Genomic DNA, 144,179 nt, shown 5'->3' on the forward strand with positions numbered 1-144,179 from the left:
GACTGTGAGCCCCACGTGGGACAACCTGATTCCCCTGGGTCTACCCCAGCGTTTAGAACAGTGCTCTGCACATAGTAAGCGCTTAACAAATAACAACATTATTATTAGAGAAGCAGCGTGGCATAGTGGAAAGCGCCCGGGCTTGGGAGTCAGAGGTCGTGGGTTCTAATCCTGAAATCCGGGCAGCCCTTACGATACGATACTCCTGCTAATGATGATGATGATCACAGTCCTAATCCCCATTATACAGATGAGGGAACTGAGGCACAGAGAAGTTGCTGTTTTTTCTTAACGGTATTTGTTAAGCGCTTACTATGTGCTGAGCACTGTTCTAAGCGCTGGGGTAGGTACAGCGTAATCAGATGGTCCCACGTGGGGCTCACATTTTTTAATCTCCATTTTTACAGATGAGGGAACTGAGGCACAGAGAAGTTAAGTGACTTGCCCAAGGTCACACAGCAGACAAGTGGTGGAGTCAGGATTAGAACCCACGACCTCTGACTCCCCAGCCCGGGCGCTTTTCACTAAGCCGCTCTGCTTCTCTAGAAAGGTGGGTACTAAAATAAGTATAATGATAGCTATAGAAGTATAATAATGGCTTCAATAGAATAATAATAATAATAATGGTATTTATTAAGCACTTAATATGTGCCAAGCACTGTTCTAAGCACTGGGGGAGATACAAGGTAAGCAGTTTGCCCCCATGTGGGGCTCCCAGTCTTCATCCTCATATTACAGATGAGGTATGAGGCCCAGAGAAGTTAAGTAGCTTGCCCAAGGTTACACAGCATTTGTTAATGATGTGTCTATAGCTATGATTCTATACTATTTATCTTGATGATATTGACGCCAGACTTCTTTTTCTGTTTTGCTCTGCCATCTGTCTCCCCCGATTAGACTGTAAGCCTGTTGATGGGCAGGGATTGTCTCTATCTGTTGCCGAATTGTACATTCCAAGTGCTTAGTACAGTGCTCTGCACATAGTAAGCGCTCAATAAATACTATTGAATGAATCTGTTGTCGAATTGTACATTCCAAGTGCTTAGTACAGTGCTCTGCACATAGTAAGCGCTCAATAAATACTATTGAATCTGTTGTCGAACTGTATATTCCAAGTGCTTAGTACAGTGTTCTGCACACAGGGAAGTGCTCAATTAATACGATTGAATGAACAGCAGACACATGGCGGAGGCAGGATTAGAACCCACAACCTCTGACTCCCAAGCTCATGCCCTTTCCATTAAGCTACAGTGCTTCTCTATTATCTTGTATCTGCCCCACTTCACTTCAATTGTATTTATTGAGGCTTTACTGTGTGCAGAGCACTGTACTAAGCGCTTGGAATGTACAATTCGACAACAGAGACATTCCCTGCCCAACAACGGGCTCACAGTCTGAACGGGGGAGATGGACAGCAAAACAAAACAGGACTTAGCATTTTACTGATAGCTCCAGTAGAATCCAGCTATAAGCAGCAGCTTGGCCCAGTGGACAGAGCACAGGCCTGGAAGTCAGAAGGACCTGGGTTCTAATTTTGCCGCTGCCACTTGTCTGCTGTGTGACCTTGGGCAAGTCACTTCACTTCTCTGGGCTTCACTTCACTAGCCCCACTCGCCCCCAGGCTGTAAACCCGTTGTGGGTAGGGATTGTCTCTACTGCTGAACTGTACTTTCCAAGCACGTAGTACAATGCTCTACACAGAGTAAGCGCTCAATAAATACAGTTGACTGAATGGGCCTCAGTTATCTCATCTGTAAAATAATGTTGGTATTTGTTAAGTGCTTATTACGTGCGAAGCACTGTTCTAAGCGCTGGGGTAGATACAGGGTAATCAGGTTGTCCCACGTGAGGCTCACAGTTAATCCCCATTTTACAGATGAGGTAACTGAGGCACAGAGAAGTGAAGTGACTTGCCCACAGTCACACAGCTGACAAGTGGCATATGGGGCTTAAGACTGTGATCTCCATGTGGGACATGGACTGTGTACAGTATGATTAGCTTGAGAAGCTTAGCTTAGCTTAGAGAAGCAGCTTAGAGAAGCAGCGTGGCTCAGTGAAAAGAGCACGGGCTTGGGAGTCAGAGGTCATGAGTTCGAATCCCGGCTCTGCCACTTGTCAGCTGTGTGACTGTGGGCAAGTCACTTCACTTCTCTGTGCCTCAGTGACCTCATCTGTAAAATGGGGATTAACTGTGAGCCTCATGTGGGACAACCTGATGACCCTGTATCTACCCCAGCGCTTAGAACAGTGCTTGGCACATAGTAAGCGCTTAACAAACACCAACATTATTATTGTAGCTCCCCAGTGCTTAATATAGTGCCTGGCACATAGTAAGCACTTAACAAATACCATTTTTCCTCTAGGTTGTGGGCAGGGATTGTCTCTGTTTATTACTGTATTGTACTTTCCCAAGCACTTAGTACAGTGCTTCGCACACAGTAAGCGCTAAATAAGTACTATGGAATGAATGAATCATAATTGTGGTACTGTTAAACGCTTAGTAGGTGTCAAACACTGTATGAAGCGCTGGGGTGGAGACGAGCAAATTGGGTTGGACACAGTCTCTGTCCCACATGGGGCTAACAGTCTCGATCATGATACAGTGCAAATTACAGTGACCCATTTTATATCTCATTTGGGTAGTAAATGAGGAGTGTATATCTTTGGATAGTGTGTATCTCAGTGACCTGAGTGAATAATAGTTCTAAAAGGGAAAGGTCAATCCAGAGTAACTCAGCCATCCCAGTCAGCAATTAATGCATCAGACCCATTTGATCTTTGACTATAATGTTGACTTCAAGGCTTTCTTTCCACCAAACTCTGTCTTTTGGTGTTTTTTGAATGGTATTTGTTAAGTGCTATATGCCAGGCACTCTACTATAGACTCAACCTAATCAGGTTAGACAGAGTCCCGTGTCCCACTTTGGGCTCATGGTATTAATCCCCATTTTACAGATCACAGAACTGAGGCACAAAGAAGTTTAAGTGACTTGTCCAAGGTCACACAGCAGACAAGTGGTGGAGCCGGGATTAGCGCCAAGGTCCTCCTGACTCCCTGGCCCATGCTCTATCCATTAGGCCACACTGCTTCTCTATGTTATGCAGTCGTCTCTTCCTTCCTACTGATTACTCCCTTGCTCACTCTGTTTCTTCCAAGCCCACTTTCTAACTATACCAAATTTTCAATTCCTCTAGCATCCAACCCCATGTTCATACTGTTCCCTCGGCCTGGAATTACCCCACCCTCCAAGATCCACCAGAGCACAGTCCTCCCCACTTTTAAAACCTTCCTACAATCCCACCTCCTCCAAGAAACCTTCCCCAATTAATTTGCAATACTCCAGCGGCCACTTGGTGTTTACCAATTCAGTTCCTATCCATAGCATTTGCAACCATTGGTGCATTCGGTTATTTATTCAAGCTGACACATTTTATCCTGACATTTTGCACTACTACCTGTTAGATTCCCCCCTTCTTCCTCCTGCTCCCAATATTTGTAACCATTTTATGTCTTTCTGCTTCCCCCATTAGACTGTGGGGGAGGCACGCGTCTGGTCTAGTCTCTCAAGGGTCTAGAACAGTCTTTGCACTCAGTGGGCACTGTAGATTGATTGACCCTAACGTTGCTTTTTGAGGGGACTTTTAATCCATCTATGCTTAGCACTTTTGTCAATAATTATGAATGCTTAATCTCTTAATCCATCGAATATGAGATGCAATATGAGTTAACTTTAACGAGTTATGGAGGGCCATTACCCCAAGTGGGCGAAAGCAATAGCAGCCTTTTGGAAAGATGGTCAGCTCTTGGAACTGGAAAGGGCTAGAACTAGAGCCAACATTTAAGTTCCTTTACTTTCCCCGGGCTAGCAGGCAGCTGCTACCACCGTGCTAGAGAATTAAGAAATGTTCATCTGACAATGAGAGCCTGTTTGGATGTGGGACAGGGACTGTGTCCAACCCAATTTGCTCGTGTCCACTCCACTGTTTAATACAGTGCCTGGCACCTAGTAAGCGCTTAACCAACGCTACGATTATTACCGTATTACTATGCAGAGCGTGAGGTGTTAGAAGAAATAGTTGTGCATGGCACCAGAACAGCTGAGCGTCGGCCCGGCGTAAGTTTTAAAAGAACACAACCCCTGTGTGATAGAATTGGGGGTATATAAAATATAGGAATAGGAATCACAATCTTTAGATGCAAATAATTTCCAAGAGTCCATTTTTAAGATATTCCTCCAACATACCTAAAATGTAAGCTCATTCAAAAATATATCTTAAGGTACAAAAAAGCTCACATCACAACAGACAGTACATAGTCTTAGGAACATTGTCTGAATATCTTTTCCTATCAATGCCTGTTATCATCATTGAGAACACTAACAGTCCAATTTTTTCCACAGTATTATATTTTTATGGATTTCCTGATTCATAGCCAACGGTTTCATACAACATTATTCAGAAAACAAATGAAACATACCAACATCAAGAGAACTAAAAAAGTGTCCTTAAACAAGTATACTTTCTCCCATCAGGCTATAAAATGGAATGTAACTGATAAACAGGATATCACATTTTCTGAGACGTTTATGTGCAGGACTATATACAAAGTAGTGCTAAATCCCATTACATTTTCCAAAATATCATTTTAAAAATAAAGCAAATTTTCTAGTGAAATAGTCTCTTTGCATCCACTTGTTGAAAATGACATATTTGACATTCAAAAAGAAAATTTAACCTATTAAAGATATGCAAACATGAAATTAATCTTGAAAATTACCAAGAGAACATCAAAATCATACAATTTCACAACTAACTTCTTGTGATGATTTAATGATCTTTAGCAGGTTATATCATTTCGTTGTTTTTCCCCAACTGTACTTTTTAGGCGGCATCAAAGAAGGCGATCAGTGAATTTTGGTCATAACTGTCCAAAATCTCCAGCAGTAAAGGAACTTTGGTTTTTACATTGGTGCCTTTAAACTTAAATTTGTCTATGAAGAGATCTGTGATCATGCCTGAAAAACAAGATTAGTTTTCAATAATCAGCAGCTTCTTAATGAAGAAAGAGAAATATCTTTGCAATTTCTTTACTAGAGATACAGTTAATGAATATTTGGAAATGCATCTCTAAAAATTATTACTGTTTTCTATCAATCTAGGGTACACAGCTAAAAGTTAACTAACCTATTATTGGTTCTTAAATTTATAAGTCAGTTCCAGAAGACTGAAATAGTCCATCCAGTTTCAGTGTTTTTAGAATGTAAATTCCTTGTGGGCAGGGAACATGTCTCTGTTATTCTCTACCTCCCAAGCTCCCAATACAGTGCATCGTACCAAGGTGGTGTTAAATAAATGCTGCTATTACTTTGATTACTCACTTTGTGTTCCTTATATTTAGTGAAAATAGAAACAGCCTTCCCCTAACAGAGTTAAAATATATGCAAAACACTAACTGCAAGCTAATTCATTAGATTTAGCTGAAGAATCAAAACTTGAAGTTTGTTCTAAATTGCTTTTTCAAAGTTCAAATTTTATGGGATCACTGTTTTGTGAACCCCATGTGGGACAGCGACTCAAGCTGACCTGATTACCTTCTAACCATCCCAGTACTTAGTACAGTGCTTGGCACATAGTAAGGGCTCAACAACCACCATAATAATCTTTACTGTAATAAGCACTTGACAGATATCACAAGCATCATTATTATTATCATTATTAATAACCACAATGAGAAAAACACTTTTTCCGTAAGATAAGCCTGCAACATCGTCAGAGCTGATGCGTGAATTTCAGATTGTCAGTGAAAGTTAGGTGATGTTATGGGCTGCATTTTTCCTTCTCGGGGCTTCCGCTTCCTAATATTTTTTACCAGCAATAAGACGTTCATCTCTCTTGACTGATTTGCATGTGTCATACTATATTAACATTGGCTTATCTGTAGATCCTTTTTCTTAGTCCAGTTGCCCACTATCGTTTTTGAAAATCCTGTATATGTGGCAATTTTCCTACTCCTATTTTCATTTCAATCTATACTTTGTCATGATAGAAACTGAATGAGGAGCATGTCATCGGGTTTGAAAGTAGTATGAGGCTTTGTAGACATGCTCACACGGTACAATGGCAGGTGGATAGTGGGCTTCCTGGGAACTTTGACAAAGTCGCTGACAGTTCATTAGCAGTGTGATCACCGCTATTTGTCGGCTTCTGCCCCAGCGTAACTAGCACCAACCAAAACCAACTGAAAAACAAGCTACACCGGATTACTAACCATAGAGTCTTTCGAGATGTGCAGGTTGCTTCTTGTACTCCTCCAATAAATGGTCAGCCTCTTCTAAAATACAGCGGTATTCTGGTATCAGAAAGTCTGTGTTTCCTTCATGAACCTCCATCTCCTTTTTTGGGTGAAAGACAGTGCCACGTTAATTCCTCCAGTCAAAAACCAGTGCAATGCCCACAAGTCAGTCAACATATTAAGTGCTTACTGTGTGCTGAGCACCATACTAGAGGGGGAGACAGACATTAATCAAAATACATCAATTACAGATCTGTACGTAAGTGCTGTGGGGCTGGGCAGGGGGAGGTGAATAAAGGGAGCAAGGAAGGGCCAAGATGCAGAAGGGAAAGGGAGAAGAGGAAAGGAGGGCTTAGCTGCTTCTGAATTCCTCTATTCCCTGGTCATATGAAACACTGTGGCCCACTCACCCCCACAACAGCCCTCATAGGAAACATATTAAGAACCACTGATGTAAAAACACACAGGTGCACTTACTTTTAAAGCATCGATTAACTGTACTTTCTTTGCTAAAAGTAGCTGGTACTCAAGTTTAGGGTGGATCAGCTTTAGTGTGTGGCTTATAGATACTTCATTTATCTCTGGAAGGATTTGAAGGAACAAACAGGAGCCAACAGATTAATCACTTTTAACCACGCTTCGCAGTCAAAAAAAAAGAGACTACTGCAAGAAAGTAAAGAACTTTTACCATATGATATGTTGAGATTAATTTTTCTTTTGGTGGCTTCTTTAGAGAGCACATCTTTTAAAATGGATATGGTAGAGATGTTGTCAGATTTGAAAGTTCCTTCACCCTTTCTGAAAAATAGAGTTTTTAAATTGAAGCATTAGGAGGAACTTTTGCTTCTGCCACTTAGAATACAGATTCTGGATGGTGTCACTGAGGGTGAATTTAGTGGACTATTTCTTGTCCCAGTTGATGAGTGGCTGTTTCAAATCAACACTCCAAGCAAGTAGCAGTAATAATTATGACACTTGTTAAGCACTTACTATGTGCCAAGCAATGTTCTAAGCGCTGGTTCTAAGTGTGATGTGACTGCTTGCTCTAGTCACTCAGGTGCCAGATCAATTCCCATTTTGGATGGTTGTGGAAAACCATTTGGAAAAAAACTAAGAATAACTGTCTAGAAGCCAGTAAGCCCCTTATTTTAAAATTATGGTGGTTTACAAAATAGAAGTATCATCGCATAAGGCATTTTCCCCATTTTTCAGTACTTCAATTTCTTCAGCATTTGCTTTTTGTAATTTCAAATGGCTCCCAAAGGAAGAGGAAGCGATACTACTTTAGTTCATGATCTTGTGTCTAATGCGGAAGATGATACGAAGCAGTGACCCCAAGTTATTTAATAAACACAACCTCTTTTTCCTATTTGTGACTTTATTTGCAGAGAAATTCATGTTTGAATCTCTTTGGTTGGAGGCCCAGGCTTGTGTTTTCTAATTAAAGTCAGGGGTGGGGGTGGCAAGTGAGGTGGAAAAGGCGGTACTCTGGGTCTCAGTTCACTGTTGCTTAATCTCTGTAATGTGAAGTTTTACTCCTTATTAGCCCATTTTTACAATTAACTCGGATTTCCTCTTTCCTATTTATCTTCAGTAATGGATACATTGGCTGGCAAATTGGGAGCCCCTAGCAAATACCACCATACCAGTAGGGAGGACCAATCAACTCCTGTTTCCCCTCAGGACACCTCCCCAGAGGTTCTAACTGCTCCAGAAATTCCAGTGGCCTCAATCACTTTGGCTTGCAAATCTGTTCTCAGCAGTCTGGATATCCTGCAATATACATGGCTATCTGTGGCACAGAGCACACTTTTGCAAACCTTTTTCCAAGGGTGTGCTTACCCAACCATAACTGGAACAGACAAGTCCCTCTTTGGGAGAAGCAGGGTGGCCTAGTGAATACAGCAGAGGCCTGGGAGTCAAAAGAAGCAGCATGGTGCAGTGGAAAGAGCACGGGCTTTGGAGTCAGGGCTCATGAGTTCGAATCCCAGCTCTGCCACTTGTCAGCTGTGTGACTGTGGGCAAGTCACTTAACTTCTCTGTGCCTCAGTTCCCTCATCTGTAAAATGGGGATTAAGACTGTGAGCCCCACGTGGGACAGCCTGATTCCCCTGTGTTTACCCCAGCGCTTAGAACAGTGCTCTGCACATAGTAAGCGCTTAACAAATACCAACATTATTATTATTATTAAAAGGACTGGGTTCTAATCCTGGGCTCTGCCTCTCGTCTGCTGTGTGGCTTTGGGAAGGTCACGTCACTCCTCTCTGTGCCTCAGTTATCTCATCTGTCAAATGGAGGTTAATATTGTGAGCCCCATGTGGGACAGGGATTGTGTCCAACCTAATTACCGTGTATCTACTCCAGCGTTTAGTACAGTGCCTGGCATACAGTAGGCGCTTAACAAATTCCACAATTATTATTATTATTTTAATACAGGCAGCTTACACCCAGCAGGAAAAATGGGCATCCAGCCTGGAAGCAAGGCAAACTTCATTGTGAAGTAGGAGAATCATGGAAAGCACAGGTTTATGAAAATGTAAATCTAGATAGCATGAAAATGAACTTTTTTCTGCTCTATCTGCAGGGATAGCTGGGGGAAAATGCCTAATTAATAATTGTGGTATTTAAGCACTTACTATTTGCGAGGCACTGTACTAAGCACTGGGCCGGATACAAGCAAATCAGGTTAGACACAGCTCCTGTCCCCTGTGGGGCTCAAAGTCTCAATCCCCATTTTACAGATGAGGGAACTGAGTCACAGAGAAGTGAAGTGACTTGCCCAAGGTCACACAGCAGTCAAGTGCTGAAGCTAGGAGTAAAGCCCATGACCTTCTGACTCCCAGGCCCGTGCTCTACCCACTACCCCATGCTGCTTCGCTAGCCTCCCCAGCTGTTAGAACGTGTTTTTTTTAAATGGCATTTGCTCAGTGTTTACTATGCATCAAACACTGTTCTAAGCACTGGGGTACATACAAGTTAGTTCGGACACAGTCCCTGTTCCGCATTGGGCTCACAGTGTGTTGGAGGGAGAACAGTTATCCCCATTTTACAGTTGAGGAAACTGAGGCACAGAGAAATTAAGTGACTTGCCCAAGGTCATACAGCACACAATTGACAGGACAGAGATTAGCACCCAGGTCCTTCTGACTCTCTCCACTAGGCCACGCTGCTTCTCTTGGCAAGGCTGAGATTTTTACCCAAAGACTGTGGTTCGGAGTGGGAAGTCGCCCTATCCCTTAAAAAGAACTATTTTTACATGTAATGTCATTTATTATTACTTATTGTTATATTGTACCTCCCAAGCACTTAGTGCAGTGCTTTGCACACAGTAAGCGCTCAATAAGTATGACTGACTGACTACTTTCTGAATGCTGTGTTTTTCCTGTTTTTCTCTGTCAGCCCCTGCGTACGGGGGCAGGGACTGCATCTGAATTGTTTATTCTCAACACTGATGCTTTAGCACATTGCTCAGCAGTTAGTATGTACTCAATAAATACCACTATCACCTAATCAATCCATCACCAAAACAAAGCCCACTCTCCTCTCTCTGCCTTTCCTTCCTGCCAGCTAAACAAACCTGGCAGACACAAAGGCTGAGCTAGATGTGGGTGGGGAAAGGAGAATGGAAGGGGATAAAAGTGTGATGCCTGGAAAGCCAGGAAGAGCTGCTGAAAGAAAGGAAGGGAATTCATGCCAGTGGTTTTGCTAGAGGGAGCATGGAAAGCAATCAGTGGAAGAAGGATCTGAATAGCAAGAAACAGAAAGTTACAGCTAAGTAGGAGGAAGGATGTAAGAGGAAGAGTGCAAAGGGGCAATGGAGGCTGGAGGAAACAGGGGAGGTAAATTGAAGAGTTGTAAAGATCAGGAGCTCCCTAAGCAATTTATTCAGGAGAATGTATTTGGGTACCTTGAACCCAAAGACCAGCAACACTTCAGAGCTGACTTTAATTGTACAGATCAGGAAGATTATTTCTATTCCCACCTTCTCAAAGGCCCTTCTGGTGGCCTGGTGAAAATTTCCAATCCTGCCTCTCCTGGCCCTCTCATTTGCTCTCAGCCCTCATTTCTGCTTCCCTCAGAGAACCAAAAGCATCGGAATAATAATTGTGGTGTTTGTTGCCTACTTACTATGTGCCAAGCACTGTACTAAGCGTTGGGGTAGGTACGAGACAATCAGGTCTGATCCAGTCCCTGTCCGCCCCCCCACACAGGGCTTCACAATCTAAGGCGGTACATTTTGGTCCAAGGTCATGAATGCTCAATGGGAACATTCTACATTCCACACATCTTGACAGATTCAAAACATTTTAAGTGCAACAGCAAAATTTGCCCCTCTCATTTAGTAAAGCATCACTAACTGATGAATGAAAACTCAGGTTTGATCTCTGTAAAAATAGGATTTGAAAAGTACTGAGTTGTTTGTTTTTTTTTTCAATTTACCTGTAAGTAGTTTCAAGCTGTGTATCCAGAAAGGTGTTTTGAAAGTAGAAGGTCACACACTCTTCTGCTGGGGCTTTTTCAGGAACTTCAGGTAAACAAAACACAACCCAGGAGTGAACTTCGGCAAAGCTGAACTGGCCTGTAAGAGTCAACGTATTCATAGGTCTGCAATTCAAAAGGAGAACAATTTCGGCTTAGCATGAACAATAGGTTTTACTACTAAGGTAGCTCTGGAAAAATCTAAAACCATCGGTTCTCTTAGGCTTGCAGGGGGACGTAGATGACTTGAGTTGCAGCAGAACGTAGTCTGTCCACTTCAGGAAATGAGGGCTACTAGGAGCAAGTGGTCCAGAATTCCCCCACCATCCTGGGTCCGTGGGAATCCGCCTGACACAAGTGGAGGGAGGGCAGAAGCCGCCGTGCCCATATTTACAATGTTGGCAAGCGGGTGATAGTTTTGACTGACGTTGGCTCTGCCTGGAGTGGTGAGGAGTCAAAGGACAATGGCCTCCAGCATTAATCCATTGCTAGACTTGCTATTACAACGTTTTTATTGTTTCCATTGCTATTGCCCTGTTCTTTTTATGTTCCCCTCCCGTCCCCCACTTTACTAGATTGTAAATGCCCATCGCTAGGAAGCATATACTCTCCCAAGCGCTTTGTACATGGTTCACGCTAGGCACTCAGTAACTATGATTCACTGACTGAATCGACATCTTCAGATTTCTTCTTAGTTTCCAGAACTGTGCTTCACACACTATAAGCACTTAATATATGTCATTATTACTCCTCTCCTCCCGCTACTCCTCAGACATGAAAAGGGGGTGAAAGCTGACATTTCAATGGTGGTGGGTTTTCAGAATTATAAAAAGACATTTTAGTATCTGGACACTGAAGAAAAATGGGGGAAAATTTAGAGTTTGTTGAGTCCAGGAAAAAGAAAACTTTATAATTAGAAGTAGTGAATAACCACAAACCAAATTAACATTTTCGTAATCAACTATTATAATGTTGGACACATAATATTTCTATTACTTGTGCTGAGTCCCGAAGAAGGGCTTCCTCCTTTGTCTTACCTGTCATGATCGATAAAATGAGTTCTTTGATGAAGTGAAAGTGGCTTGATCTGATACTGGCGGACTTGACAGGTTTTAGGTTGAATTCTTGGTGTTATATATGCTTGCAGGCTCCCATACTGACCTTCAATTGATCGAATCTGATTTAAGATTAAAAAAAAGAGGAAAAAACACTTCAGTTTTTTCTAAATTTAGAATACTGGGAACAAAAAAGTATCTGAAAATCCTCAAAACAATCAAGTGTCTATCAAGTAAAATTTCGTATTTAATATAATATCACTCTTCATATATTGGCTGATTTGTATTAATGTAACCAGTTTACTAGGTCAAATGATTTGCTAAAGAAATAACAAATTAATCAACTTTGCCCAAAATGGCAACCAGCTCCACCCCTTCTTCCCAACGCAACTCCCATCCGACAAGCTCCTTGACTCAAACAGTTCCTACTGCCGCTGAACTGAGCCTGCAGCCGTGAAAACCCAACAAAAAAGCAATAAAAAGGAACTGAGGTAGGTGAAAAAAGATACAAGCATATATAGCCACAAAAAGGGAAAGAAGGCAGCATGGAGAAGCAGCTTGGCCTTGTGAATAACGCATGGGTGTGGAAGTCAAAAGGACCTGGGTTCTAACCCCAGCTCCACCATTCATTCATTCAATAGTATTTATTGAGCGCTTACTACGTGCAGAGCACTGTACTAAGCACTTCTCTCTGCCTCAGTAACTTCATCTGTAAAACGGGGATTAAGACTGTGAATCCCATGTTGGATATAAACTGTATCCTGCCTAACTTGTGTCTGGCACATAATAAGTTCTTATAAGAGCTTATAAATTCTCAACAAGTTTATAAGCTCTCAACAAGCTTATAAGCTCTTAACAAGCTCTTAAATACCATAAAAAAAAGGAGGAAGACAAAGGAAGAAAAAAAGGGTGACAGGTGGATTAGGGGCAGGAAAGAGAGGCAAGCAGGGAGAGGGAAGTTTTTTAAAACTGTTACGGTTGCCATTTGATTTTCCTAAACTCTTCAAAAGACAAATGGGTTCCCTATGTGGCCACAAAATGTCATAGAACATGCAAAACCCAAAAGTTTTCACAAAAGGTTTTTGTAGGGCAAGATATTAAATGAGTGTTTTCCCCACTGGGTGGTCAAATTCAAGCAAAATTACTTTGTAGCATTTTACCTTGAGTTCTAGCCTGGTTGTATTTGCCTGGCAGCGGTAAGTGGCAAGGAGGAAGTTGTCATTTGGCTATGAAAAATTCAAAGTTAAACAGTAGGCAGAATTAACATTAAATAAAACAATTTCAAAATAGTGTCAGGAATCTTGAAACTAATTAGAATTTCCCAATAGTTGCAACAATGATAGACAATATTTATAGAGACTGTGTAATCACACTCTTTGAGGAAAAATCAGAACATCCTAAATATATGAAAACTTAGTTCACCCATCACATATTACCTTGGAATCCTCCTGATTTACTGGGGAGGTCGATCAAGTATTAAAAAGTTGTTCACAATAGATGAATATTTTCTAACTGAAATCAAATCTTAAAAAGAAAAAGAACAACTTTTGAATGGCTTATGTGTTTCAAACACTTAGAGGAGTAAATAAACTTTTCTTCATTTTTTTACAATAAAAATTATTCATCAATTATATGCCCTACAATTAATTGAACCACTGACTAGAGAAACTCACATTATGCTATCACTGTATGAGACTTTATTAAAATTTCTTTATCTCACAATACGAAGGGGTGTAATCAATAATCATACAGAAACAGAATATGACATGCTAAATTTTGAATCATAAAATATAAATTTCATAAAATAATTTAAGTCTATGTTAAAGACTCCTGTTGAAATGCAAGTCAGCATAAACGAGTTTTTAGGATTTGCATGTGGTCAAACCTGAAATAGGGAAGAAGTATTTTGCTATCTAATGGAATCTCAGAAATCACAAATTTCAAAAGAATGCTAACTATAAGGATTGCCATCAGAAGATTTAAAGCTACAAAGGCCAAAAAATTGCCTCCCAATTACACACAAATCCTATTTACTAAAAAAGAGTACATTTCAGTGACATAAAATGCTTTATAATTAAAAATCTAAAGGAGCAATAGCATTATACCCTTCACACCCACCTTCTCTGCAATACACCTATCCATTCAGCTCTCCCTATCATTCACCATCTCAGGGCTCTATTCCAACCTAATCTCCTTCCTTTACCACTTCCTCAATCACCTTTTGCTGACATCCTCTCCTTATCACTTTCATCCTTTGATTTCCATTCACCAGACAGTCTTTCCCTAATAGTGGGGTTATTTCTAGCCCTAGAGACTTTAGATGGCCAATGGTCATGAACCTTTAGCCACTCGGCTAATTGTAGCCCAAAGGATCTCAGAAGCAAGATGGGGTCGGGAGGTATGGCAAGGCTTAGGCCAACGTCCATCTCCCAACTCCATATTTGTAAACCAGGAATTACAATCCAAGGAAACCTCTGCACTTGCTCGAAAAGGCTTTGCCTTGACAATCCTTGGCTTAAAATACATACAAGTGTGATTAAAATAACATTAATAGAACTCTTCAGATTTTGACTTACTTACCTCAGAATCACAGCTGCTAAAACTAACCACAGCAGAATTTTTATCCACATCAAGAAGGTCTATTGGAACATCACTCTATATATTTAGAGAAAAGAAAATAAAGGATTTTATTTTTATGTCTGAAAGCCCTATATACTATATTCTCTTCAGGAGAGCTTTCCATAATATTTCACTTTTATCTTTTAAAGAAAGCTTAAAGGTATCTGCTTCTAGAAAGCCAACAGGGAGATATCTTGAGATACCTTAAGGTGAAAGTAAGTACGTTCCTCTACTTCCCAATGACCTAAAATCTTGGAAAACTTATACTTTAAAACTTTCCTTTCATCATTCCAAGGTCTTGGAGACTTGCCCACGAGCAAAAGTCATAATATAACTCTTTGCCATCATCACCACTTAACTGAGAAACTACTACAATATTATATTTGTTTTAACTACGAATTCTTTTTCTGCCAGAAGGCAACGGCCGACAGAGGTGGTGAAAAACAAAGTGGCCAGGTGACATAGGATAAAATCAACCATTTTTAAAAGCCTAAAGTCAAACAATTCTTAATGATGCAGCAATTTCTAGCTTGATTTTTCAATTTATTCAGAGGGCTTGACAAACTAATTTGCATTACTATTTGCCAATCCACTACCATTAGATGGTAACTTAGGGCAGGGACCGTCTTTCTTATTTTTATTGCATCCTCCCAAGAGCCTAGTACAATGTTCTCCACATAACAGGGCCACAATGTGCTACTGAATGAATGAGTGAATTTTGTTGCAGTATTTCAGCATTGACTTCAAGATGTAGCTGTTTGTACCCCAATCTCACCTATGTTGTTGCCAATCCCTTGTCCACATCCTCTCTCTGGCCTAGAACTCGCTCTCAATCAGTCAGTCAGTAGTATTTGTTGAGCACTTATTATGTGCAGGGGACAAAGGGAGAGTACAATTCACCAGAATCAGCAAACATGTTCCCTGTTCATAACAGACCCCATTCTCCCCACCTTCAAAGACTTACAAAACTGACACCTCCAAAAGGCTTTCTCCCATTTAACCCTCATTTCCCCTACTCCCTCTCCTTTCTTTGTTGGATCTGAAATCTGTGAAATTAACCCCACCCTTAATCCCAGAACACTTGTGTACATATCTGTAATTTAGTTTAATGTCGGTCTTCTCCTGTAAACTCACTGTGGGCAGGGAATGTGTTTATTATTGTATTGTACTAATCCAAGTCCTTAGTACAGTGCTCTGCACATAGTAAGCACTCCATAAATACGACTGCCTGGAGTGGAAGAGATGGGGAGCCGGGAAGAACCCTGAATGCACTCTCTCTAGCAGGCAAATGCATCGTTGGGGTTGCCACGGTGACAAGAGCATTATGTGACACCACGAATGGAACCTTCTGCACAGCTCTCTGCTTTTAAGATTGGCTTAGTGCCATGGGTTAGATCTGCATACCCGACCCTGGTCAAAAGAGGTTTTCCATTAAATATGTTTGAAAAAATATACTCCTCACCCATGGCAGACCCGGCCAGCAGGGATTCAATACATATCAAGAGCCAGAGAAGTAGAACTAACTTGTTGGCTTGGAGAACATCAGTGGAAGGAGGTTATAAAAGAGTCCCTCTGCCAGCTGTTCAGAACTTCCCAGGCTCATCTTCAAGGCCAAGACTACTGAGAAAATCTTAAAATTTTCCAATTCCTGCTCTCACAGCCAGGCTCAGACCTGGAAGTTGGCAGTTTAGGAACCTTTGTTATAAGGGGGGGTGGAGGTAAAGAGCACTGGTTATATTAAAAAAAAAGGGCTAAAAATTGTCTCGCTCTAAGCATCAGTACACACTACCCTCAAGCGGGAGACCATCCTGCCAACACTCTATCCACCTTAATGAATTCTATTCTACTCTACCACAATGGCCTCAAAGGATTTCATTTATGGTTCCTTGGATACGCATTACTAACTCTTGGTCCTAAATCAACTTTAAAGAAAAAGGAATGTCATCTCCTCCACCTTTTCCTTTCTCATTTTCCCCTCTACTTGGTTCAACTCCCCCTGCTTGTCCTGCTCTTTGTTTCTACCTCCATTCTCTTCCATCAGTCTCACTCTTTTCCACCCCTGGGACCCTTAATTTTTTTCAAAGGGATATTAATCAGTAGCTGCATGGAGCGGTCGACTGGTTAACCTCTGAGAGGTAGCTGGCGAATCAAAATTGGTTGACCTTGTTCTACATCCTGTAAACATCGGTGGGCTGATTTCGGTCAGATCAAAATGAAAAAGTAAACTATTTACTTTTATGCAGGTCATCTCCTTTGTTGCCAGTGCACATAAAAGTCCTTCCCAGAGTTAAACTTTATTTCAAAAACACTTTTCCTCTTTGGTGCAAGGACAACGGCTGCTATATAATATCTAGCAGCAACCCAGGAAAGTGTCACAGCATTTTAAAATATACTTGCCACCTCTCTCTCTTATTTAGTATTTTTCCTTTTTCCTCCACTTCCGGTGGGGGGCTACCCCAATATTTCCCCTGAAGGCAATCAAGGAACTTTGTATTGTACTCTCCCAAGCGCTTGGTAAAGTCTCTGCATACAGAAAGCGCTCAATAAATACCACAGATTGATTGATTCCTGGATCCCCCCTGCCCTGGGATCATTCACTTTTCCTTCACTTTGCTTTTATCTGTAATCTCTTCATTTAGACTGACTAAATGTCTAAACTGGCAACTGGTGCAGCATAAATTTAAATTTTATTGCTTACATTATTCGCTAGCAAGATTTTAGCCCCCATTTAAGGGGTTGATGCAACCTGCTCATCCCTTACTACGCTCCCTATGTGATTACAAAAAAAAACCTTGGAGAACGATTCTTTAAAAATTACCTATGTGACCTTAATCACATTTCAAGCCTAATAAATTATCCAACAGATGATATCAATTAACAATCTACATCTAAGAAAGCAAGGGTAAACAGAGATACTAACCTGTACCAAAACATTATCTATAGCTGTTTGCACTTCCAAGATAAGGCTGTAGCTGGCATCATCTTTATTTAATGTGAATTTGTCATTCACACTAAATGTAGGGACTGTTGAAATTGCTGTACTGGACTGAGCAGACTGTTGATATTTTTCACGTTCTTGCTGTACCTTGAACTGCAGATTATCCAACTCGTCTCTATTGGAAAAAGAAACACAATCATACAGTTTACAAATTGAGTCATTTGTTCTGCAAAATGGTTTCTTTTCTATTGGGATAGATAACCTGCAGCATACTGAAATGAAAATCTTCGCTTTCAGGATTGTGGATGATTTTTATTTATAAAACATAGAAACTTTATTTCATCTCTAAATATATACTCCAGTAACCCTCAGAAAATGGCTAATATTCACCTAAAACACGGATAATAAGTGGCCTAGAGCAGCTCCCCAGTGGGACTTATGTACTTAACATACTTACTTTCACCTATTTTTAATTTTCTTTAGTATCTGTTTCCCTTGGCAGCTGGTAAGATCCTTGAGGGTAGGAATTATGTCTACTAATTCTATTTCACTTTCCTAAGTGCTTTACCATGCTCTGCACCCAGGAACTGCTCAACAAATACTGTTACTGGACAGAATCACTCTGACAAAAAAATCCATTGCCCTGTAACCCTGCAGTGGAGGGAATAAAATTAGTCTTTCTCCAAGTGGGTCCCTCTGGTGGGATAAAAGCATTCTGAGGACAACCAGCCTCAGGGGCAGGGAAAGGGGAAGAAGATCTCCCTTTCACAGGACTGAATATGTCTCCTAAGGAATAAAAGGGAGTTTCTCTGTTCCCAAGTGTGGTGGCCACTATTCAATTCCCAAGAATGCACATAATTTTTGAAGAGGTACATAAGGACCTAGCCTACTGACACCCAGTTGCGTCCACCAAAAAGACAAAAACAAACAAAAAAACCAGTGAGCATTGCAGAGGCAGAGAGGCAAAACAGAGTTAGCCTAGCCTTGGGACTGGGGAGAGAGAAAACAGACCCACTCTCCTCGCTAGATTCCTTCCCATTTCTGCCTACCACTTCCCTCTCCCATCAAGCATCCTAATGCCACTGTTGAGAAAGAATACTGGGCAGAATGGACCATTGGTCTGACCCAGTCAATAATGGCCCATAAAATCAATGAAGATTATTGCTGATAGGCCTTTGTCTTTGATGAGGCTGTATTCATCAATGATGCAAGGCTCGTTGTATTGGGCCACATAATTTCTGGATCTCTTCAGCTCTGGCTTTCCACCACTAGTTGTGAATGGTCCTTTGTTTGCTCTCTTCACCTCACATCACAAGTTTTCATAAGCCTCCCTTATATTCTGATCATGAAGTGTTGTGAAGTGAAACACAAATTGACCTTAAGGAGGAAATCTTGTTCTGCATCTCTTGGTTTATCTTTAGTTCTTCACCAGGTCCTCCTTCCTTGTGAATAGGCTCCGTGGTTAGGCCTGTCACCCAGCCTAAAAGACAGAATCACAATTGTGCCCATTAAATCACCATACTGATGTTAACCTAGTTATAGTGACGGATTAGAAACACCACAGGTGAATCACTCTGCACATACTCTAAAAAGACATGGGCTTGACACTGTCATTCATTCATACAATCGTATTTATTGAGTGCTTACTGTGTGCAGAGCACTGTGCTAAGCCCTTGGAAAGTACAATTCAGAAAGAGAGACAATCCCTGCCCACATTGGGCTCTTCCTGTCAACAATCACATTTATTGTGTGCTATTTGGAAATTTTAATATACTTGTCTGATGACATCAATCAATCAATCAGTGGTATTTATTGAGTGCTTACTGTGTGCAGAGCACTTTACTAAGAGTTTGGGAGAGTAAAATGCAACCGTTGGTAAGCACATTCCCTGCCCACGAGGAGCTTACAGTCTACTGGGGAGCCAGACAATAAAATAAATTACAGATAGAGTATAAGGATATTTACATAAGTGCTATGGGGCTGGGGTTAGTATCAAAATGCTTAAGGGGTACACAGCCAAATGCACAGTTGACACAGGGGAGGGCAGATAGGGGAGACAAGGGCTTAGTCAGAGAAAGCCTATTGGAGGAAAATGTCATTTTAGAAAGATTTTGAAAGTGGGGACAGTGGGGATTGTTGGATATAAATATACCTCTGCAGCAAGTCCTCAGTTTTAACAATTTTTCTCCTGATTTGGGTCAAGACCAACTATTATGTTTAAGGCTTTTTATCTGGGCATCATTCCTAAGAGAAATCTAGCTAAACCATTTTTTTCCTTGGACAATCATACCACATACTTCATATGCCTGCAGTGTGGATGCTTACATATTCTAAAGCTCTTCAAATTCATATGAGAATAAGTTTACGTCTGTAGAACATATTATAACTGTACTGTGCTATAAAATTAACCAGACTAATGCACTATAATTCTTTGATCCATAATATTTTGCCTAATTTTGACTCAAAGAAACATTGCGGGAGAGCACTACTCACTGTACTGACATGGTCTCTGTATTTGAAATAATAAGTGTTTTTAAGCAGAAAAAAATGCTTTCAATGCTGTGGTTCAGAAAGATGCTTAAGAAACTAGCTCTCATCCATTAATTCTAATTTGCTACATCTAGGTTTGGACAAAATAAAGTTACGGTATACACAGTCAGTTCTACATGTTTTCATTATCCATTTTAGATATACTATTATTGCAAAATTAGGAAATGATCTTCCCATAAAGTGTGCCTGTCTGGATTCAATGCAATAGGGTGTTGGAAGAAACAGTCCTTCCATGTGCATAACATTTGTCAATCAAATTTATTGAGTGCTGTGTGCAGAGCACTGTACTAAGCACTTGGGAAATCACAATACAATAGAGTTGGAAGACATGATTCCGACCACAAGGAGCTTACAGTCCAGAAAGGGAAATAGACATGAAAATAATTACAGATAGGGATAATGTTGAGATGAGTAATATAATAAGAATTCTACAAACACACAACTCCTATACTGTAGAACTGACTGCATAACATACTTGAGAGTAATTTCTAAACTCCTTACCTGAATATGTAGAAAGCAAAATTTCATCATAGCCATCTTTCCCTACACAGCCACCCTGGATAGATGTGACACTTTCCGATAAGGCCTACGATGAATTTAAGATGCAAGATTTCATTAATATATTTTGAAGAATGCTGCTTAAAAAAAAACCACCAAAATCAAAAAGTCCAATATGAATATACTCCCTGGTGAGCAGGGCAAAAAGAAAATTCCAAAGTAACTTTAAAACCCTGGGGAGGCAATCACTTAAAGCCCAATTTAATGGTCTCCATAAAGCTCCTGAGAACTATCCTGCTTCTGCTAAGAGTGCAGTTCTCCAATTCTTAAATAAGAAAATAATTAAACCTGAGGCAGTTCCCAGGCTGGGAGAGACTAGTAGCTACAGAACTGAATGAAATAGGAACTGGACAAATTTCAGGTTTGCACATATTCTAATCCCTTGGTCAAGATCGCTCAGATTCAAATGATAATTAGGGCTGTTTGCTACTGATAAGATGGATGTGATCTGTCAGGCGGGACCTAAATTCTTTGTCTCTGTGACTAATTCCACCCTTAATACGGCTAAGGTTTTAAAGTTGAGCTAATTTTTACAATTGTATTTTTGCTCCGTTTTCTTCTTCTCCTACAACTAAACCTGGGCAGACTAAGGCATTTTAAATCAAGTAAACCCTATTTCATTAGTGTCTGCAGTGAATGCACAAAGTTTTGGGTGCAGCCATATCCAAAATGGTCCCCCAGTGGTCTGCAAGATTTAGTCCCTAATTTACTGTTATGGAGGGAAAAGTGGGCTTTTGTAGTTATTTTTACCTCCTGATCCTTGGTCCCTAAATCAAAAGAAATATGCTACTATTAAAAAAAATTACCATAATTTTACTTTGGTTATTTTGGGGGAAAAAAACAACCCCAAAACCAAGCCTTCTTTTAAAAGATTAAGAACTATACTTAAAATAACATTTAAGAGACTTCTATGTTATTCCGACATAGTCACTTAACATGGATCTGCCTGTTTGTGGAGAATAATTTCTAAGGAGATTAATACTTTATTTTTGCAGCTAAAGACAAGACATCTGGTATAAATCTAAAAGAGTACATTTACGCTGTATGAAATAATGAATCAATTATATTTCCAATGCACACATTTTTCATTTTTTTTTGAGCAGGCATGTGTATGCTATCAGCAAAGTATATGACTTGGATGAGAATACCTGATCAAACTGCAGTATAGGTTCATTTGCATTATCAAACCTATAGATTTCAACCATTCCATCATCTCGACCGACAAGTAATTCTTTAACTCCATCTCCAAGAATATCGAAGCTGTCAACACACAAAATACCTGGAAAAAGGATGCATATCATGAATTGCCAATGAAGCCCATAGTGAAATTCAAATATAACAGTCTGAAGGAGAGTAAATCAAGACTTTAAAAAATTACTCTGTATCAAAATCCCTTTGATTTCACTATACTTCTGCCATAGCAAGGGCCTGCAAATTGAATCAGAATTCATTCATTTAATAATTCTTAATACTTCTGAATGTTTTTGGCTTTAAAATAGAGTACCGTATTAATAATGTTGGTATTTGTTAAGCGCTTACTATGTGCCGAGCACTGTTCTAAGCGCTGGGGTAGACACAGGGGGAATCAGGTTGTCCCACGTGGGGCTCACAGTCTTAATCCCCATTTTACAGATGAGGGAACTGAGGCACAGAGAAGTTAAGTGACTTGCCCGTATTAGTCTTGATCTAGGTCTTTTTCAATCTAAAACAGCACAGTTCAGGTTTCTGATTTACATAATCAACAGATCTTCTCCAGGAAACCTTTCCTGATTGATTTCTAATCTTTACAGTACAGTACTTTATATCCCCAACTGCCATTTCAGCCCATTTGTGCCAATGAAGCACTTAAATACTCACAACCTCCTGTAGCACTTAAAGGACGTATGTCTCTGTCTTTCTTACTTACTCCTATATAATTTACTTTAGTATCTGTCTCCCCAGCTAGATTATGAACTCTTTGACAATAACGATCATGCCTATGTATTCTACCATACTCACCCAAGTACTTAGTGCAGTACTCTGCAGAAAGCAGGTGCTCAATAAAATACTACTGAATGACTGAATTGACCTATAACAGTTTATCTTTCTTCTACTAGGTAAGAGGCATGACATACTTTTCATTCCTTAGTGGAAAAAAAAAGATTATGGTGTCTCAAACAAAAATTCATTTGTTGTGGGGATTTTTCTGAATCTCTCTGGACCTCCTAAATATCCACATAAAGTAATGAAATGAGGCTTCAAGTGGAAATACTAAAAGCATGAAAGAAAAGGGTCATCTTTACTTTTTATAGAAATCCCTTTCCTTCTAAAGTACAGGCTTGCATAGTCCATAACAAGCATAAAAAAAGAAAAATATCAGTCCCTAAGATTTACTTTGCCCACTGAAAGACACCCCTTTCAAAGTTAAATGCAAAATAAAGGAGCTGCTTTAAACAGAACATCCAGAAAAGTATGACTGAAGGAAATAAGCAATATAAGTCCAATATCTCTAGATTGTAAACTTATTATGGGCAGGGAGCATGTCTACCAACTTTGATATATTGTACTCTCCCAAGTGCTTAGGACAGTGGTCTGCCCATATTAAATGCTCAAAAAATACGATTAATGTTATTAATAATACTGCTAGCAGGGAACATGTCTATCAACTCTGTTGTACTCTCCCAAGTGCTTAGTACAGTGCTCTGCACACAGCAAGTACATAATAAATACCATTATCACTAGAAGTGTTACTTGATTAATGCAATTTTATGATGCCAATGGAAAACAAGATTTATAAATTATTCCCAAACTATACCTCCTCTCTTCTTCTCATTTTGTATTTCCCATTTGTGCACTGGACTGGTGGTTGTGATTTGAATAACTCCAAGTTTTCCATCTGATGTTCCAAACACTAGTTCTTCACCAGAATCTCCTAAAATAGAAAGTTTTAATTAGTATCAACATATTACATGTTTTTTTTCAATTTGGTTCACAAGTCACTAAAAATTCTTCAAGGGTAAAAATTTTTGGAATACAATTTTAAAATGAAAAGCCTTGTTCAACTTCAAATGAAGGTAACAATTATTTTCAGAGCCTTAAATGAATGAAGTGCCAAATTTTCTCCCAATCCAGGCTGTAAGCTTGTTGTGGGCAGAAAACATGTGTACCAACTCTGTAATATTGTACTCTTTCAAGTGTTTGGTACAGTGCTGTACACAGCAAGTGCTCAATAAATTTGACTGATTGATGTTCATAGGAATACTGAACTGGTTATAAATATGATGCTTCCTCCTACTTATACTGCGAGCTCCATATGGGACAAGGATTGTGTTGGACCTGATAATCTTAACTACTCCCAGCACTTAGTACAGTCCTTGGCACATAGTAAGTGCTTTTCAAATACCACAATTATGATTATTTGCTATACCAAATAGTATTTACAAAAGGTGCTCAAACACTTTGTCCATGTATTTAATTAGATAATCCTCAGTATTCTATTTCAATAAAGCACAGAGAAGGATTTAAAAAAAAATACTTTCCAAGATTCAGAATACTGAACTTTCCACTTTTAATAAACTACAGTCTTCAGAGCCAAAACAATGGGGAAGGGTACACAAATGAAAGTGGATTAGGAAAGTCTGAAACTTCTATCAATATAATTCAGGCAATAGCAGATTGTCTTCTAGATTGTGAGCCCATTGTTGGGTAGGGATTGTCTTTATTTGTTGCCGAACATTATTTTCCAAATGCTCTGCACACAGTAAGTGCTCAATAAATATGACTGAATTAATGAAGTTTTATGCCAGTCATATAGTATGGCAACTCTACTCCTCCCTTTCTAACACCTCATCACCAATAAACTGTTCGGCATTAATTTACGGTATTTCCTTCACATCATTTGAAGATGAAGGTGAAAGTCTCCTCTGATATATTAGTAAAGGTTAATAGTTTCATAAGCAGCAAAAGGAATACAATTAAATTTGTTAATGTTGGCTCTTGAACTTAAAGCCAGCGGAAGTGGTCAGTATTCGATGGGCTGTCATGGGTTTACTGGGTGAGGCTTATAAATCAAGTGACTACAAATAAAATCAAGTATTATAAAACCACTTTTAAAGAGAAATCCAAAGGAAAATAACACTCTAAAAATGCAACTCAGGAAGTTGAATATGAAGAACATGAAACCCTCCTCCATTGTTTATTGCTCTGAGGCACTATACTCTTCCAAGCACTTAGTACAGTGCTCTGCACAGTGTAAGTGCTCAAAAAATACCATTGATAGATTGATAGTTACCACCATTTCCATTATGTAATGCTAGGACCGTAGGTGGGCCAGGAACTTCAACTTCAAACACTATATCAGACCCCTGAGGAAAAACAAAACTTGGCTAAAACAGTCTTAGCATTTGTATCAAATATACATTTCACTACTCTTCATTAGTACAGTATTCTACCTACATACCATAAGTATGCAGACGCACCTAAATACTCTGGATAAGATCTATCAAAATTAAAATCAACTGAGCCAATAAAAATAAAGCAACCCACTGGATCTGGTGGAAAGAGCAGAAGACTGGCAGGGAGGGAGTAGGGGGAGACGGGCTCTAATTCCATCTCTGCCATCAGCCTGCTGATTGATTTGGGGCAAGTCACTTAATCTCACTGGAGTTTGGTTTACTCATCCTTAAAATGGAAATCAGATTCCGGCTTTACCTATATCTTAGATTGTAAGGCTCACCTTGGGGCAGGGATTGTGTCGGATCTGAAGGGCTTATATCTACCCACTCTCTTGGCACATATTTAGTGCTTAATAAAAATCAAAATTACTATTAATTTAAAATTGGTTGAGGAGAAAAATACTCTAATTTTCCCTTTCAAAACTCTTTTCTTTGTGAACTTACTAACTGAAATTTGTTACTGGCATTAATCATTTGAGAAATGAGGTCACAATATTATACACAGGAGGACCAAGGGCCAACAGAAAGAGAACAGGTCTGGAAGTCAGAGAATCTCAGTTCTAAACCTGATCTGCCACTTGACTGCTGTGTGACCTTGGGCAAGTCACTTAACTTCTCTGTGCCTTAGTTTCCTCATTTGTAAAATGAGGATTTAATGCCTGTCCCTCCTCCTGTTTAGATTGTGAGGCTCACTTGGGACAGGGACTATGACCAACCTGATTAACTTGTATCTACCCCAGCCCTTAGAACACTGCTTGACTCATAGTAGGTGCTTAACAAATAGCATAATAATACCACTTTTCTTCAGAAACAAAAATTACTTCAAGATCAAAATCCAGTGGAACAGTCTAAAATATCAATTGTGATAAACTTTCTTCTGCTGTAACTTCACCATTTTGTTTAGTTAGCAGATAAAAGCCTATCCCACTTACACACTGCCCGTTACACAGAGTTTGGCTAAAACATACAATATGCCAAGTAAGCAAAAACATTAACCTGTAAGACTCTAAGGATTCTATCTTGACAGGCCAGAACTGGTGTAATACGATTCAATTTTTCTACTGGAAGACAGATAACATCATTGATTTTGTCCCCTGACAGGTAGTAATGCTGATCTTTGCAGTCACAGTAATGGTTATAGATATAATTTGCACAAAGGAAGAGATCTGAACCCGATATGTGCCTGAAGAGGAAAAGAAAAACATACCTATTTTAACATCAGTATTTGTTCATATTCACCTACCTCATCATGCATTTTTAGAGGTCAAAATAAAACAACCTAACAGTTGGTGTGATCTTCCTACTAACTCTCATTGTTCTACTAGCCTTAAACAAACCCCAAAACCAAATGCTAAAGGTCCAAGACAAAAAATAGTCTAATATTCAGTTATGAACAGTTCTATTATTTAAAAAACCAATTCTAAACATCTATCCTGAACATCTCTCCTAGTCCTACTCCAGCCCATTTGAGACTACTGAGGTTGATGACTGATGATATATTTTGGAAATGGCTAAAATGGGCTTCTGGGGGTGGGTTTTAAGACATTTCTGTCATAACTTTCTTTCTCCCCTCGCATTTCCACAGTATTGGTTATAGTGAAAAGAGAAGAGCTCTGCCTGCCTCTTCAAAATTGAATACGAGAAATTTTCAAGTTGGAAATTTTAGGGTCATCCCTAGAATTTCAAACTGGAGACATTCCAAAAAGCCAGGCTGATCCTCAGTATTTTATTTTAGGTATGTATGTGTATTGTATGGGTTTGTACACCTGGAAAATTTGAAGTTATGTTGATTATCAGATGTTGAGTGATTCCCCAGGAAATTTTTAGATAAAGAACTGAAAAAATGAACTGGACACAAACAACAGTTAAAAATGATTGGTAGTTTGTCATACTTTTTTATAGTATTTGTTAGGCTCTTACTATGCTAGGCACTGTACTAAGTGCTGGGGTAGATACAAGCTAATCAGGTTGGACACAGTCCCCGTAGCCATGGGGCTGACAGTCTTAATCTCAATCTGTCAGCAGTGAAGCACAAAGAAGTTAAGTGACTTGTCCACGGCAGACGAGTGGTGGAGTACAAATTAGAATCCAGCTTCCCTGACTCCCAAGTCCATGCTCTACCTTCTAGGGCACGGCACACTGCTTCTCATAATGTGTTACCAACTGCATTTAGGTAGCAGCACACTTCACTGAGCCAAAGAAATAACTGTGTTTTACTTAAAGCCTCATATTTAGGACTACATTACTTGCTATAATTTCATCAAGTTCATTTTTTTCCTAGAACTCTAAGTAGTTCCAATAGAACTGAAAAAAATGCCAGAACCGCATAGGAACAGGATCCCAACTGCCTAGGTTTTTCTCCTACTCATCTCCATCCCTTCTGCATAAAATGCAGGTTTTTGGGAAAAACAGTATCAAAACCGTTTAGTAACTCCAATGAATACATGAGGAATGCTAGGGAGCCCAACAACAAGAAGTCAAAGATTAGAAAGATCCTTTATGACCTATGCCCTGATAATGTTCCAATTTAATTTCTTCAGGGCAAGGCAAGCCCTCACTGAAAGATAAAAGGATCAACCTATCTGATTTGTTAACTCAGGATATAGGGTTAGAGACCCCTAAAATCTTCTAAATGCTCCAAATCCAGTCAATTCTGGTAGGTAAGGAAAAAATATAAATAAAAAACTATACATACATAGCCTTGATACTTTCAGTGAGGTTAGTTTCGAATGACAGGAACTGCTTTCCTCTCTTCGTAAATCCTCTAATCTCTGATCCCGTAGCCACAAATATTTTCTCCTGTGGTGTATTAAGAGCTCCTCCCAGTTCCAACCTTGCAATCTTCTGCCCCGGTAAAGTTTTGAACACTGGCTGTGAAAATCATTGAGAAAAATGTTTCTTGGGCACAAGTACCTATTCCTCATTTTCTTTTATAATACAAGGTGTGAAACACTTCTGAAACTTTTCAAGTATTTGATTTTTTTTCTTCAATCATTAGCACCTTCTTGAAATAAAAAAAATCTGTTCAGGGAAGAAAAAAGTTAAACATGAGAAAATAATAGCCCTAGAAAATTAAAGAGTACAGAGAAGAACTATGAATTACATATACTTTCCTTCTTTGTACTCTGAAGAAGATGGAGTCGTGTTATAAATGGCAATAGAGCCTTGTATCACTGACAAAGGCTTCAGGGCCTAGAACCTGCATGGAGGAACTCATTACAGTGCTCGGGGTTTGCGCAGCGTCACTGACTCTCACTTTCTCGTCCCTGCCGCATCAGTACAGTCAGTACAGCCAAGTGAGTAGGTGGGGAGGGGTTAAGCGCTTTGCAAAATGCTTGCAAATAATTTTATGAATCAAATGAATTTTTGGCCAAAATGATGGCAAACATGTCAAATCTCTGGTCTAGAGGCTCAGGTCGTTGTGAGGGCAGGCACTTGGGTAACCATTGCCATCTCTGCTACTCATGCTATCCAGCTACTTTCAGGATTCCTGTTGAGCCTGGGTGTTTCTTTCCAAAGAGACCTTCACCACTGATGGCATCACTCCAGCAGGCCCTCCCCTGCTTCTGACTTTGTCAGGTACATTACCCCTGGAACCTTCCACCGTGAGAGGTTGGGTCAGACTTTGCGGGGGACTATGTTACTCCTGCTATATCTGAATGGCAGGAAGGCAGGTGGACAAGCAGTGTAGCCCAGCAAAAGCAAGTGAGAGTCAAGAGAGTGGCCTATGAGAAACACTACAAATCATAGCAGCTACAGAAAGGCTGGCAAGAGGCTTGTAGATACCAGAAGGGCATGTAGAACAATGGCCCATAAGAGGCAGGTGGAAGGCCACTAGGCCTATCAAATACAGGAGCATAAAGCCTTGAGACTGCAGAGTTCAGCTTCACTAAAGCCCCAAAGTCACAATGCAGTAGTAAGGGAGGTCTAGAGGAGGAAGGTAAGAGTGGCTAAGAGAGACAAAGACTGTTCAGGATAAATCAGAGATCTGGGTTGGTAGGGGGCTAAAAACACAAAATGAACAAATTCATTTGGGGAAGTATTGCTCTTTTCAGGTAGAATTCTACGTTAACTTTCAAATAAAAGTTCCACTCACCAAAACATCTCCTTTCTTGATGCCAAAACATGTAAGAACTCCATCATGGTCTCCAATAACAACCTTCAACAAATGGAACATAGTGACAGTTATTACTGAGTTTATACTGGAGATAGTCTCGTAAGGAAAAAAACATAATTGTGGCAATCAGTCAGCTTCACTCCCTCCACTCCGTATTTAAAATTCATCCTGGGAGGTGAAAGGGAATAGGATGTGGAAAATGCTCCATAGTTTTAAAAAAAAGAATATGGGGAAATATGCACAAAAATAAATGAAGGTCAGAAAGTTGCAAAGTGTTTGAAGAAAGGTTAAGGGTTGGAGTTAGTTAGTTAGGATTAGACTGTTGAGACCAAGTGAGATTGGGCCTGGGGCTGATCTCCTCAGACTATCTTCCCCAGTGCTTGGAACATAGTAAGTGCTTGACAAATACCACAATTTTTATTATCACTGAGCCTACGGTAAAAAAGTAAAGCTCATCTCAGTGAACAATTCTTCTTCTCTGCACACAGTAAGCACTCAATAAATACGACTGAATAAATGAGAGGAAAAAAATTTATGAAAACAAAGAGGGGGAATCTTTGCTTCATAAAAATTATTTTGGATACCAAGGATGGTCTCTTTTCCTAGTAATCTTTAAAAATATTAGGCAACTCTTTGGGATACTCTGGGTGAAATCATGCTTTAAGATAAGGATAGTGTGGTAAAGCTATGTCTGGTGAAATGAAAAACCTGTACCTTTTGGGTTGCCCTTCGTCCTGATGCAGGAAGCAGCTTCATGGTTTTCTGAGAAGTCACACCCACCTAGAAACATAGCAGTCACTTAATAATAACCCTCTCAGCCACAGTATTGCCTAGCAGTAATTTTCACAGTCAGTACTCAAATATAACTATTTATTTTGAAGAAGTTAGATAAGACCAGGCGAAAAATAACTGCAGGTTTTGGTAATACTAGTTGAGCTCCAAATGTGAAAATAGTTGGACAGTGTAATGATCATGAGTAGTACTTATTGAACACTTAATCTGTGCAGAGCTTATAAGAGAATCTAAGAGATTTAGAATTCCTGATCATTAGACAAATATCATGATCAAGAAAGATGAACATAAGTATCGTTAACTGATTAATTTATTAATTAAATGTTTTCTTACTGGATATTGGGGAATACTCTATCTATAAGCTTGTTGGGGATAGGGAGTGTGTCTATCAACTGCTACACTATTCCAAGCGCTTAGTACAGTGCTCCTGAATAAATACCACTGATTGACTGATATGCAGGCTAGATATCAGTCTGCTTGCATTAAAACATCTAGGAATCTAAGAGTTTATGATTTTTGGTAGCCAAAATGCTAGCATGGCTCAGTGGCAAGAGCCCGGGCTTTGGAGTCAGAGTTCATGGGTTCGAATCCCGGCTCTGCCACTTGTCAGCTGTGTGACTGTGGGCAAGTCACTTCACTTCTCTGTGCCTCAGTTACCTCATCTGTAAAATGGGGATTAAGACTGGGAGCCCCACGTGGGACAACCTGATTCCCCTGTGTCTACCCCAGCGCTTAGAACAGTGCTCTGCACATAGTAAGCGCTTAACAAATACCAACATTATTACCATTCGTTCATTCATCTGAAAGTATTTATTAAGCACTTAATGTGTGCAAAGCACTGTACCAAGCGGTTGGGAGACTACAATACAACAACAGACACACTCCCTTCCTACAAAGAGCTCACAGTCAAAAGGATTGTGACTTTATCAACGGGGATATCTAGCAACAATTATTTTAAATCTTATTTCCTAAAGAAATCAGACTAATATTAAGGCTCATACTTCTTACACATCTCAAGTGGGTACTACTCATTTTTTTTTTTTTACAAATTAGAGATAGTATAATTTTTTTACCAAAAGACAAAAATACTGATGATAAATTTCTCTTCATGGGATACTGAAAAACTAATGCAAACTACTTTTAAGATAATCTTTTAGGAGTAAAAATTACAATTATTTGCTCAATCAAATGATTTCCTACCACTTTGAAGTGATTACTTTACAATTAGGTATACCTTCCCTCAGCATGTAAATTTATTTCAATTATCCCATTTGTAAATATTTTTGTGTGTCTCCCAGGTTAATGTAGAAGGTCCACAGAAGCAGGGAACATGCCTTCAACTGAACTTTCCAAAGCGCTTACTACTATGCAAATTACTACTACTAAAGTTCTCTCTTGAAGGATTTTAATCTGTGAAATTTTAGATTGTGTGACTAAGAATAAAAGAAAAGTGGGTAGCTGTTTTCTACTCAGAATTAACAGAAAGGAACTGCAGAAATTAATGAAATGTGACTTCACACGGATAGTGATTCACCAGACTTTTTTTTGTTTAGACAAAAGCCAGTTATGGCATATATGTTGACAAGTGCAAATCTGTTTAAGGATTTAGGAAAGAGATGAATTGACATGTGTATGCCCTGGGCAGATCTAAATATTCAACAAATTAAAAAGATTAGTAGGTCTACTGGAAAAATCACTTGATTTCTGGAGAGTCTCTAGTGCACGCTGCCTCCAGGACAACATGAAAGTAAACACAAATGGCCACACCCAGCGTAACTTGGAGCCTTGCGGATAGGAGTACTCTTTTGGTTTGCCATTTAAACATTTGCTATTTAAAGATTTCCTGAAATAGGCTTTGAAGACCTTGAATTTACACCTTGCAGTGTGCACAGAAATTATCTGCCCTCTATAACACCATGCACTTTTCCTGGTCTGAGGTGGCTGATGTGTCTGATTATGAAATTTCCTAATTTATTTTACTGTCTCCCTCTCTAGACGGAAAACTCCTCATAGGCCAAGATTGTGTTTACCAACTCTACTGCTGTGAACTTTTCAAGCCTTCAGTAGTGTTCTGAACACAGTAAGAGATCAATAAATGCTACTGATTGACTGAAGTCACACTGATTCCGAGTGCTTTTTTACGGTATTTGTTAAGCGCTTACTGTGTGCCAGACACTGTACTATGAGCTGGGATGGATACAAGTTAATCAGGTTGGATACAGTCCATGTCCCACATGGGGCTCACAACCTTAATCCCCATTTTACAGATAAAGTAACCAGGCCCAGAGAAGTGATGTGAGTTGCCCAAGGTCATAGAACAGATAAACTGTGGAGGCGGAATTAGAACCCAGATTCTTCTGCCTACCAGGCCCATGCTCTATCCACTAGATCAACCTGTTTCTTGCTGCATTTGGATAAAGATATTCTTCAATGACAGGCTACTCTGGCTGCGATTAAATGAATGAGTCTGTGCAAGCTTCCCAGCAGAAAGGTAGGAGAGTTTTCCGTTCATTCACTCGATCGTATTTATTGAGCGCTTACTATGTGCAGATCACTGTACTAAGCGCTTGGAAGGTACAATTCGGCATCAGATAGAGACCATCCCTGTCCAAAAACGGCTCACAGTCTAAAAACTGACTCAGTGGAAAGAGCCTGGGCTTGGAAGTCATGGGTTCTAATCCCGGCTCCGCCGCTTGTCAGCTGTGTGACTCTGGGCAAGTCACTTCACTTCTCTGTGCCTCAGACACCTCATCTGTAAAATGGGGATTAAGACTGTGAGGCCCAAGCAGGACAACCTGATTGCCTTGTATCTACCCCAGCGCTTAGAACATAGTAAGTGCTTAACAAATACCACCATTATTATTAGCAAGCGCTCAATAAATACATACAATTGAATGAGTCTGTGCAAGCTTCCCAGCAGAAAGGAGAGTTTTCCATTCATTCATTCAATCGTATTTATTGAGCGCTTACTGTGTGCAGAGCCCTGTACGAAGTGCTTGGAAGTGACAATTCAGCACCTGATGGAGACCATCCCTGCCATGGGGATGAAAACGGTGAGCCCCACATGGGACAAACTGATCGCCTCGTATCCCCCCCCCCCAGCGCTTAGAACAGTGCTTGGCACATAGTAGGTGCTTAACAAATACCACCATTCCTATTAGTAGTAAGCGCTCAATAAATACGATTGAATGAATCTGTGCAAGCTTCCCAGCAGAAAGGAAGGAGAGTTTTCCATTCACTCAATCGTATTTATTGAGCGCTTACTGTGTGCAGAGCCCTGTACGAAGCGCTTGGAAGGGACAATTCACCACCTGATGGAGACCATCTCTGCCATGGGGATTAAAACGGGAGCCCCACATGGGACCACCTGATCGCCTCGTATCCCCCCCACTCCAGCGCTTAGAACAGTGCTTGGCACATAGTAGGTGCTTAACAAATACCACCATTCCTATTAGTAGTAAGCGCTCAATAAATACGATTTAATGAATCTGTGCAAGCTTCCCAGCAGAAAGGAAGGAGATTTTTCCATTTATTTCTTCGTATTTATTGAGAGCTTACTGTGTGCAGGGCCCTGTACGAAGCGCTTGGAAGGGACAATTCAGCACCTGATGGAGACCATCCCTGCCAAGGGGATTAAAACGGTGAGCCCCACATGGGACCACCTGATCGCCTCGTATCATTCATTCATTCAACAGTATTTACTGAGCGCTTACTATGTGCAGAGCACTGTACTAAGCGCTTGGAATGAACAAGTCGGCAACAGATACAGTCCCTGCCCTTTGACGGGCTTACAGTCTAATCGGGGGAGACCGGCAGACCAGAACAATGGCAATAATGGCAATAAATAGAGTCGTATCCCCTCCCCAGAGCTTAGCACAGTGCTCTGCACCTAGTGAGCACTTAATAATGTTGGGATTTGTTAAGCGCTTACTATGTGCAGAGCACTGTTCTAAGCGTTGGGGTAGACACGGGAATCAGGTTGTCCCACGTGGGGCTCCCAGTCGTAATCCCCATTTTCCAGATGAGGTAACTGAGGCCCAGAGAAGTGAAGTGACTTGCCCACAGTCACACAGCTGACGAGGGGCAGAGCCGGGATTCGAACCCATGACCTTTCATTTATTCATTCAATAGTATTTATTGAGCGCTATGTGCAGAGCACTGGACTAAGCGCTTGGGATGAATAAATCGGCAACAGATAGAGACAGTCCCTGCCGTTTGACGGGCTTACACCTAATCGGGGGAGACAGACAAGAACAATGGCAATAAATAAGGGGAAGAACATCTCGTAAAAACAATGGCAACTAAATAGAATCAAGGCGACGTACACTTCATGACCTCTGACGCCAGAGCCCGTGCTCTTTCCACTGAGCCAAATTTAAGAACTGAAATTTACGAACTTCCGAAATACCAACATTATTCGGATTATTAGCTCCAGGCCCCGCTCCCTGCCCTTCCCTTCTCCCGACAACCCCGGCGGGAGGGATTTACCTGCAAATAGTCGGAGCGGTTTAAAGTGAGCTCCATGGCCGGAGGGGCGGCGGTAAATGGGGACAAGGCCGGGGGACAGAGGTGGCCCGGGGCCGGCAGGGCCTGCAGCCAAACAGGGAGCAGGGAAGGACTGGTCGCCCAAGGCCCAGGGTCAGGCCAAGTCACCCCCACCTCCTACGTCATCACGTAAACGTCGCGACGCCGAACATCTCCTCCATCCCGCTCTCCCTCGGAGGGGGGAAAAAGCCTCCGGTTGCCATGGCGACAACATCCCTTAATAACCCCCCCCCCCATAGGCCTCAGCCTGCGGCCCTCTCCCCCCTCCCTACTATGGTCCTGCCAGTTTTTAATAAAACTCATAATGTTGGCATTTGCAGGGCGCTTTTCTAAGTGGCCAACCGTTTTCAATCCTAATGATAATGCTGGTATTTGCAGAGCACCTTTCTAAGTGGCCAACCGTTTTTAATCCTAATGATAATGCTGGTATTCGCAGAGCACCTTTCTAACTGGCCAACCGTTTTTAATAATAATGATGATGTTGGTATTCGCAGAGCACCTTTCTAACTGGCCAACCGTTTTTAATAATAATGATGATGTTGGTATTCGCAGAGCACCTTTCTAACTGGCCAACCGTTTTTAATAATAATGATGATGTTGGTATTCGCAGAGCACCTTTCTAACTGGCCAACCGTTTTTAATAATAATGATGATGTTGGTATTCGCAGAGCACCTTTCTAACTGGCCAACCGTTTTTAATAATAATGATGATGTTGGTATTCGCAGAGCACCTTTCTAACTGGCCAACCGTTTTTAATAATAATGATGATGTTGGTATTCGCAGAGCACCTTTCTAACTGGCCTACCGTTTTTAATAATAACGATAATGTTGGTATTTGCAGAGCACTTGTCTAACTGGCAAACCGTCTTTAATAATCATAATAATAATAATGTTGGTATTTGCAGAGCACTTGTCTAACTGACAAGGAGTTTTTCACAATAATAATAATAATGTTATTTGCAGAGCACTTTTCTGACAAGCAGTTTTTACTACTAATAATAATGTTGGTATTTGCAGAGCACTTGTCCAACTGACAAGCAGTTTTTCACAATAATAATAATAATGTTGATATTTGCAGAGCACTTTTCTGACAAGCAGTTTTAAATAATAACAATAATAATAATAATAATGTTGATATTTGCAGAGCACTTGTCTGACAAGCAGTTTTTCACAATAATAATAATAATGTTGATATTTGCAGAGCACTTTTCTAACTGACAAGCAGTTTTTATTAATAATAATAATAATAATGTTGGTATTTGCAGAGCACTTGTCTAACTGACAAGCGGTTTTTCACAATAATAATAATAATGTTGATATTTGCAGAGCACTTTTCAAACTGACAGTTTTTAATAATAGTAATGTTGGTATTTGCAAACACTTTTCTAAGCACTGGGGTAGATACAGGGTCATCAAGTTGTCCCACATGAGGTTCATAGTCTTCATCCCCATTTTAAAGAGGAGGGAACTGAGGCACAGAGAAGTGAAGTGACTGGCCCACAGTCACACAGCTGACAAGTGGCAGAGCTGGGATTCGAATCCATGACCTCTGACTCTGAAGCCCGTGCTCTTTCCGCTGAGCCACGCTGCTTGGTATTTGTTAAGCGCTTACTATGTGCAGAGCGCTGTTCTAGGCACTGGGGTAGATCCCAGGTCATCAAGTTGTCTCACGTGAGGCTCACAGTCTTCATCCCCATTTTACAGAGGAGGGAACTGAGGCACAGAGAAGTGAAGGGACTCGCCAACAGTCCCCCAGCTGACAAGTGGCAGAGCTGGGATTCAAACCCATGACCTCTGACTTCCAAGCCCGTGCTCTTTCCGCTGAGCCACGCTGCTTGGTATTTGTTAAGCGCTTACTATGTGTAGAGCACTGTTCTAAGTGCTGGGGTAGATATAGGGTCATCAGGTTGTCCCACGTGAGGCTCACAGTCTTCATCCCCATTTTACAGAGGAGGGAACTGAGGCACAGAGAAGTGAAGTGACTCGCCCACAGCCACACAGCTGACAAGTAGCAGAGGCAGGATTCGAACCCATGGCCTCTGACTCCCAAGCCCATGCTCTTTCCACTGAGCCACGCTGCTTCTCTAAGACGAATGGCTGCCCTCCTAGTAGTGATGGTGGTGGTGGTTTTTTTTAAGCCCGTACTATTTTCCAAGCAGTTTTCTAAGCACTGGGGTGGAGACACGGTAATGAGACTTGTCCCACGTGGGGCTCCCAGGCTTCATAATAATAATAATAACAATGGTATTTGTTAAGCACTTACTATGTGCAAAGCACTGTTCTAAGCGCCGGAGAGTATCAGGTTGAACATGGCCCTGTCTCACGTGAGCTTCACATTCTTAATCCCCGTTTTACAGATGAGGTCACTGAGGCCCAGAGAAGTGAAATGATTTGCCCCAGGTCACACAGCAGACGAGTGGCAGAGTGCAATTAGAACCCACATCCTCTGACTCCCAAGCCCATGCTCTGGCCAGGAATAATAATAATAATGGCATTTTTTAAGGGCTTACTATGTGCCGAGCACTGTTCTAAGCGCTGATAATGATGATGATGGTATTTCTTAAGCACTTACTATGTGCCAAGCACTGTTCTAAGTGCTGGAGAGGATACAAGGTCATCCGGTTGTCCCACATGGGGCTCACAGTCCTAATCCCCATTTCACAGATGAGGGAACTGAGGCACAGAGAAGTGACTTGTCTAAGGTCACACACAGCAGACAGGTGGCTGGAGTCTGGACTAGAACCCATGACCTCTGACTTCCAAGCCCATGCTCTTTCCACTGAGCCGTGCTGCTTCTCTGCTGCTTCTTATATTACTGCTTTCCCCTTGAACCTCCTCCACCATGCCCTCCTTCTTCCCCATCACAACTTCCTTTCAACTCTCAGTTCCTTCCCTTCTCCTCCTCCCCTTTAGCTAATTCAGTGCTTATTTAATGTCTTTATTGAAGAGTGCTCTGCACATAATAAGCACTCAATAAATACTATTGAATGAATAGATGGGGAAAAGAAGGAGGGTAAAACTCAATAATACTTTATGCTACCTGTGTACCTTCTTGGTAAAAAATATTTGTAGAAAAGGAAGTTAAATCTATTGGCCAAACAAGTATTTGAATTAAACTCCGCTGTCCTGAGTATAGTGTGTGTGTGGATGAAGTATTTGGAGTTCAAAGTCCTATTTAGGAAGGGAAAGGGGAAGTGAGGTCCCTGGTGCTGTCAGCACAAATATACTTTTCCTCTCCAGCTCCCCTGGTGCATCAGGGAATCTCTTTAGAGCAAAGGTGCTACCTTTTCAAGAAAATGCCAGGCCAAATTGGAGTTTTAAGGAGGGTCAGTGAGGAGCAACATCTCTAAGTAGTCACGCTCTCCACCTCTCCTAAATACACTGCCACGTTCACCATCTCTCCTAGAGACATTAACTTTTTTCCCTCGTGTGAGAGTCATTAACCTCTCGCAGTCACAAATCTCTCTTTCCTTGGTTCCTTTGCCTCTCTTGCACCAATTCCCCAATTTATCTTTTCTAGTGAAGCTGGATCAGGAAGTTGAAGGAAGGGAAACTTGGCCTCAGTTTCAATAGTGACTGGCAACCGGGCTGAGGGAGTAAGGATTGGTGCCTGTGAAGCATCCAGGAGGAGGCAGAGAAGAACACACCTCTCCGAGACACTCCAGGATCGGGTTCAAAGAAAGTGACTATAGTGATAATGGCTTCCATTGTGGCACTTGCCCTCTTCCCTGCCAATAAAGCAACAAGCAAGTGGGCTGCCAGAAGTTCAGCATATTGTGAAATGCGCACAAAGACTTTTTGTGGACTGCATCCATTTATGACTGAAGTGACCCTTGCACAGTGCTATAGTACCATGTCTCAACAGGACATTTTGATAATTGTCCTGTAAAAGGTTCATTCCAGGATGGAAAGGAGATAGCTGAGACACTCATTTAGCTCATTCTTAACTGAAGAAGATAATAGTTTTTCAAGCAGTTTGACTCTGGACAGAGGAATCGGTTGCAATTTCAGTAAATCCATTGGCTGCTGTAGATCAGATTGATAAATTCAATGTAAACAAATCGTTTGCCCTGATGGAATCCATCCAAAGGTTCTGAAGGAACTTGGAATAAAAGTTGTGGAACACTTGACAAGAGTGTGTAACCGATGGGTTGGATCATCAGTGTAACTTCCAGCTACAAGAAGCTTTCCAGAGGTAGGTTATAAATTGCTCATTTCACTTTTACCCCAGGCAAACTGGAAGAATATTTAAATTTAAATTTACATGCAAATGTAAAAAAGCACAATCTATTAGGAGAAAGACCATGAATTCTGAGGAGGGAAACCATTCCATATTACTCTGCTGATGAGAACAAAAAGTATTATGAGTAAAGGGGACAGACTAGATATAACAATAATAAGTAATTGTTTTGGTGTTTGTTGAGCACTCACTATGTGCTGTGCACTGTATTAAGCATTGGGGTAGATACGGGATAATCAGGTTGGATTTAGTCCTTGTTCCACATGGGGTTCACAATCCATGAAAGAGGGAGGAAGTATCATTCCCCATTTTACAGATGAGGAATCTAAAGCACTGAGAAGTTAAGTGACTAGTCCAAGGTTATATAGCAGACAAGTGGTGTTGCTGGGATTACAAACCAGGCCCCCTAACTCCTAAACCTGGGCTCTTTCTGCTAGACCAAATAGTTTACCCATTTCATATTATATAGTTTATATTTTCAAAAAGGCTTTAGAAATTCACCCCAGAGACTTTTACATTAAACTGTTGATGAAACTGGAGTAGTGTTGCCTAGTGGAAAGAGTATGGTCGTGGCAGTCAGAGGAACTAGGTTCGAATCCTGCTGCTACTTGCCTGCTGTGTGACCTTGGTCAAATCACTTAACTTCTTTGTGCCTCAATTTCCTCACCTGTAAAATAGGGATTCAATACGTGCTCTCCCTCCTACTTAAATTGTGTGTCCCATGTGGGACAGCGGCTGTTTTCAACCCGGTTAACTTGTATTTACCTCAGTGCTTACAACAGTGCTTGGCACATAATAATTGGCTAACAAACACGATAATTATTATTATTGGAGGGAACATTATGTTATGGGTAGAAAATTATTGAAAATAGGAAATAAAGGATAGAGAGGGTAAATCGTCACCTTTCATGATAGGGAAGATTAACTCCTTCAGGGATCAGAAATGGGGCCAATTAAGTAAAACTAATGATGGCACTTTATTAAGCATTTACTAAGCACTGGGGTAACAGATACAAGACAATTAGATCCGGTACAGCCTCTGCCCTACATGGGGCTCAAAGTCTAAAATGAAGAAGAACAAGTATTTTGTTCCCCTTTTACATATGAGGAAACTGAGCCACAGATAAATGAAACAATCTAAGCTAACCCAACAGACAAATGGTGGAACCAGAGCTAGAACTTGGGTCTCCTGACTCTTAGGCACTTGCTCTTTCCACCAGACCACACTGCCTCCCTGAATAAAAGCACCCATCTGATGGAGATAAACTAATTAATTAATTAATTAATTAATGTTGGTATTTGTTAAGCGCTTACTATGTGCTGAGCACTGTTCTAAGCGCTGGGGTAGACATAGGGGAATCAGGTTGTCCCACGTGGGGCTCACAGTCTTAATCCCCATTTTACAGATGAGGGAACTGAGGCACAGAGAAGTTAAGTGACTTGCCCACAGTCACACAGCCGACAAGTGGCAGAGCTGGGATTCGAACTCATGAGCCCTGACTCCAAAGCCCGTGCTCTTTCCACTGTGCCAGCTGCTTCTCAACTAAACTAAACTAAACAACGAATCTTTTCAGGTGAACAAGTGGCCAGAAAAGAAGCAGATACTCATTGTGGGCAGGGAATGGGTCTACCAACTCTGTTGTACTGTACTCTCCCAAACACCTAGTACAGTGCTCTGCATACAGTAAGTGCTCAATAAATACCATGGATGATGACGAGCTTCAATGTAATTGCAACAAAATCAATCTGGAGAAAAATTTTCAACACCATCACTATATTATAGGCTCCGAGTTATAAATCATGACTCGGAAAGATATCTTAGGGTATTGTTGCCCGTCTCTCAATTTAATGTTGAATAGCAACTGAAAAAGATCGCAGAATTCTAGACATAATTCAAGACCTAAAATGAAAGATAGTAATTATGCTAATTATGCCACTGTTAAAAAAAAACACAAAAGAAAACATGCTCTGCCTGCACTTAGCATACTGTTCTGGTTAATACAATTAGAGACCTAACAGAGATGAGGAAAAGTAGTACAAGATAACTAAAATGATCAGAAGGATGGAGCAGCTTCTGAATGAGAATCACTTGAATAGATTAGGCTTCTTCAATCTGGAAAAACAGTAAGTCAGTGGTATTTATTTAGTGTTACTGTATGTGTACTAAGCACCCAGGAGAGTACAGTACAACTGAGTTGGTAGACATATTCCCTGCCCACAAGGAGCCTACAGTCTAGACTTGACAAGGGGTATACAATTTACAAAACCATGAGGGCCAAACCTAGAACTGTTGTTCATCAAATCTCTCAGTATGGGGTGAAGGTGTTAGTCTTTGACTGCCACTAACAGATAAGACTAACCGGGCTTGGTGGATTATTGGTCTAGCCCAATAATGTCATTTTTTATATTCTTATTAATGGAAAATTGGAACTCCATTCAACACTGTAATGTAGTCATAGAGGGAAGCCTTCTTTTGTGTTTTTATTGACAGAAGTGTTCATTAACATGCAACACTAGAAAAATATTCAATATTTTATTAGGCTTAGACAACATCAAATATTCAATCAAAATACATGTTAAAGTTTGTAAAATGTAAAAGACAAAATACTATTAGCATAGCACAAAGAGAATTTAAATTTCTATAACTGTAGCAAAAATGTATAAAGTTTTTGCTTAATTGATCATTACAACCCACACAAAAAGTAAAAATTAAAAAATAAATAACTTTGAAAAGCCATGTCCTAGTCCATATTAGATGGTTTCATTAGATCTAAAAAAAATAAAACCTTTGTGATGTAACTAGAGCAATCATTTCAGAACCATCATGTGTTCAATTTGTATGTAAGAATTATTTAGGGGTTTTTTTAATCTAAGATGAGAAATTATTTTCTTCTAAATGTGAATTTCAAGAGCAGATTTAAAGTGCTACAGGATACTATGTAGGTAAATCTATGAAGGGTTGAACCTAGTCTTTTTCCATTCTGAGTGTGAAATAAGAAAGCCTCAAGTAACCTTAGTTCTTGGTCTTTGCTTTCCTGACCAAAAATAAGTTTAAACTGATTGATTCACCTACTTGCATAAATAGTGTCTATTTCTCATACACACATACAAACACACACACACACACACACACACACACATGCACATAATCCTACCAAATTTAACTTTCTTTGTTGGGTTGAAATATTTTGGAAGGATATTTCGATTAGCGCTGATGATGAAGAAAAAAGACATCGTTTGGGCTAGATCTACTTCTGATCATTTTGAATGTACATCCAGATATATATCTATCCACCATTTCATCAATCAATCAATGGTATTTATTGAGCGCTTACTATGTGCAGAGCACTTACTAAGTGCTTGGGAGAGTACAATAGAATTAGTGGACAGGTTCCCTGCCCATAATGAATTCAGTGCATTGCTCCTGTGCTCTCCACCCTTCAAAACTACTGAGAGCAGAGCTATTGAGGCAAGTTGTGGAGTCAGTGAATATTCTGTTTAGTAATTAAGCATCAGGGCCAGCCACTAGGAGATCATAATAAAATTAGCCCTGCAGAGACTGAGCATTTGAAAAGGAACTCCACCATGAAAATGTACTTGAATTGCATTCACATTATCTTAACAGTTTAAAAGGAAGCCTAAAACTAAAATCAAACATTTTATAGAAAAGAAATATTTTGGGGACTGAAACAATGTCCTCCAACATAAATTTCTATTCTTTAATGATAATTCTCCTTTAACCCACTGAGTCATTTAGTACTTCCCTTAGGTCTCAGTGACATCACTGATAATCAAAATTTTTTTAAAAAAAGATTTCCAGACAAATTTCACCAATTCTCAGCTGGTAGTAATTTCTTCAGGAACTCTCTGAAAAAATGTTTCCAAACCATTTGCTGAAGAGGATGGTGTGCTGTGTAATGCTTTTTTTTTTTTTTGCAAACCAGGTAGTGCAAATACTTAAAGTGTATTCTAAAAATGGACAAAATATTAACAATGCAATATTTTAAATGCCATGGTATCTTCTTAAATAACTACAAAAATGCTGCAACAGCTCTTACCTTCAACTCAGACAAAATGAATACCATTTTCTCATGTGACAAGCTAGTAAAATCTTTGAGACTTAATTTTCAAAGAAAGCTTTACATAATAAAGAGATACTAAAAATCTACCATATCATTTTTCAAGTATCTGATAATTAGAAATATTATTGCCAACATGTGTGCTATAGTCATAGCTGGAATTCCAGGTTATTGAGTTAGTCACATCTCAACATACTGGGGTTAAGTGTCTCACTGAGTTTATGAATTAGAATTGCTAACTCTTCTGTGGCTTGGGATTTGTCCTCCAAAAGTTCATAACGAAGACTGGAGATATCTTGTTTGATTTCTTTCAGTTCACCTGTAATTGTGTAAAAAAAGCCAAAAACATATTTAGCAGTTTGCTCCCTTATTTAGAAAGGAATCACATGTCATTGTTTTAATTCCTAAATTCTGCAAATCTACTTTCCCAAATTCCTGTAGCATATATTCAGAGTTTGCCTCATAAAAAGGGATCATTTCAGTAACCAGTGCTTTTTAAAAGCACACATGTTTAATGTGTTTTAAATGAAACTTATACACAGAAACCTGAGTGATGAGATGAAAATATCCCCATAGAGATGCAGTTGCTGGCAAGGCAGGAAGACAGAAAAGTATCTTGAATCCAAAGAGTTGCTTGCCCCTTGCCTATCTTATATTATGAGAATGAATTCAATATTGTCTAAAAACCTCTCTAAGGCACTGAATATAAATCATCTAAAAATCAGTAGCTCAGAAAGAGACCCATGGAGCACTTAGGACAGTGCTGTGCACACAGTAAGCGCTAAGTATCTGATTAATTGATGAACAATTTACACTGCCACCCCCTGATAAATGGCATTCAAAAGATGCTAGGTGGAATTAAGATGCTTCTCTCCTCCTCAATAATTTTCATTAAAATAACCATCACAATAACAAAGAGATATTCAGGAGTTTTGAAGAGCTCTGCATATAGTAAAACAAGTTTCTATAATTTGAGATGCTCACCTTCATTGACTTCATCATTTTCTTTGTCTACTTGTGCCTTCAAAACGTAACGCTTTATCAGTCTTTTCATGATTTGCTGAGGTGCAAACAGAAATGATTACATCACTGGTTAAACATTGGAGAGTCGATCCTATTCTTCGAAGAGTTTTAAAGTAAGTAAAACAACTCATAACAAATTATATAAGTTCAATACCGACTATAGTATTTTTTTTTGTTTGAAATGGAACAAGTTGGCATTCACAACATGTGCTGTTCCTCACTCATATGTACTGCATAGTTCAGATGGACTTTAACCTTAGTGGCTGTATCTGACCTGATAACCCTTTATCTACCCCAGTGCTTACTATAGTTAGCACTTAATAAATGCCAGAATTATTATTTTGAGGCAAGAGCTTAATTACAGACCAGTTGAAAATTTTCATTCTCAGGACTCATTTCATTTGCAACAACTCCTCACATAAACAGAGGTTTAGTGAAGTATTTCATCATAATGAAAAATAGGATATTATTCTTTACTGGTCAGAATGGGATACGATTGGAGGACCAGAATATAGAACAGTATTCTTTTTACCGATTTGGCTGTCTAGGAAACAGTTTCTTTAGAAAATCCCAATTAGTTGCACTCAAAATGTCTTGTCTTATGCCGTCGGGTCGTCTCCGCCCCATTGCGACTCCATGGACACATCTCTCCAGAACGCCCCACCTCCATCTGCAATCGTTCTGGTAGGTGTGTCCAAAGAGTTTTCTTGGTAAAAATACAAAAGCGGTTTAACATTGCCTCCTTCCATGCAGTAACCTTGAGTTTTCACCCTCGACTCTCTACCATGCTGCCGCTGCCCAGCAGACGTGAGGTTTGACTTGTAGCTGTTTTCCTTTCACTCGCTAGCCACTGCCCAAGCTAGGAATGGAATGGGTATACCTCTGCTTGACTCTCCCTCCCACTGACAAGACTGGTGGAGTACTGGAAACACTCCAGGTGCAATCAAAATGTAGTCCCCATTAAAAATCACTCAATCTCATTTATTCAACGCTTACTGTGTTTCCAAACCACTTGCTAAAGAGGATGGTGTGTTATATAATGCTTCTTTATTTTTCTTTTTTGCTAACAGGTTAGTGCAAAGTTTAAAAACTTATCTGAGTCTTCCAATCTTAGCTTTCAGAAGGGAGGCTGAACTACCCTTTTATTGTAGAATTCTCCAGTTGATTCTACGAATGAATTTTATTGAAAGCTAATGAAAATATACGTGCAAATATGGTAAAAGAATAAGAAAAATGGGATCTATCCAGAGGAAAATCCATATAAAACTATACACGATAGTATTGGAGAAGTTTTTTTGGGTGACCTATGCCTATCAATTATAATAGGATTGCTACATACATTACAATATATGATTTATTACCTCCTTAAATCCAGTTCATCATACATATTAGCACCTTACTTACAGTGTAATTAAAGGAACTCTTTGTCAGTCAGAGCCTTGACAACACTGTTGAAATATGACATTTGCAAACTTAATAAAATACACAGTTACCCTTTGCCCAGTGAATGCTTACCTGATAGCGTGTGGGCTGATTGAGAATGCTGTTAAAACTGTGTGATTCAAAAACTCTTGAGTTAGACTGAGTGAAGAGATTTAACTAGGAAGGAATACAATTAACCTAGTTAATTAGAATATATTCACTGGCAATCAAAACTATAACCTACTTATTTCTCCTTGATAAGATTTCTGCGATTACCATTCCTGGGCATGTTATAGGGAAATACTTTTCAGAAATAAATTAAAATATTTTTGTGGGGGGTGGAAATGAATGTGGAAACATGCCCACCACTTATTCAAATTTTTTTTTGATGTGCTGTAGTAAAGCTACTGAATTGAAAGCTTGTAAAAAAACCTTTTTCTTATATTAAACTAATGATTCTTCTTAGTGACCCCAAGAACTGTTAGTGAATACATTTTGTAGCACATCTAGGGCAGAGTGACAGGGAGTGGTTCTATCTCATAGCATCAATATTGAAAAGGGTATACAAATTTCAGACAATAATAATCTTTCTGCAGAATGAGACAGAATTGGTTTCTCTCTACCCATCCTCCTGCCCTGAGATTAGCAACAGGTAGCTGGATAAGAAATGTTTTCTAGATGAGGTCCTTAAAACTGAAGTTTCCTATTTCTCTTAAAGTATTGAGCGTACCATTTTCTTTTTCCATTTTGGAGGGAAGAAGAGGAGGAAAAGGTTGGGGAATAAGAATTAAATTAAAAAGAAAGATGAAATAACTGGTTCATTTTGAAATTCAAATGCTAATTTTGAATTGGATTTCAAAATGGACAGTCAGCCAATGTAAATAGCCTTCTGAGTGGCTTATACTCAAGAACCTTTCTTTTATTTCCAGTACCTCTACAGAGAAAAGTTATCTTTTCCTCAGAATAGTAGGGCTTGAGTTGCAGCAGGAGTAATTTAGTTTTGAATTTCTTAACCTTGAATAACAGATCACCTTTTGGGCTCCATTCTAGCCCTTTGTGTCTCTAAAATAATTTCAATTCCTTGGACTCTTAAAAGGAGGAAATGTTTGACTGAAATTTAAAAAGACATTGTTGAGAGACAAACATATTTCTTTTAGCCATCGATAAGTCTTCTGTACCTACCCTAGACTTAGAGTTACCCATTCCCATTTCTATATCCTTTTGTAGCCTTCTCCTCCTACATCTGGAAAAGTTAACGATCCTCATGATTAAATAGACAAATGATTTGGGACTAGGAACAAGACTGAAGGGTGGAGGTAATGTTTTCCCATCATCAAAGTAAGATAACCAAAGTTTGGAGCGAGCAAACTTCCATTCTACATCACTGTCGTCCTGCATTAGAAAGGAGAAAAACATAAGATGACTATTAATGTTTTAACTTACCCTAGAAAAGGGTTATATTTCAAAAGAAAACTTTCTGGCCTATATCTAGTGTCCTTTCCATTGGCCCACTCTTTTCAAGTAGGAGAGAGGCTGGCTCTAGAGATACACTTCCACACTGACCCTAGTGACACTTCATAGCTAAAACTTAAAAGTTCCTTGGCCCGGAATTCTTGTTTCAGGGAAGCTCTGACCTCATATTACATGAATTTGCTCAGCTGTTTGTTGGAGGTAAAGGTGACCCTACTCTAGAACAGTGATCTCCTAACCTTTTCATTCTGAGAGCCTCTCAAACTCTCCATCAATAATACATTCATTCAATCGTATTTATTGAGCGCTTACTGGGTGCAGAGCACTGCACTAAGCGCCTGGAATGTACAATCATGAAACAAGTGCAACAGTAGTTCTTTGGTAACACCTAAGATGCTGTATGAAAGAATTTAGGCCTAGTAGAGTTCACTGTCCACAATGGAAATCGATATTTTTTTCATGGTATTTGTTGAGCATTTACTACTATATGTCAAGCACCGTTCTAAGCGCTGGGGAAGGTACAAATTAATATGATCAGACGTAGTCCCTGTCCCACATGGGCCTCAAGTCTAAATAGGAGGGAGACCAGGTATTCCCATTTTACAGTTGAGGAAACTGAGGCACAGAGAATTTAACTGTCTTGCTGAAGGTACAGGTAGTAGAGTTAGGATTAGAACCCAAGTCCTGACTTCCAGGCCTGTGCTCTCTCCCCTAGGCCATGCTGCTTCTCATATATGCTGGTGCCTAACTGCTGTAAAGGGGGTAGGATAGATTGGATATTGTGTGGAAATAATTAAATTAAAAGCTGCTTCTGCCACCATAGTCCATCATTCCATAGCTTGGTCTCTATAACTTCTCAGACGTTCTCTGTGGCTCATGACCTGCACTGTGAACGGCATTGCTCTAGGATATGGATCTGCACTACGGTTTTCTTGAGGACCGTATTCGGATGTATAAAATAAGAGGGGCAGATGTATTGATATTGACAGTAGTTTGCATAGCTTTTATATACTGTGAAGTCTAGGCTCAAACCATATAAAATTAATGGGCTATTATAGGCTTAAAATTGATATTTATCTTTCTCCTCTCCATTTCTTCTCATCAACTTATTGTATAATTGACTCAATTCCCCCTACATCAGAAATATATTGCAAAAGGAAGCAAAGATCCCAGGAAAGAGCAGGAAGGACCCCAAAAATCTTTTGTCTAATGTCTATCTTTTCTCCCCCCTCCCCACCTCCCCCTCCCTGTAACTTTAGGTTAGAAAACACTGTTCTCGGAGTAAAATTGGGGGATGTTCATAAAATCTACCTAAAAGGGCTTCAATTAATTAATCAATTAGTGATATTTAATGAGAACTCACTGTGTGCAGAGTGCTGTATAAGTTTTGGGAGAGGACAGTAGAGTTTAAAGATGCACTTCTACCTGCAAGGAGTTTATAATCTAAGAGGGTAGACAGACATTAAAATATAGTACAGATAGTATAAAGATGTGTACCAAAGATGCTTTGGGGTTGGGGAGTTGGCGAATATCCAAGTGCTTGGGACCTATCAACTCAAGTGCGCAAGTGATGGAGTTGGGAGGAAAAATAGGATAGGATGATGAGATGATGTGTATATATAATTCTATTTATTTTGACACTATTGATGCCTGTCTGTTTGTTTTGTTGTCTGTCTCCCCGATTCTGGACTGTGAGCCCCTTGTTGGGTAGGGATTGTCTCTATTGCTGAATTGTACTTTCCAAGCACTCAGTACAGTGCTCTACACACAATAAGCGCTCAGTAAATACAATTAAATAAATGAATGAATGAGAGATTGCTTAGGTTCATTCATATTTTTGTCCCCCTTACCACCAGACTGTCCCAGTTTAGAGGATTAGTGTATTAGAATGGAATGGAAAAGAGTAAAAGTCCATACCTCAATTTCTTGATATGAGCTGTTAATCATAGCAATCAGCATGTTCAAGAGAACCACCACCATTGTTACATTGTATATCCCATACAAGACGTAGCCAATGTTCTCTATAAATTTATGATCATATTTGAGTACAACTGAAGTCACTTCAGACAATCCAAATATTGACCAAAACAAAGTCTTGAAACTTTCTTCCACTCTGTTGAAACATTAAGGAAAGCAACTGAGGGAACAAATACAGTCTCTTGTGTATTCAGTTAAAGGTGAGACTAATTTGTGGTTTAATTTACACAAAGGAATAGGACTTGGATGTTGAAGGACTTGGAGATTGGATTCTGTTCTGTAATCTGAGCAGCAAAAATACAGATGCAAAAAAGATGCATTCATTCATCATGTGGCTGTTTTCATAGAGCATTAGCATCGTATTCAACATTGAATAACTGGAAACAGTACAAAATATTGGATTCATTACTGTATTCTGAAGATAGAACTAGATGAAAAAATATAGTAATTGGGACAACTTCCAGGTAGTCCACAGCAGGTCTACTTATTCACCAAAATATCTAGTGCTTTGTCCAATCTAATTGTGAATGCCAAAAAGCAGCTACTTCCACATGTCTTGGAAGACTATTCCAAAGACTAAAATATATTTTACAGTAACAGGAAGTTTGTATCGTTCCAGTGCCCACCTTTTGAAATAGTAATGCTGCATGATAAATAGTCTCAGTTGGATATTTAAAATGTTCGTTAGGTATGTCTTTAATATCAAAATTGCTTGTCAGTGATGTAATTCATTTTGGTGGAGATGAGAGCTGTTGTATTGTGAAACATAATGTATATCTATGATTTGAATCATTTGACCAGCATTTATTTTCCCTATTTGCACTGATTAATGAACACATGCGTAAAATAGCAGATGACAACACTTTAAAGTAGTAGGTCTAGCTAAAAAGTGGCAAGATTACATTTCATGTACTAGGGATTATACAATACGCTATTCAGAGAAGTTCAATTTAGAAACAAGAGAACTCTCATCCTTTAATTTATAAGATGGAAAGGTAGTTGCTAAGGGCAAATTAATTTTTTAATTTTTTTTCATTCAGCGGCATCACTCAATCATCTAAATTCAAATAGCTCTCACTAAATTTGAATGTTTTATAGTAATGAAAAAAATCAAAGTCAGAGAAAATCACTATAGGAGTTGGCTAAGGCAGTGCTCTCCATTTTGGCCAGGGGGAAATCTATTACTTTCCAGCTCAGCATCTATTAGCTATTCCTCCAGCATTATGTGGATTTCTGGACTGCACTACTGTAGGGGAAAAGAGTCCCCATACATAGGTTTATCCATGGTGGCAATTGCTTATTTTTTATGGTATTTGTTAAGCCAGACACTGTACTAAGCACTGGGGTAAATTCAAGTTTGCAGGTTGGACACAGTCCTTGACCTGCACTGGGCTCGCAGTCTTAATCCCCATTTTACAGATGAGTTAGCTGAACCACAGAGTTACTTATCCAAGGTCATACAGCAGACAAGTGGTAGAGCTGGGATTAGAACCCAGGTCCTTCTGACTCCTAGGCCTGTGCTCTATCCACTAAGCAACATTGCCTCAGCCTACGGATGAAGTCTGGTAAGAAGTTTGGTCTGGGTTTAGCTGCTCTGGACCACATCAACTTCCTATTGGGGAAATTTCACATTATGGCCCCAGGGAACTGGGATATGACTGCAACTCCTCAAAAACTTGGCAGGTGATTGAAAACAGAACTCCTCATCCTTCCACCTAAAACCTGTCCTCCCCGTGACTTTCCTATCACTGTAGACAACACCACCATCCAACCTATCTCACAAACCCATAACCTAGGTATTATCCTCGACTCATCTCTCTCATTCAACCCTCACATTTGTCACAAAATCCTGACTGTACTGTCTTTTCATCTCTAGAATCCATCCTTTTCTCTCCATCCAAACTGCCACCACACGGAACCAAGCACTTATATTCAGCCTTGATTACTACATCAACCTCCTTGCTGATCTCCTTGCCTCCTGTCTCTCCCCTCTCCAATCCTTACTTCACTCAGCTGCCCAGATCATTATACAAAAACCCAAAAACGTTCAACCCACATCTCCCCGCTCCTCAAAAATCTCCAATAGTTGCCCCTCCAACTCTGCATCAAGCAGAAGCTCCCTTCCATCATCTTTCAAGCACACAGTCAGCTCTCTGCTTCCTACCTTACCATGCTGATCTCCTCCTACTACCTAATCCATACACTCTTCTCCTTTTACCCCAACCTAATCTTTGTACTTTGATCTAATCTGTCCCGTTGCCGAACTCTTGTCCATTTCCTCCCTCTGGCCTTAAACTCCCCCCGCTTCATATCCAAGAGACCACCATCCCTCTCATGTTCAAAGCCTTACTAAATGCCATCTCTCCTAAAAGGCCTTCCCTAAGCGCTCATTTCTCCTATACCCTTTCCTCTGTGTCACCTATGCACTCAGATCTGTACTCCTCAAGCACTCGTGAACATATCCTTACACTCTGCCATTTCCCCTTTTTGTAACTTATTTTAATGTCTGTCTCCCCCTCTAGCCTGTAAGCTTCTTGTGGGCAGAGATGGTGTTTACCAACTCTCCTGTATTGTTCTTTCCCAAGTGTTTAGTATGGTGTTCTATACCCCGTAAGGACTAAATACATCATCTTCAATAAATAATCACTTATGTAATAGTACCTTTTGGAGGCCCCTTTCTGATTCGGCCCAAAATTAACAACTTGTCTGTTCCAGTAGTTGGACACTCGCACCCAGAACTGTTATACTGTTATATTGTACTCTACCAAGCGTTTATTTAGTATAGTTCCTTGCACACAGTAAGTACTCAATAAATATGATCGATTAATTGATTACTGGGTCTAGCTGGGCACGGGCTGGTGCCGATGGGGGTAAAATTAGATCCTAATACCTTCAGCCATCTCCTGACTATCCCTATTCATTTATATTTCTTGATGAAAGCAAAGTTCAGAGATCTGGTTTCAGGTAAGTGCATTATTCAAGAAAGTTAAAAAAGTTAGTCTTTGATATTAGTGAATAGCTACCAGAATATGTCCACTCACTCATACAGCTCTTTGAATTTTTTTCCTTTTATTTCTTAAATATAAAGTCTTACTTACGTGGTAAAAGCAGGGTTTACTTTGGCCCCAAGGTAGTAGGAGTATAGTATAAACATTCCAATCATAAACGCAAGAAACACCATAATAAAGAGGACCATAAACTTGAATATATCCTTTACAGTCCTTCCCAGAGAAATCTGTAAGGGCCCAAAACTTTCATTTGCAGGCAGGATATATGCAATCCGTGAGAAGCTAAGAACGACGGCTATTGCATAAAGGCCTTCAGATATGATCTGAGGATCTGATGGAAGCCATTTATCTCTGGCTAGAAGAAAAAAGGGATAGAAAACTGAGTTTTCCATTTACCACAGTACATAAGTAAGTAACTGCAAGCAGGGTTCATCATGCAAATACACAATGTTAATCTCAATAGGAAATGAATATTGTAGATCCCCTTAAATACTTTGATATTCATGTTGTAGCAAGAAATATTTGAATTTCCTATCATTTTCAGCATTAGAGAATCTACCACATAAAATGCTAACTTGTCTTTTCATATTGGTAAGAGCTTGGCTAAACCATTCAGTTGGGGAAAGAAAGAAAATTGAACATTCTATTAGCTAGCATATAAGGCTTCCCATGTTATTATGGTAAAACCCCATTATAAAGTACTTTATGTAGGGCCAAGGTTTTTGAACACTTTCACCTCTAAGAAAGATTTTGTAGAGTGGAGGTGTAACTGGAACACGAGGTTACTGATAACACATTAGAGAGCAAATAAACTTCCTTATGCAAACAAAAGCATCAGTAAGAGTGATCATGGAACACCTGTGATCAATTGGTTCTTGATGCTTGGGCCAATTCTACATTCTGGCAAAGTACAATAAGAAAAGGACAATGTTTATGTATCTATTAGCAAGAGTCTCTTCATATAGAAGAAGGTTATCTGATTCCTATTTTACCCATTTTAAATATCCTTCTATAGCTGCTGGTATTTGATTCATTCTATTTTAAGGGGCTTGAGGGCTCTTTATCTTGTATTTTTTTCACTTTTTGTTAATATTCTTGTAGCATATAGTTTGTAACCTGACTCAGCCGTATTGCTTTCAGATGACTGTGTGTCAGATTATTTATAAAATGACTGAGAAGGCAAAGGAAATAGCCAAATATGGGACATCGTATATGAGTGCAATGTTGATTTCTTTTTAAAACAATGGATTTTGTGAAAGTTGCATAATTTTGCAGGGTGCCCAAGGAGTTGTCATAGAAAGGATAGCTAAAGTTATACATGATAACTTCATGGAAGGAAAGCTGCATTACTTGATAAATGGATGTAATTTAGACACTGGGTAATCTTATTCAGCTTTTTATTACATTATTACCTTGTACAGCACTTGATGAAACAGCACAGTCTTCTTGTATGTAGCATCATCGATCAATTGGCAATGAAATTTAGGAGTGATTTATCTCATGCACTTGGTTAAAATATAATTCCTTTTTATGTAAGCACAGTATAACTTGTTAGAACAGTCTTACTAAGGATATCAACCTTAGTATATATATATATAAATATAAATCAATGAATATAAATATAGTTTTGTATAGAAATGAATACTTTATATTACTATATGTAGCCCCCTCTAGATTGTAAACTCGTTGTGGGCAGGCAGTGTGTCTACCAACTCTGTTACATTTTACTCTTCCAAGTGCTTAGTACAGTGCTCTGCACACAGTAAGCACTCAGTGACTACGATTGATTGACTGATTATTGATTGGACCACAGCTTGGTCCAAATGAAATCGCTATAACCAGGGCTGGCTACCACTCATGGACCTGCTGCAGCGGTTACTGATCCAAAAGGTTTAGCTTACGCTTCTGAGGCAGATAGGGAAGCAGTAATTAAAGCAGTAATGGTGGGTGGGAAGTGGGATTGCCAAGGGGACCTGGTAGCAGTTGTTGCTGAATTTTGCTTGACTGACGCACTATCCATCAATCAATCAATCAGTGTTATTTATTGAGCACTTACTGCATGCAGAGCACAGTACTAAGTCCTCGGGAGAGTACGATACCACAGGGCTCCTAGGCACCTTCCCTGCCCACAACGAGCCTACAGTCTAAAGAGAGAATGGCAGAGGCAGAAGCCACTGAGAGATTTCTCCCGTAGAGCCTAGGGTCAAATCCCTGGAGTGGGAAACGAGGAAGCAAAATAAAAGAAAATGACATTTGTGACTCTGATGAGGTTAGTGGCAACCAAGAAATGGAGGGGCGGGCACCTTAGCAGCCGAGGGTGTGGGGTGGAGGAAGGAGAGGGTAGAGGGGGGCAAAAAGTAGGAGTAGAAAGAGTTAGCAGTGGTAGCAAAAAATAAAATGGGGGTTTAGGGGCAGCCAGGCAGGGAAGGAGGAAAAGGAGGAGGGAAAAAGTGACAGGGGAAGATGAGGAGTGATCATAATGATGTTAATGATGGCCTTTTCTAAGCTCTCACTCTTACTGTGCTCCAAGCAAAGCACTAGGCTAGCTACAACATAATTAGATTGGACACAGTCTCTGTCCCACATGATGTTTACAGCCTAAGAAGAAGGGAGAGAGGAAAGAAAGATGAGAATGGGAAAGGAGGAGAAGGCAGAAGAAGGAACTGTCAGTGACCTGCTCAGTCCACTTTCCCTGACCCCCTCCAGGTATAACAACACTAGGTTTTAGCAATCTCAATTCTCAGTTCTTTGATTGTCATACTATAACTCAGTTTTACTGTAGTTGACAATTTTATGTAATAGATTATAGGTGTATGTGTGTATTTAATAGAAATCAAATTTCTGAACATCGTATGCAAGTATGTACTGTAGAGACCCTTTTATCCCAAGATCTTTGGAAGAAAAAAAAGATCTAAGATAGTGGGAACCTCGGTTCCTCCAGAATGTAGGGAAAGATAAGGTAGAATTAGCATAGAGAACTTGGGCGGTACAAGGGAAAGCTAGGAGTTGTGCCCTTCTTTCTCACTCCACAGCCGTTCCCTGCCCCACTCCTTAGTGACCAATCTCTGGAAGCCCTGGAGCCCTAATCGGGAACCTCGGTTCACGTTCATGTATCTGGCTCTGTATTGATTCTCCAGCTCAAGTATTCGCTCATAGGGATTTCGCTCATAGGGATTCTGGAGAACAGAAGAAACTCTGAATAAGAGTCCATGGCCCGCTCCTTCTGGTCCAAAACCAGAACGACGAATCACTTCTAAGAGGCAGGGATTGAATGAAGCAATTTACTCCAGAAACAGGAAACCTTAGTAAATGATAAATAGAAGTGGTGCTATAGCTAATTCCCTTGCTCCCCGCCCCCGCCGCCCCGACTCCCCAAGAGTGTTGTTTTTTGATCTGTACTGGACTCGTCTGTTTAAATTCGCACACTTTCTACCAAAAAGTGTGCATTTAGGGTCTAGCAGCCTTGATGTTCATTTTGAATAGATGTTCCCAGCTATCTCCAAACACGAAAAGGTTCAGCTGGATTAGTGACTTACCATAAGTAAAATACTGTATCTCTGGTGGTAGTGTGACCTCATTGAGGTCACTCTCTTCGATGTAACTGTCCACATACTGCTGGGCTTTTGTAGCCTGTAGAAATGCTAGAAGTCTGGCTGTGAAAGCAGCGATGAAGATGGATAACATCCCAAAATCCAAGACATTCCATAACTGCACTATGTATTCTCTGGGTCCCTCTAGCCAGAGCTCTTTACATTCAGACCACATCATTCCTGCCACAGCAATCAGGGAAAACCACACATTACAATTTAGGACTTCAGCAAACGAGACCTCATCTTGCCCGTCATCGGTTTTTACTTACAGCATCGAAAGCCGACACGTGAAAGATGCTGTATTAGGAACTGTGAAGCATGCACTGATAACATGTCCTCATGGAGCTGCCGTTTTAATTATATAAAGGAGGAAAAGTGATGGGAAAATGAGTTGCTCTTAATTGGTGGGTTTTCGAGGAAATACGATCAATCAGTCCCCAGTGGTATTTACTGAGCACTTACTGTACTAAACGCTTGGGAGAGTGCAATACAACAGACTTGGTTAGGCATATTCCCTGCCCTCAACAGTCTTATAGTCTGGATGGGGAGAGTTTTGAATTGTCACTAATTCTTAATTTTGCAGGATTACCAGTGGGGCTGGTCCAGACATTTAAACATTCTAAACACTTCACAGGCTAATTAATTAGGTGAAAATAATAATGATAAAATTAATAAGGTCCAAATAGGAACTTCACTATAACAGAGAAATAAAGGTACAGGCAAATTTATAATGCTACATTTAAGGACAATGAGTAATTCCTGGAAGAGTTCTTTGTTTACATGTCAAACATCTTTGGCCAGTTTTCTAAGGTTTCTCTCCCTTGATTAATTAACACAACAGGAACTTAATGATCTGACTGCAGGGAAGACAGATTTTCCCTTTAGGGAGAAAAAAAGAATGATTTTTAGAAATTAAAACAAGATCCTCTGGTACTGGAGTACTTGGTTGAAGCTTGATTTCTTAGGTTGATCCTCCCTGATTGATCTTTGTATACAGCAATGTTAATTGCAAGCATTTTTCAGAAGTATGGTTGATCCTCCCTATTCTGATTGATCTTTGTATAGAGCGATGATAACTGCAAGACTTTTTCAGAAGTTTATTATTTCTGAACATACAGAAGCTTCCCTCTTAAATTTTAATACACAGTGACGTTAAGGTGAAATGGATCAAGAAATGATAAATTTTATTTAAGCTTATGCCCTATCGACCCAAAATTATAAATCCATTTACCTTATTCTTTAGGGAGTTTTACACAGATCTCCACTTAAAAAGGATTACAGTATAGAGTTCAGATTCTTTTTCAAGTTCCAATAATTGGAGTCTTTGGAATTTGTGTTTGCCTCTCCTTCACCTCTTTGGAGACAATGATATGTGACTGTCCTGCACCCTATGCAATGGCAGCAAGCTCAGGTGGGGATACTGCTAAATCCTGCTGACTCTTAGAGTTGAACTTGTTTCAGCCCTGCTCCTTCTTCCTTTGGAAGATCTTGGCATTCCCACTTTCACAGGGGCAGGCAGATTCCTCTCAGGGACGATCCAGATCTGAGCCTTATGTTCTGCAGGCAAAATGGTTAGAAGAACCAGAGCACCCTGGGTTTTAGGGGGCTCTTAGGGTATGTGGAGACAGCCAGGACTGTGATGAATGACCCCAAATGGATGACATGCTAGGGATTCACCCCAACTGAAGTGATTGTGCTTTAGAACGTTATGAGGTTTCGGCCATCCCTAGTGTATGACCATCTCTAAATACCCAAGAAATTTCTTCTTCAATCAATGGTATTTAATCAATCAGTAGTACTCATTGAGCGCTTACTGTGTGCAAAGCACTCTACTGAACACTTGGGAGAGTTTAGTGTGACACATTCCCTGCCCACATGAGTTTACAGTCTAGAGGGGGAGATAGGCATTAATATTAATCAATTTCTTCTTCAGCCAAACTACCGTTTCTAGCTTAATGTCAATGGGTATACCTATTGGCAGAAAAGTCCTCATGCAAGGATGTGGAGGGGCAGGAGCCGGGCTGTCATTCCAGCTTCACATTCCCTTATCTACATGATCCCCGGCTGCTACTTCTCCATGAGGTGTTATGCTATTCACAACTGTTTGGTTGTTCCTTGGAATAGCCAATCCAATAGTTCTTCTCGCCTTCCTTCTCTGTTGCTTTTTTTGTTTTCTTCTCTCTCCACGTTTTTTCCCTCCATCACAGCTCCCACTTTTTTTCTTTCTGTACTGCTGCTTCTCAGTTCAGGACCCTTTGGGGCCCCCTTCCATGCCTTCTGACATTGTAGGACCTCCTGTATTTTCTCTGCCTTGCCAGCAGGTTAAGCCCTTAAGTGGACTTGAAGAGAAGCCTTTTGGTTCATTTCAGGTTATCAAGTATCTGTCAACCCCGTGGAACCAGCCGAGAAATTGCCAATGCCCGGAAAGCAGCAGGAGCTCTCCAGCTCTTCCGGAGCTCTTCCAAAGCTCTTGATTATCTGAACATCTACAGATGTTTTTGGTTGGTGGCAGGAGCAAGAAAAAGCAGTAGGCTTGATCCAAGTTTTTGGGTGTTGTGAAGAGGAGAAATGGGGAAGCTCAAAGAGACTCCATTAAGTCCAGCTAATGGTCAGGTCAGTATTTAATGCTTAGTAGAGTGCTTGGCACATGATAAGCAGCATTATCATCATCATCATTATCACTATTTGTTAAGCCCTTACTATATGCAGAGCACTGTACTAAGGGTTTGGGAGAGTACAGTACAACAGAGATGGCAGGCACATTCCCTACTCATAATGACCTTACAGTCTAGAGGAGGAGACAGACATTAATATAAATAATTTATGATATATAATTTAAAGATATGTACATAAATGCTGTGGGATTGGGGGTGGGGTGGATATCAAATGTCCAAAGTCATAGATCCAAGTGTATAGACAGCATTCCCATCTTTCATATTCTACTTTAATCCCTCTCCTCTATTAACAATTCCCAAATAACTGAATGGACCCTAAATGTATTCTAAGCCCTCTTGTCATTTCAGTATTCATATTTATTTTTATTTGTATACTTACATTTCTTTTATGCCCTCTATCTTTGTCATTTGCATTTTACGTATTGTTAGTTATTATTTATCTACTAATTTGCACGTCCTGTATTCCCCACTCAAAGGTTGCAAGCCCCAGTTAGCAAGACCACTTGTAATTCTTCCCCTGTAAGTCCCCATAGGCCTAGAATAGTCCTCTGCACAGAGCAGCCACTCAGTAAATATTGCTAACTTTTTAAAAAATCACTGAACATGACAATGATCATGATCTTAATAGAGAACTGAGAAAAATCCTAATAATTTTTCATTTTGGATCATGCAAAGTAAGGAACAATCTTTACCTTATAGGATAATTTGATAAACCAGGTATTTATTGACAAGAAAGTCATTCGGTAGTAATACTTTAAAAATAGAAATCTATATGAAATAAAATATACTCTCGGATTCTGTAAGGCAGAAAGAGGGGTTAAAGTGGAGGAAAGGGATATCTTACTTACCAAGAACCCACACCATGATCAGCATTTCAGTCCAAGTGAACTGGGTTGTTTTCACCCTGAATATTTGCTTAGGATAATCAATAACAGTGATGTTAGGCAGCGTTGTGATGCCTTCAAACCTGTCAGAGGCATTGAACACCAGCAGGCACAGGAAAATAATGAACGAGGCAGCGTGGGCCACAAATTTCATAAACGGGCTTCGGAGGATTTTTCCTAGCTGTAATAGGGAAAAATAGAAATAGAAATGCGTAGCTTTAGAAAGCTTGGAATAAAGAGTATGCAGCTGAATAGAATAGTTGCATCACAGTCTTCAAAATACCTGTTGAACCTTCCAATTGCCACTTACTTTCGGAAATATCATCATTTGGAAGTAACACTCTGTGGTATGATGTAAAACGGTCCCAAATTTCAGTGACAATAGAATATTACAGTTTTCCTTTCAAAGATACTGTTCTGGAAAATGTAGGTTAATCCTGCCCAGAGGATTAGAAAAAGTAAAGCTTTCTCACTACTCAGGGATAAGTATCTTCAGTTAGAAGAATACTATTACTGACTCAGACCAAAGGTTCACCCAACTCAGTAGTATTGGGTGTCCCAGTATCTATCCAGGAATCAAAACAGAATCTAGGTCCGTGCGTCAATTCAAATGTGGCATAGAAATTGGGGAAGAATGTCAATTTAGAGCAGGAAGCTCTTCCGACCCCAAGGCGACAATCTGAAATGAGCACAAACAGCACAGTGAAAAAGTAGCATATTAAAGTCCTTACCCTGCTACATGGTGCAATCCAATAGCCAATGGCGAGAAATGGGAGCCCCAAGGCCACAACCAGCACAACCAGACACTTGATGGCTATAGTCTGTTCCCGTAATCCTGAGAGATTCTCGTACCAGATGGTCAACAACTGCTGTTGACAGTTGGGGTGAGCCACAAACTGCAGGCAATAGAAGAAAAGGCAAGCTAGAGCTCTAATGTCTCAGATCACAAGCACTTTGTGCATATGTACCATAGGAATCTTTACTCACAAACAATTTCCTTAGTGAATCCAGGCTTGGAAAATTTCTAGTTAATATTTGTTGTCTTCCCTTTTGTATTTTTTCACTTGATTTCTGGTGTTTTATGGTTAGATAAGACGAGAGTGGAGGCATAAACTATAATGATTACAAAATGACTTCTGATCTTTGGCATCCATAATTCCTCCCGCCTGTTCCTCTACTACAATGCTTCCCCACTCCTAACTTTCAGCCTTGAAAATGGTTGTCGATATCATTTACTGTACAAAAATTACAAGCGACCTGTACAAATCCTTTCCCTTCCCACACTTATTAATGCTACCTCCTTCCCCTCTCCTAAGCCTTCACCACTTTTATCAAGAATCTATTTGCAATTTAAAATCTTATGTGCTTTATTTAATATGTGATAAATTTGTAATAGAGAAAATGTAGATTTCATTCATTTTTCTTTAGGTGAAACTTTGGAGAAAAGCGGGAGTGCTGTAAAATAGTTTTGGTAGGTTGGTAACATTTTTTTTCAGATATTTTGCAAGGCTGATATGTGATATGAGAATACACACATAGCATATTTGGTTGCGACTGATATATTAAAGCCCGCTATTAGTATTAAAATAGGAAAATGAGCTTTGTCTCCAAGAAATAGTTTCAGAATATCTGGTGCATACAATATAATCTTCACAATTTAGATTGACTAGAAGAGTGTTTGTGGTCAAAATGTGGCAGACATTATTCTCCCATTTAACCAAAAGTATATAGCATACTAAATAATATTTCACACTCTGTTATAGCTCCTCAATCAACTACCATTATTAGCTGGGAGAGATATTGCTGTCAGATTAAACTGTCAAATTGGCAAGAAATTTGGTTTTTGTTTGTTTTCTGGGGTTTTTTTTATGGCATTTATTAAGTTCTTACTATGTTCCGGGCACTGAGGTAGACACAAGCTAATCAGGTTGGACACGATCCATGCCCCATATAAAGCTCAGAGTCTTAGTCCCCATTTTACAGGTGAGGTAGTTGAGACAGAGAAATTAAGTGATTTGCCCAAGATTACACAGCCTACAAGTGGCAGGGCTGGAACTAGAACTCAGGTCCTTTTGACTTCCAGGCCTATGGTCTATCCACTAGGCAATGCTATGTCCCAATTTATTTTATTTTCCCAAATGGTGATTTTCTCTCTTTCCTAAATATATGAACTGAGTAGCCAGTGAGTGATTTTAGGAGAGATATGGATACGTACTGATTACTCAAACAGAGTGCTCAAAAAATTGGATTAGCATTACCAAAATCGATCAAGATATCAAGGTTCGTGTCTACACAGCTCCTTATGCAATTTCCTTACCCTGATGTCAGTTCATTTAATGCAGTAATCAAACCTACTGTTGGCTTTGTCCCCCAAATCTGACTCCTCCTCAGTAATCTTTCCCTGCAGTTCCTATTTCTTGAGGAACCATAACCACGAACCTCAGCTTCAGTATTTTCCTTCACATAGGTAACCGCGACTGGGACTATCAAATATCAAATTTCCTGGCACCTTTGGGAATCGAAGCTTCAGGGAATGTTGGAGAGTTGCTGGCATTTAAATTAGGGAAGGCTTTTCAACTCTGGTGTTGCTGTTATTGGTGGCTCAAAAGTGAGACTACAGATGAGCATATAGAGCCTGCAACAGTAGAGAATTCATCAAGTTATCTATCCAGAACTTTTCTTCTGGCTTCAAAAGAGTGAGAGGAGATTCGTTCAGTCGTATTTATTGAGCGCTTACTATGTGCAAAGCACTGTACTAAGTGCTTAGGAGACAGAGACAGAAACATCAGACCTTTATTCTCGGGGTGTTTCACCAAAATTAAATGGTGGGAAAATGTTTTTATCTAGCTGTGCCAAAACGTCTTTCTTGTGATCATACCTTTGTGTGTATGTCCACAAGTGTGTATATATGTGTATCTATATGTTCTATAGAAGAGTGTAGGCCTTTAAAACACTAGTTTATGTCTTTTGATATACGTAAATTTCATCTCTCAGATGCAATATAATTGGGGCAATTTCCTTCTTCATTTATATCTTAATTTTTTTTAACCATAAAGTAATGAGATAGGAATGCCCCCACCAGATGGCACCAGTTACCTCATATCACTATCCTACTTTCTCCCCACAAAATGTTATTCAGATTTCAAACATTTTCAAAAAACAACTCATTATAAGAACAAAATTCAAGTGAAGTTGTGGAATTTTCAGAGAGACAAACAATCATCTCTCAGGTAGATTTTCAGTTCTTCATAGTTGACTTCTAACAAGAGGTTGATCTTCACTCTCAGGACATTAGATTTCACTCCCCAAATCCACTGTACTGCTCTACCTAGGGCAATTAACCCCTATGAGCTTAGTATTTCAGAGAGACACCATTAGTATTACCCCCACAGCTTTTGGGGCAGGATAAGCAGCAGTAGCTAGTGTGCCCTGCTCCATGGTGCCAAAAGGGGATGGATTTGGAGCCCTGATGGCAGTTGAAATTATTATGACTACTACTAATAATTATATAACTTGTTAAGCACTTACTGTATGTCAAGCACTGTTCTAAGCAGTGGGTTAGATACAAGTTAATCAGGCTGGACATAGTCCCTGTCCCACATGGGGCTCACAGTCTTAATCCCCATTTTAAAAATGAGGTAACTGAGTCCCAGAGAAGTTAAATGTCTTGCTTAAGGTCACAGAGCAGACAGGTAGCGGACTCAGAATTAGAACCCAGATCCTGCCAACTCCTAGGCCCATGCTCTATCCACTAAGGCACGCTGCTTCTCTCCTTGACCTGTGTTCTACTCCTTGCTCTATGCTGGCAGGACCTGACCCCTGGGCCGGGGACCTGTGGGGTTCCCATCGTCCTCACGGGCTGCAGGACCAGGGTCGAGGCTGATCTCATCCTTGTCCCAGCCCCCTTAGAGGTGAGCCATCCCCTTACCTTCCCAATGCATCATCCCCTTCAGCCATTAGCAGCAGCAGCAGCAGCCGTGAGGGAAGGGCCAACTGAGCTAGAACCATTGTGGGTGGTCAGGGCATCAGGCAGAGAAGTGAGCAACTTGCCCCCACAGACACTGTGAGCAAGAGTAACCTCCATTCTGGCCCCCCAACCCAAAGAGGATGATGGAGTCCTCTCAGGTCTCAGGACCAGGTGCTACGTGGTGCTTGCTGATGGTGGCAACAGATGTACAGAACAAGCTTGCCCCTCAGGGACTGGGACAAGAAGAAAGAGCAGCCTCGGGACTGGGGGCCAAGCCATACCAGCTGAAGGCGGCAGTGGATAAGTGGTCTGCTCGAGAAAGCGTACAAAGGAATCAATTATAGTAAAAACGTCCTCTTACCTTCCTCTCCCTGCTCCCTTGTGTTCCTTTCATCCCTTCCTTTCCCTCTATTTCTCCTCTTCCTTCTCCTTCTTATCCTCACTCTCTTTTCCTCTCTCCCCTGACTTTCCCTCTCCCCCTGTTTCTCCTTTCTTTACGACCCCCACCCCAACCCAAACTCACTCAAGGCTCAAAGTGAAAAATTAGTACTCCTGCTGCTATACAAGCACAGCCAGTTAGATTAGATTTTGGTGGAATTTCTTAACGACTTTGGGAAAGAAATGGAAAGCCCTAAAAGTAATAATAATAATAATGTTGGTATTTGTTAAGTGCTTACTAGGTGCCGAGCACTGTTCTAAGCGCTGGGGGAGATACAGGGTAATGAGGTTGTCCCACATGGGGCTCACACACTTTTAATCCCCATTTTACAGATGAGGGAACTGAGGCACCGAGAAGTTAAGTGACTTGCCCACAGTCACACAGCTGACAAGTGGCAGAGCTGGGAGTCAAACTCATGGCCTCTGACTCCAAAGCCCAGGCTCTTTCCACTGAACCACGCTGCTTCTCCAGCGTGGTTCCTGATTTTCTCCCAAGCATTACAAATGAATGCTTGTGATGAACGCAAATCTAAACCTTGAAGGATCTATCTATATATATGGTGCTGACTGCTGTGGCACTGAGTGAGTGGTTCCTTCTGCCAGAAGATAAACAGGTGATGCTCTGGACCTCGAGCTTCAGAGGGAGATGAAAATATAAGTAGCATTTCAGTGTCTTGTTTTTAACATTGCAAAGGGTTCATTACCAAGTTGACATAGCAAGAGTTTTCTGCATGGAGGTACTCTTGTTTTCAACTGTGTTATGTTGGGGGTTCTAAATGCAATCAGGTCTGCCCATTCTGCATTGGCATTTTCAGTTGCTCATGCACCCATAAGTGCATTTTACAGTCAGTGGTTTCTTCTACAAGTGGATGACAGCTATTAGGTGAGAAATGAAGATGTGTAAAAAAAAAAGGTTCCCCATCCAAACTACTATTACACTGATCCAAGCAATTACCACAACCCATTTCGACTACTGCATCAGCCTCTTCTCTGGCCTCCCTGCCTCCTGACTCTCCCCTCTTCAGTCCATACTTCACTCTATTGTCCAGATTATTTTTTTCAGAAAAACAATTCATCCCTGACTCCCCTCTCCAGTGGTTTTCCATCCATCTGTGAATCTAAAAGAAACTCCTTGCCATCTGCTTTAAGGCACCCAATCAACCCTCCCTCCAACTTTACCTTCCTAATCTCCTGCTAGAGTAAAATCTATTCTCTTGCTCTCTCCTACTTGTAATTTATTTTAGTGTGTGTCTCCTCCACTTGATTGTAAGCTCCTTGAGGGCAGGAGTTGTCTACTAACTCTATATTCTCCTAAGTGCTTAGTACAGTGCTCTGGCACAGAATAAGTGCTCAATAAATACTACTAATAGATTGATGTTGGAAAACTAATTGTCCATCCTGCCTATATTGGGTTGCTCAGAATGCCAATTGAAAATATGAGACTGTCCCCAGATAAATCAGAATACAGTCAGTATAGATTTCAAACACCTCAAGATATTTTATTTTGCATTAAGTTAATGAAAAGTATCTATTTAATTTACTAAATATGCATTTTTATATTATTACTAGATCCTGCAAGGTTTTCTCTAAAAGTTTGAGTTTTGAACCCACCTCTGTGCTGGTAGCCCTTAGGTGATTCCATCCAAGCAAAGGGCTGACCATGCTTTACCTTAATAATTCTCACAATCTACTACAAAAGTGGAAAACATACTATCGTATCTACGTTTGTGGAAATAGATAAGAAATAAAGCACAGAAATATTACATTCCCCGAAATCACACAGCAAGTCACTGATAAAGTTCCCAATACGATCAAGGAAATTCTGAGCAGTAGATCACTGTTTTGCCAAATCTACGAAAAGGATTGGTTGCCTTTATTTTCATCTTCCCTCTGGCAATTTCAGTTGATTCTCCTGACTCCATCCTCTCACTCCTGCTGTTCTCACAGCCCAGCCTTCCCTCTCTCCCAAATCTGACAGACCTTAATTCTCCCAATGTTCATAGTCTTCCTAAAATCCCACCTCTTTCAACAAGCTGTCCCTGATTAGTTCCAACACTCTGCATGGTATCATTTTAATGGGCACTCCAGCACTCACCTATTCAATTATATCAGTCAGCTCTTGCCTGTGTATGTATGCTGTCACATATTTATTGAGCGCTTACTGTGTGCAAAGACTTTGGGCAAGTCACTTAACTTCTCTGGGCCTCAGTTACCCCATCTGTAAAATGGGGATTAAGACTGTGAGCCCCATGTGGGACAACCTGATAACCTTGTATCTACCCCAGTGCTTAGAACAGTGCTTGGCACATAGTAAGTGCTTAACAAATACCATCATTATTATTATTATTACTGTGTATAGCACACTGTACTTAGTACTTGGGAGTGTGTAATAGGAAACCAAAAAAAACCAGTTCCTGTTCTCATGGAATTTACAATTCAATAGTGTACCATTCAACCAAGGGTTCTGTTTCCCAAAAGTAGCAAGAATGTGTTTGGAATGAATTTGCAAAAGTTACCCTGCTTGACAAGGATTATGATGTTTAGGTATGTGCCATATAATATACCTAACTTTCTCTATAGGTACTGAATTTTCACTCCACTAACTCAATATTGACTTATTCATGAATTTATCGAAACTCTTAGTGAACCTACTCCTATTTTTGGCCTGCACAACTTCCTCCAATAACAAATTCCATATGCTTACTATCTATTTTGTTGTTATATTTTGAGAGAGTCTAGAATATACCAACTAGATATTCTAAAGAGCTTATCTACATTTCATGGTTCTTGTATTCTAGAAGTGTATATTCAATTATAGCTGCAGGGTCAAGTTTGAGACTCTTGACTGTTGCAAAGATGCTGTGGGAATGAATGAGATTGCACTTTGGACCTGATTTTTGCTTAGTACTTTCCAGTGACTGTATGCAATCAGGCATTACTATTATTTCTCCTTGATTTGCACTTTTCAAAAAAAAAAACAAAAAACAATCAGCATTACTTGCCAAAAAGTTGCTTTTTTGGTTCATTTCAAAACTATTTTTTTTAAAGAACTCATTAGACTGTCCAGTTTAATTTCTTTCCATGGAAAGACAGAATACCAAATAAACAGCATTCATATTTAGCACATAATACTTCCTTATGATAAAATGAAGCAAAAATAAGAAATTCTCATAATGTCTCTAAGCCTTCGTCAGCTACCAAAGATATGTTTGAATGAAGCTGGCTGACTGACAGGAAAATCATTATTAACTGCACTTCAACCAAAGGACTTACATTGATTTATTTAAACAAGACACAGAATCAGCCATGCAGGAAGACATTCTCTTTGCAGGGCCATTTAGTTAACAGGAACATATTTGCAGATGAGCTATCAGTGCTGAGGTGACACCTTCAAAACAAATGATAAAGAACCAGCGACAAATGAAATCAGTTCTCCCCGACTCCTAGTGCTGAAGGGAAAATATGTGTGTGGCTTGCTAGCTTAAATGGATGAAATCCTAGAGGATCTTCCACTCTGTTTTTCTATATTCCCTTAAAATGGCTTCGCCTTCTTTCCCCTCTATTAGCACTAAACATCATAAAGCACTAAGTAATAAAGTAGGACTATATCTAGTTACACTGTAAGTTTTTTCAAGGCAATATGAAAATAGGATTCCGTGGAATTGCATATCTTTCCCCAAGATTGGAAGAGGGAACATCTGTGTATAGTCCTTGGATGGCACATCAGCTGCTCTCAAAAGAAAAAGGAGTCATATTCCTACTTTTCAAACCCCGCTTCCTGCTGACTTGGGAAGTAGGTCGTGGGTATCAAGGTGGTCAGTGGCACAGTGGTCGTGGGGCAGAGAAGGGGAGAACCAAATCCTCGGCACCCCCCATGTAGACCAGCCTCAGGCTACACTCCTCCTTCACCCACCTTCCCCTCCTGCAGTGGAGCTTGAGAGCCTACTCAAAAGTTCTGATGGGCCCAATTAGACCCACGGGCCATAGTTTGCCCACTGGATTAGAAGATGGCAATACATGACTACAAAAAAACCTCCACAGCAGCTATATCCTGTAGGTAAAGGGAAAAAAGTTACTTATCAATAGCATTTAACATTTTTTTATCCACTGATGCTCGTGGCATGGAACCTAAGCTACAGTCAAATGTGGGACAGGCCAAAAGAGTAGCTGCCCACTTACCTTTTTGACTTCGTACTTGATGGCTAGCTTAACACGACTTAGTGAAGCTCTATGTCTCTGAATATCCATGGGCTCAACAGCGTCCAAATCTCCATTCAAGATGGCCTCAACCTCTTCTGAGTCCCGACAGAGATCCAGCACCCCAACCACAAAGTCCTTGCATTGCATAGAGAGCTTTCGGTAGTCATTCTAAAAGGGAGATATTTTCAAACATCAGTCAATCAGTCCGTGGTATTTACTGAGCGCTTCCTGTGTGCGAAGCGCTGTGATAAGTGTTTGAGAGTACAATAGCATTAGTAGACATGATCCCTGCCTTCAAGGAACTTACAATTTAGTAAGGGAAGATGAATATTAACATCAGCTTTTAAGTTTACCCAACCAGATAGTTTACAGTAATACCACAGGAAGCAGAAATTATATTAGAGTTGTTAGCCACACATGCTAGTAAAAGTGTAATAAATGACGGCATGTACCTTTCACTAGGATCCCCTGGGAACTTAGTAGAAACTAGGAGTAGTTATCTTGTAGATAAAAGGAAACCACTTCTAGGATGGAAGACTAAGAGGCTGTACAACAGTTTATGATAAATGCAAATGAATCCAAGAATAACTGAATCTACAAGGGCTGAGGAAATCAATACCTGAGAGCAAATTTTTCTAGGACACTGGAAATAACACCCGGAGGTCTGGCTAAAAATATTCTGTGAAACTTTGATTTCATTTGCATATTTAATTAGTGCCTGACACCAGGAGTTAGGGCAAGTGATCCAGTCCTTTTTTTCCCTTCTTCCTACTGGCCTCCCCACACTGAGCGTAGCTTCCTGCAACCTGAGCCCTTACTGTCAAAGTGTGGGAGGCAAATCTCCAGTCTTTCCCTAAAGGTCAAGCCAATTCTGAGAGCTAACCAGATGAGAATGTAAAGTGGTAAGACGGGAGAGTGACAGTGTGATCAGTTCCTAGTTCGGTGCACTAGCCGTGTTCTATAAATTCAGATAACAAGGGAATCACTTGCCCATTCTCTTCTAAAAGAGATCACCATCTTCTGGCTCCCCAAAATCAGACCCACGCACTGCTGCAGTTACAGAAGAAAGCTCCTTTGTCGCGTGCTACAAAATACGGAATTCACTGTAATAAACTAAGAGGGAAGAAAATCCTAAGTAGGAAGACTTTGGATTGAAATGAATTGAGAAGCAGATATCAAAGATTTGTACAAAAAGATGAATATTATCCTTTTCCCTATAATATTGGGAAGCCAATGAAGTTAATAAAAGTTGAGCCTCTGGGTTTCTATGCAGAATGGTAGAGAGTTAATCTTTCACTTTCTACTCAAATACTAATGAAATATGATATTACAACAATACCTAGTAGCAGTCTTATTTTATGATTAAGAAGATACTTCCCATTCAAATTAAAGTTCTCTCTTCAGGCTCTTAGATTTTCTGGAAAAAAATTCAACCTTCCAATTTGAAATTTTCTCATGATCTTTCTTAATACAGAGTTATGATTTGGGGAAGATTCAGTAAATGTGGTTTAGCCATTTCAAATGCACTTCAAGTGTAAAACATGTGTAAAGGAAAATTCTACAGTTGTTCAATCCATCAATCAATGGTGTTTATTGAGCACTTACTATGTGCAAAACACTTACTACTAAATTCTTGGGAGAGTATAATAGACTTGGTAGACATATTCCCTGCCCACAATCTGGAAGAGGAGACATACACTAATATAAATAAATGAATTATGGATATGTACATAACTGCTGAGAATGGGGGTGAATAAAGGGTGCAAATTCACATGCAAGGGTGACACAGAAGGGAATGGGTGAAGAGGAGATGAGAGCTTGATCAGGGAAGGCCTCTTGAAGGAGATGTGCCTTTAATAAGGCTTTGAAGCTGGGGAGAGCAATTGTGTACCAGATATGTAGGGGAAGTTCCAGGCCACAGGCAGGACTTGGGCGAGGGGGTTATCTCGATGAGATAGATGATATCTGTGTGATATCTGTCACAAATCAACTCCAAACTCAGTGCACAGTTTTAAAATTATGCATTCGGGAAATGCTCAGCCCTCAACAAGTGATGTGTCTTTTTCTAAACAAGAGAAGGTGGGAAGATAAAGAAATGTTACTAATATTAAGGCCTTTGGGTGTTGAGTTTAGGGATTAACTATTTGAAAGTAGACCAGGAAGAAAGATGAGGAGCTCAAATGCAGGAGACAGCCAGAGTGGGGGTAACTATAATTGTACTTATTGCTTGGCTTAGAAATTCAAAAAAGAGACAACTACAGCTTCATTTATTGAAGGGCTTAAAAATGCATAAAAACTATAGAGATACATGAGAAAGTGTCAAAGCTTCAACTATATCTCAGTGGCAAAGGATGAACATTTGAATTTTATACTGCACATCCAGGGCCACTTACTTGTTCAGCTCTCTTTTCTTTCCTAATCTTCATTCCTAAGGTGTTATTATGCGATTTAATGTCTAATACATGGGACAGGGACAGTGTCCAACCTGATTAACCTGTTTTTAACGCGGAGCTTAGAACACTGCTTGACACATAGTAAGCACTTAACAAATACCAAAATTATGAAGATTATGATGATGATGATGATGGTGGTGGAGGGCCTTGAAGCCACAAAGACACACAGGAGTGATGCTTCAGGAAGACAATCTGTGCAGCAGGAGCATGTAATATTCAAGTCAAACGATTTGCCCAAGGTCATCCAAAAAGTTAGTGACACAACAAAAAATAGAAAGAAATCACAGATTTCCAATCCTCTGCTTTTAGCACTCTGAGTCAGGTGATCTCCCACCCAGTGTGTAGAGCAAGACACAATGGCCCTAGCAGATTGTGAGATATAACAATAATGATGATGGTATTTGTTAAGCGCTTACTATGTGCCTAGCACTGTTTTAAGTGCTGAGATAGATACAAGGTTATCAGGTAGGGGGCTCACATTCTTAATCCTCATTTTACAGATGAGATAACTGAGGCAAAGTGACTTGCCCAGTCACACAGCTGACAAGTGACTGGAGCCAGGATTAGAACCCACAACCTCTGACTCCCAAGCCCATGCTCTTTCCACTAAGCCACGCTGCCTCTCTATCTACCCCAGCTCTTGGCACAGTGCCTGGCACATACTAAGGGCTTAACAAATACAGTAAAAAAAAGAGAAGGGAAAAAAGTGAAGTAGAGGGAAAATGGGAAAGATAATTCAGCTAGAGGTCAAAGGCTGGCAGGCAGCTAGAGACTATAATTTATGAAGTAAATGATCTTGTTTTTGCTTTGAAGGATTGTGATTTGGTTAGGTTGGAAAAAAATGAAGTCTTCAATTTTCTGTGTAGTCCTTCTCCCTCTAGTCTTTTCCCATACAAACCACTTCTCTGTGTTTTGGCTTACTCGTCTTCCTGAGGCTTTTCCATCTGTGAAAGAACATTAACATTAGCCCCCCAAAACAGGGTGCCATAATGGTTAATATTCGATAAGCATTTGGAGATTTCTCAGGTGAAAGGCGATTCCTAAAAGTGTTTTCACTCCTGTATCAGTTTTAGCTCCAAGGACAGGTGGCAATTACTAATTCTGATGCCACCACAGTAAGCTGGAACTTAACACCAGTCCCGGGGTGTTGATATCATGATGTCATGATGTTTTAAATGCCCAGTGTCACAAATCCAGGTTTGCACTAGGTGAATCTAGCGTCCAGCTTCATGCCATCCAACCAAGAAAGGGACCTGGAGTTCATTCATTCAGTCATATTTACGGAGCACTTACTGTGTACAGAACACAATGCTAGGCACTTGGGAGAGTACAATGCAGCAATAACCAGCCCCAGTCCCTGCCCACAATGAACTTACAGTCTAGGGGACGAGCTTCTCATAAAGAGGCAGTGCCTCTGAGAATTGAGTGAGCTGGGCAGAAACCAGGGTTGACTGAGATGGTGAGGGCAGAGAATTCTTTCTTTTTCGAGGCCTAATGTAGCATCACTCTCTGCCAGGAATCTCCAGTCTTGAGCTAGGTATGTGAAACAGCACGGAGCTGCTGAGGAGCCAGAGTGACTCTACACTGTTGCAGTTTCCCTGGTTAGTGAGGATCCTTGTTTCTTTCTCCCACCTTTTTCCAGCGCTGGCCCATTTACATATCACGATCACTCTATTAAATGAATATATCAGGTTCTGAGAGCAATCTGTTTCTCAATTTTAAAATCACTTTTCTTTTACGAGTTTTATAAATACCCTACCATCATATTCAAAGCAAAATTGGCAAGTTAGGGTTGGCCTTCAAAGAGTATACAAGTGAGGAAATTTAGATTTAAGGTTTCTATTACACTTATTATACATGGCAGCTAAACTGATCCTGTCCTGTGTGGCTCCTGGGAGCACTGCAACGTAGGTGGAAGCTGGTGAGTGGGGATCAGCCTCTGCTGCATCCTTCTTGATTCTCCAATCAGAGAAGGCTTGTGGGACAAGAGCTCACTGAAAGGTCATCTCTGTATCCTGAGGCCCTTAGATTTGGGGTCCACCAGAGGTTCTGAGAAGTCTGGGAAGCGTTCTGCTCCACCTTATAATCACTCTGGCAGGTTCCCAAAATGTCAACAGGATTGGGGACTTAGGTTGCCGTATACCCTAGAAATTCAGTTTCGTGGCCCACGATGCACAGGACACAGTCAGGAAGGTAAGCGGGGTGGAAATAAATGGGAATTCACCGGAACCAAGCTCCTGGCAAGAAAATGAGAGCCAGGATGGCCACGTCAACTTTTCCTGCCATTGCAGCACCAGACTTCACAGACCAGAGAGGGAAATGTTTGGCTCAGGCCCAGAGCAGTGGTTGTAGGGAGTGCAAGTTTACTGCAGTGGCCTCTGTTCCACTGCAGCAAACAAAAGGGAGAAGGGAGTGAGAAGGCAGGCCACCACCTCCTCCTTCACCCACAAACTGGGCTCAGGGCGGAGGGTTGGCCACGGCCTGAGTACCTGGGTGGATGGCAAGGTATCGGCCGAAGGGCCAGGATGGCCAAACTTGACCTCGAACTGGACTGCTCGAGGAGTGCCACAGAGTGCAACCCTGTAGCTCTACCTCCAGCCCATTTCCCCCTGCAGTCCTCGCACCCCACAAGTCTCCCGAAGCGTTCTGCACCCGCAGGGTTCGGGCCTGACAGGTAGATTAGAGCTCAAGGAGGAGCTGGGGTGCCCAGCACTGGCTCAGCCCAAGACATCATCACCTTAGTCTGTGAGTCTGGCATAATGGGTAAACCTATGGGAGGCAACAGGGTAGAGATGCTTTTCATTTTCACCCCTGGAGGTAGCTGGACTGCTACCAGTAGGTAGGAGTTGTCCTACCCCATCATCCCCCAGCCCTGTGCCCAAATAGCCTAGCATGCTGCTAGGGGCTTCCTGTTTCCAGACAATATTCAGTGTACAAGTACGGTGGACCGAGTGGAAGAGCAAACTCTCCACCCACTCCTATCCCATCTCCACCACCAGTCCACAGAAGGCAACCTCCATCATTTTATTCTACCCTAAGGATGAGAACTGAAGTTATTCTCCATATGTTTGACTTTATTTCTGTTTTTTTCTGTTTCCCTAATCACAACGTATATTCCCACTTTGTCTTCATTTGCAAAGGAGGAACCCTAGTTGGACTTCGCCAACTGAGATACTCTTTTATCTCCCTCTTCTACATCTTTTAAAAAGACAACCAAAACAAATGGACCAAGCAGTGACCCTGCAAGATTCTAGGATTCCACAGAATAATTACGTACTACTAGAGAATAATTCCTAGTTCTAGAATTACTGTCAGTCCTAATTTATTTTTAAGTGACAGAATCTTAATCTAAGGTCAGTTAGTAAAGCAACTGTCTTCAAGTGCTTTGGCAAATGCTCAGAAAAGGTGGCATGCAAAATATCCGATAAAGGTCTTATGCATCCTGCACAAAATACCTTAGAAGAGAAGTATTTGGTGACTTTGAGCTGTGTGTTCTTTTTCTCTCACTTTTCTTACCAATTTAGATTAAAGGGGTTTTCGTGTCTGTGGTATCTGAAAAACTGTATATACGTAGACTTGGCTGTGGTCTAATGTAGAATTTGGGCAAGCAAACATAATTAATGTGTTGGTGTGATACCAAAACAAGTTCACATTAAAAAGGGAATCGATTAGCTGTACAACCGTAAGAATCTTCATGAGGGGCCAAAAGGAGAGGAGTCCCATCCATTCTGAATGCAAACAAGCTGGTTTTCCACATTACCACCAAATTTCCATTTAATTTTGTGGCAAGGGCCACCCAAAGCACAGTAGGATCAAAACAAGTGCCTAGAAATGAAAATGAAGTTATTAACGTCTAATTCTAAAAACAATGAATAATTTTTCTGCTTGATCCTGACATTTTGCCCATAGACAGTAACCTTAATTAGAATGAAAAAATCTGGGCGAACAAACCAATTGCCGTTCTTTCATTTCTGAGTTACTCTAGCCCTCACTGATACTGTTTCAATTTTCTGTTGATGAATTTGAATAATAGGCACTCTTGTGCATTATTAACTATTTTAATGAATACTCTCTTACCCTGCATTTTTATCTCCAAAGCATCTTGAAGTGATTCAGAAAAGCCTGAACATGTCACTGGTATATGAGGAGTAAAGGTGCCACTTTGGGGTGGGTGGCATCAACTAATTAGTATCCAGAACTATGGAACAGAGGCAGAATTAGGGCATAAGGAAACCAAAAGGCCACAATATGTTTAATGCTCACTGAGAGTAGACACCTAAATGTTTATTCTTTCTCCCAAAAGGTAACCGACTAGCTCAAAGCACACACAGAGATCTTAAGGCCTGGGCAGGACTTATCTACGTATAAACACCTAGAAAAGAAAGGCCAGGTCAGTGCTCCTGGGGTCTATACTACAGAATGTAGAGACTTCCTTCTCCCCTCCAACAGGGAAGAAAACCATGGCATATCCCCTGAAAATTCAAAGCCTCGAGCGTCAAAGAACTAGCAAGATCAAGGCGGTTGCCCGCCAAGGAGCAAAACCCCAGAGATTATTCTGAGCCCCAAATGGAGCTCCAATCAAAGCCAAGAGAATGGAAACCTTACCTTGAATTCTTTTTCTATGTTAGCCAGTTTTGCGAGTTCATTACTGAGCTCCAGGGCTGTGAGAACAGGGTCTTCGCTGGACAAAGACAAGTAGGCAGGACTGGCCAACCCTTTGTAGGCATTTATCCTCGACCGAGAGTGGCTAAAGGAGTCGCGCTTTTGTTTTTCAGTGCAGTCATTGCATTTGCAGAAGTAGTCATGAGGTCTCTCTATCCTTGCCCCTTTCATCAATAACATGTGCACCACCTCGTACTTCTGACAGTGGGCGGCTAAAATGATGGGCGTGATATCTGGGGAAAAACGGGTGCCGTCCTCATCGTAAGAATAAAAATCGTCGTCCTGAAGCTCTTGCTCACTGGGGCTCAGCGTGAGGCGCTTGCTTGCCGCAAAGCCGGGATGGTTTAAGATCGCTTCCACTATTCTGACGTACCCTTTGCTGATGGCCAACAGCAGGGCATCACCAATCCGGGCCAAGTTCTCTTTCTTTAGCAGAAGCTCTGTCACCTCCAAGTGCTCATTCCCCACGGCGAGCTGCAGGGCGTTCTGGCCCATGTAATCAACACAGTTGACATTTAGTGTAGTCGACTCCTCTAGCATTTTGCGCACCACGGGGATGTTCCCATACTCGGCAGCATCCAGAAAGCGCTCTTCCTCAGCGGTGAGGCTTGTGCCCCGGTCATTGAACATGAAAGCCGGGCCCCGGATAGCTTGCCGCCTTCCTTTCTCCCTCATCACCGTCATACGCCTCAGAGTTGGGCTTCCCTCACCAGACCTGAAGAGCAAAATGAATAAAGCAGCTTTAGAACATTACGGTCACCGTTTCCTCAACAGATGCTTTCCTCCCTCCTGAACCCCTCCTTCTCCCTGCTCTTCTCTGTACTTTTCACACACATGCCCCCCGATACACACATTAGAAACCTACAGTACCTCAACTACTCATTGTCAATTATCTCCCCTCTGTCTCTGTCTGTCCTAGCTTTGGCTCTTCCAGTTAAACCTGAACATAAATCAGATTGCTTAAAATCAGAGCTGGGGAACTCTTTTGTCCTTAGAATACAAGTTTCTGTTAGCAGCAGCTGAATAGCTTTAGATTAAAGAACCATTTCGCCCACTTGTTTCTCTTCTGCAATCATGGGGAAGGCAGAATTGACAGCAAAGGAGAAGGTAATCTTACCCCTAAACTTTAAATTCTTCAAAGTACCAACCCAGTCTGAACATTCATACTAAGTGTCTACCTAAGCTGGTCAAAAGGAAGCTGATATTCTTAATGATGACAAGACTCTAATCACTCCATATTTAATTCTATTAACATTTTTGTGTGAAATAAGCCAGTATGCCTGCAGTGATGTTTCAGCAACCTATAAATGTTCAGGAAAAATAATCCTTACAGCCTAATAAGAGAAGGCCCAGGATTAAAAACAAGAAAGGACCTCTCTTACTACAACCCAGCCTGCACACTTCCCTCTTTCAATGCCAACCTACTTGCTGTACCTCAGTCTCATCTACATCACCGCCGACCTCTTGCCCTCATCCTGCCTCTGGCCTGGAACGCCCTCCCCCTTCATCTCCCACAGACAATTATTACTCTCCCCACCTTCAAAGTCGTATTGAAGGCATATCTCCTCCAAGAGGCCTTCCCTGACTAAGCCTGCATTTCCTTTTATCCCTCTCCCTTCTGTGTCACCCTGACTTGTTCCCTTTATTCATCACCCCCAACCCCAAAGCCTGTAGGTACATATCTGTAATTTATATATTTATATTAATGTCTGTCTCTCCCTCTAGACTGTAAGCTCATTGTGGGCAGGGAATGTGTCTTCTCTATTGTGTTGTGCTCTCTTAAGTGCTTGGTATAGTGCTCTGCACACAGTAAGTGCTCAATAATTGTGATTAATTGATTAAAAGGACCTTGCAAGAGGTCTATTCTCTTAATGCATTGGGATGTCATTGGTATTTTGGAAGCATTCATTCCTGCCTAAAGATATGCGCTTGCACTTAATAAACACCATTACTACTATTACTTCTACATCAATAACCTCAACTAAGCTTTACTCAATAGAGAGAAGCTTTTATTCTGGAAATTGATTGGTACCATTACAAATATTAGCTATACATTCTTCTTTCTACCTTTCTGGACCGAAAACAATTTGGTTTAGAGTTTTTAAGAACATTGTATTTCCAGGCAGGAATTGTTTCATTATTTAAATGAGCATTTAACCCTCTCCAGCCAGTAGGACGCACACAGGGGTGTTACGTGGCAGACCTTCAGCATTCTGCGCACCATACCTCCTGGTCCTCTTACCTTACAATGTCCTATCACTTTCCATCTGATAAGCCAGAGAAGGAAAATCCAGTGCATTAACTCTCTTACTTTGGGCCCTCCTGATTTTAAGAGGCTTGAGGGATGGGAGGGGATAGGAAGGCAGTGTAGCAATGTGATTTCCACACCTTCCTGTTAATGGGGTCATCTGTCTCCACCTGACACATAAATGGAAAATTCCCACACTGCCCCTTCGATTTGACATGCTCTGCCCTGACTATGGGTAATGTTTTCAACCATGTTCTCTGATTTGGGACTTTCCAAAAATATAAAAGGTCAAAAAGCACTTTTAAAGCAGATAGCAGCCTTCATTTTCATTTTAAACCAATTCTCACCCTCTCCCGAATTTCTGTACCTCAAAAAAAATTCCCTCCCACCCAATTTTTCACTAATGGTGCTGAAAATAGGGGGAAAAAAATCTTTCCCTATTCTTATATAGTCTGTGTCACCTCAAGTACAGCAGGGGCACTGGCAGTTGCAACAGGGAATTAGCAAGGCTGTGACCATGAAAGAGGCACCATGAAAGTTTCAGTGAGTCATAACCCATCTCCCGGTGCCCCTTTCAGTACCTCTGTTGCCCTTAAAGATGGTATAGAAAAGGGATGTACTGGGCATGTTTAGCCTAATCTGGAATCCTGCTAAAATTGGTTTTTCAGTCCTGGCCACTTCCATTCAAGGTGGTAGTACAGACACTGAGATTTCTGAGGAGATATCTTGAGTAGGGGTGCTGTTTCGGAGCATCCTTTTTCCTTCCAGCAAGTTTCTCCTGGTCTTATTCCCATCGTGAATTGTGAATGAACCCAGCAAACCCATGACCAGCCGGGTTGAGAGAGCGTGAGTGATGCCAGGCAAACCACTAGCATGATAATCCATTTTTAAAAAATGGTGTTTGTTAAGCACTTCAACATATATGAAGTGCAAGCACTGTATTTAGCTCTGGGGTTTGAGAATTGAGAAGCAGCCTGGCCTAGTGGATAGAGCACAGGGCTGAGAGTCAGAAGGACCTGGGTCCTAATCCCGGCTCCGCCATTTGTCTGCTGTGACCTTGGACAGGTCACTTAACTTCTCTGTGTCTCAGTTACCTATCTGTAAATGGAAATTATGATTGTGAGCCCCATGTGGGACACAGACTGTGTCCAACCTGATTACCTGATTCTACCCCAGTGCTTAGAACAGCCTGGCACATAGTAAGCGCTTTACAGATACCATAGAAAAAAAAAAACAAACTTCTTTGTGTGTTTCTTTATCTACAAAATAGGGATAAAACATTTACAAGGTATTTGGAGATTAGCATTATAGGAATTAACTGCCAGCTGTGTGATGCATCCTTCCTGTTCTTGGTATTTTTTCATGTTGTATTAGTAAGACTTAGAATTTTATCTGGGTGAGTGTATGGAAACATCTGAAGTTCTTTGTACTTTACTGACTTAAGACAGTTGGGACTGTAAGGTCATTGTGGGCAGGGAGCATGTCTACCAACTCTGTCATATTGTACCCTCCCAAGCGCTTAGCACAGTGCTCTGCACATAGTAAGCACTCAATAAATGTGCTTGATTGATTGAGACATAGGAAACAAAGGGTTAACAGTGAAAGGTACCTAGCTTCCCCACATCACAAAGAAAAAATTTTTATTCCTTTTGGCATCCACTGACTAAGAATTGCTATTTAATCATTCATTCAATCGTATTTATTGAGCACTTCCTGTGTGCAGAGCACAATCAATGGTATTAAATGAGCACTTACTGTGTGCAGAGCACTGTACTAAGTGCTCAGGAAAGTAAAATACAACAGAGTTGGAAGACATGTTCCCTGCCCACAAAAAACTTACAATCTGTTTATTTAGAAACGGGAATTTTCTTACTACTAATCGTAAATTCTCTGCAGCTTTTCAGTACATATATGCAAGAATGTATTTCTGTGAAATCATTTCTTTATTAAAAAGACACTCTCAATGAAAAGGAGTGGGTTTTGTGTACCTATCTAAACTTGTCATCTGCAGAGTAAATCACCCCTCAGCCCAGCAAAACAATGAAGAAGGATTTGAGACTATTTTGATTGGGCATCAATGGTTAACTTCTCTCTCTTTTACTATTTCCACTTTTTTTTCTTGCTGTTCTTCAAACCTCTGTGAGTTTTAGGGTTGCTAATCCTGGATAGAAGCAATAAACAGGCCAGTTCTTTTGTTTGGCTTAAAAAAAAATTCAAACGTGCTTCAAGTCTTAACCTTGGCTTCTTTTGACATATACCATCTTTGATAATCAGGAAAGAGTCTATAAAACATAATGCTTTGAAAAAAACCTACTTTAATTTTTCCGTTAGGACCTGGGCTAGTACACACTGAATACTGAAATCAAAAGACATATGCTCCGAGATAATGAAGGCACATACAGATTCTATTTATTGCCATTGTTCTTGTCTGTCTGTCTCCCCCGACTAGACTGTAAGCCTGTCAAAGGGCAGGGACTGTCTCTATCTGTTACTGATTTATATATTCCAAGCGCTTAGTACAGCGCTCTGCACATAGTAAGCGTTCAATAAATACTATTTAATGAATGAATACAGAAGTGCCCACTATGGCCATATTTACTCAAATAATGTATTAGTCAACAAAATTTACAGCACCTACTCTTGGTAGAGCTAACACAATGCACCATGTTAGGTAAATTTAAATGTATCTAGTCTCATGCGGAAATAATATTACTAGTAGTAAGTCTGTGGTTTCACTGGCCGCGAGATCTGTTGACATTTGGGCGGACTCATAGATGGGCTAAAAGCAAAGCAAAAGTTGGCAACTCCCACAAATGTCTCTTGGAACTCAAATTTGGACTAACTAGTTATCTGGCTCAGAGTCACTGGAGTATGCTCAACCCATTACTTTGCTTGTGGAGACCTGGCCTATTGGAGGGATACTGCTTAAATGTAAATGAGGGTGTCCAGCTGTTACCTGTGAAACTTCAGACTTGTGAATAATAGCATTATTTCTAGATTTTCCTGAGCCCTGTGAATTTGCCAGATTGAAATGCAGATTTGTAAAATTTTTATGCCCCAGAAATCAGGGACAAGTGCAAGTCATGTGTGGGTTTTAAGGGTCCAAAATTCTGGAATCAAGTCTTGATTCCTTCAGTAGTGAATTGTGTGACCAAGAAAAGACATTCAATCTCCCCATTATCAGGCTTCTCTATAAAACTAAGTATGTACTAAAACTGTAGTGAGAACAAACGTGTTTTGCTTGAGTAGCACTTTGAGATCATTGGAAATATTTTGGGATTGTATGAAAAAAGTGTTATTGTGGGGTTTTTATTACTACAAAATTGTATTAAAGTGCCATAAAACCATTATAAATGTTTAAACAATTTACTTTATGCAAAAGTCACTTGTAGATAGTAGGAATTAAATAAATACCATTGATTTTCTTGGCAAAGATGGTACTTTTAAGAAATCCCTGTTAAAACTCTTAATCTGAATACATTTAGGTAACAAAAAGATTCGGTAAATTAAAGTCCTGAAGTACTCTTAAGTCCCATGACTAACTCATGGATTATGGCATTACTAGCTCAGTTTTTATTTTATTTAACTTTTGTCTAATTTTATTCACAATCTATATACAAGTTCAGCAAAAATGTCAACTTTCCAGTTAGATCACAAAGAAAATTTTGATTTTCTGAAAAAAAAAATTTAATTTGTGAGAAAATTAGCAATTAGAAATAAAAGGGTTAAAATCTTTTCATGTAATAACAATAACAATAATAATAATTGTGGTATGTGTTAGGCACTTACTTGCAAGCAAATCGGGTTGGACACAGTCCCTGTCCCACATGGGGCTCAAAGTCTCAATGTCCGTGTAAGAGATGAGGAAACAGAGACATGGAGAAATGAGGTGACTTGCCCAAGGTCATATAGCTGACAAATGACAAAGCTGGAATCAGAACCTATGACCTTCTGACTCCCAAGCCCAAGCTCCTTCCACTGCACAATGATGCTTCTCCAAATGGACTTCCATTTTTATCCCACACAACCGTTCAGATTAGATAGACCACCTATCACAATCACGTGGCTCTGGTTTAGTATGAGATTTTTTGAGAGAATCAGCAAGCAGATAGGGCCAACCCTGGGTTGGGACGATTTGGAATAATAGCTCAAGGCCTCATACTTAAGGATTCAGGAGACACTTACCCTAGGTAGGCAGGAAGGGGAGGGTGGGATTTATATGACAGTCTAAATCATGGGTGTCTCCTTGCTCCCCTACCGTCCGGCAGAGTGACAGCTCTTTGGAGTCCCACTCCCCATTTGTGGGGGTGGGAAAATGCTGGCAATGCCTGTTCAGTGTTGAGGGGGAGATTTAAGTGTGAAATTTACACTGACAACCTCCCGAACCGTGCACCATCAGCCCGGGATTTAAACTGATAGAAGAAAAGCGTTCCTCCTGGGGAAATAGGTAACATTTCAGAAGTTCCCAGTTGCAATAATCGGGTTTAATTAAGTCAATCCGTAATGTTTAGTGAGAGTTTACTTTGTGCAGAGCAAACAAAAAAATTATTTTAAACAGGTCTAATAGCTATATTGGTGCCTCAGGGTAATTAATGATATTGAGATTGGGGTCAATTATATGATTTCAGAAACGATTAACCTTTCTCGGTAGGATTTTCGACTTCTAATGGTCTAGGAATTATTCATATTTATTCTAGATCATAAAATATACCATAAATCATAAATAATTGAGTCACCCATCCTGACTGGAATCACCGTGACAAGGATATTCCAAAATCCTCTGGCTTTTGCTTTCACCCCTTCTACTTGTGTCCTACTCATCCAAACAACAGAGAAATGTTCTAGCTCTTGACATGCCAAATAGATTTAGAAAATCAGTATAGAAAAGTCACATGATCATCTCTTTAATTAGCTGTTCATTCATTTAAAATCCAAACAAAAACAACCCCTCAAACCTAGTCTATTAGTAACAGTTCAAGCAAAAGAAGATTTTTGTTTCTGGGTTGACTTTTCCTAGGCAATTGCAGCTATGTAAACCTGGCCTGTGTTGGGAGTCAGTCGATCGTATTTATTGAATGCTTACTTATCGAGAGCACTGTATTAACCACTTGGGAAAGCACACTACAACAATAAAGGGACACGTTCCCTGCCCACAACGAGTCCTTGTAGTGAATACGGTTCACCAGCATTGAAGCAACGCTCACACCTGCACAGCCACACTGCTCCAGACATATGAGGAAAATAGATGACACCGAGTTACCTGAAACAGCTGCTATATTGGGAACTTAAATGGGCTGGTGCAAGCCCAGGTGGAAGAAAAAGATTTAGGGTATTTGTCAAGCACTATGTGCCAGGCACTGTTCTAAGCACTGGAATAGATACAAGCTTGGACACAGTCCCTATCCCACATGGGGCTCAGAGTCTTCATAAAGTGACTTGCCCAAGGTCACACAGCAGACAAGTGGCAGGGCCAGGATTAGAACCCAGGTCCTATTGTCGACCAGGCCTGTGCTCTATCCACTAGACCACACTGCTTCTCATCATTTTCACATGATGAAGTACAGTCTTGAGCAGTGTGACAAAGCAGTGAACTGTTGGGAGAGCAATACTACAGATCGACTAGTCTTGCAGGTAGATTTTGATAAGGGTTTGGGGATGAAACCACCATCCTTCAATGACCCTAGGTAGTCACCTGTAGATAGTGGAGGCCAGGTATAATTTTGCCTCCAACTGTTCTCTTGCAGTGGCAGTGAAATGCCCCTTACAGAGTCCCTAGAATCAAATCTGGAGATAAAACCCCTTTGAAAGTAATGGGGCCTGTTATGGGGTCCCAGCAGGATAAACTTTTTGAGATCCTTCTAGGTTCCAGCTCTATAGTACTATATAACCCGTTCAGATTGGCCCTTGGAGACGAAGTCATCGAACTCTCCTGTGGGGTTCCAATCCGTTATTGTGTTTACTCCCTCCACTTTGGAAATCACTTCTAAAGGATTTTTATAAATAAAATGCAAATGAAACTTCCAGATGCATCGAAGCCCACTGGTCTGAATGGGTCAACGCTGGGCAGAAAAAAGGCTTGGGTTGATTCAGCAGTAGAACTGTAGAGCTTCAAAGGACAAGGGGTTGTGGCACCCTGTCCTCTGAGTCAGTCCTGCACCAGTCCTGCACTACCCTGTGCCAGAACATTAGCATTGTGACTGAAGTGATGTCGTCCATCAGTGGCCACTTAAAAGGCTAAAGCATTTCTCATAAGAACAGGATGCTAGTCCCCAAATCCTAGCCAAATTTCACATGAATATTTACATTATTCTTTCGATAAGTAATCTCTACCAAATTCAGTGGATTACAGTAGCCTTCTCCAGTTCAACCCTAGAGCCGCTCAATTTGCCTGTGTTATTTAACAGCTGTCATATTCTGCTCCAGAAAAATCCAAACACCCGGGGTGGATGAAGGAATGGCAAAGCCCCTGCCCATGGCATTAGCAAAGTGAGATGGCGTGAGAGATGCTATGCAAACGTATGTTCCCTACTGCTTTGTCTTTCTTTTCTACATTAAGATGTCACAATTGGATCTGCTCCCCAATTCTGCAGTCAAAAAGCTCATAAATGAAATTATACATATAAGCAAATAGTGCAAATTGAAATGATCATCTAGATACCAGGTAGACAGGTCTGCAGGCAACACTAGTGCAGTGACAGAAACTGCCCCAGAATTCTGCAATTGCCACAACTGACAAGACCCAACCTAGTTTCTAGGAGTAGAGTTTTAATGGGGGGGGGGGGTTCAACCATATATAAGATGGATTTAATGTTTAAAGAATAAAATCAAAGAAACTGAATTCACCGTATAAAGAGAAAACTGGTTTCTAGGAGTAGAGTTTTAAGGGCGGGGGGTCAACGTGGCTCAGTGGAAAGAGCCTGGGCTTGGGAGTCAGAGGTCATGAGTTCAACTCTCTGCTCTGCCACTTGTCAGCTGTGTGACTGTGGGCAAGTCACTTAACGTCTCTGTGCCTCAGTTCCCTCATCTGTAAAATTAAGACTGTGTGAGCCTCACGTGGGACAACCTGATTACCCTGAATCTACCCCAGCGCTTAGAACAGTGCTCGGCACCTAGTAAACGCTCAACAAATACCAACATTATTATTATTATTATAAGATGGATTTAATGTTTAAAGAATAAAATCAAAGAAACTGAATTCACCGTATAAAGAGAACACTGGTCAGAGACGAAAAAGGCACCGAGGCTCACGACACTAGGAAGGGAGCAGAATGAAGCAAAACCGCTGCCCCCTTTAATTTCCCATTAGCAGCCTAAAGTGGAGGTTGAGCTGCAATCGATCTGTGCAGGTCTGGATGCCGTGCGGTGAATTTTAGGGATTTCACGCCTTGCCTCTAAGAAACCGTAAGGTAAGAGGCTCTATTTGCAACGGGTTTCGGGGTGTCTGCAGGGACCGGCCCGGTTTTGGGGGGGGCTGAGCGGGGAAGCAAGTTGACCTGGACGCCCGGCGGGCGGCTGCAGGGGCGGGTTGGGGACACCAGGGGGCGCTGCGGGCCCGGCGGGCCCGCCCCGTTTGAAGGCAATCTCAGTTGGCCCGCAAGAAAATCCAAAATAATAATGTTGGTATTTGTTAAGCGCTTACTCTGTGCAGAGCACTGTTCTAAGCGCTGGGGGAGAGACAGGGTCATCAGGTTGTCCCACGTGAGGCTCCCAGTTAATCCCCATTTGACAGATGAGGGAACTGAGGCCCAGAGAAGTGACTTGCCCACAGTCACACAGCTGACAAGTGGCAGAGCCGGGAGTCCAACCCATGACCTCTGACTCCCAAGCCCAGGCTCTTTCCACTGAGCCACGCTGCTTCCCCTAATAATAATAATAACGTCGGTATTTGTTGAACGCTTACTATTTAGTTGCCATTGTTTTTACGAGATGTTCCTCCCCTTGACTCTATTTATTAATAATAATGTTGGTATTTATTAAGCGCTTACTATGTGCCGAGCACTGTTCTAAGCGCTGGGGTAGACATAGGGGAATCAGGTTGTCCCACGTGGGGCTCACAGTCTTGATCCCCATTTTACAGATGAGGGAACTGAGGCACAGAGAAGTTAAGTGACTTGCCCACAGTCACACAGCCGACAAGTGGCAGAGCTGGGATTCGAACTCATGAGCCCTGACTCCAAAGCCCATGCTCTGTCCACTGAGCCACATTGTTCTTGTCTGTCCGTCTCCCCCGATTAAACTGTAAGCCCGTCAAACGGCAGGGACAGTCTCTATCTGTTGCCGACTTGTTCATCCCAAGAGCTTAGTACAGTGCTCTGCACATAGTAAGCGCTCAATAAATACTATTGAATGAATGAATATGTGCCGAGCACCGTTCTAAGCACGGCGCATTAGACTGTAGTTGTCTTGTTCTTGTCCATCTGTCTCCCCTCATTAGACTGTGAGCCCGTCAATGGGCAGGGATGGTCTCTATCTGTTGCCGAATTGTACATTCCAAGCGCTTAGTACAGTGCTATGCACATAGTAAGCGCTCAATAAATACTACTAATAACAATGTTGGTATTTGTTAAGCGCTTACTTTGTGCAGAGCACTGTTCTAAGTCTTGGGGTAGAAACAGGGTAATCAGATTGTCCCACATAAGGCTCACAGTCTTAATCCCCATTTTACAGATGAGGGAACTGAGGCACAGAGAAGTGAAGTGATTTGCCCAGTCACACAGCTGACAAGTGGCAGAGCCGGGATTCGAACCCATGACTTCTGATTCACAAGCCCGTGCTCTTTCCACTGAGCCACGCTACTCCTCTAATACTATTGAACAAATGAATGAATGAATAGAGATTGTCTCTGTTGCCGAATTGTACATTCCAAGCGCTTAGTACAGTGCTCTGCACATAGTAAGCACTCAATAAATACTATTGAATGAATGAATGTATACGGGGTAATCAGGTTGTCCCCCATGTGGCTCACAGTCTTCATCCCCATTTTCCAGATGCGGTAACACAAGCACCGAGAAGTGCCCAAAGTCACACAGCAGACAGATGGCAGAGGCGGAATTAGGACCCACGACCTCTGCCTCCTAAGCCCGGGCTCTTTCCACAGAGTCACGTTGCTTCTCCAATCCTGCTTCTCAAAAGGGAAAGAGACTTCCCGGGCCCCTTTCTCCTCTTGGAATTGGAGCAAAATTCAAGGAATGACTCGAGAAACTCCAAAAAGTTCTTTTTTTCCCCCAGCCCCTCCTCCCCTTAAGCATCTCCAGCTTCTTCTACGAGGTAAAGAGCATCTTGACCCTTGAAAGTAGATAGAGAAGCTGGTCTCAAAATTAGAACCTTTAAATCCCTCTGCCCCTTTGACCCGGCGAAGTGTCATCATGGGTGCGGGCAGGTCGATGGGCCTTTCTTGGGGGTGTCTAGACCGTTCTCCTGGCATGAGGTGGTGGGCATGGCTTTCTCCTGATCCAGGCTGGGCAGGCGGATGGGGGTCTCGGGGAAGGGGAGAGTCTGTTTTTGGAGGCCTCTGTCTGAGTCGGGAGTCCCACCCTGACCCCTTCTAACTACGGAGAGAAGCAGCGTGGCTCAGTGGAAAGAGGCCGGGCTTGGGTCAGAGGTCGTGGGTTCCAATCCACCTCCACCGCTTGTCAGCTATGTGACTGTGGCCAAGTCACTTCACTTCTCTGGGCATCAGTGACCTCGTCTGGAAAATGGGAGTGCCACGTGGGACAATCTGATCACTTCACTTCGCTGTGCCTCAACTACCCCATCTACCCCATCTGTAAAATGGGGATGAAGCCTGTGCGCGCCACGTGGGATAACCTGATCACCTTGTGTCCCCCCAAACAGTGCTTTGCACATAGTCAGTGCTGAACAAATACCACCATTATTATTATTATTATTACAGTGCTCTGCACATTGTTAGCGCTAAATAAATGGCAGTGAGTGATGGCAGAGGGAAGAGGAGGATGGGGATGGAGTATCTGGGTGGGTGGGTTTGTCTGGCCTGTGTGTTTGCGTTCTGGAGGATCCTCGGTGAAGCCAGGAAGGCTTCCCGGTGGGGAGGGCCCGGGCCGACGGCCGGTACCGTCCAGTCCTGCGGGCACCGGGGGTTGGGAGGGGGAGGGAAAGGAAGGCTTGTCAAGGTGGGCGACAGAGAGGGGGGCAGGTGGAGCTTCCACCTCCTCCAGGAGGCCTTCCCAGACTGCACCCCCCCTTAGAAGCAGCGTGGCTCAGTGGAAAGAGCATGGGCTTGGGAGTCAGAGGTCATGAGTTCAAATCCCAGCTCTCCCACTTGTCAGCTGTGTGACGGTGGGCAAGTCACTTAACTTCTCTGTGTCTCAGTTACCTCATCTGTAAAATAGGGATTAAGACTGTGAGCCCCACGTGGGACATCCTGATTCCCCTGTGTCTACCCCAGCGCTTAGAACAGTGCTCGGCACATAGTAAGCGCTTAACGAATACCAACATTCTTCTTCTTCTTCTTATTTCCCTCTGCTCCCCCACCCTCTGCTCTTCCCCCCAGCACTGTGCTCATTCGTATATATTTTTCATTACCCTACTTATTTTGTTAATAAGGTGTGTTTCTCCTTGATTCTATTTATCTTGATGATGTCTTGTTTTTGTTTTGTTCTGCCGTCTCCCCCGTTTGGACTGTGGTGAGCCGGTCACTGGGCAGGGACGGTATCCGTTGCCCAACTGTCCATTCCAAGCGCTCAGTACAGTGCTCTGCACATCGTAAGCGCTCAGTAAATACTATTGAACGAATGAAGGGGCGAGGGGCACCAACCTGGGGCCTCTCGCAACCTCGGAGGGGTTTGCTTCGCGGTCTCCCCTTCTATGGGGAAGGGATGGTGTCTCTCTCTGTTGTCGAACTGTGCATCCCAAGGGCCCGGCAGAGCGCTCTGCACCAAGTGAGAGCTCCCTAAATCCGATTGAATGAATGCACCCCGGGGAAGGGAGGCAGGGAGGCCCAGCCACCTGCTCGGGTACTCACATGCTCATGGTCGGAGGGAAGGGGGCCGGATAGTAGCCGTAGGACTGGCGATGGGTCTTCACAGCCCGGCCTTGCCACCCCGCCGGTTCCAGCCCCCCATTCACGCCCCTCCAGCCCCTCCGGCGATGTTGCTGCTGCTCCTCTTCTTCGTCCTCCTCCTCCTCGTCCTCCTCCGTGGGGAAGGTCACCCTGCCCTGTTCCATTGACTTCCTGACCTTGGTGGACATGGTGGCGGGCCGTGGCGGAGGACCGGCCGGGCTCCTGGCTTCCTCCTCCCCCTGGCCCCGGGGGGAGCCCCGGGCGGCCGGGGACAAGGAACGGGGAGCCAGGGACGCCGCCGTCCGAAGGGCGAGCAAATCCAAAGCCGGGGAGCCGCCGCCTGCAACCCTCCCGCCCTCCAGCCTCGCCTCCCCGTCCCGCCGCCGCTGCAACTGCAACCCCAGCAGCTGTTACAGCTGCTGCTGCACCCCCGGCAGCTGCTGCTGCCCCCCTGCAGCTGCTGCTGCCCCCCCTGCAGCTGTTACAGCTGCTGATGCCCCCCCCTGCAGCTGCTGCTGCGGCCCCCCTTGCAGCTGTTACAGCTGCTGCTGTTGCCCCCCCGGCAGCTGCTGCTGCCCCCCCTGCAGCTGTTACAGCTGCTGCTGCTGCAACCCCTGCAGCCGCTGCAACCCCTGCCGCTCCTCCAGGCAGCTCCCTCCGAGCTGGGCACCCAAGATGAAGTGAGGAGCCGCCGCCGAGCAAGAGCTGGAGCAGCGCAGCAGCAGCTCCTCTGCCCCCTTCCCCTCTCTTTCAGCATCACTCGTTTAGGGCAGCATCACTACTCGGGGAGAGAGAGAAAAGGGGAGGGAGGGAGGGAGGGAGGGATGAAAGAGAACGAGGGCAGATGAGCCGGCCCCTTCGTCGAAGCAGAAAGTGTGCCGGAATGGTGGGAGAAGGGTGGAGAGTCGCTGGGGAAACTCAGAGGTTCCACCTTCACCCTCTTCTTGGTTCTGGAGAAAGAGGGAATCCTATACATGTAGAGAGACGTGTTTCCCCCGCAGAAGAAGAATTCATTTGCTTCAGTGCTCAGCGCTTAGAACAGTGCTCAGCTCTGAGAACGGTGGTCCACGCTTAGAACAGTGCTTGGCACATAGTAAGCGCTTAACGAACACCGGCGATCATCATCATTTCCCGTGTGGGGTTGAAAACTGTGAGCTCCACCTGGGACAACCTGATTACTTTGTCTCTACCCCAGCGCTTAGAACAGCACTCAGTGCTTAGAATAGTGCTCGGCACATAGGAAGCGCTTAACAAACGCCGTTAATCATCATCATCATCCTTTCCAGTGTGGGGTTGAAGACTGTGAGCCCCATCTGGGACAACCTGATTACCTTGTATCTACCCCAGCACTAGAACAGCGCTTGGCATATAATAAGCGCTTAACAAGTACCATCATCATTATTATTGTTGTTGTTATTACTCTACCTCGATCGCCAAACTACATGTGAGTGGCATTCCCGCCACTTGAGCTTAGATCTTGCCTAGGTTTGAAGGTCTTTGGTAGAGTGCCTAGGCCCAATTCATCGGGTGGTGATGCACTGCTGAGCTCCATTCAATATTTACTTTATCGATGAATGATTGAAGCGCTCGAAGAGAGCAACATAACTTTCTTAAGTACCTTTCAGCAAGCGGAATCTAAGGACTCTAAAACATGGGAAATACTAACACTAAATTCCCAGAAACCCCCTTCCCGGCTACTTAAAAGAGGCTTCGTTTTCTTTAAGAACGGTCAACTAGCTTCACCAAAAATCACTGTCGTGTTAAAAGAGGAGAAATTTATGTTCGTTTCGACAGCATCTAATTGTCTTGTAATGAGGAGAAAGAACTCCACTCGTTAAAGTGGTACCCCAAGAGTGCTCTTTCACTTCAGGTTCTGTAAATATAGGAGTTTAAGCTCTGAAAAACTCAAGGGACGGTGCTGCAGATATCGTGAGATCATTTCCTAACGCTGGTCAACCTTTCGGTCGCATACTGAGGGCCCAAGGAAATCCTAAGGGGCCTCTAGAGGAAAGTTCAGGAAGGATGTGAGTTGCTAGCAAGTGGCTTCCAGAGAGCTGAGCGTTGTCATGGCTTTGTCCTATTGCCTCCCTAAGCAGGTTATTTCAGAACTTCCAAAAGTGCCCCCCGCCCCATGTGTGTGTGTAAAACAGGTGTTACCGAAAGCACTTTCAATAGCATCCCTCCTAAAAGAAAGGAAAAGGGAGCTTGGAAAAAAAAAGTGATGGTTTAGTCGATGCCTTTCAGTACAGGAGGTCTCCATCCTATTCAAAATTTCCTTTTATTAGAAATAATGCCGAGGCAGTCGCCGTATTTCTGTGGCATTCCTAAAGGCGCTCTACTTGTTCCTTTGCTCCAGTCACCATGACCTTCCACCCATGATTCCCAAAGGAGCCTCCCAGTACCACACCTCAAGGTAAGAGGTAGCTGTTGAGCAACACAAGAAAAAAACCCATATATCACATATAGCACAGATCACATATCCACCACATGTCCATCATGTGTCTATATAAGCCTATATATCACAACTGAAACAGGTTTTCTCTTAGTAATGGATTTCACTTATCCCCTTTTTTAATTGTATATTTTAAGTGCTTACTATGAGCCAGACACTGTACTAAGAGCTGGGGGTAGATACAAACTGAACAGGTTGGACACAATCTGTGCGCCACTTGGAGCTCACCGTCTTAATCCCCATTTTACGGAGCAGCGAAGTGAGTTGCCCAAGGTCACGCAAGAGATAAGTGATAGATCAGAGATAAGAACCCAGGTTCTTATCGTGCAAAACCCCAGTGGGTGGGGTGAATTAAGGCGATTGTAGCAGAGATAAAGGAATAATATGGTGCTTTCCATAAAGCTCATTGTAGACAAGAAATGTCCCTGCCAATTCTGTTGTATTCTCCCTAGTGTTTAGTACAGTGCTCTGCATGTAGTAAGGACCCAATTGATTGGTTGATTCCATTATGGCATCTAAGGAAATTTATAGTGCCCTAAAATTAACACCTTACTAATCTTAATAGCATCCTTGTTTGAGAGGCTAGGGACCAAATGTAGTCAGTCAGTTGTATTTATTGAGTGCTTACTGTGAGCAGACCACTGTACTAAGCACTTAGAAAGTACAATTAAGCAACAAATAGAGACAGTCTCAACCCAACAACAGGCTCACATGTAATCAGTCTCCTTATTGAGCACTTACTGTGTGCAGAGGGCTGTTGTAAGCAGTTGGGAGAGTACAATACAACAGTATACAGATACATTCATAATTAATTTGACAAGGACCAAGTTATTTTTCTTTTTTACAGATAATAAAAGCGAGCCCAATTTTCCTAGTGCCTAATATCCTCTCCATTTATTTCTACCAAAAAAACCCCTCTTTTATACTGCTGCAGCATTATGCTAAAATGGAATAGATTTCAGCAACAGGGAGAATATAGCTCACAGTTTTTTCCAGCTTCCATTGAAAACATGGCTCCACCAGTGTCATTCCTGGATGTCAGAGATAAAGATTCAACAGTGAGTTAAGGCAGAATGGAAAGTAGTGCCTTCTTCTCAAGCTTCCTGGGGAATGATTCTGTGTGGAAAGTGTTTAACTAATGAGTCTGCTCTTGGCAGTTGTGTTTTAGTCTGTATGAAATGTGAGAGAGCATTTGGTGCCTGACTGTAAATATCCCCCCCCCCCCCCCCCCGCCCCATTCAATCTGAGTCATTTCAACATGGTAGGAAATTGCCTTAAGCCTAAATTTTGTTGAAACAAGGAAATCCTGAAGATAACAGTGTATGTTTTCTTGGACCATGACAAAAACACTGCAAGGTTCAATAACAGCATTGCCCCAGTCAAGTGATGTTTTTCATGTTTTCAGTAGAAGCAGGATGGTCTAGTGGAAAGAACACAGGTCTGTGAGCCCCACTTGGGACAGGGGCTGTGTCCAACTCAATTGCTTGTGACTGCCCCAGCGCTTAATACAGTATTGGGCACAGAGTAAGCGCTTAACAAATACCACAGTTGTCAGTATTATTACTATTATCTTCTCGAAGCTCTGGAGGAGGAGAATAAGTGGATGTTGCAGTTCATGGAACTGGGTTGCAAACATCTGCAGGATGAGCAAGGCTTGGCCTCAAATAAGGAGACTCTACTTTCTGGTCCCTTATACTCAGTGGTAAAATACAATTGTAAAATGATCAGATAGGTTTAGTAAACTCCACAGAAGGATTCAGCAATTTGCACACAGAAATATCACTCAGAGATTTATGGACAAGCCACTACTAACAGTATTGGATCCTCAATGAAAACCTTGAACTAAGGTTATCAATAATTAAAATTGTAGTATCCGCCAAATACTGGGGTAGACAGGAGATAAGTGGATTGGATATGGGTCCTGTCTTACTTGGTGCTCATAAATTAAGAGAGAGAAAACTGGTATTTAATCCCCATTTTATAGATGAGGAAACTGACGCACAGAGAAGCTAAGTGACTTGACCAAATCACAAAGCAGGTAAATGGTGCTATGTGCTGGGGTAGATACAAGCAAATAAGGTGAGATGCAGTTCTTGTCCTACATGGAGCTCACAGTTTTCACACCAATTTTACGGATGAGGTAACTGAAGCACAGAGAATTAAAGGGAGTCGCCCAAAGTCACACAGCAGACAAGTAACGAAGCTGGAATTAGAAGCCAGATCCTTCTGACTCCCTGGCCCGTGCCCTATCCATTAGACAGCACTGCTTCTCACGTGGATTGGTACCCTTTATTCACCCCTCCCTCCGTTCCACAGTATTCATATACGCATCCACAGTTTATTTCTTTGTATTAATTTCTGTATCCTCCTCTAGACCGTCAGTTCAATGTGAGCAGGGATCCTGTCTGCAACCCTGTTACACTGTACTCTCCCAAGCCCTTAATACAGTGTTCTGCACACAGCAAACACTCAGTAAATACGATTGATTGTAGGGAACTGCATGAGTGCTGAAATATTTTTCCCATCACAATAAGCACCCCTCTTTGCTTCTTGCCAGGGATTACTGTCTCAAGTTTGATTTCTCTGCCTTGCCAACAACCCGTGGCCCTCTCCCTGGGCAGGAGAGGTAAAAACTAGGCAGCAGAGAGATGCAGAACAAGAAGGCCATTGGGGGAAAGGGCGAGGAGGACTCACCTCCCCTAACTCCCTTGCCCGACCATATTTTCAGCCAAAATCGCAATTGTATCCACACCCTCATGAGCATCCGTGTCTCGAAAGAACACTTCTGAGTAAAAACAATATGCAGTAACAGTATTCTAATGAATACAGTAAGCTCACATAAAGCCCCAGTAACAGAGTAACTTCACTAACAGGGCTGTTTCCAAGTCATTATTGGGTTATGTTTCCTGAGAGAGGAGGGATGTCCAGATAAAATAATGTCTCCTGAAGCCCACGAAGGCAGTTTTGGAAAATAAAATTTTCTCGAATCCATAAAATGGAGTTATTAGAAATAAAGCCTGCCCCAGGAGTGACTGGTTTGCCAGCAAAATTCATGATGAAGCCCAGACCTGAATGCATGAATCCAGTTTGAGAACAACTTTTCGGTTGCAAAAGTTGCAAAACTTTTGATTTTTTTTTTGTGAGCCTCCCAGGAACAGGGACTGAGATGGTATCTAATTCCCATGTGGATATTCTTTCCCAGTGCTTTCTATGGTGCTTGGAACCAGTAAATACTTAAATACTATTATTACTAAAAATGGTTTCAAGATCTGGAACCAATGGTAAAGGAAAGTTACAACCATCCTGCTGGATTCCAGGACTTCTCTGAGTCCCTGAGAACATCAGTCCAGGGAAAGGCTGACTGCAGAAATGATCAAAGGTGGGGTCTTGACCAGAGTCCTCTTAGACTTGCTATTGAGAAGACCATGCAATTCCAGAATCACAAAAGTAAGAAAAGTGAAAAGAGCATGGACCTAGGATCAATCAATCAATGGCATATACCAGTCATGGGTTATAATCCCACCTCCACCATTTGTCTGCTGTGGGAACCTGGGCAAATCACTTCACTTCTCTGGGCCTCAGTTACCTCATCTGTAAAATGGGGATTGAGACTGTGAGCCCCACCTGGGACAGCAACTGTGCCCAACCTGATTTGCTTGTACCCAGCCCAGCACTTAGTAGAGAGCGTGGCATGTAGTAAGTGCTTAATAAATGCCATTATTATTATTATTGTTATTAATAAAAGTCTCCTTCCAAGAGGTAGAGTAGCCTTATCCTTCATTTATATTTTTTATGGTATTTGTTAAATGCTTATTATGTGCCAGGTACTTTACTAAGCAATGGGATAGATACAAGCTAATCAGGTTGGACACAGTCCATGTCCCTCACTGGGCTTGCATTCATAATCCTCATTTTACAGATGAGGCACAGAGAAGTTAAATGACTTATCGAAGGTCACTCAGCAGACATGTGGCGGAGCTGGGGTTAGAACCCAGGTTCTTTGGACTGTCAGGCCCAGGTTCTATCCACTAGGCCATACTGCTTCTCTTCTACATCTGTAGATGATGCCACTGCTAGCAGCGAGACTGTAGCCATCCTCCTGGAGGCACTGCTACGTTCTCCATGCCTCCCTAACATGGCTCTCTCTCTCGGGTGCACTGGAGAGACTTTGAGCAGGGTGATGGAGTGGTTGTGACAGCGCTGACTGAAGAACTGCCAAAAACCAGCCCCTTCCTTTCCCATCCTTCTTCCAAACCCTACTGAGCCCCATCATTTGTGATGATTTGCAGTCCTGTAGAGTGTCCTCGTGCTCTCTCTCTCTCTCTCTCTCTCTCTCTCTCTGCGGGCTTTAAAGCAGTCCATCACCTTGCCCCCTCCTACCTCAACTCGTTACTCTCCTACTACAACCCAGCCCGCACATTTCACTCAGCTAATGCCGACATACTCACTATACCTTGATAATAATAATGATGGTATTTGTTAAGTGTTTATTATGTGCCAAGCACTATCTCATCTATCTCACCACTTGTTATGTCGTACTCTCCCCAGCTCTTAGTACAGTGTCCTGCACATAGTAAGCATTCAATAAATATGATTGAGTGACTGACTGACTGACTGACTGTGGAAGGCAGGAGAGGAAAGGAATAAGGTGGCTTCTGATGATCCTTCTGAGGCCCAGACACCAGGGCCCAGGTCATTCATTCATTCAACTGTATTTATTGATCATTTGCTGTGTGCAGAGCCCTGTACCAAGCATTTGGAGGAGAACAATACAACAGTGATGTCAGGTGTTAGGGTAGGCACACCGTGTAACATAATGAGATCATTTGCACAACTTTGCAGAAGTCCATCCAAGTCCATCTGAACCTAGAGCACTTCTCCAAGGGAGCTCCAACTACCTGCTTGCTTCAGAGCCTTTGCACTCCCTTCCCAGCTCCTTGTGAAACATAGATACCACTTCTGAAACACAACTTGGCAGCAGGAGGGTGGCTGATGGCTTAAAATAAAAATATTGGGCAAAATGGTTGTCGCATTTATGCTGGCAGGGACAGACCAGCTGAAAGCCAGGCTGCCCGATTTGAAAACATGCCAATTATTATTATTACGGTATTTCTTAAGCATTTGCTAAGTGTCAAGCACTGTTCTAAGAGCTGGGGTAGGTACAAGTGGATAAGGTCGGACACTGTCCCTGACCTACATGGGGATCACTGAGTAAGTAGGAAGAACAGACATTGAATCTCCATTTTATAGATGAGGAAACTGAGGCACAGAGATATTAAGTGACTTACTTAAGGTGACCCAGCAGGCGGGTGGCAGACCAGGGATTAGGACCCATGGGATTACCCTAAAATGAAAGGCAGGCAGTCATATTTTAAGATTAACAGTGACATAAATTTTGACATTCCCTTCCCTCCCTACACAACAGAGACTAGCGTTCGATAAGTTTAAATATTTGGTTATTTAATTTTAAATTATTTTTATGGCATTCCTTGGGGTCTTTTTGATTTCTTTGGTTAACACAATATGCTCCTTATCATTCAGCCATTTATCTTTGCTATCAACGGCATTAGGATAAACCTTTCAACAGCATAGGATAAACCTTTTAAGTGTTTTATTGACAAACCAATCATTTTTTCATAAGTGGGCCCTTATAAGAAAGTGCCACACTTGAAGGGAATGTGGGGATGGGAGAGAGTTCAGTAATGCAATTCTGGAGCTTTTTATCCCCAAAAGTATGGAAATTGATTAATAATAAAATAAAACATTTTGAAGTATTAGAGTTGGGATTTCTTTTCCCACTCATGATTTAGGATATCATTTATAATCAACAAGAGTTTACAAATCTTGCCCTTATTCTTTTTCTTTTTTTTACTCCAATTTTGGGTTAGCCTGATTGAAAGGGAAGAGAATCATCTTCACCCTGGCATGTTGACATTTTTCCTCATTTACTAGGGTAGCAGCTGTGTCATCCAGTGAAATGGAAAAATGAAGAAGCTCCGATGAGGCTGCTATTTCATAGTCATAACGAGACCTCAACTTCAGGAATTTTTCTAGCCAAATTGTTTAATCAAGGTTTTCATGTTTTCTCCTGGTAAAGATTTGCCAAAATCTTTTAACAAACCAAAATCTTCCCCCCAAAATACCTTTCTCAGAAGCCAAAATAAACAGTTCTTCTAACCTTGTAAATGATAGGTTGCACCTGTCACTTTCAGGTCTCTTGCTCATCATCTTTGTGGCAGTTAACAGAAAGAATGATTGAATCACAACCTGTTCTACTCTGACAACTGTAGAATCACATAATTCTTGTTTTACTGTTTTACGGAGCCATATAAATGACTTTTTTCCAAGTAACTCTAAGTAAAGGGGAAATTTAAAAGGGAGTGATGGCAGAATCTTAATAGCATTCATTTACATCTGCAGGGACAAACATTTGCCCATGGCTCTTGTGCAATCTGCTTATTCAATGAGAATGTCCATTTCTTTTGCTTCCTTGCCATTAATCATTCCTTCATTCCAAGAAATTGCCCAGCCCTTATGTACATATCTTATCCCCACACAATGTGACTTTCTGCCATGGATAACTGCCCTTTCTTCCCACTCACTAATATGGTTTTCACTACTTCCCCACCCTTCACCTGTGATCTGGAAGAAACTTGTCTCTTTGAGAAGGCATTGCAGACTGGGGGTACTCAATCCCTCCTTAGGATCATATTATTTTGATGTCCGCAAAAGCTGTAGTAGGCAGCAGCCTCCTAAAAATTGCAGGTGTGCTCCAGGTTCTGAACAGATGGGAGGACAGAAGAGAGTGTGTTTACATTAGCCTATAAGCACCGATTTTATTCCCCAAGGAGGACTGAGGCAGAACAAGTTTGCAAAAGATTCAATCACTCCCTTCTTAGAGGATCAAAACCTGAATCGCCTAAGGGTTTGGAAAATAATTAAAAATTGGTAACAGCACCTAGAAAGTAGAAAATTAAAGCCTGTTTAAATAACCTTGCAAATCAGTCCACCATGAATTTGGCTGTCAAACACAACAGAAAATAAACCACTCTATTGCAGACAGTAATGATATCGCTGCTTTTTATTGTATAGGTGCCTGGGCCCTAGATGCTTTAATGCCATTAAAATAATCATATAATTTACAACTAATAAAAACCTCAGAATTGCTGATCTCGGAGGGAAAATGCACCCAGAGCAAACTTTCTTATTTTGCAAACAACAACTAAGGCAACATATCCCCAAAAGGACAATTCATGGTATGATTTTTAATATATGAATACGTAATATATTCCTCGACTTGCTGGGTCACATAGTGGTGTAGGATCCAAAAAATTTCAATTTGAGCCCTCCTCAGAGAATATGTCAACTTTAGATTTGTCTGCAAGTCAAACCATCCCTCTGATTAGAATTGGTGAGGCCGGGTGGAGGGTTACACTTTGGGGCTGATCAATCTTGCATTAAAGACACCCCCCAAGACAAATTTTGATATTTTGAGCATGATTGGAGAAAGGCAGCTGTTGCAGGTACAAGGTCAAAGTTCCTGAAAACTGATGTCCAGTTTCTTCAGAAACTGCAGTTCATTTCCAGTGGTAGTTCCAGGTAAATCTACTTTTACACCTCCTCCCTTTCCCTCTGCCCCTTCATGCTCACAGGATGGCAAAAGAAGGAGAGTCCAGTGGAGCTGATAACTAGTGGAGCAAAAGGGAATGAGAAAAACAAGAGTGTACTTCCAGGAAGCCTTCCCCCAATAACTCCAAGTTCTCTGTTACAGCAGCCCAGCATCGTCCCTAGGCACTTCCATACCGCATTCCTACCCTAAACACTTATGTATATATTTGAATGCTTAATGATTTAATCAGCTGTTTAATCCTGATTTATTATACTATTTTCTCTTGCTCCCATTATTTGTAAATAATTTTTTAATATCTCCACCATTATTAGACCGTAAGGTCTTCGAGGGCAGAGAACATGTGTTTAATTTCTGTTGTCATCTCCCAAGTGCTTAGTTAAGTGCTTTACATTCAATAAGCACTCAACAAATGCCATTGGTGGACTGACATTTTAAATGGTTAGAGAAAGGAGAGAGCTGAACTCTTTAAAAGTTGCTGTAAACCTTTATTGAGAGTTTGAGCTAGATTTAATTATTTGAAATAAAATATAAAGTTCCAGGAACTGGAATATTGATTAGTGAACCTCCTATGTGTGTTTTTTCCTTGGGTTTTCTTTTGAGAACTCAGAGGTGTAGGTAGGCCCTCAGTATCTTTAATTGGGAAGCCCCATTGAGTCATCCTATAATGGAGGGGAAGGAAAAGGAAAGAAGAAAGAGGTGATGACAAAGTGAGAATCAGAAAGAGCTTGAAGTTTTTCTTAAATCCCTAATGTAGGTGGGAGATAAGGGAGAACAGACCAAACATTTTCTTGGATGAAATGTTGCGGCAAACAGACTCAGTCAGGAAAGACTGTACAGCAAATACAAGAAATTGGGGTCATTCCAGCCCTTTTTTCCTCCTATCATCTTTTCGTTCCATTTCAGAGGGGTTAGAGGGAAGCAATGGGGAGGGGGAAAGAAAATGAAGCTGAAGAGGGAGAAAGAAACAAATAGAGAGATGAGGGAGTGAAAGTGAAATGAAATACTGGAAAAGGTAAAAAAAAATCAATAAAGGAGAATAGTGCTTGAGGGAGAGATTGGACTGGGAATAAACTGTGAAGGCAGAATCCCTAATCCTCTACCTTCTCATCATGCACCCTATTGGTCACTTTAGCCTACCGTCTTGAAAGTCCACTGAAATCCCACCTCCTCTTGAAGGCCTTCCCAGTTAATTGTCTTCTCCCCAGGTTATATTCCCTCTTGACTACTTCCTCAGAACTTTTGTGTCACCTGAGAATTTATGCTTTTAATACCATCCATTAGAGAAGCAGCATGGCACAGAGAAAAGAGCACAGGGCTGGGAGTCAGGATACTGGGGTTCTAATCTTGGTTGCAGCACTTGCTGTGGGACCATAAGCAAGTCACTTAACTTCTCTGGGCCTTGGTTTCTTTACCTGTAAAAGGGGATTAAATACCTATTCTCCTTTCCTCTTAGGGAAGCAACATGGCCTAACGGGGAGACCACAGGCTTGGGAGTCAGAAGATGTGGGTTCTAATCATGGCTCTTTCACTTGTCTGCTGTGTGACCATGGGCAAGTCGCTTCACTTCTCTGTGCCTCAGTTACCTCATTTGTAAAAGGGTATTGAGACTGTGAGCCCCAGATGGGACATCAGCCGTGTTTGATCTGATTGTACTGTATCTACCCCAGAGTTTAACACAATACTTGCCACATAGTAAGTGCCTAATAGATACTATAATTTCTGTACATATAGACTTACATATCCCACTATTTACACCTATATTCAGCCACATGACCATTTTTCCATTCTCTTTTTCTTCTAATCTGTAATTATCTGGTTCAGCTGCTGCCAGTAAATAAGAAAGTAATAAGGAAGCAGGTAATGAAGAAATGGAAAATGAAATTTTGCTTCTTCTCCATAACCTGGCCATCATGAGTGACTTTGAAACCTCCTTAATGGAAAATTCCTTGGGTGGACAGATCACTCAATCCAGTTCTTTTTTCCTCGTTCTCTAGTCACTGCCTTCTCTAGTCATTGCCTTAAATCTTTTTTTCCTCCCTCTTTTCAGGTGGTCTGCCTGCCTGCTTGTCTCTTCTTTTAATCTCATGTCCCCTAAACTGACCAGCCACTTGACTGTGCTATCGACTCTCTACTTGCAGTTCTTCTTACCTCATCTCCTCTTACTTCCCGTTCCTGCATCCAAGCACAACCATGGTTTACACCACATTCCTCAGGGGAGGGCGAGGAGCAAGAAAAAAGAGGAAGAGGAAGCAATTCCATTCTTTGTTGAAAGGATCCTCAGCACCTCCTCTTCCACTTAATGAATCAGCGATAGTATTTATTGAATGCTTACTGTGTGCAGACCCTGAACAAAGCTACTGAGAGAGTCCAGTATAATGTAGTTCATGGATTTGTCCCTGTCCATAAGGAGTTTACAATCTAGAGGAGAACAGACATTAAAATAAATTTCAGATAGGGGAAATGGCTGAGTATCAAGATATGTACGTAAGTGTGGCGGGGCTGAGGGTGGAATGAATATTAAGTGCTTAGGCGATACAGATTAGATGCATTAAAGTGACACAGAAGGAAGGGCAAGTAAGAGAATTAAGGGCTCAGCAAGGAAAGATCAGAAAAAGCCTCTTGGAGGAGATGTGATTTTTCTCTGTTAGGTAAGAAAAAGGACCAAAATCCTGACAAAAACTTCTAATGATGCAGTGTAAAAAGTACTCTTGGAATACTCTTATCAAAGGAGTGTGTGTGCGTGTGTGTGTGTGTGGGTGGGTGGGTGTGGGTGTGTATTGAAGATTGACCCAGCAATGAAATCAAAAGGAAAGAAAAAATAAGCAAACAGAAAATGAATCCAAATTTCAAAGATAGTCCTGCTAGTTGGAGCCTGCAATTTAAAAACAAAATACCCTGCAGCCACAAAGTAAAACTCTTTAATCAGAAAATCAACAAACAATTTAAAATGCTTAAGTTTTAACTATGTGACTGCTCATAACCTACATCCAAACTTAAGTAAATTTATCTGATCAAAATATATAAGATCTGAATGTTTAGCCCTGACAAATCCTTTCCCCCTGGAGTGACGTCAACAAAATACTATGCTGGAAATTTCCATATTACTAACAGCCTAGGAAATCAGCTAAGATTAAGGGTAGATTCAGATGTTATCCAAAAGTAAAGAATGATAGCCTGAAGTTATAATGGCTTATAATGGAAGACTAGGCATTTCTGTTAATGTGGCAAGACAGTTAAGAGTAAAGGGTACATTTTGTTTATTTTAATGCCAGTTGATTGGATGATGAATTCAGAACCCAATGTCAGTTTCTAAGTGGTAGCTGATTTGAAAGTCAGAGGCTCTCAAGTCTAAATTCACCAGAGACTGTAAACTGGAAGAATAATGAAAATGAAAAGAGGGAGCACTGTGGTTCTGAAGAAATCAAAGCAGTGACTGATTGGGATGAGTAAAGTAGGTTTTGCATGTAAAACTGCCATCGTTGACTATGCAAGTTAATGTAAATATTACAAAGGCCAGATATTCTCTGCTCATATCATATGATGGGCAAATACCAAGTGTGTTTGTCTGCTTGACATTCATGACTCCGTTTGGTCTTCTGCAATAGAGCATTAACTGTAGTACTGACTATTCTCTTATGAAGTTGGCTGTGTCCACGGTGACTTGTTACTATATTTTTGCGCTTCTCCGAAGCAGATGGCATCAGACTTTGCTGGAGACGTGATATTATTGTACACGGTGAGCTATTGGTGAAATTCCTGTAGAGTAATAATAAAAATAATAATAACGATGGTTTTTGTTAAGTGCTTACTATATGCCAAGCACTGTTCTAAGCACTGGGGTAGGTACAAGACCATCAGGTTGTCCCATGTGGGGCTCACACTCTTAATCCCCATTTTACAGATGAAGTAACTAAGGCCTAGAGAAGAGAAGTGACTTGCCCAAAGTCACACAGAGACAAGTGGCGGATCCAGGATTAGAAACCACAACCTCTGACTCCCAAGCCCATGCTCGTTCCACAAAGCCACACTGCTTCTCTAAGTAGCATAGAAGGAAGGCTGGTTTCCAAATCCCAAACTGAAATTTTTAAAAAATGAATTATCTGTAAGAACTGCCTAAGTGATGCCAAGATTCACTCTAAATTATAGGCTGCCTCATTCTTTTCTTGGGTGCATGGAATAAGTCATCAGTTTTTTGGCCTCAGCCCGAGGCCACAGGGAGTTTGCATAATTCAAGTGGAGATTACTTGGAAGCAGCACTTAAATTTATGGATGATATTGACTAGTAAGGAGCCATACCATTCTTTGAGCTGAAGAAAAGTGAGTTGGGTATGGATTGGTTTACTCAGGTCAGCGCTCTGACAAATCTTCCCTTGACGACACCAACCGTGTGACCCAACTCTATTTTTCTAAGCTGTCACATGCAGGGCAGAACAGTGCTATGATCGATGTGCCTGACAAGTTCTGGGGCCTAGATATGATGTCAGAACTATTTCTTAGTTAAAGGAAAAAAGTCTAAGAAAAGATACATTCATCCCTCCACACAGCCAAGACCCCTTTTATTTGATATCGCTGAGCAAAATGGCACACACCCACACACACACAAACACCCACACCTTCTTATCCAACTACCTCCTATCATACTATTAGCGAACATTCGTTATCACATGGAATATTAATAGAGAAATTGGGAATTAAATAAAATATTCATTCCCAATAATAGCAACTCCTTTTGTAACAATATGTACCTCTGGCGAGTTGTTGTTTCGAAGGACCCTGTCAGTAGTGAGATTGTATCCATAGATGGGTGTCACGCTGAGAATCACTTATATATTTTAATACCGTTCCCTTTCCTTGCAAAACCGAAAGACCTGAAAGAGGAAAAACAGACTTTTACTTCTCTGATACTGCTTGATTGAAAATAGTCAAGGCACTGTTCAACATCTTCATTCACTCCTAATGTGGACTGATGGCAAGGGTCATCAACAGAAAACTTAGATCTCTTCACGGGAGAGGGGAGAATTCCACAATAAGGGACTTTCACAAGAAGTCTTGAGGGAGGGATGCAGTAGAGCAAATATTTAGCCTAGGAAAAGTGGAGGGAGGAAGGTTTTCTGTTCTCTTTGTTCTATCACCACCAGTGGGAAGCTGGGGAGAGCCCCTGACTTCAGTATCTGTGATGAAGTGGCCAAATTTTAGTGGGCTCAGCGCAGGCCCTGCAGAGGGGACAGGAGAGAGAACATATACACAGATACCTATGCATCCATCAAGAGCACTGTACTGAGCATTTGGAAAAGAACCATACAGTAGAGTTGGTAAAGACACCCCCTGTCCTCAAGGAACTTGCAGGCTAACTACATGCCCAGATACACAATCCTCCCTCAGCCTCCCTGATCACTGCTGATCAGTTGTTTCTTCTGCTCTCAAAGGGTACCCACATTTTTATCTAATCAATCAGCAACAATTTGTATTAAACATAGACAGTATGTTTGAAGCTTTTGCATTAAAAATTAGGAAGAATAAATGGATCTTAATTCTTGATTCCTGACCCACAAGAGGTACACAGTCACTGCAGAGGCTCAGTGGTAGCGACATTGGGTTCATACCCAGAAAAATAAACTTTTGAAAATATTGCTGCATGTGGGAGATCTGACCTCATCGTTAATCAGCGGAACTCTTTATTCTGTGATTAATTGCCCAAGGATGAAAAAAACCCTTCAAGCGAAGATTTAAGACCAAAGAACAACGATTTGGCTAGGTAATTAATGTTGATTATAAACTGGAAGCCTACAGTATATATCCTTAATGAAGCTTAAAAGCCATCTGTTTAAAACTTCCTTCTTTCTTCCCTTATTTCCTCTTATATATGTGTCATCCTTTTCATTTCCCCTTTTCTGAGTCAATTTCTGGGTGAGCAAAGATTGCCTAAAACACATAAGAATCTAAAATTGAAAGCATTAATTTCAATGTAAATGCAGGCAGGATGTTTAGTTTCAGAGAAAGTAAGAGCCAGGACAATTAATACAACTGAAAAATCAGATGGAACCAAAATTTCATCATCATAAATACTATATTGTCATCTACTTTAGGTTTGTATGTGAACTTTTTCTTAAGTAGCTGTGATGTATTTTATGTCTTCAGTGAGAAGCAGATCAGGCACTGGAAGTTTTGCAAAATAAAATTAAAGAATTAAACAAATGTGTCAAGCAATCCATGGTATTTATTGAGTACTTACCATGTGCTGAGCATTATATTAGGGACTTTTATAAAAAGAAACTAGAGAATTAAACTAAGCAATGTTGTGTCAATCAATCCATGGTATTTATTGAGCATTTACTACATGCTGAGGACGATACGAGAGAATAAGGCAGTAGAGTTGAGAGACATGTTATCTGCCCACAAGGAGCTCAGAGTCTAGAGGAGAGACAGACATTAAAAACAAATTACAGCTAAGGGAGTGGGAGCGTCCAGCACTTTTCTGTTGCTTCTTTTCCATGCTCTGATTACTCTTTTTGCATCTGTCTCCAGTGTTACACTATAAGTGCTTAGAACAGTGATTTACACACAGCTTTAATAAATACCATTATTCGTAATACTACGTCGTATTGCAGTACTTCCTCTGTCTCCTAGAATATTCTTCTATTAAAAGTTCAATGAACTCTGCCATTGTGCTAAAATTTTTCAAAGTCTAGAAAACAGCGTTTTTAAAATGAAATATCTATAAAATGAACTTCTATAACGGGGGAAGAGGTACAGAGATAACAGATTTGCACCTAAAGCATTTTTGGGGGGCTATTGCATGACTTGATTTTGCCCTCCCTCTAATTTCTCTTTCAGTGTGCTTAGGAGAGGACTGAAGATAGGGAAAGATGGAAAGGGTTTACAAATAACATTTTGTGCACCTTCTCTTCCTTTCCCCTCCAGCACATCCATGTCTTCTAACTTACATTTGCCCTCCCTGAAATTCCAGGCCAAGTGGGAAAAGTGGAGGAAGTCAAATGAAGGTCAATTTACCTAAATTTTCTGGGTCCTCTAGTATTTTCTTGGGGCAACTGCTTGTCCTGAGAGGTACACTCTTCAGCCCCATTTTTCCGTGTCACTGATGTCCAGCAGGGATAGGAGATGACTGATGGCAGGGACCTGCTTCTCTGTTCTACAGTGTCCCTCTCCCTTCCCCCCTCTCCAACTTCATCATAGTGCCCCCTTTCTCAGCAAAAGAGTTGGAGGCAAAGGGGATAGAGCAGGGGCCTGAAAACCAGAAGGTCTTTGGTTCTAATCCCGGTTCTGTCTCTTGTCTACTCTGTGACCTTGGACAAGTCACTTGCTTCTCTGTGCCGCAGTTCCCTCAAATGTAAAATGGGGAACATGGACTGTGTCCAGCCCACACCAAATGACTGATTGCCATCAACAGACATGGTCTCTTTCATCTCCCAGAGGAATTCCACATGCAAGGATGTGGTTTCAAACTGCTAAAAACAAAAGAAAAGAAAGCAAGGTTTTCCACCTCATTACCCTTTTCCATCCCTGTTCAACCCCAGCTGCTTTAACTCTCACTGACAAGCTGACCTTCTTGGCATATTTGATTTTATACATTTTGTGCTTGCCACTGTGAACCTGCTCTTTAATCTTCTAAGACCTATCCTTAGGTTTTAGGATAGACCTAAGGCCTTGATAGGCCTTGAAGAAGCAGCGTGGTGCAGTGGAAAGAGCACGGGCTTTGGAGTCAGGGCTCATGAGTTCGAATCCCAGCTCTGCCACTTGTCAGCTGTGTGACCTTGGGCAAGTCACTTCACTTCTCTTTGCCTCAGTGTTACTTCATCTGTAAAATAGGGATTAAGACTGTGAGCCCCACGTGGGACAACCTGATTCCCCTGTGTCTACCCCAGCGCTTAGAACAGTGCTCTGCACATAGTAAGCGCTTAACAAATACCAACATTAATTAATTAATCCTCTCATCCTCGCTGACCCTAAAGCTCTTTCTTCAACACTTGGCTCTACAATGGCAAATTGTAGGTATGGCAGCCACCTATTGTCAGTACTTAAATGGCTGCCCCTGTCACTTTCCATGAAGTCTAAGACTTTTGGGAAGCTCCCTTTTCGGTGAGTAGAATGTGAGTCTCGGGGCCGTGGAACAAGGATTTTTTCTGCTCTTTTGAGCTATTCATTTCGTTTTGAAGGTTCTGCATAATATATTTTTAATGTGAGAAAGAATTTGAGGTGAATTTCTGTGCTTGTCAGCTTGACATCGTAGGTAACTCTTCAGTCCTCTTATTCATCTGAATGGGTTTAGATGGACCCCTTTCCTTCCTTTCTAGTTTATGTGCTTTTTATATGTGAAAATACTTTCCAGCTAAAGACTTTAAATACAGGACTATCCAGTCCTCAGCCTTGCTGCTGAATTTGCCATCACAGACTCCAATTATTGCCAATTGTAATGTGAGATTTAACAATCACATATCATTCAATCCCATCCTTTCCAATTTCCAGGTGATATGTATTAATGATGCAGAACTTGGTATTTTAAAGGCTTTTAAGCAATAAAGTACTGATTTTTTAATGTGGGCTAAAACTATGCAAATCAAAGGAGTGTTTAATGTATGGTATCTCTTTCCTGATTTCATTTTCATAACCACAGCACTTTGCTGATGAAAGGTACATAAATGTGCCTGCTCAATCAATCAATCAATAGCATTTATTGAGCAGCTACTCTGCCCATAGCACTATACTGATCATGCCCTTTGGTATGAAAAAAAATTGGGGTCCAAAAGAACTTCTGCTCCAATTTATAGTTGAAATCTCCTATATTTGGGTGGTTTTTATTATTATTATTAGTAGTAGTATAACTATGCTAATAACAATAATAATAATAATAATAATGGTGAAAATAGTATTTGTTAAGCACTTACTATATGCTCAGCCCTGCATCAAGGACTGGTGTCAGACACAGTCCAGTCACATATGGGGCTCACAGTCTAAGAGGTAGAAAGAGCAGATATTTAATCTCCATTTTACAGATGAGGAAACAGAGTGAAGTTAAATGACTTGTACGAGGTCGTACAGCAAGCAAGTGCCAGAACTGAAATTGCGTTTTAAGAGTTGCTTAGGTTCATATGGAATTTCTGGATATTTTAAAGTTGCTCCTACCCTTGAAAAATGGGGAAACAAAGCTAAAAAACACGGAAAAAAAATTTATTCGCAACTCTAATTCAAGTGTTTCAATAAATTTCAAAATTTTCACTTGGAGGCCTCGTTTAAGCAAAGATGGGATGGTCTGCTGAATGGTTTTTTATCTGAAAGAATCATGGGACTACTTGTAGTTCTTGTATTTATTAATAGAAATTAAACTCTAGAATGCTTGAGTATTGCTGTCCAGTTCCCACTCCAGAGTAGCATTTCAAAATGGTTCCACAGCTCTTTCAAGCCACTGCTACCCAACAGTTTGGAAAAATCTCTCAAGATGACAGCTTGATGGTATTGATCATGCACCAATCAGACATCCCATGCTCGCTCCAAGCCTACTCTTAGCATCAAGCCCATCCTCTATCTTTCCTTTTGTCTCCCCTTCCCCCCACTCCTCCCTCTTCTTTCATTCTACCTCCTTCCTCCAGAGAGTAAGCTGATGCACCTAAGTCCCAGGCAGTTGGGCTGCAAACCCATTTATCAGAAAGACTTCATCAGTCATTCAATTAATCATATTAATTGAGTGCATGCTGTGAGCAGACCACTATACTAAGCACTTGGGAGAGGATAATATAACCATAAAACGGACACATTCCCTGCCCACAATGAGCTTACAGTCTAGAATCACCATCATCGGTGGGGTTTACTGAGCACCTATGTGTACAGAAAACTATATTTGGCATTGGGGAAGCTGCACTAGATAGAATAGTTTGCCTAATTGATTAGAGAAGCAGCACGGCCTGCATTCCCTGTCCCACATGAAAAAGCACAAGCCTGGGAGCCAGAAGTTCCTGGCTTCTAATCCGGTTCTGCCCCTTGTCTGCTGTGTCACCTTGGGCAAGTCACTTCACTTCTCTGTGCCTCAGTTACCTCATCTGTAAAATGGGAATTGAGACTGTGAGCCCATTGCGAGACACGGATTGTGTCCATCCCTATTTGCTTGTATCCACCCCAGCAGTTAGTACAGTGCCTGGCACATAGTAAGTGTTTAACAAATACCACAGTTATTATTGGAGGAGCTAAATTCTAATCTCAGTTCTGCCATCTGTCTGCTGTGTGACCTTGGGCAAGTTGCTTCACTTCTCTGTGCCTCAGTTACCTCATCCATAAAATGGGGACTAAAACCTACTCCCTCCTACTTAGATTGTGAACCCCATGTCAGACAGGACTGTTTCCAACCTGATTAGCTTGTATCTACCCCAGTTCTAGAACAATGCTTGGCACATAGTAAGGGCTTAACAAGGACTAAAATTACATGAAAGATAAGGTTCCCTGCCCTCAAAAAATTTACAGTCTAATGGAGAGATGGGCAGATATAATTGTGCACCAGCAATAAGGACAGGAGTGGGAGTGTAAATTAATCAATCAATCAATCAATGGTATTTATTGAGTGCTTACTGTGTGCAGACCACTGTACAAAGTGCTTGGGAGAGTACAGTGCAACAGTGTTGATAGACATGTTCCCTGCCTATAAGGAGTTTATAGTTTGGGGGAGACACTAAAATAAAATTATGGATATGGATGTGTTATGGGGGTTTTAAACATGTTAGAAGCAAATGTATACAATTACATAATTAAAAAAATATACATTTGAATGCTAAGGTGCCTGATGGGGTGATTTGATCAGGAAGGTGGAGGTTATCTGGGGAATGCTTCCTGGGGGTTGTTGTTTGGAGGAGGACTTTAAAGATGGCTTTGGTGGATTTGAGTCGGGTGGGAGCTCCAGGCAGGGATAAAAATGTGATCAGTGGGTCAGTGATGGGAGAGAGTTGAAAGCAAGATACGATTAGAAAGGTAGTGGAAGCTGGGAGATAATGGGAGAAGAGAATAGATGGGTAAGGAGACAGCTGGTAAAGAGCTTCAAATCCCGTGTTTAGGAGTTTGACTGTACATTCCTCTGCTCACCGTCATTTGCTCTTTATGCCTTGGAAAGATCCTAGACACACACACTTACAGTGAGGACTATAAATAAAGTCAACCACATTCCAGCTTTCTAAGGAGCACATGCTGCTAAACATGGACTGGTGGAAACAAATCATCGCTGTTTTTCTTGCTATATTTCATGGAGGCCAACCACCTCTCTGTATTCGCTCCTCATTCTCTCCCGGAAATTTGGTAGATTTTTGGCCCTTTCCCCTGTGGGGGTGGGAGGGTCTTGTTTCTTGCCCATTGCTAACTTCACTGCCTTCTCTGGGAGAAGTAGGGCCTGGGAGGGCCATTGTTTCTCCCATCAGCCAAAGCAAGTAGCTCAAATGCACCAGAGGGAGGAGGAGTTGGTAAAAGGGATTCAGAAGGGACTTGGGATCCTGTCTGTCTGGTCTTTCAACTCCAGATTCATCCCCCAGTCAGATGTCATCTGCAGTGCCATGGTTGGTTGTTTTATTCTTTTCTAATGGTAGACTTTGTCTCCTTCTGAAATTGACTCATGGTGCCTATATACTATGGGGCACAGAGAACATTTACACAAGCTCATGAACTGGACTACTCGTTCTTTGTTTGTGAGCAATTATCATATCAAGCCCCCTCACCCTTCATAGCATCTGGGCACCTTTAGTTATGATGGTGGGAGGATGGGAGGCAGAGGCAGGGGAAACAGGGGTCTATATCCTCTCCTGAAGAACCCGTCTTTTTGCTGCCATGGCCTCCTATCACTGAGACAGGATGGGAAATATCCCTGCTTACTTCCTTTCGCCCTTTATAAGACCTTGGGTAATTCCGGCTCAAGGCACTCCAGAGTAATCTCTATATCACAGGGGTTTGGTCGTCATGTACAGAAAGTGTATAGGAATAGTTCTAGTCCTTAGATTAAGGGTTTTCCCTGTGTCAGGATCATCTACTATAGGGGAAGTAGAGTGGCCTAGTGGAAAAATCCCTGCTCTTTTTTTTAAAAAAGGTATTTGTAAAGCTCTTATTATGTGCCAGGTATTGTACTAAGCGCTGGGGTAGATGCAAGACAATCAGGTTGGACACAGTCCATGTCCCACATGAGGCTCACCGTTTTAATCCCCACTTTATAGTTGAGGTAATTGAGGCACAGAAAAGTTAAGTAACTTGCCCAAGATCACACAGCTGACAAGTGCTGGAGACGGTAATAGAATCCAGGTCCTTCTGACTCCCAGACCCCAGTTCTATCAACAGGCCATGCTGTTCTGCCACTTACTTGCTGTGTGACATTGGGCAAGTCACTTAACTGCTCTGTGCCTGTTTCCTCACCTATAAAATGGGGATTAAATATATGTTGATAATAATATTATTATTAATAACAATACTTGTTATGGCCTCACTATGTGCCAAGAACTGTACTAAGCTCTGTTCCCCCTCTCCCTTAGACTGTCAGCCCCATGTGGGACAAAGTTGTATCTACCCCCAGTGCTTGGCACATAATAAGCACTTAACAAAAATCACAATCATTACTACTATTAAAAAAAGGGAGTTCTCTTCCCTGCCTAGATATTCTAACTGTTCCTCCATGGGTCTTCCTTTACAGGGAGTGTTGACCTTAGAGCAAGGCCGTCCTATTCAACAGGTGATTTAAGCAACAATCTCCCCATCTAGACTCTAAGCTTGTTGTGAGCAGGGAATGTGTCTGTTTATTTTTGAATTGTACTCTCTCAAGTGCTTAGTAGGTTGCTCTGCACACAGTAAGTGCTCAATACGACCGAATGAATGAATGAATGAAAATTTGCCCCTCTTACCATTGATAAGATGGTTTCTTAGCTAGTAATTTTACTAATAGAAAAGCCCATGCACAGTTAGACACCCCTACATTTCCCACTTCCAGTCGATCAGTCAGTCAATCATGGTATTTATTGAGCGCTTACTCTGTGCAAAGCACAATACGAAGCATTTGGGCAAGTACAGTAAAATGGAATTGAGAGATATAACCCCCGCCCACAGGAGTTTACAGTCTAAATGGGGAGGCAGACAATAAAATAAATTACACATAGGGGAAGCCTCTAGGCTGTAAGCTTATTATGGGCAGGGAATTGGTTTGCTACTTCTGTTGCATTGTACTCTCCCAAGCGCTTAGAACAGTGACCTGCATGCACAAAGAAAGCACTCAATAAATATCACTGATAGATTCAAACCATATACTCTAAGAATATTTTCATAAGTCCTGTGGGGCTGGAGTGAGTATCAATAATAATGTTGGTATTTCTTAAGCGCTTACTATGTGCAGAGCACTGTTCTAAGCACTGGGGGAGATGCAGGGTAATCAGTTTGTCCCACATGAGGCTCACAGTCTTAATCCCCATTTTACAGATGAGGTAACTGAGGCACAGAGAAGTTAAGTGACTTGCCCACAGTCATGCAGCTGACAAGTAGCAGAGCTGGGATTCGAACCAATGACCTCTGACTCCCAAGCCCGTGCTCTTTCCGCTGAGCCATGCTGCTTCTCAAATGCTTAAAGAGTACTCAGCCAAATTCATATTCATTGCAGACAAAAGAGCTTAGTCTGGGAAGGTATTTTGGAGGAGATGTGGTTTTAGGAGAGTTTGAAAGTGGGGAAAGTGGTGGATTGTTGGATATGAAGGGGAAGGGAGATCCAGGCCCAAGGGTGAAATGGGCAAAGGGTCATGAGATGGGGGTACAGAGAGGAGGTTGGCTTTAGAGGAGCAGAATGTGCAGGTTGGGTTGTACTGGGAGATGCGCGAGGCTAGGTAAGAGGAGTTGGGTAGGATCGAGGGCCTTAAAGCCAAGGGCAGGGAGTTTCTGTTTGATGTGAAGGGCAAATGGACAACCTCCCCTACGAGGACCAGGACAGCAGCATCCAGTGCTGCTAGTTTCATTGCAATTTTGGATCAGGCCAGCTTTCCCATCCTTCCTTTTTACCTTGTCCTTTCAGCTGCTTTCTATGCCCATCCAGGCCACTTATGAAAGTCTTCACCCCAACATGCCCACAGGGGGCTCTCCCCTGCCACCCCCTCCTTGCAGGGCCTGTCTGCGGTCTGGTTTGTTGTGAAATGACAGCTGTAAAAGATTTAAACAGATATGTACAGGCAGCCTGACAGAGGTGGATTTTTTTTCCTTTCCAAATATTGGGTTTAAATTGCTGAAAAAAATTAGCGTGACAAGAACATTTTGCTCACAGAACAGACAGTGGAGGAAGTCTAGTGCCAATCTCAGCTCTCCCCTTCCCTGACATTGCGGACTTGGATCTTCCATTATATTCAGCATGGCCTTGTGGATAGAGCACAGGCTTGGGGAGTCAGAAGGATCTGGGTTGTAATCCTCACTCTGGCACTTGTCTGCTGTGTGACCTTGGGCTAGTCTTAGAAGAGTGCTTAAAGCAGTGTCCAGCACTTAGAAAAGTGGTTGGCACAGAGAAAGTGCTTAACAAATACCCTTAAAACAAAAAATGTCCCTTCACTTCCCTGTACCTTAGTTACCTCATCTGTAAAATGGGGATTGAGACTGTGAACCCAATGTGGAACAGGGACTGTTTCCTACCTGATTTGTTTGCAACCACCCCAGTGCTTAGTACAGTCCCTGGCACAAAGTAAGCGCTTAACAAATACCGCAATGACTGTATGAGACAGAGAAAGAGAAGCTCATTTTTGTCAGAAAGGTACTGTTGGCTTTTGGGGTTTGGACCTTTTTTTTTTCGTTCTGACATCTGAAAGTTAACCTTGACATACATTTAAAACTAGCCCTTAAGGTAAGCAGGAAAAAGAGAGCAAGAAAGCTAACCAGACTGTGAGCCCCATGTGGGATAGGAACTGTGTCTGACCTGATTAACTTGCATTTACCCCAGCGCTGTGAACAGTTCTTGACACATGGTAAGCCCTTAATGAATACAATAAAGAAAAGAAAGAAAAAAGAAAAAAGCTCTTCCTTGTTCAAGCTGACACAAGACAGCAGATTCATCCATTGACTCGAGAGTACTTTCCGTTTTAAGACAAATCCTGTTGGATAATTGCCCTGTTCCATTTGTCCTGATTCAGAATTGGCTGTTTCACTGCTTGGCTCCCAAGCACAGCTCTGTGGGCAGCAATGCTGCTGAGAATTCTTCCCGGGATGGGAATAACTTTAAATAGAGCCAGAGAGCAAGTGAAGCTCCTTTTGGATTTGTACCCTTTAAGCATTATTTTTTTCAAATGGTATTTGTTAAGCACTTTCTATGTTCCAGTCACTGTACTAAGCACTGGAGTAGATACAATAATAATAATAATGATGATAATTATGTTGGTATTTGTTAAGTACTATGGGCCAAGCACTGTTCTAAGCGCTGGGGTAGATACAAGGGGAATTAGATTGTCCCACGTGGGCCTCACAGTCTTCATCCCCATTTGACAGATGAGGGAACTGAGGCCCAGAGAAGTAAAGTGACTTGCCCAAGGTCACACAGCTGACAAGTGGCAGATCCGGGATTAGAACCCATGACCTCTGACTCTCAAGCTTGGGCTCTTTCCACTGAGCCACGCTGCTTCTAGGTTAGTCACAGTCTGTGACCCACACAAGGGATCACAGTCTCAATCCCCATTTTACAGATGAAGTAACTGAGTCACAGAGAAGTTAACTGACTTGCGCAAGGTCACACGGGGACGAGTGGAGGAGCCGGAATTAGAATCCAGGTCCTCTGATTCCCAGGCCTGTGCTCTTTCGACTAGGCCAGGCTGTTTCCCAAACACGTGATATTCACCCCACCACCAGCCCCACAGCACTTATGTACATATCCATAATTTATTTTATTTACTCATAATTTATTGAATTAAATAATTTATTTATTTATTCATATAAATATCTGTCTCTCCTTCTAGACTGTAAGCTCCTCATGGGCAGGGAACATGTCTACCAACTCATATATTGTACAGAGCACTTAGTATAAAATTCTGGACAGAGTTAAGTGCTCAATAAATACCACTGGTTAACTGAATGATTTCAGAATTATTTTCTGTGCTTCTTCTAAATATTAAGCTCCCTGGCACAACTTAAGATCTTAACTAGTTTGTTCAAGGACAAAAATGCACTCCAAAATATGCCATTAAACCTTCCAGATATGGTTGTAATGTAGGTGCTTCCATCTCAGTTCTTTTGAGAAAGGGGTGGAATGCTTCCCTGTTTTCGAGGAGATGCTCTTTCCTGGCAAATCCCATATATGATGCATTGGTTCTAGGCTAGAAGCATCATGTCTCTCCATATTCAGCCTTGGTTCTAATGCTGGCTCTGCCACTTGTCTGTTCTGTGACCTCGGGCAAGTCCCTTAACTTCTCAGTGCCTCAGTTACCTCAGTTAAGACAGTGAGTCGCATGTGGAACATGGACTTTGTCCAACCTGATTATCTTGTATCTAACCCAGCACTCAGAAAAATGCCTGGCACGTAGTAAGCGCTTAATAAATACCATTAACCTCCCCCCCAAAAAAAAAATCAGTGTTTGTGTGAGAGCTAAACTTTGTTTTAGCTCCCTGACTGCCATGGGACAAGGGTAACTTCACTGTTTCTTTTGAATGAAATGACCGCATCTCTGCTCACTTTACTTCACTATTCACTTCAGGTAGAATAGACAGGCACTCTAAGAAGGTGTGGCCTAAAAGAGATCAGGAACCAGGGATGGGGCAGAGAGAGGAAGCTAAAGAGAGAGAATGAGAGAAAGGGAGATTAAAGGAAGAGGAAGAAAAGGGTTAACAAAAGGGGAGAAAAGAAACCAAGAGAGAGGAGAGAGGACACTTATAAGTAGCCTCTGCTGAACTGACCTGGGTTGCTGCTCAAGCAAGGATGGGCAGAAAGACGATGGAGCATGCATTAAGATAGACAGATTCATCCAGGGCTACCATCCTCCACGGACGCCCTTGGCAGAAATGACAGCTACCATGGCTATAGGAACCTGCCATAGGGCCCTGAAGTGTCTGGTGTGGTCAGAAACATGAAATTTTGACTGTGCCCAAAACTTCCATTTTTTTTAATGGTATTCGTTAAGCGCTTACTATGTGCCGGGCACCGTATTAAGAGCTGGGGTAGACACACAATAATCGGTTTGGATGCAGTCCTCATCCCACAGAGGGCTCACAGTCTTAATCCCCTTTTTCCAGTTGAGGTAACGGAGGCACAGAAAAGTTAAGCAACTCATCCAAGGTAATAGTAATAATAATAATTAATAATTATGGTATTTGTTAAGCGCTTGGTATGTGACAAGCACTGTTCTAAGCCCTGAGGTACATACAGGTTAATCAGGTTGGACACTGTCCCTGGTCCCACATTAGGCTCACAGACTTAATCCCCATTTTCCAGAGGAGGTAACTGAGGCACAGAGAAGTTAAGGAACATGCTGAAGATCACTGCAGTTGGTGGTGGAGCTGGGATTAAAAGCCAGGTCCCCTGACTCCCAGGACCATGCTCTTCCCACTAATCCACGCTGCTTCTCCCATAATCTACAGAGCCCGGGCTTGGAAGTCAGAGGTCACGGGTTCGAATCCTGGCTCTTCCACTTGTCAGCTGTGTGACTGTGGGCAAGTCACTTCACTTCTCTGTGACTCAGTTCCCTCATTTGTAAAATGGGGATTAAGACTGTGAGCCTCACATGGGAAAACCTGATTATCTTGTAAAAAGCTACCCCAGCGCTTAGAACAGTGCTCTGCACATAGTAAGTGCTTAACAAATGCCAACATTATTATTATCTATATCACCTGGAAGGCTTTTCCAGTACAGCCAGAGTGATGATGGAGGTAAAGGCTCCAATGGGCCCTGCCTTAGCTTTTGGATTGATGAGCCAAAACCCTCGAATTCTCTGCCATCCCGCCTCATATAGGACATCTGGCCTTATTACCTCAAAAGTAGTGGCTTTGTTGGGTTTACTTACCTGGACCTGAGACATTTTATTTTCCATTCCTCACCCCAAAGATAACTGCCTGCCACTACCCTCCCCAGAGGGTGGCGTTTTCCCTCCAACTGAGTTGGGGAGTATTGATGCTCCAGGCATTAGCTGGAATAGTCAGCTAAAATATTAGGAGAGTAAAAGTCCTTTATCTGCCCATTTCCACAGATTCTGGAACAAGACAGCAGTGTATGACCCTCCTGTGAACTACTCATGCTACTGGGTGTCAGTGCTGCAATATAGTGACCTGGTTTTATTCTTTATTCGTATTCTGCCTTGAATGGATTTTTGTTCCAGTGTATGGAACTGGGAAGCTCTTATTGCTAGCAACCACAAGGTTCAGTTAGAGAGTCTGACCAATGGGAACAGAGTGAAAGAAGCGTATTTATTCAGGATTGAGGATGGTCTAAACTTACAACCTTCCAGATAGGCATAGAAAGAAAACATTGTTTTCCCTGGCTATCCTGCCAGAACTAATAAATAAGTGCAATTTGTCTTTATTGGTGTATTTAAAAAATCCATCCGATTAAAAACAATTTATACAAACAATGTTGTATATATATACATATATATATATGCATATTTTAAAATGCAAAACAAATGGTTTCCCCTTATTCCAACATGACTTTCCCACCACTCCCTCGTTGTACTTTTCAAATAACTAAAATTGCACTTTCATGAACATGTGAAATATTCATTCTTTACCCTCCCTCTGCACAAATGATTACTCATTATGAGCAATAGGGTGAGTGGCTCTTTGTAAGGTGACTTTTCAATTGCTTTTTCTCCCAGAGCACCAAAACACATGCATTTATTACTTGTTAGGTAAGTCAAATGAAGTCCTATCCACAGTCAGAGGAATCAGAAACACTCTTGCATTAAACCCCCTGGAGAAATTCAAAGTTAAAAATGTCTTCTAGGCAACCCCACATTTTTACAAGACACCTGGTAAAATAATTGGAACTGTTATGCCCAGTTCATAAATAGAGAAAACTAAGTCACAAATATATGTTTTTAAACTCTTTTTAACATTTTTGTCAAAGGGCATCATGGCTCCCCAATGCTTATCTGCATCCTCTGACATTTTTCCACAATTGTGTGCAAATAATTACAAAATTACTTGGGCCAAAGTGTAACTAACAGCCCTGATTTTCAAGTAGGGAGGTCAATTAGGAATTAGGCCATTCAACTGTCCCTAGGCAGATAGGAAAATTATAACTGGGCTAAAAGATAATTAGATAAGAGCACTAGAGTCACATTTCAGCAAGATAAATGCCTTTTAAAAACAAAAGTTCTTCCCAGTAAGCATACTTGGACAACGGGAAGTGAGACTACTTTTGGTTAGGATCATTATTTCTCTATAAAAAGCAGTTTTAGGTAGGCTTCTAATTTAGAAAATCAGCGGGAATGTTATTTTTGTTTTCAGTGTTTAAGGACTGTGTTACGTTGTCCACAATAAATTGCAGGCAGAATAGTCTTCTTTTCAGAACACTGATCAAGGAAGGCTCAGCATTTCCAGATGGATCCCAAACCTTAGCTGTCAAGTATTCATCATCAATCAATGGCATTTATTGAGCACTTATTGTGTGCAAAGCACTGTATGGCGGGCTTGGGAGAGGACAATACAACAGAGTTGGTAGACACATTCTCTGCTTACAGTCAGCTGCTTTAAATCTATTATGATGACCTTGTGTTGTCTCCAGAGCTTAATTTTAAAATTATAATTATGATGCTACTCATTAAATATTTACTATAATAATACTAATAATAACAATAATAATGATACTGGCATTTGAAAAGCACTGACTATGTGCCAGGTGCTGTAAGTAGTGGGGTGGTTACAAGCAAATCTGGTTGGACACATTTTTTACAGATGAGGTAACTAAGGCACAGAGAATTAAGTGATTTGTTCAAGGACGCATGGCAGACATGTGGCAGAGCAGGGATTAGAAGCCAGGCTCTTTGGACTCTCAGACCTGGGCTCTCCCATTAAGCCATGCTGCTTCTCTGAATTGGGTGGAATCCCATAAGGATCTTTGAATCAGGACTGTTTTTTTCCTTTGGTTGGTGCAGGGAGAAAGAGATGGGAAGCGTCCACCGGGAGCTTACTGTAGACTACAAGTTCCTTGTGGGCAGGGAACGCGTCTACCAACTCTATTGTGTTTAGTACAGTGCTTTGCACACAGTGAATGCTCAATAAATACCACTGATGGATTGACTGAACTGAGTTCTAATACAGCCTGGAGTCAAAGTAGAGAATCAATCCCCTTGTTCTACCCTTCTTTCCATGAAAGTTAACGGGGTGAGCCTGATTTCCCGTGTCCAGGGCCCTTCTTGTTAGCTCCTTGATTACTGCCACCCTGTTGGTCTACTCAGGCAACTACCTACAGCCTGAATGGGACCACTTGGGCCTGGAAGTGGTTGTTGTCAGGATTGAGGTTCACTAATCTCCCCTGTGTCTACCCCAGCGCTTAGAACAGTGCTCTGCACATAGTAAGTGCTTAACAAATACCAACATTATTAATCAATCATTCAATTGTATTTTCTGAGCACTTTCTGTGTGCAAAGCACTGTACTAAGCATTTGGAAGAGTACAATACTACAACAGAGACATTCTGTGCCCACAGTGAGCCTAGTGGGGGAGACTGACATTAATGTACATAAATAAATAAATAAATTACAGATATGTACATATGTACTGTGGGGATGAGAGGGAGAATGAAAGGAGCAAGTTAAAGCGATGCAGAAGGGAGACAGAGAAGAGGAGAGGAGGGCTTAGTCAGGGAAGGCTTCTTGGAGGAGATGTGCCTTCAATAAGGCTTTGAAGTGGGGGAGAGCAATTATCTGCCTGATATGAGGAAGGAGGGTGTTCCAGTTCCAGCCAGTCAGGGAATAAAGGTTTAGACTGCATAGTCCAAATGGACCTGGTTTTGTGGAGAGAGGAGCTTCTCTCCAAAATCAGCATAAACATCAGTAGCATCAGTTGGGATTGGGAGAAGCAGTGTGGCTCAGTGGAAAGAGCCCGGGCTTGGGAGTCAGAGGTCGTGGGTTCTAATCCCAGCTCCACCACTTGTCTGCTGTGTGGCCTTGGGCAAGCCACTTAGCTTCTCTGGGCCTCAGTTACCTCCTCTGTAAAAATGGGGATAAAAAAATGTGAGCCCCACATGGGACCATCTGATTACCTTCTATCTACCCCAGCGCTTAGAACAGTGCTCTGCACATAGTAAGCGCTTAACAAATACCATAATTAATTATTATTATTGAATGCCCGCTATCTGGCAGGCACTGTTCTGGGGTGCTTAAGGAGCATAAGGAAGAAGTAAGGAACACTATTCCTCCCCTTGAGGAGTGTATGCGCTAATGGAAATATTATAGACTTGCATACCAGACTAGCACTCTCCCAAGAACTCTCATATACACTTGAAATTAGGGAAGCGGCACAGCCTAATGGAAAAAGCACGGACCTGGGAATCAGAAGGACCTGGGTTCTAATCCCAGCTCCGCCACTTGTCTGCTATGTGACCTTCGACAAGTCACTTCACTTCTCAGTGATACAGTTACCTCAATTGTAAAATGGGGATTAAGACTGTGGGACAGGGACTGAGTCCAACTTGATTAGCTAATGTATCTGCCCCAGCACTCAGTACAGTGCCTGACACATAGTAAGTGCTTAACAGATACCATAAAAAAAGATTATGTGGAAGAGTATGGGAAAAGGGGAGCTGGAGAGAATTGAGTTTTTCTCCTGCACAACAATACTCTCAATCCCGATAAGAAAAGCAAACAGCAAGTTATCCGGCTGACAACTCCTTTAAAGTGGCACTCCAGACAAGGAAACAGTTAAGTTCCTTTAAGATAGCACTTGTAAGTAAGCTGCAAGGAGCCCAAGTAAACATGCAGTGGGATTCCTTCCTTCCTTCCTTAAAGATACAGTAATGCCTTCACAGCAGGGTACTGAAACCTCTGGCCTATTTACAGAATCTCTCTGGGATGGAGATAAACTCCTCTCCCATCATTGAGTCTCAGCCTAATATCCTGGGGGCTACTCTTGCGTTTTATTGGTGTGTGTGGTTAGGGAGGGGATCCTTAATTGTTTGCTTGTTGGATTGTTGTTTGCTTGGGTTTGTACTGTAACTAAAACGTTCTGGTAGAAGGTCACCTTTCTCAAATCCATTTCATCAACATATTTCAGAATGGGAAGGATGAGCCTAATCTTGGAGACTTTGGGATAGTCCCAAAGAGAAACATGAGGGAATATTTTGAAATCGTTCCCTTTTCAAATAATTTATACCACTGGAATCCAGCTACAGCAGGCCATAAACCCAGGAAATTGGAAGGAGGAAAAAGCAGGCCAGGATGGATTCTTTGATAAAGATTACTTGGGGTGAGGAGGGATGGTTTCAATTCTCCCTTTCATATCTGGATTGTGAGTAGCTCACTCTACGTAGACTGAAATAAGAAAGCCTGAAATTCTGATCCTCTAGCCACAGTATCCTCCTGATCTTTATTTTTATCTTTGCGTTATTTTAGTATTTGATTTCATTTCTCCTTTGTGTTTCTGTCACCAGGCTCTTTCCACCCCTGATTTTATTTTTCGATTGAGTGCCCCAAAGGACAAGGAGCCGTGTCTAATTTCCCACCTTAGTAGCTTAGTACGCTACCCTGCACACAGTAAGGGCTTAAGCAAGGTGGAATTCAAGGTTGTGGAAGATGAAAAAGCCTTATTTCAAGCTTTATTAAGGTAAATCTTGGAGTGAGCCAATGTACTTTTCATTTGTTTCTGTGACATTTCTCTGACACTAGTCAGCGGTCATTAGTGCCTCACAATTTGCACTGCTTAAAATATTCTAGCAAATAATGAATTTTAAACACACCGATAGTTCCCTTTACAATGCCAATGAAGATCTGATAACAGGATTCAAACAGCGTCTTGACCCTGTCCCTTTTAATCAATTCATAACCCTGTTAAGAATATCTATAACCCCCTCATTCTTCCAAATCACCTAATGAAATTGACAGAAAAGACTGTACTTGCAAACCTGGAGCTTTTTTTAACAATCACATTAGAGGGAGGAAATAAGCAATTTAGCCACTGCCATAGCTCAAACCATTTAAGAATTCTGACACTTGAAAAGTAAAGTTACATCTCTAAGGGAATGTGGTAACAACTGGAGAAGGAATGATGTAGTGGAGAGAAATGAATGCCTAAGATTTTGTGGTAAATAAAATCTTGCCGGGCTAATATGACATTTCTTGGTTTACTGGGGATGAGGGGATGTAGGGATATTTAGGATTTTGCGTTTGCAAGACGTGAGGTTGGATGACACCAAGCACCTGCTCAAGGCACTGAATAAACCTTGGAGCAATGCATGCAAACACTTAGTACAGTATTCTGCACATAGTAAGTGCTCATAAATACCATTGAATGAATGACCCCCTCTGCCTTGAGCCTTTTCATGCCCATATTAGGCATGCCTGAGAAAAGAATCCTTTGAGGTCAGGGAACATGCCACCCATGAACTCCATACACTGCTCAGAACCCTAGTGGGCTCTTAATAAATGTTGAGCAAGAAGAAGAGTGGCAATACTTAGAAGCCCTAAGGCAGAAAATCTTTCCCAGGACAGAGATGGAGGCTCAGATTTGCAGGAACTAGTTTGTCCTTTCAGGTCTTAGGTGAAACTTTCCCTGAGTCAGCTGCATGAGAAAAAGTAAAGAGATTAAAAACAAAATCATTGCTTTGAAATAGTGGCTTCAGAACTTTTAGGAAACCTATTTTGTTACAGTGCTTTGTACACAGTAAGCACTCAGTAGATACCATTGATGAAAGGGGCTTATACCTGATACTCTCTTTCTGCATTAATAAAATAGTCCTGTGCACAAACCCATCTCTGAATTATTGATTTTGCACCAGAATCATTTACGTTTTGATTCCCCATATTTGAAATATCAAGTTCCATACCTGAACAGCTAAGGAAAACATAATCCAAAGAAGGAAAAAATAATCACATTAAAAATTGTGATTTTTGTGTCTGTGTTTGACAAACCAAAATTCTCCCCACCTTCAAAGCCTTACTAAAATCACATCTCTAAGACGCCTTCCTCCACTAAACCCTCATTTCCCCGACTCCCCTTCCCTTCCGGGTCACTTATGAACCGGATCTGTACTCTTTTAGTACTTGATACTCACCCCACTCTCAGCCCCGCAACTCTTATGTACATATTCATCATTTATTTTAACGTCTGTTTCCTCCTCTATACTCACTTGTGTTGTACTCTCCGAAGAGCTCAGTACGGTGTCTGCACACAGCGGACATTCAATAAATTCCACTGATCGATTGGATTGCAGTTAAAAAACAAGAGGGATTATAGGTGGAATGGGAACACACCAATAAAATGTCAGCAATGACATGTGTAGTTGTTTTATATAATCTGACTTTCATTTATGAAATGTTCACGAATACCTATAAGGACCGCAAGAGATAATGAGAAAGAGAAACTGAAGGGAACATCCTTCACTGTAGAATGGGCTCACTCTTCTAATTTGTTAGTGATTGCTATTGTAAGGAAGATCACTTGAGGGGTGAACCAAAATGGCCTTTTGAAATTTCCCCCTAAGGTGACTTCATAAAACAGGTACAGTGAAATTTATGTATGAAGAACAGTTTGCTTATGTGTTCAGAGTGGTCAGAGGACTGAGAAACCAATATTTAATTAGTTTTGATCATTTTTCTTGAAGGGAGATAGGCTGTGATATTTCAGATAAGAATATGAGAGTTTGGCAGTAAGAAGAGGTGTCACACAATAGTTTCTGAGATCACTCTATACTGTATTGCAAAAGAGGCACTAAATAATCAATCAGTCAATCAGTGGCATTTATTGAGTGCTTACTATGTGCAAAGCACTGCACTAAGTACTTGGGAGAGTACTAGTGAACTCCTACTGGTATTACTATTATTATGACTCTTCCTCCTCCAGGTTGACAGATGGTTGTCATTTCTTAAAAAGTGATCTCCAGGATTTACCCTTTTCTAGTGCTTTTTCACCTTGGTATTCTCAAACTCTTTCTGTAGGTCCAATCTAATTCTATTGTATTGTAATTTAAGCCTATTTCCTCTTCTTTAGTTTTTGTTAGTCAAGAAAAATCATTTGGATCCTCTTCATAAGGAGATCATCTCTCCTTCTTAGATTGGTGAGGCCAATGTGGGATAGAGATTATGTTCTATCAAATAATCTGATTGTCTCTATCTGTTGCCAAACTGTACATTCCAAGCGCTTAGTACAGTGCACTGCACATAGTAAGTGCTCAGTAAATACGACTGACTTCCTGAATGAGTGAATGGTGTCTACTCCAGCATTTAGCATAGTGGCTGGCACCTTGTAAATGCTTAATACATACCATAACCAACCAATGAAAACTCTTCATAGCCTTGAAAGTTATTAGTCAGTGAAGCTATCAATAGCAGCTACTATGCGCAAGGTCCTGTGTTAAGTGTTTGGAAAAGTACAATAAAATTAGCATATAAGATCCTGGCTATCAAGGAACTGAACAGTTTTACAGGGGAGATATGTACTAAAACAAAATACAAATAGGACAAAGTAGTAAAGTATACAGATAGGCATATAAATGCTAGAGCAGAGTTGTGAGTTCTTAAGTGCTTAGGAGGCCTCAAAGTGCTTGAAGAGGCAGTGGTGGGTGGAGGAGATATGGAGTGGAGAGATTAGAAAGAACTCCGGGGAAGACTCTTGGAAGAGATTTAGTTTCAGAAGGACTTTGAAGATGAGGAGCCATGTGGTGTGTTGGGTATGAAGAGGGTCAGAAGGTCATGGGTTCTAATCCTGGCTCTACCACTTGTCTACTGGGTGACCTCGGACAAGTACTTCACTTCTCTGTGACTCAGTTACCTCATCTGTAAAATGGAGATTGAGACTGTGAGCCCCACATGGGACAGGGACTGTGTCCAACTCGGTTTGCTTGTGTCCACCCCAAAGCTTAGTACAGTGCCTGGCACGGAGTAAGGGCACAACAAAACGTGATTTTTATTAGTAGTAGTATTATTAGGAGCGGGCTCTACGCTTGGGGGAGGGCTTGAGTAAGAAGTCAGTGGCAAGAGAACCAAGTCCTCTAGACCGTAAGCTTATTGTGGGGCAGGGAATGTGTCTGTTAAATGTGAGCCCATTTTTGGGTAGGGATTGTCTCTGTTACCAAATTGTACTTTCCAAGCGCTTAGTACAGTGCCCTGCACACAGTAAGTGCTCAATAAATACGATTGAAAGAATGATTGAATGAATATTGTTATGTTGGACCCTCCCAAGCACTTCCTACAGTTTTCTGCACACGGTAAGGTCTCAATAAGTATGACTGATTGAATGAGGCACAATGAGCAGGCTAAGCCACCACTGAACCTTCCCTTTTCTAGGATAAACAACCCCTTTGCTTAAAGAACCTATTTTCCAGCCCTTATATAATTTTTCTTGCTTTTCTGAATCATCTCCAATTTCTCCACATCCTTTTTGTCATGAGTTCTGGTCCACAGTCAGAAAATGTTTGGCTATAAGTAAAACGTTTCTTTTCTGAATTGCATTTTGGCATGCCTAACTATTTACCCTCTTATCAAGTCTATTTATTGTATCCCTTCCTTGAAGTTTATATCTTTTATCTTTTTACAGATCATTAAGCATTTAATTAGTGGCCCCTTTGCTCAGAGGGAGCAATCTTGCCTCATAATTTGACTCAACCAATTGTATTTATCTGATGCCCATGTTATACCAATCACTGTATTAAGTACTTGAGAGCCTTCGAATCACTGACCTATTTTTCTGTGAACTTCCTTCCATTTGTCTACATTCTGGTAATGTTGAACTCTTTAGAAGGCTATACGGGGACTTGTAAACAATTACTAAAGTAAATAAAGAGACTCACCTTCTAGCTGAGCTTTAACTGTGGCAAATGTGCTGAATCAATCACTGGAATTTATTGAGCACTTACTTTGTGCAGAGCACTGTACTAATCTCTCGGCAGAGTACAGTGCAACAGAGTTAGCCACTGTGTTCCCTGCCCATAACAGGGAACTGAAAGATATGCTTTCTTGATGCTTTGTAGGAGCTCAGCTTCCTCATCTGTAAAATGGGGATAACACTACATGCCTTTCTCTGCTCTATAGGACATTGTTAGAATAAAATGAGGTGATTTGTGGCCCTTCCCTCAGAGGAAGGAGGGAAAAAATGCAAAGTTAAATTTTCCAACAATATCAAACTTAAAAAAAGCCCCAGCTGTGATAACTGTGCCAGTTATCACTTGATCCTGAGGCTTAGATGCTCATTTCTCATCATCATCTTCATCTTCAACCTCAAGAACAACTCTACTCTGCCCTTTGTAGTCTTCTGTAGATGGGCAGCTCAACAGGGATAGCCAGGTTATGAACAAAAATGAGATTGTTCCTAATAAACACTTTTGAGGCAAAGCTCTGGCCATGTTAATCTTCTTGCCTTGTTCTTCTTCTTGTTTGGGGGCATTCACTAAGATTTTCCATTTTCCCCCCTCTTTTTTATTGAATAATCTGAGTACAAGGAAGTAATGCTATCCTGAAAAAATTAAAAGACATGACAGTACAGAAAAGGCATATGGAAATCCAAATAAAAGACTCTGCCTGTTTTGAACGTGTAACTGATTGTAGGAGTTGACTGTCACTCTTACCAGATTGACCATGACAATGTCAATCAGTAGGTCAATGCAATTCTGTCACCAAAATCAGATATGCAAATGAGGGACTCAAAATTGCACCTCATTTTTGTGTGGGATACCAAGACCCTTATTCAAAATAAATATTCGGAGTCGTCTCAAGGTAACCATCAAAAGAGTTTTATTACGGTTCTTGCAAGAACCGGGGACAGTCCCGGCTCCGACGAATCGGAACAAGGAGTGCCTGTTTTACAGAAGCAGAGCAGCTAGTTAAATAGAGAAAAGACAAAGAACCCCCCCATCTCCTGTTGGTTTTTGTTTTCATTGGTTGGGCGGAATTCCTTTCCTTATTAGGGAACTTTTGCCTAGTTTGTGTTTACAATGGTCAGGTGGTCTCGGGAGGGGGGAGGGGGATGTAACCTTAGTCTAGTATTTCACCATTTTCAGCTAACTGAGGATACCTCAACACTATGGTCAGCCATTTTATCCCACTCATTTTCCATCTGTATCAGTCCTGAACTAAACTTTTTTAATGGCAGGGAAAGCGTTACACTGTCCAGGACATAATATTGTCCCCGGGCTTATAATTTATAGTAATGACCAATTAAAAATAAAGCATTAATATCACTTAATCTTAGTGTTGAGTTGACTCGTTTAGTAGAAATCTCTTTTCCAACTCCATTAAGAGATGGTAAGACAAAAAAAAGACAGGCTAAGATGCAATTACGCTAAAAAAAATATTTGAGCTGTGTAGCCTTAAAACAATCTATAGCACAGTCCTTTAATAAAAAGGAAAAAATAGTCATTTATATGATTGCCTAGACAGATCAATTATTACTTGTCACAGAATGATCAGATAAAAGCTTCTAATGATACTAAATCTCCTATCTAACCTCCTTTCAGGACACATTTAAAGTTAATGGCAATCATTCTCTCTTCATGAATCTTTATACATTTCAGATAGCTAGTTGGAACATTTACCTTTATGAAACTTAAAAAAAACCCCAAAAAATTGAGCACTAAATTCTTGACAAATTCAAAGGTAATTTCTGCAACCCTCTCACTTTAGAAATTCCACTGCTACCACTAAACAAAATGCTTGTGTTAGCTGAGTGGCTCTAATTAACATATTTGTATAATTATCAGTTGTGCTGTAAATAATCTTAATAATAATTTGGGTATTGGCTAAGTGCTTACTAAGTGCCTTGGTACTGTATTAAGTGCTGGAGTAGATACAAAGTAATCAGGTCAGGCACTGTCCCAATCTCACACAGGACTCACAGTCTAAGTAGAAGGGAGAACAGGTATGGAATCCCCATTTTACAAATGAGGAAAGTGAGGCACATGATCAGACAGCAGACAAATAATAGAGCTGGTATTAGAACCCAGGTCCTCTAACTTTCAAGCCCATGATCTAGGCCACACTGCTTGTTGATATGGGTCTAAAATATTCATCTGTCAGGCAACCTAATTTAAATCTGCTCTTAGAAAAGTAACCCATCAGGGTTGTCAGTGTACCCTTAATTTTTCCCTGTGAAAGTACAGAAGCTACTTAGAAAAGGTTCTTCCACCTCTGTGAAAATAAAGAGGAAGTAGATAAGGGAAGAGGAGATAAAATTTCTACCCAGTTAGACAAAAGAAATCTTATATACAGTAATTTTATTCTTTTTGGGATTCTAGTTCTAGTCAAGATAAAACATAAAGCAATTTTAGTCTGAGGAACATGTTACATGTGTACATTTTTGTTAGATTTTAGGAGAACTGGACAGCAGAAATGCCACGGGATCCAACTCTATCCAGGTGGCTGGAGGCTTAATTTCCTAAATGAGGAGGAAATTTAATTTAGGGAAAGAAAATCAGGAAGAATTTTCTAAGCTTTGAAAATCACTCTACTCTTATTTACATATGGAAAGTGGTTCTACGACTTGCTTGCTGTGTGACCTTAGGCAAGTCACTTAACTGCTCTGTGCTTCAGTTTCCTCATTTGGTAAATGAGAATTCAATCCATGTTCTCCTTTCCCCTTATATTGTGAGTCCTGTATGGGACAGGGACTGTGACCAACCTGGTTATCCTGTCTCTCCCCTGGTGTTTAGCACTGAGTTTAGTTCCTAGTAAGCACTAAAGAATTATTATTATTATTGTTGTTATTATTCACCAATAAGCTACCATTAGAAAAATAATTGTATTTATTGAGCACTTACTATGTGCAGAGCATGCTACTAAGTGCTTGAGAGAGTACCACATAACAATATATCCGATTTGCTCCCATGGCTTCTACTACCACCTCTATGTGGATGATATCCAAATTTCCATTTCCAGCCCTGATCTCTCTCTGCAGTCTTGCAATTCCTCCTGCCTTCAAGGCATCGCTATTTGGATGTCCTCCCATCACCTCCAGCTTAACATGTCCAAAACAGAACTCCTTATCTTCCCACCCAAATCCTGACCTCCCCCTAACTTTCCCATCACTGTAGATGGCACCACCACCCTTCCTGTCTCACAAACCCATATCCTTGGTGTTATCCTTGACTTCTCTCTCTCATTCAATGCATGTATTGAGTCCATCACTAAATCATGTGTGTCCCACCTTCATAACATTGCTAAAATCTGCCTTTTCTTCTCCATCCAAATGCTACCATGTTAATATAATCACTCATCCTATCCTGCCACGTTTACTGCATCTGCCTCCTTGCCGACCTCCCAGCCTCCTGTCTCCCCACTCCAGTCCATACTTCATTTTGCTGCCTGAATCAGTTTTCTACAGAAACATTTAGGACATGTTTCCCCACTCCTCAAAAAACTCCAGTAGTTGCCAATCCACCTCTGCATCAAACAAAAACTCCTTACCATTGACTTTAAAGCAGTCCATCACCTTGCCCCCTTCTACCTCACCTAACTACTCTCCTACTACAACCCAGCCCATTAACTTTGCTCCTCTAATGCTAACCTGACTGTGCCTCAGTCTCATCTATCTCGCCACCGACCCCTTGCTCTCGTCCTGCCTCTGGCCTGGAACACCCTCCCTCTTCAAATCTGACAGAAATTAGTCTTCCCCTGATCAAAGCCTAATTGAAGGCACATCTCTTCCAAGAGGTCTTCCCTGGCTAAGCCCCTCTTTCCTCTTCTCTCACTCCCTCCTGCGTCGCCCTGACTTGCTCCCTTTGTTCATCCGCCCTGACACCCCCAGCACCACAGCACTTATATACATATCTGTCATTTATTTATTTATTTGTTTGTTTGTTTATATTAATGTTTGTCTCCCCCTTCTAGACTGTGCGCTCATTGTGGGCAAGGTATATGTCTGTTTACTGCTGTATCATACTCTCTCAAGCGCTTAACACAGTGCTCTGCACACAGACAGCGCTCAATAAATGCAACTGAATGAATGAACAGTTAACAGGCACATCCCCTGCCCACAGAAAGCTTACAGTCTAGAGGGGTGCTCACAGGTTACTGAGACAGCAACACTCCCCAGTATGCAAGTGCAGCTTCCAGGGTACCAGGGAGTAGCACTGAAACAGTTGAGCTCAACAGATATTGAATTCCAAATGAAAATGCTAAACCACATTTGCTTTCGTGTCATAGACTGTCATGTTGGAAAGGTTCAAACTTGAATTCTGCTGGTTCACCTTTATTTGTCTTCCTGATTGCTGTCCATTGAAACACTGTCCACAGATTGACTCTGGCATGGCTAAAATGAGGACTCAAACAGCACACCTCACTCAAATCCCATTTCACCTAATTTTATGAATTCCAAAGTGGGAACACTTTCAAATGCATGGGCTCTTCCATTAGGTGTTGACTGTACAAACCTAATGGGCAGGCATAACCTCTCTGAGTGAGGAGATCATAATATAATTGGAGTCAGAGAACCTGACTTTCAGCAGAGGCACAACTGAGTGGAGTGTGTTATCTGATTTCCTTTGATGTTGGCAATACTGTAATTGCATTAAAAGCATCCCAAACACTTAATGAAATTTCAGGTGTGAGGAGTCCTGTCATCACACTCTGCATTTGTAAGCATTTGTTTCAGGAAAATTATATGCATGATATTTAAAGGTGCTGGAGACATCGAGCAAATAACCGAAAGTCTAATCTAAAGATCTAACGGCAGTGCTAAGAAGAGCGAGCCAGTAAAGAATGTTAAACTTTGTCTTAAAATGCTTTAAAATGAATAAATAACATTCAGAGAGTGAGATGTCATCTTGACATCCCAGTTACATGAGTTTGGAGTCCCAAAATATATCTCCCATAGAAATCAAGACCAAACAAGGAGGCGTAAAATCCTGTCCCCAGCTAACTCAATTGATTATCCTTTCATAGAGGAATAAGTACCATTGCTTTCCCAATTATTTTTTATGGCATTTGTTAAACACTAAGTACCAGGCATTATACTAAGCACTGAGATAGATACATGATAATCAGGTTGAACACAGTCTATGTCCCACATGGGGCTTGCAGTCCTAATCCCCCTTTTACAGATGAGGTAACTTAGGCACAGAGAAGTGAAGTGACTTGCTCAAAGTTACACAGTATACAGGTGGCAGAGCCAGGTTTAGAACCCAGTTCCTTCTGATGTCCAGGGTTGTGATCTATCCATTAGGCCACCCTGCTTCTCAATTAATCCAGGGAAACCCAGGTGGTATAACCCATTAGCTATCTCTTGCATTTATTTCCTTGTTATAACTATACCCACCCTCATATGTGAGTCTTAACACAGATCAAATAGGCTTTTAGGTGGTTTTATTTATAATCTCTGAGTTGACATCTTTTAAAATCTTATTTGGATTAAAAGTGACATAATCGTAATTTACTTCTGTGAGAATCCTCCAACTCCTTGCTCAGCACTGCTATTTAGTTTCAGAATCATTAAAAGTAATAGTAGAATCAACATTTATTGGGCACCCACTGGGCGTGATACACTGTATCAAGTGTTTGGGACGTATAAAACAAGTAAATGACAATTCATTCCTAGAAGGAGTTTACACTCTAGTGAATTTGAAATTGAATAATAAAAATTATTAATTGAATGAACAAATGACCAAACATAGATACAAGTATTGAGGATGGGTATAAGTAAGTAAATATCACCTTTTTGGAGCCACAGCGGTTCGAGTTCCAAGAATCAGAATGAACCTTATTTACGTCCAGTTTGGCTCTCTAACATCAAGCTTCTGCTTTTCAGTCCACCTGCATCATGCCTGTTATTGGTCTCATAATCTGCCAGGACATAACTAACACACTAGCAGTGCAAGAGGAAAGGTTTTCATGAACAGCAACAAACAAGTTCCTCCTGACTGCTCCTACCATCTGTCCTGTGGGTTTCTGCCTCCCGTGCCCCATATACAACTGAACTCAATAGTTTCAGACCCACCAAGTACACGGTGCAGTCAGGTTTTACAAATAAGGTCAGCAAGACTAACCAAATGGCAGTTGTGGCCCAAGGCAAACAATTGTGCCCTTTCTTGGCAGACGTGGGCCATGCGTAGTGGTGACCTGGTGATGCTAAACACACTGCAGCAAAATGACCAGCCTGCTGTCTGGGTTAGAGGCAAATTCCCTCAAGGAAGATTTTCTAGACGTCATGAGGGCAAACAAATAAATCAACGGGATAAAAATGAAAATTAAACCAAATTTACATAATCCCTACTAGCATTTTCCTGTTTCAAGTCTATGGCCTTTTATTTGTGCTAGTTTAAGATGAACTTTTAAGATTCTTTTTGATGCCTCAAAATAATGGGTCAGAGGAAAGTAGAAACTCAGGCCTAGAGGGATCTTTTCATTAAGCTAAACCATTCTAAACCAACACAGAACATGTCCAAAACGGAACTCCTTGTACTCCCACCCCATGACTTTTCCATCTCTGTAGACAGTTCCACCATCCTCCCTATCTCACAAGCCCCAAACCGTGGCATTATCTTTGACTCATCTATCTCATTTAACTCACATATTCCCTCTGTCACCAAATCCTGTTGGTTCAGTCTTTACAACGTAGCTGCAATCCACCCTTTCCTCTCCATAGAAACTGCTACCACTTTAATCCTAATACTTATCCTATCCCACCTTGTTTACAATATTAGCCTCCTTGCTGACCTCTCTACCTTCTGTCTCTCCCTCCTCTAGTCCATACTTCATTCTGCTCTCTGGATCATTTTTCTACGAAAACATTCAGCCCATGTTTCCCCACTCCTCCAGAACCTCTAATGGTTGCCCCTCCACTGCCACATCAGATAGAAACTCCTTACCTTAGTCTTTAAGGTACTCAATCACCTTACTCCCTCCTACCTTACCTCTCTGATTTCCTACTATATCCCAGTCGACACATTTTGCCTCTCTAATGCCCACCTACTCTTTGTACCTTGATCTTGTCTATCTCACTGCAGAGCCCTCAGCCACATCCTGCCTCTGGCCTGGAATGCCCTCCCTCTTCATATCAGACAGATGATCACGCTCCCCACCTTCAAAGCCTTATTAAAAGCACATCTCCTCCAAGAGGCCTTCCCTGACTAAGTCCTCATTTCCTCTTCTCCCGCTCCCTTCCATGTAACATTGCACCTGGATTTGGACCATTTATTCAACTCAGCCCCATGACATTTATGCAAATATTTGTAATTTTGTCTCCCCCTCTAGACTGTAAGCTTGTTGTGGGCAGGAAACATATCTACCAACTCTGCTATAATGTACTCTCCCAAGTGCTTAGTACAGTGCTTAGTAAAGTAATCATCCAATTTTTTTTTAAGTGGTATTTGTTAAGCACTTACTATGTAGCAGGCAGTGTACTAAGCACTGGAGTAGATACAAGCTAAGCAGAATGGACACAGTCCCTGTCCCACATGGGGTGCACACTCTTAATCTCCATTTTACAGAAGACCTGATTGAGGCCCAGAGAAGTTAAGTGACTTACCCGAGGTCACACAGCAGACAAGTGGGAAAGCCGGGATTAGGACCCAGATCCTTCTGACTCCCAGGCACATTCCTTTTCCACTAGACCACACTGCTTCTTATGAATTGATTGATTAAATTAATATCATCAATTGATTGAACTGATAAGAAATGGTAAGAAACTATCCTGTTTTAAAGAGAAGAATAATAATGATGATATTCGTTAAATGCTTACTATATGCTAAATACTGTTAAGCACCGGGACACTCTACAGTCAAATCAGGCACAATCTCTGTCCCTTTTGGGCTTCATAGTCCAAAAGGAAGGAAGACAAGTATTTAATCACCACCACATATGACCCTCGGTCGGCAAGGATGGGCACGATTGTTTGCCTTTGGCCACAGCTGCCATTTGGATAATCTTGCTGACCTCATTTGTAAAAGCTGACTGCACTGCCAAACTGGTGGGTCTGAAACTGTTTAGTTCAGTTGTACATGGGGCCCGGGAGGCAAAAAGCCACAGGACAGATGGTAAGAGCAGTCAGGAGGAACTTGTTTGTTGTTGTTCTTGAAAACCTCTCCTCTTGCTAGTGCTAGTTCATTGGTTATGCCCTGGCAGAATGAGACCATTTTCTAGAGGAAGAAACTGAGGCATAGAGAGGTTAAGCGATTTGCCCAAAGTCACAAAGCAGGCAAGTGGCAGAGCTGGGATTAGGACCCAGGTCTTTGCTCTTTCCACTAGAGATTCCTGGAGAAGACATTTACGTTTCTTCCATCTGTCACTAATTCCAGTGCTCAACAGCTCTTAAGGTAGGAGAATCCCTCCAACAAAAAAATCCACCAGATCATAGCTTTCCTCAAGGTCCATGTCTAATTCCCACCTATACTCTCTTTCCCAGTGCTTGGTACACTATTCTGCAAAGAGAAATCACTTAAACACAGTTAGTATTACTACTACTACTACTAATGATAATCACAATGATCATATTTGTTAAGTCCTTACTATGTGCCAAGCACTATTCTAAGTACTGGGGTAGATACGAGGCAATCGGATTGTCCTATGTAGGGCTCACAGTCTTCATCCCCATTTTCCAGATGAGGTAACTGAGGCCCAGAGTTGTGAAGTGACTTGCCCAAGGTCACATAGCAGACAAGTGGTGGAGCCAGGATTAGAATCTGCATCTTCTGACTCCCAAACCTGTGGTCTTTCCACTAAGCCACTCTGCTTCTCAGCTACTACTATAAAGCACTCCTAAAATCTCACTTCCTATATATACGCTTTCCAGACTAATTCACAACACCTCAGTTGCATCAGCCCAATATCCACCCTTAACATTTGTGTTTTATTCTTATCCTTAGAGCTCATATAAATAGTATTATTTCTAGATTGATCTGTATCTATAACATTCAGTTATTTGTTTAGATGTTTCATCTTGATCTGTTTGTACTGCTTCCTGCTTCATCCTTGGCAGCCCTCTGGCTTTCACTATTAGTCGATCATTTTCATCTCTCTCCCCCACCGTTAAATTATAAACTCCCGAGGGCAGGAAACGTGTCTTTCTGCTGTTGTACTCTCCCAGATTCTTTGTACAGTCCCTATCTCTCAGTAGACAGTCAGTAAAGACAATCAATGGTATTTATTGAGCACTTTCTGTGTGCAGAGTACTGTACTAGGCTCTTGAGAGAATACAACAGAGTAAGGTAGACATAATCCCTGCCATCAAGAGGCTTAAAACGTAACAGGGGAGGCAGACATTAAAATAAATTATAGGTAGGGGAAGAAACAGAGTGAAAGGAGATGTATATTGGTAAGGATAAGGATTTTGAACCCATATCCCTTTTGTTGCAGTTTCCACCCATTTCCTCTTATAGAAATTCAGTTCAGTTCATCACTCCCAGTAACAGGTTTTCAGAGTGATACCTGAGAGTTAGAGCAACCACACCAAGCCGACAGCAGGTAGGTACTTAGCTTATTTATTCAGAGTAGATGCTCACACTTCGATCAGCAGAGGGAGACCCAAAGTCTCTGCAAAGCAGTCGCCGGGGCAGATCGGGCATCAAAAGGTCCAGAGCGAGTCCCAATAGCAAAGGGTAAGCAGCGCATTTTATAAACCGGGCTGGTTCTCTCTAAAGGGTAGCTCGGGGTTTGAGAGCTTTGCGTGCACAGCAATAGAGGGAGGGGGCTCTGGACTCGTTATCACATTATGAAGTATCCTCCCCACCAAGTCCACTATTTTCCTACAGTCCAGATGTTTGAGTATGTCCTTGCTCTAAGGGAGATAAGAACAACATTCCTGAAGTTGGTACATTCTGCATCTGGTGCAGGGAGGGAGTTATTTTTTATCAGGAGCCTTCCTCTCATTCCTACCATTGTACAGGATCTAGGGGTCTGGGCTTGGAAGTCCTTCAGGCCTCCTTTCCCACCCTATTCCTTCAAACCGTAACAACGTTCTTCCACGAACCCTACTACCCCCCTCATTTTGAAAGAACTTTTCAACTGCTCTTATTTCAGTTGAAAGCTGGAATGCCAAAATATATATTGTTTTTTCATAATTTTGATTCATCTGGGTGTCACACTTGACTTGGACCCACAAAGCAGTATTAACCAGGTAAGATTTTTGGATTCACGGGCCTGGATGTGTTTCCCTGCCACCACAGAGATGTACTTCATTCAGTGAGCACTTACTATGTGTGGAGTACTCTACTAAGCGCTTAGGAGAGTATAATACAACTATAAACAGTCGCATTCCCTGCCCACAATAGGTTTACAGTCTAGAGGGGGGAGACAGACATCAATACAAATAAATAGTAACCATTCCTAGAGATTGCATTTAGGAGAGAGGTTAGAAGGGGAGGGAAATGAGGATGTGACCCATCATTTGATGTTTAACAAATGACCCTTATCACAGAATTATAGGATGTCTTTGGGCCCGCTTCACCTATATAAATCAGTAAATAGAAGTACTAGTGGTAGGTGAGATGGCATTTTTTTAGTGCCCTCTGGATGAATTGCACTTTACTAAAAGGGGTACTCAGTAGCATTTATGAAGTCCCTCCTGTGCATAGAGCACTGTACTAAACATTTGGAAAAGTATAATGGAAGTAAAAGACAAGGTCCTTGCCCTCAAGAAGTTTACAATCTAATTCATATCGTAATAATAATAATAATACTCCATATCAAGCACTCTTCTAAGCACTGGGATAGATACAAGATAAGCAGGTTGGACACAGATCCATTCCCACATGGGGCTCACAGACTATGTAGGTGGGAGAACAGGTATTTATTCATGGTATTCATGGAAAGAAATTCCTTTATAACTTGGTTTTAGTGCTTAGTGCTCTGTAACTTCTCCAGAACACTTTTGGGCCTCACTTTTCCATCTGCAGAATGGAACAAATAATAATATCTGCACTTGCTAATCTTCAAGGGTGATGTTATGGGGATGAAGTGATAAGTCATGTGGAAGTTTTCAGCTCTCGATAAGAAAAGCATCCGAGGTAATTCTATTATACTTCATAAATTTTGGCTAGCAAAGTGCCCTTGAAGATTGAGTGGGTAACAACAGCATTGCTACACTGGTTGATATACGGTAGACTTTATCGACAAATAAATTATTGGGCAGACAGTCGGAAAAAAATATTGCTGGGTTTACTGCTTCATTAGCAAATCCAGCTGAATGACATGTTACAAGTGGGTGGATTCTTTTATTTATTTATTTTTTGGCTGCTTGGGTTATGCTAAAGACACAGAAGATTACCAAAGATGGAATCTCTCGTGTTCTCCATGACAATATTGTAAACTTTTAAAAGCAGCTTTTATGAAATCAATGTGAATCTGTTTGGCACATCCCCTGCAGTAGTCAATACATGGTAACTTATTTGAGCAAAAGCCTGTGACTAAATCCCTGGAGACAAGTTACAAGTTCTTCAGCCATTTTAAGATCTTGGCTACTGCTGTTGCCAGGTTTTAGACTGCCCAGAAAGAGCTCCACCTGCAACCAAACCAGCTTATCCGGGATGTGACCAACAGATGGAATTCAACTTTGTCTTTGCTGAGATGCCAGTTTGAAAATTAACTTCTTGTTCAGAAAAGCTAAATGTCAACTTGCTGACTCCCTCCTAGTGGACTCTGGCCAAGACAGTTACGGCTTTCCTGCAGCTGTTTGAAGCATTACCTAGAGAAACATCTATATTGGAGTCAAGAACAGAATAGGTCTTTTGATAGCCTACGTGCAGAGCAAAGAAAAGGCAGACATGTTGAAAATGTACGATAGTACATCCCGTTCTCCTAGGCCATAGGACTTGGGTTCTTACAGCACTCTGTGGTTAACTCACTATCTCTTATGCTGAATGTATATGCACATAACTATTACAGTCCGGTCCACACACTCTGCTCCTCTAGCACCAGCTTATTCACTGTGCCCCAAGCTCATCTATCTCTCCGCTGACTCTTTTCCCACATTTTCCTTCTGGCCTGGAATTCCCCCTGCCTCCATATATGCAGCACACCATCACTCTCCCCACCTCCAAAGCATTATTAAGGTCACATCTCTTCCAAGAAGCCTTCCCTGATTAAGCCCTCTTTTCCTTAGCTTCCTGAAGGTTCAGAAGGTTGATGTCCTTGCCCTATGAGACTTTGTCCTTAATTAGGCCAGAAAACTGGCGTAAAATCACAGGCCCAAAAGTAGCCTAAAAGCTCAGTGAATGAACTCTCTTTTCTATGGCTTAGCAGCAGCAGAGATAAACCAAGGTCTATAATTATATATAGTTGTCCTTCATGCTTGAAGAAGACAATGCTGATGGTGAAATTTACCTGCGCATGTGTGGGTGTGACCAAAAAGACCACTGTGGGGCCAACTGTCTAGCACTGTGAACACATAAAGACTGTCCTTTGTTGTGCCTGCCATGTTGTGCTGACATTCTGGGCCCGGCACTGTTCTCACTTTTGCTAATTTTGCCTCACAATCCTTAAATGATTACCTTGTACCTACCCCAGCGCTTAGAACGGTGCTTGGCACATAGTAAGAGCTAACAAATACCTTTAAAAAAATGCTTCTGCTAGAAAAGAATGGGGCAATCGGTGGCCACGGCCCCACTGTCAAGGACGGTTGAATGGGGAGACGGCCAAGACAGGCTTTATACCGTGTGATGCTCGTTCTTCAGTCTCTGATTCTTCTGGCTGCCATGTCACTTGGGCTTTATGTGTATGTTTGTGTATCTGTGGCTGTCCTGCTGCCTCAGATAGATAAGATTAGGAGGAGGGCCTTGACCTTACTTGGTTACCCTCCTAAGACTAGAGTTTGTGACTTGAGGAAATATATATTGTTGCCAGGTTGAACCAAGGGGAAAGCACAATCAAATCCCCTTTCTGACCTCCACTGCCATAATTAGGCAAAAGACAGACATCCTGCAAACATCCTGAGTAGTTTCCTGAGACAGTAAGGGTTGTCAGGAGCTTTGCCCAAGCCAACAAGGTAAATTCCTAGGCTAACTAGGTCTGAGTTCCTAAGCACTTCTCCCTGCTCCAGGCTACAAGAGTATCCTCACAGTATCCTCAGTGGTATTTATTGAGCACTCACTGTGTGCAGAGCACTGTGCTAAGTGCTTGGGAGAGTGCAATACAACAGAGTTGGTAGGCCCGTTCCCTGCCCGTAATGAGTTTACATCTTACTCAGGGTATATCCTGAGGAAAAAAATCAAGGAAGTGGGGTGATGGGGCAATCTTGGACTTCTACATCTTTACCAGGGGCTCCTAGAAGCCAGAGACCACCTTGAAGTTTCTAGCAGCAAAGACGCCACCAGTGAAAGCAGATCCTAATGTCAACTCCTCCTTGCTTTACCTGAGTAACTTTTATCCCAGGGCAGCTGGGTCACTGAGGGTTCAAGGAGATTCACCCGCCCCGACACCAGCATCCAGGGAAGAGCCCAGCCACCAACTCCTCATTCCTCCTACAAATCGATCAATCAAAAATACGTCTCCTCACCCACATACAAACATGCACACCTGTATGCACACATTAAACATGAGAAGCAGTGTGGCCTAGTGGATAGAGCACAGGCCTGGGAATCAGAAGGACCTGGGTTCTAATCCTGGCTCCTCAACTTGTCTGCTGTGTGGCCTTGGCAAGTCAGTTAACTTCTCTGTGTCTTAGTTACCTCATCTGTAAAATGGGGATTATTATAATAGTAACTATAGTATTTGTTAAGTGCTTACTAGGTGCCAAGCAGTGTTCTAAGCACTAGGGTACATACAAAGTAATTGGATTGCCCTACTTAGGGTTCTCAGTCTTAATCTCCATTTTATAGATGAAGTAACTGAGGCACAGAGAAGTTAAGTGACCTACCCAAGGTCACACAGTAGACAAGTGGTGGAGCTGGGATTAGAACCCATGACCCCTGACTCCCAAGCCTGTGCTCTTGCCACTAAGCCATGCTGCTTCTCATTATTACTGGGAGCCCCATGTGAGACATGGACTGTATCCAACCACATTAGCTTCTAAAAAAAAAAATGTGGGTATTTATTAAGCGCTTACTATGTGCAGAGCACTGTTCTAAGTGCTGGAGGAGATACAGGGTCATCAGGTTGTCCCAGGTGAGGCTCACAGTCTTCATCCCCATTTTACAGATGAGGTAACTGAGGCACAGAGAAGTTAAGTGACTTACCCACAGTCACATAGCTGACAAGTGGCAGAGCTGGGTTCGAACCCATGACCTCTGACTCCCAAGCCCCTGCTCTTTTCACTGAGCCGCACTTCTTCCCGACTCCAGTGCTTAGTACAGTACCTGCTACATAGTAAGCGCTTAACAAACACTGTAAAAAAAATAGGGTGAACGACATTATCGATGTGTACCAGTAGAGCCAAAGCACTTTTTAAGATTAACCCATGCCACGCTTACTATTACTATTGTTGTTGTTACTTTAAAGGGAGAAAGAAATGCCTCATTTCCCACTGGAGAGTTTTCTGAGGGCTGAATGTAACTCTCTCAGTTGGGGCAAGACAAGATGGATGTTTCTGAGAAGTATTCAGCATAAAATGACTAATAGGAACTGCAATATATGGGTTTAGGAAACTATTTGAAAAATTCAAATACACAGAATTTACACCCAGGCAACCGTCATAGCATTCCAAATATAGAAGTGAATTTGAGTGAAGTGCAAAATACAAAAAGATGACAGACATTCAAGTAACCAAATTAATCTTATATGAATTTACTGATACAGTTCTTATTCAGTTTTGCAGAAGTCATATTACTCTACTGGTACTGTTTGTAGATCGGAGTTTGCCTGATAATTTCAATTGCTAAAACATCAGTGTCAAATTGGTGACAACTATAGAGAAATATGACTGCCCTATAACTCACTTTGAAATATCTTCTTGGAAAAGAAAGGCCTTCAAACTAGTTGAAGTTATAGTCAGTGACTGAAAACATGATGACAAATAGGATGCTTACTAGTGTCCTATATTGCATGTCACTAGTTCTATTTATTTATTCTTTTTATTAAGGGTCTACTATGGGGAGCTCTTATTTGCTCCTTCATTCATCCTCCCTCCCATTCCCACAGCACACATGTGTAGATATGCCTGTCATTTATTTATTTACTTTTTTATCTATTTATTTTTTTTTTACATTAATGTCTGTCTCCCCCTCTAGGCTGTGAGCTCATTGTGAGCGGGAATTTGTCTGTTTGTTGTTATCTTGTACTCTCCCAAGCGCTTAATGCAATGCTTTGCACACAGTAAGCACTCAATAAATGCCACTGAATGAATGAATGAATGAATGAATGAGAGCACTGTAGTGGGCCTTTGGAAGCATATGATTGGAGAAAAAGCTGTGGTTCCTGTCTTCAGGGATCTTACATTCTAATGAGGGAGGTAGGCAAACACAAATTGCGTTCATTCATGAGGAAAAACAATAGAGCTAACCCCAGATAGAACTGGCATAGTTATTCTGGATGTACTACTTAGATGCACAGTTACACTAGGTACATTACACTAAATACCATTGATTGATTGATTGATTAACTAAGAGTCAGGAGATCCAATTTTCAGACTTTCCTGCAGTATTGACTGGCTGGGGACTTCAAGCAAGTCACTTGCCAGAACTCTGTGTGGAATTACACCAGTCTGGGGATCATTCCTGGATCAGCAATCCCTCACTCCTTATCCACCAAGAGAATGACCACCCCTTTTGATTTTTCTTGTGTTTCTTAATGTGAAACGTACTTTACTGACATTTAGTATTGATTTTTCACTGAGAGTATTGGATTTGGAAATGATGGAGAACATTATTATTGCCTTCGGGCCCCAGTTTCAATGACAAATAAAACATAGCTTAAATGGAATTAAGGCAATGACATCGAAACATGTGGACTTTGCACTTACGTTGCCTAATGGAACTTCTTTGTATTGCTCCTGATGGCAGTAAGAGTTTTTTTGTTTTTTTCCTTAGTTGCTTACTGTTATAGTCCCCTGAGTAGGACAAAACACCAGTCTAATGGGTCTCAGCTACAGACCCATTAGAAAAGTGAATATTATAACCCAGAAAATACAAAATGGGGCATGTTACAATATTGTTTCCCTGCCACTAAAGTATCTACAAATAGTGGAAGCCAGGATGAACTGTCAGAATAATTGAATGTGCAATGGAAGAATACGTATGTACGTAAATATTGAAGCTGTGTTTATGTATTTAAATACCAATGGGCTAGTGGTGGCTGTTATATTGAAATGATTATGTTGAAAAATAATGGATGAATTAATTAAAACTTTCTGGAGTTGTGTTGCTGTTGTTTTTTAAGGAAGGCTTGAGCACAATTTTAACTATTGCCTCCATATTGGTGAGCTGACTGTGTTCTAGATCTCAGTGAATGGTGATTCTGTCTTGTCATTTGATATTGATTATGCATCATAGGTGACACTGAAGAGAAATAGCGTGGTCTAGGTGATAGAGCACAGGCCTGGGAGTCAGAAGGACCTGGGTTCTAATCCCAGCTTTGCCTCTTGTCTGTTGTGTGACCTTGAGCCAGTCACTTAATTTCTCTGTGCCTCAGGTATCTCATGTGTAAAAGGCAGGTTAAGCCTGTTGAGCCCCATGTAGGACATGAACTATGTCCAACCAGATTAGCTTGTATCCACTCCCTTGCTTAGTACAGTGCCTGGGACATAGTAAGCGCTTAACAAGAACCTTTAAAAAATTGCTAGGAAAGCTAATAGTCCTGTTGAGTTAGATCTAGTACAACTTACCATAAAAGAGGTTGGGCATTTCCAAAGCTATCAGGAGCTGCTTAATACTAATCTTAAAATGATTTTGATTTGCAGAATTTTCCATGTATGAACCTAGAAAGGGACTGTTTGGGAAGCAGTGTCAGTGTGGGAAGCAACCTGGCCTAGTGGAAAACGGCCTAGGAAACCAGGCCTATGCTCTTTCCACTAGGCCATGCTGCTTCCTCAGTTATTTACCAGAAAAAGAGAATTCTTATTCAACTAGCATAATTCAAACCCCTTATCTCTGTGGGAGTGAAAGTTAATCTCAAATGCTCTATTGACTCCACCACTTGAGGCAAACCCTAATAGAAATCTTGTCCCTGGAATTCTTTAAAGAGTAATGGTGAGAGTAAGAGTGAGAAGCTGTGTGGCTTAGTGGAAAAAGCATGGGCTTGGGAGTCAGACGTCTTGGGTTCTAATCATGGCTCTGTCACTTGTCAGCTGTGTGACTTTGGGCCAGTAACTTCACTTCTCTGGGCCTCAGTTATCTCATCTGCAAAATGGGGATGAAGATTGTGAGCCCCACGTGGGACAACCTGATTACCTTGTATCTACCCCAAGGCCTAGAATAGTGCTTGGCACATAGTAAGTGCTTAACAAATACCACCATTATTATTATTAATATTAATATGTAAACTGTGCCAATCAAGGCCCAAAATCATACTAGGAGCATCATCTTCACTGTTCACTACACACACACACACACACACACACACACAAAGTTGGTTTCTGCTGAGCTTGAGTCATTTTAACCTGTAACACCTCTAGGGTAATTCATGGCAGGCTGATGGAAGAATTTAATAAAGTAACTGGACACATAAGGTAGCCAACAGTCTCAATGATATGAGTCCCCAGGAATACCTTAGCCAAAAGTAAAATCTTCCGAGTATTAGATCAAACCCTAAAATTCCATGCCACCACTGTGGATCTCTCTGGGAGCTGAGGCTTTGCCAACAAGATAGGATATAGGGTTATATTGTCAGGGGGAAAAGAGGTTGAAGGATGGTTGAGTCTTGAAGTGTCACTATAGAATTAGAGTCATTAGGGAGAGGAAAGGGTCTCCAAGAGCCATTTTGCCCCTCTCCCAAGTGCCTAAATTTAAACCATTCAAGACAGGTGGATGGTCATCTTTGTGGCTAGGGCTTTTTATCCTATAAAATAGTCATGGAATTGTTGACTTGAGAGGAGGGGGAGGGGAAGGAGAAGGGAAAAATAGAATGAGACCCCTTAAAAATAGTGGTCCTTGGGGTAACCGGGAACTCTCGAACAACTAACTCACTTTCCTCCATTTAACTTTTCCTAGCCTCTTATTTTCTCTCCTATGTGTAATGGTTGAAGAGAAAATGCCTCTTGGTGTTTTTTGGCTTGTCCCTTAACCAACAGAAGAGAACTGCATTCCAAAAGGTTCCACTAGATTGTAAACTCCTAGAGGGAAGCAGCATGGCATAGCGGATAAAGCATGGCCCTGCAAATCAGAAGGTCATGGGTTCTAATCCTGGCCCTGCCACTTGCCTGCTGTGTGACTTTGGACGAGTCACTTCACTTCTCTGGGTCTCAGTTACCTCATCTATAAAATGGGGATTGAAACTGTGAGCCCCTCTTGGGACAGGGACTGTGTCTACCTCAATTTCCTTGCATCCACCCCAGTGCTCTGTACAGTTCCTGGCACTGTAAATACGATTGAATGAATAAATGGCATGTAGTAAGTGCTTAAAAAATACCATCATTATTATTATTATCAACTCTTTTGTATTGTACTCTTCCGAGATCTTAGTACAGGGCTCTGCACACATAAGCTCTCAATAAATAATATAGATTGATTAATTAATTGGTTGAATGGATGTTGGTTTTTGAGTCAATCTATCAATGACATTTATTTAGCGCTTACTATGGGCAGAGCACTGTACTAAGCAGTTAGGGGAGTACAATGCAACAGAATTAGTATCACATTCCCTGCCCATAACGAGCTTTCAGACTAGTGAGTCACTGACCTGACAGGGACTAAGGGCTATTCGTCTACCTGTCTTTATGACTCTGGGTTTCCGAGAAATGTTATATTTGGCTAAGGATTACAGGGTCTGGTCTGTGGATCTTAAATGTGAACTGTGAGTCTGCTTCAATTCTGTTCTTTATGATCTTCAGGGAAGATTTTCTGCTTTTAAAGCCCTAGCTATTTGCAAAACAATGATAATGTCAAACTATTTACTAAAGAGAAAACATAACACTGACAAATACTGACCAAAAAAAAAAAAAAGAATTGTTCTAGGATCTGGACAAACTTATTGCAAAATACTTAACTTTAACAACCTTATCATCCTGAGGAATTTCAATGAAGGGTCGACAGAGATGCCAAAATGGAGATATTGGATCACGAGGAGTTGGAACGGATAAAGTAATGATTCATCAATAACATTTATTGAGCACTTACTATGTGCAGAGCACTGTACTAAGCACTTAGAATGTAGTCTACTCCTGCTCAGTGGGCATGCTGAACGTCAATTCATATTTACTAACACTATCCTCCAACTCCCAAATAAGGGAAGG

At 41.4% G+C, this 144,179-nt stretch overlaps 2 protein-coding genes across 2 annotated transcripts; both read right to left on the reverse strand.

Moving 5' to 3' along the window:
* Positions 1 to 4,388: 4,388 nt before the first annotated feature.
* Positions 4,389 to 34,481, reverse strand: BBS7 (Bardet-Biedl syndrome 7). The gene is made up of 19 exons (XM_001513773.5): positions 34,322 to 34,481; positions 29,756 to 29,821; positions 29,021 to 29,083; positions 27,620 to 27,795; positions 25,921 to 26,107; positions 24,762 to 24,834; positions 23,286 to 23,402; positions 21,640 to 21,770; positions 20,435 to 20,519; positions 18,761 to 18,863; positions 17,366 to 17,558; positions 14,407 to 14,481; positions 12,987 to 13,052; positions 11,809 to 11,948; positions 10,733 to 10,897; positions 6,981 to 7,090; positions 6,770 to 6,873; positions 6,269 to 6,392; positions 4,389 to 5,015 (listed from the first exon to the last, which is right to left on the reverse strand). The coding sequence occupies exons 1-19, from the start codon at positions 34,355 to 34,357 to the stop codon at positions 4,882 to 4,884; spliced, it is 2,148 nt and encodes a 715-aa protein (XP_001513823.1). The 5' UTR covers positions 34,358 to 34,481; the 3' UTR covers positions 4,389 to 4,881.
* Positions 34,482 to 41,136: 6,655 nt separating this feature from the next.
* TRPC3 (transient receptor potential cation channel subfamily C member 3) lies at positions 41,137 to 88,109 on the reverse strand. Its single transcript, XM_001513809.3, has 12 exons — positions 87,697 to 88,109; positions 74,411 to 75,182; positions 67,332 to 67,520; positions 59,479 to 59,643; positions 58,712 to 58,928; positions 55,135 to 55,368; positions 51,689 to 51,953; positions 48,531 to 48,726; positions 46,326 to 46,535; positions 45,237 to 45,320; positions 43,683 to 43,758; positions 41,137 to 43,017 (listed from the first exon to the last, which is right to left on the reverse strand). Exons 1-12 carry the CDS (start codon positions 87,921 to 87,923, stop codon positions 42,875 to 42,877), a joined length of 2,778 nt encoding a protein of 925 aa, XP_001513859.1. The 5' UTR covers positions 87,924 to 88,109; the 3' UTR covers positions 41,137 to 42,874.
* Positions 88,110 to 144,179: the final 56,070 nt, after the last annotated feature.

This window comes from Ornithorhynchus anatinus, chromosome 12, assembly GCF_004115215.2.
Source record: "Ornithorhynchus anatinus isolate Pmale09 chromosome 12, mOrnAna1.pri.v4, whole genome shotgun sequence".
In the NCBI taxonomy this organism is placed as follows: Eukaryota; Metazoa; Chordata; class Mammalia; order Monotremata; family Ornithorhynchidae; genus Ornithorhynchus; species Ornithorhynchus anatinus.

Excerpts from the sequence above, each read along its gene's own strand:
- BBS7 (XM_001513773.5), bottom strand. The coding sequence starts at position 34,357 with ATGGAGCTCACTTTAAACCGCTCCGACTATTTGCAG. Across the intron at positions 24,835-25,920 it reads GAATCCTTAGAGTCTTACAG|GGGTCTGATATAGTGTTTGA; the intron begins GTTAATGTTTTT and ends GTTTTTCCTCAG. Across the intron at positions 11,949-12,986 it reads CAACCAGGCTAGAACTCAAG|ATTCGATCAATTGAAGGTCA; the intron begins GTAAAATGCTAC and ends ATCTTAAATCAG.
- TRPC3 (XM_001513809.3), bottom strand. The coding sequence starts at position 87,923 with ATGTCCACCAAGGTCAGGAAGTCAATGGAACAGGGCAGGGTGACCTTC. Across the intron at positions 75,183-87,696 it reads TTCCCTCCGACCATGAGCAT|GTCTGGTGAGGGAAGCCCAA; the intron begins GTGAGTACCCGA and ends TTTGCTCTTCAG. Across the intron at positions 59,644-67,331 it reads TCAAGTACGAAGTCAAAAAG|TTTGTGGCTCACCCCAACTG; the intron begins GTAAGTGGGCAG and ends TATTGCCTGCAG.